The sequence below is a fragment of the Leptodactylus fuscus genome, chromosome 5 (assembly GCF_031893055.1).
Source record: "Leptodactylus fuscus isolate aLepFus1 chromosome 5, aLepFus1.hap2, whole genome shotgun sequence".
Taxonomy (NCBI): Eukaryota; Metazoa; Chordata; class Amphibia; order Anura; family Leptodactylidae; genus Leptodactylus; species Leptodactylus fuscus.
The window spans coordinates 17,572,494-17,716,672 of NC_134269.1; the positions used below are offsets into that span (position 1 = coordinate 17,572,494).

The 144,179-nt window shown below is 43.8% G+C and overlaps 4 protein-coding genes and 1 pseudogene across 7 annotated transcripts; 3 read left to right on the forward strand and 2 right to left on the reverse strand.

Moving 5' to 3' along the window:
• Positions 1 to 319: 319 nt before the first annotated feature.
• On the reverse strand, positions 320 to 24,543 carry RFX1 (regulatory factor X1). 4 transcript variants are annotated; one of them, XM_075272511.1, is made up of 21 exons: positions 24,237 to 24,543; positions 15,934 to 16,131; positions 15,705 to 15,811; positions 13,662 to 13,745; positions 13,317 to 13,403; positions 13,125 to 13,190; positions 12,492 to 12,587; positions 9,343 to 9,437; positions 8,954 to 9,266; positions 8,654 to 8,835; positions 6,866 to 6,985; positions 6,295 to 6,410; positions 5,931 to 6,049; positions 5,733 to 5,833; positions 5,126 to 5,277; positions 4,254 to 4,351; positions 3,927 to 4,076; positions 3,638 to 3,846; positions 3,003 to 3,156; positions 2,138 to 2,183; positions 320 to 1,432 (listed from the first exon to the last, which is right to left on the reverse strand). In XM_075272511.1, the coding sequence occupies exons 2-21, from the start codon at positions 16,103 to 16,105 to the stop codon at positions 1,266 to 1,268; spliced, it is 2,634 nt and encodes an 877-aa protein (XP_075128612.1). In that variant the 5' UTR covers positions 16,106 to 16,131; positions 24,237 to 24,543; the 3' UTR covers positions 320 to 1,265. The 4 variants fall into 4 exon arrangements, with proteins under 4 accessions (XP_075128612.1, XP_075128613.1, XP_075128614.1 ...); XM_075272512.1 differs by lacking the exon at positions 13,662 to 13,745; XM_075272513.1 differs by lacking the exons at positions 13,317 to 13,403; positions 13,662 to 13,745.
• A 4,940-nt stretch (positions 24,544 to 29,483) lies between these two features.
• On the forward strand, positions 29,484 to 33,609 carry LOC142202690 (rab5 GDP/GTP exchange factor-like; annotated as a pseudogene).
• Positions 33,610 to 38,810: 5,201 nt separating this feature from the next.
• RLN3 (relaxin 3) lies at positions 38,811 to 56,579 on the forward strand. Its single transcript, XM_075276044.1, has 2 exons — positions 38,811 to 39,018; positions 56,108 to 56,579. Exons 1-2 carry the CDS (start codon positions 38,838 to 38,840, stop codon positions 56,386 to 56,388), a joined length of 462 nt encoding a protein of 153 aa, XP_075132145.1. The 5' UTR covers positions 38,811 to 38,837; the 3' UTR covers positions 56,389 to 56,579.
• A 2,542-nt stretch (positions 56,580 to 59,121) lies between these two features.
• Positions 59,122 to 83,510, forward strand: IL27RA (interleukin 27 receptor subunit alpha). The gene is made up of 14 exons (XM_075272516.1): positions 59,122 to 59,292; positions 62,599 to 62,674; positions 72,664 to 72,766; positions 72,842 to 72,996; positions 73,910 to 74,058; positions 75,567 to 75,720; positions 76,093 to 76,160; positions 76,467 to 76,659; positions 77,993 to 78,178; positions 78,300 to 78,401; positions 79,308 to 79,460; positions 80,899 to 81,027; positions 81,126 to 81,310; positions 82,774 to 83,510. Exons 2-14 carry the CDS (start codon positions 62,605 to 62,607, stop codon positions 82,957 to 82,959), a joined length of 1,833 nt encoding a protein of 610 aa, XP_075128617.1. The 5' UTR covers positions 59,122 to 59,292; positions 62,599 to 62,604; the 3' UTR covers positions 82,960 to 83,510.
• A 6,756-nt stretch (positions 83,511 to 90,266) lies between these two features.
• LOC142202416 (uncharacterized) lies at positions 90,267 to 110,560 on the reverse strand. Its single transcript, XM_075272517.1, has 6 exons — positions 110,503 to 110,560; positions 93,928 to 93,979; positions 93,766 to 93,846; positions 92,278 to 92,399; positions 92,124 to 92,190; positions 90,267 to 91,998 (listed from the first exon to the last, which is right to left on the reverse strand). Exons 2-6 carry the CDS (start codon positions 93,970 to 93,972, stop codon positions 90,682 to 90,684), a joined length of 1,632 nt encoding a protein of 543 aa, XP_075128618.1. The 5' UTR covers positions 93,973 to 93,979; positions 110,503 to 110,560; the 3' UTR covers positions 90,267 to 90,681.
• Between the last annotated feature and the right edge of the window lie 33,619 nt (positions 110,561 to 144,179).

A 144,179-nucleotide genomic window follows, 5' to 3' on the forward strand; every position in this document is an offset into this window, starting at 1 on the left:
ATAAGATCCCTTTAAGCAGAAAAATCAGATTCCTAAAGGAAAAATTCTGCTGTGTGAAGAGTTTCTGCGCTTCTTCAGTATTCACCTCAATTAGTTTTTGCACTACTTTACGCCATTGACTGAAATGCCACAGAAGTGATTGGTCCACACAGTATGCAGTAATGTATGTTGTCCACCAGGTGGCACTATGGATGTAACACTATACAGTAGACGTGACCTTTGTATAACATTGCCAATGGTGGACCCCGGATAATAAGCTTAACCCAAGATGGATTCTCACCCCAATAACCTCTCTCATATGTAACTTACAGAACACAGCAAAAATTTATTGTGTATTTAAGAAATACTACAAAAAGTTAGAAAATTGTTTTGCTTGCAGTTTCCTCCTCCCCTCGGTTCCTCGCCCATCTCCCCCCTCCTGTAATATTGACACAAAACTAAGATTTGGAGATATATATATATATATATATCGCTTATACAAAATACAACGCTTCCTCTCCCAGATACAGACGGTCGGATTACACAGGTTTGACGAACGCGAGACGTGTAAGGCCATGGCGTGGGGCGTCCCACTGCGACAAGATCACAATATTCAATAGATTTAACGTTAGTCGTGTTATCCACAGGTATACAAGCCGGGGGAGGAGGGGAGCGGCGGACGGGGGCGGTTTAAGGCAGTAGAATCAGAACACGTTAAAGATTTACACCAGAGGTAGGCACCCTGCAGCTATCCAGGGGGTGGGGGAACTACAATGCCCAGCAGGAGGGCACGCTGAGGGTTGTACTTCTCCCAACCCCCTGAAAAGCTCCAAAGCCTGACTGAATTTGGCCAACAACATAGATGAATTTTGGCAGCACTGCTTAGTATGTATATAGGTCCTATATACGGTCATGGCACTGAGAATTGGCCGGCTGGCACTGTAGGGTCTCTCGTCTCCATTAATATAACTTTAGTAGGGCAGGCCTCTGTATAGATAGAATATGTATATACATATAGACACGCAGGCGGTACATCGGCCTCTGTGAGCGCTATTCACAAGAGTTACTGCGCATAGCAGTAGAGCATTGGATATAGGAGTATACATACACAATAGGATGTGTATGGATCTATATATACATACACATATAGTGTAACACAGACTCACACTGACAAGAGCCCTTTTCCTTGATCTCGTATCTAGTGCATTATTGGGGTGACCCCAGCTCTGTCCCATCCATGCCGCCATGCAAGGGAGTTGGAGCATTTTTGGCAGGTCTGTGGTAAATTAGGTGTTGGGAGCGACTTGTACGAAGATCCCCTGGTCATCGGTCCGGGCCAACTTGCTGGGTGGTTCGAGAGAATCGGATGTCAGCACGTTGGAGGAGTCATTGGAGTTGAGGGGCAGCTCATGAGTAATGTCTTCATCGCTCTCCTCCTCCTCTTCTTCATCATCTGGAAGTTGTATAAGAGCGTTAGTACAAGGTCTTGTGTGGAAATAGGAACATGTTGCCCATTTCTTCCTATCGACTGCACATGCAGTTTTATATACAAAAGCAGACAGGCTTTCCCGTTCTGTGCCCTGGAGCTGGAGATATCGCTGCCGTTACAATGGCACCAATCTCTACCCACTGCCAGAAGGGCGTTCCTGACAGTCTAGCACCAAACTGGGCTGTGAGGAATGACCCCTCCCCCATACTCGTCCATAGCCCTGTACTATCAGAGGGGGCGTTCCTTACTGCTGAGCTGTGCAGAACGCCCCACCAGTACAAGTCTATGGAGCACTGTTGGCTTTCTAGCGGTATAAAAGCCCAATGACCTACCCCAGGGGGGGGCAGCTCTGAAGTGTTTGGGTTTATCCCAATCCCTTCAGCCATTCCACAGAGAGAAGACCGGTTAGTGTTGATGCAACTTAGGTTCTACTAGCCAAGTGGGCGGTGACACTGTGGATCCTCTGGGGGGGGGGTGGAGTCTTTGTTACCGCCCATTTGGCTAGGATACAGTAATTTGCATCAATACTTACAGGGCTTGTATCTTTGGAACACCAAAATGCTTTGTCCTGGTGACATGTTCTCTGGTATAGGACTATGTGACAATACCAGATAAGAGTGGCGCTGTTTCTGTGGGGGGGTGGGTAAAACAGACGTGGACAACACCTACCCTTGTCTTGATCCAAAGGGTGTGATGAGCTCCCAGCATTGGCAAACTGTAAAACAAAAGATTATAATAAGATGTCTGCTTAAAGGGGTCTTCTGACCTTTATCAATCATTAAAATAACTCATCACCTGAAAACAAGTGAAAGCTGACACCTGGGACCCACACTGATCAGCTGTTTGAAGTGGCCACAGTGCTCACAGGCCGTGTGATGTCATGTTCATCAATCACATGATCTATTTGCAACACAGTCCGATTCCAGTGAATAGGCTGAGCTGTGATACCAAGCACAACCACTGTACAGTGTGTGGCGCTGTGCTCGGTTTAGTGTGAAGAGGACACAGAACGCTGCAGTCTTTCTTTAATGGATGACTTACCCTAAGGATAGGTCATCGATAGCTAAGCCTGGGAGACCCCATTAGTGTACAGATGATGATTCAGAGTGCTGGAGATTGGAGATCAGCATACGATCAGGCCTTAGATATAGGACATACATAGACAAGGGTTCTCACTAGAGATGAATGAGTAGTATTCGATCATTCACAGCGCTTAACCCCTTGGTGTCCAGCCGCTTACACGCATTCCTATTCGGTCTAATACTACTCGCTCATCTCTAGTTCTCACCCATCTCAGAGGTGCAGGTCCAGCACTATGATACTGAGTGCTGTAGCCTCTTCACTACTTACCAGCGCCATCATCTGCATAGTGGCTGTGCTTGGTATTGCAGCTTATTTCTTATTACTGAGATTGAGCTGCAGCACAGGCCATGTGACCAATGGACAGGATGTCACTGGTCTGAGAGAAGAAAGTGAAGCCCAATGTCATACTTCCAGACAACCCCTTTAAAACGACTCGTGGCCTATAACTCACCTCTCCCATGACAGCAATGGGAGTCTCTCCACGGGCCTGGGCCACACGGTGCTCTATTAAGTAGTACATGTACTCATCATATAAGAGACGAATCAGATGGAAGGACCCAAAGCTGGCGGCGCTGCGCAGGGTGAGGTCCCTAATCACCATGGAGCTAAGGGTTAAAGAAAAAGCCTGTGTCATACTCATCAGTGAGCCCTGGACCTGTACCCTGAGCTCCCATCATCCTGTACCCCGAGCTCCCGCCATCCTGTACCCCGAGCTCCCGCCATCCTGTACCCCGAGCTCCCGCCATCCTGTACCCCGAGCTCCCGCCATCCTGTACCCCGAGCTCCCGCCATCCTGTACCCCGAGCTCCCGCCATCCTGTACCCCGAGCTCCCGTCATCCTGTACCCCGAGCTCCCGCCATCCTGTACCCCGAGCTCCCGCCATCCTGTACCCCGAGCTCCCGCCATCCTGTACCCCGAGCTCCCGCCATCCTGTACCCCGAGCTCCCGTCATCCTGTACCCCGAGCTCCCGTCATCCTGTACCCCGAGCTCCCGTCATCCTGTACCCCGAGCTCCCGTCATCCTGTACCCCGAGCTCCCGCCATCCTGTACCCCGAGCTCCCATCATCCTGTACCCCATTCCTACCTGTAGAAGGACCACTTTAGTAGGAACAGTTTTGCAGCCTTAGAGAATCCGGGATTGCCCTGATAAGGCTTCAGCACCTGAGAGACGACCCCGTCCAGCCACACGGCCCACTGCTCCAAGGAGCTCTGCTGCTGAAGGGTCAGCTTGAAGTCCTGCTCCAGACGCTGGACCACGCGGTCAGCACAGCGGCACACCCACGAGGCCTGCTCCTGTGGGATGTACGTGTCAGCAAAGCCGATTGGCTGGTGAGATTAACCCTTCCAGTGATCTTGTTGGGCATCTCACTTACCTGTACATTGGTGAAATCCACCCGGTTGAGGTCGCTGAGCATCTGGTTGATCTGGGCGGTATTCTGCAGCACGGCCCGGGCTGCCTGAGCCAGGTGATTTAGTGATGTATACCGACGTAAAGTCTGGGCAAAGGCACTTGCAGCACCAACCTAGTGGGGCAAGGAGACAAAGCTGACAATCGATTGGACGCTCTATCAGACTAAATGCGTACAACGACCAATCAGAATCCAGAATTTAGAAAACGAAAGGGCTGTGCAACGTGGACCTCGCTCCTTCTGCCTGAGCCAGTCTAGGTATATATATATATATATATATTACCTTCTTACCTTAATTCTCACCATCTCCTCGGGGATATTCATCATTGCACTTGTTAACCAACTCTCAAGACTCTTGGCAAAGTTGCGGATGGCTTGTGTCAAAGCACCTGAGCACAAGACAGACATGGTTACTGTAGTGCACGTGACTATATGAAACTTGTCACCTTCCAGCAGCCTGTAGCGCCCCCCTTTACCGGACCACACTTCCTTACTTCTGCATAACAACATTGACAGCGGTCAGGAGTATGGCTGCTTTTCCGAGTGGGGGCACCAATAGGAAATGATGCCATGTGGAGACCACTAAGGGGCACTATACTGTGTGGAGGGAATATGGTAGCATTATACTCTGTGGGGTGACCAACAGGACAGTATAGAAAGTGTCCAGGCCACTAGGGGTGTATTGTACTATGTGAGGACACTAAGAGGACATTACTTTGTGTGGGGGCACAAAGGTTTTATTGCTGCATGTTACTCAGAAGTTGGCACTAATACTCTGAGGGCACAAAGAGACTGAGTATGGTGAAAGGGGGCACAGACTGGGCAAGGTTAGAGGCGTTTTAACATATGTGAATACTGGACGTGTTCAGATCGGACCTTCACCTGAGGGCAGCCCCAGGTCAGTGGATCTAGTAGGACACAGTGACTATAAGAGTGAGCGTAGGGTAGTCTCTCTGAGTGATGCCAATGTGGATATGGCTCCGTGCATCAAAACTGAGCTCTACTCAATTCTGCCATGACGTGTTATAGCATTAATGGAGACAGAGGAGGCCATGGCTACCTATCTGCTGTGCTCTGTCACTCTTCTCTAGACTGCAGTAGCGAACAGCGAAGGGCGAGATTCAGCTAACAATTTGGAATAGGAAATTCTTCTGACCACTCACTGGGTATGGGGCGCAGCACATCCGGGATTAGGGTCTCCACAAGGCCTTGGTACAGCTGGTGATCGCAGTCCCGGCACCATTTTAGCAGGGGCTCATATTTGGATAAGAGAACCAGGCTGTCCTTAGGCAAACGCTTCTCTGCTTCATCATCTCTACAGAGGAGACAAAGGAAAGGTGAGGGCAGGATACACAGTCAGGAGAGAAGGGTGAGAAGGAGATGAGGGGAGGACACAGAGACAGGAGATCAGACGAGGAGACAATGAATGGAGGACATAATAGAGTGACTGAGAAGAGAGTCATACAGGTGATATATGGGAGAGAAGAAGCTGAAGGCATTGCATGAAATACGACTGATATGAGCAAGAGGACATGGCAGAGAGATGAAAGACCAAGGCCAAGGGAGTGCAAAGTAAATGTGATGGAGACACAGATTGTAAGACAACTAGACAGCGGTGAGACTGACGGTGGAGGACAAGATGGAGAGAAGAGCATGAGAAGACTGTGAGTGCAAAGAAGAGACAAGATGAGAAGGATCTAAAGACATGGAGTAGAGATGGCAGAAGTGAGACAGCTAAGGGGATGGCTATGAACACTCTCGGCTACTCACACGGCAGTGTCGGTGTGCTGGGCCTGGTTGAACCTCCAGAAGGTTTTCCAGAGAGTCTCCACCAAAGTAAACTGAAGATTCACCACCACATCCACTATAGCCTGTGATACAGAATGACGGATAGAGGGGTCACATGATGGTGAAGGAGAAAGCCCATTAGGTGAGCTAGTATTTGGGATGAGGATCGGGGGTGGGTACCTCACAATGCTCACGGTACAGCAGCTGAAAGGCCTTGATATTGGCCAAGGTGATGCCATCTGGAAGTGGCTTTTCCTGCAGGTCGATGTCACCAAACTCTGGCAGTGTCCGAGAGGCATCTGGACAAGAAACAACAGTAAACTGAGCAAGGGTGTAAAGATAGACGGCCATCGCCCCTCTGTCACATCATTTACCAATGTCATGTCAGAGTTGCCTTAAAACTTTTTGAAGTATTGCTCCATTTTTTTATTTGAGGTGCACTAAAAACAATAGTGCAAAAGTATACACACCCTTCACACCATAGATGAGGCTGGACAGGTAAAGAGGTGCAGTACTTGCCTAGATTTTGGTGATTTGCACTTACCCAGGAACTGCTGGTATTGCTGAACCTGGGCGCTGATGTCAGAAAGGCCAGAAGATGTCTGCTGGGCTCCCCCCACTCCGTTACTCATCCCCTCCATCTTCTGAATGGGCTTCATTCTGGAAGAAAGACGTCAGTGTAGAGAGAACTGTGAGGAGCAGGCACACAGGGGCATAGTTATAAGGGGGCAGAGGTAGCAGTCTCTACCTGACCCTGAAGTCTGAGAGGGCCCCAAGAGTCTTTCAGCCACTGAAAATTTAAGACTAATCGAAATGGCACATGGTAGGAGAGGGCCCCATTATAGACTTTACATTGGGGCCCATGAGCCAAAAGTTACGCCTCTGGGGGAACACCTCATGAGTCAGTGCTATGCTGATCATGGCTGAAAATACAGCAGTCCCCAGCAAGGAGCCAGAGAGGCCTGACGATAGAGGCCGCCCCAAATGCCAGTAGGTTCAGCCACCTTTAGTCATGTCTAACAGATAGGTATGGCCCAGACGACACGAAAGCACCATTGGAGGATGCAGTCAGGTGACCGGATTAAAGGTAATGTGAAGGGTCAGGGTATAGGTACCTCTGCTTCTGGGAGAAGGGCTGCTGGCGCATGGCGAGGTGCTGCTGATCCTCCATGAGGCGCAGTAGGGGGGAGCTGGCTTTAATTCGGAGGCCATAATAGTGATACTTGGAGTTCCCCCTGGAAGGAAAAAACAGAATGAACAAAAGTTATTGTGATATAAAATAATAATAATGTGGGGGGCAGACTGATCCTCCAGTTATACCTGCTCCCCCTAGTATATAAGATCAGATATATATGTATATCATTCAGAGGTTCCTACATCCTTATATACGGGCCCCGACTCCTTAAATACATACAGTATATCCAGGATACCGCCCCTTTATCGTAACCCCATACAGGACCTGCCTGCTAGATTTACAGTATATAGAGTTTATCTAAAGCACTGGCACAAAGTATGGACTCTAAAGCAAAAAAAGTGCATTGATAATGTCTGTCCTACAAGATGTGGTGAAGGACCTGCTGTGATGTAATTGGTCACATGACCACGTGTACAGGTCCTGCAGTGGAGGGACAATGCATCTCAACTATGATGCTGCTAGCGATGAAGGAGCCGGAAGAGGGACAATGCTACTGCTAAAAAGGGATGGATAGGACGATGCTAAAAAGGGATGGATAGGAAGAGGGACAAAGCTGCTGCCTGATGGGGATTGCTGGGAAGAGGGACAATGCTGCTGACAGTGAGAATGAGTGGGAAGGGAGACAATGCTGCCACCATTACTGCAGGTGTGGGAATTTGGACAATGTCACTGCCAGAAAGGGATGGTTAGGACGAGGGCTAATGCTGCTGTCAGTGGGAATGGGTGGGAAGGTAGACAATGCTGCTGCCAGTGGCAGAGCTGTCAGAAGAAGCAACGTTATAGAGTTTGTTTTGCACTTATAGGGAGGATGCACTGATGCACTGTGGTATTTGCCACTGTAGGGTATGTGCACTGTGGTATTTGGCACTGCTAGGGTATGTGCACTGTGGTATTTGGCACTGCTAGGGTATGTGCACTGTGGGATTTGGCACTGTAGGGTATGTGCACTGTGGTATTTGGCACTGCTAGAGTATGTGCACTGTGGTATTTGGCACTGCTAGGGTATGTGCACTGTGGTATTTGCCACTGTAGGGTATGTGCACTGTGGTATTTGGCACTGTAGGGTATGTGCACTGTGGTATTTGGCACTGTAGGGTATGTGCACTGTGGTATTTGGCACTGTAGGGTATGTGCACTGTGGTATTTGGCACTGTAGGGTATGTGCACTGTGGTATTTGGCACTGTAGGGTATGTGCACTGTGGTATTTGGCACTGCTAGGGGATGTGCACTGTGGTATTTGGCACTGTAGGGTATGTGCACTGTGGTATTTGGCACTGTAGGGTATGTGCACTGTGGTATTTGGCACTGTAGGGTATGTGCACTGTGGTATTTGGCACTGTAGAGTATGTGCACTGTGGTATTTGGCACTGCTAGGGGATGTGCACTGTGGTATTTGGCACTGTAGGGTATGTGCACTGTGGTATTTGATTGGTGCTGATGGTACTGGCACTGTAAGGTGATGTTTAGGATGGTACCTTTGGTTCGCTGGTGAGGCGCTGGCATCATGGAGTTCCATCATTATGGATTAGCTATTGAGACCCAAGTAGCAAGGGTTTGCTATACAGGGCCCTTCCTCTTTATGTATAGGAGGTGATAATCTCCTGTACTGGGAGGTATATAGGGAGTCTAGTTGTTTTATTTTTAACCTTTGTCTTTCATTTTTTCCCTGGAAATACCATATAATCCAGAAAGGTGAGAAATTTCTACCTGGTCCCCAAGCGACGGGTGCGGAGCCCCATGAAGACAGAGCGGATGAGCTTCCCAAATGATGCTGCATTGACGGGTTCCAACTTCTGCTCCTGACAGTGCAGGAGGTAGTGGCAGTACAGGGTGCTACGTGGGAGACTCACCCCTTCTGCTGTCTCGTAATTGTCCAGCAGCCATTGCACCTAGTAAGAAAAGGAGAACAGTCACGAGAGGTGGAGAGGGACAGCGAGAAAGACTGATGACCCCATTATAGTCTGTCTGAGTATTATTACCACACTGTATACAGGAGGTGACTCTTACCGTAGCGGGGGAGGCACGTGTGGTGTGAGAGTAGGACTGAGCTGCATTTCCCATAATAAATCCACCCTGTATTACATAGGTTCCAGATCCTGACCCTCCGCTGGCTCCAGCTCCTCCAGAAGCCCCTGGTGGGGTAGTGTTGGCAAGGATCGGTCCTCCAGATACGTACATGGGGACAGAGGGGCTGCTGGCCACTGCAGGGGATGATGTCGGGGAACTGACCTGGCCAGTGCCACTCTGAGATTCATAGTAGGTGGATCCTGTGGCCTGGCTGTATAGAGGTGTCTCTGTATAGGGGAAGGATCCTGAGCGTCTACAAGGACATAGATATGAATAAGACATAGACAATGCCAATATCTAGCAGATAAGCTGTATGGCATGAGACTTACATGGTGCTTGCCGTATAGGTGGCATCTCCACCCTCCACGTACTGGACCTGCCCAGGATATACGTGCTGCACAGGAACCTGCGGCAGCTGCTGCACCTGAGATGGGTGACAATATGTTAGATACAGAATATACAGATATATGTACCAATCTCTGGCTCTCTAAACTTCTCCTCTCCACATTCTGGTCCTAAACAATGTCACCCTGGCACCTACTTTCAGTGAGGTGGGGGTTGAATCAAACAGCAAAACTTGTGGCAGCCTCTGAACTTTGACTCTCTCCTGTGGGTGTTCTGCCAGTGAGGTGGAGTAACGGAGATGAGGAGGCAAGAAATGGCACATATCCACCCACTCAGTATCGGGCCCTGGCACCATAGGAGGCATGAAGCGGAAGGTCTGTGCCTGGCTGATCTGGTAGCGTGCACTCTCTAACTCCTCCTGATCTGTCTGAAGCTTGGCTGAACTACACAGAAACTGCCTGACTGAGCTCTGGAGAATAAAGACAGGGTTATACATGATGGAGACACCACAGGCTAGAGACAGGCATCAGGCACATAGTCACTACTAGTATCGCTGTCATATCAAGGTCTGCGGGACCCTCAGTGGGTACCTGTCTAATCCCAGGTCATGGAGAGGACCCTTAGCCATGTGTGATCTCAGGTGACACAGAGGAAATCCTGAGGCGGTACAGGTCTGGTCTCAGGTTATAAGATGGAGACTCTCAGCCATGTCTGGTCTCAGGTCATACAGTGGAGACCCTCAGCCATGTCTGGTCTCAGGTCATACAATAGAGACCCTCAGCCATGTCTGGTCTCAGGTCATACAATAGAGACCCTCAGCCATGTCTGGTCTCAGGTCATACAGTGGAGACCCTCAGCCATGTCTGGTCTCAGGTCATACAATAGAGACCCTCAGCCATGTCTGGTCTCAGGTCATACAGTGGAGACCCTCAGCCATGTCTGGTCTCAGGTCATACAGTGGAGACCCTCAGCCATGTCTGGTCTCAGGTCATACAGTGGAGACCCTCAGCCATGTCTGGTCTCAGGTCATACAATAGAGACCCTCAGCCATGTCTGGTCTCAGGTTATAAGATGGAGACCCTCAGCCATGTCTGGTCTCAGGTCATACAATAGAGACCCTCAGCCATGTCTGGTCTCAGGTCATACAGTGGAGACCCTCAGCCATGTCTGGTCTCAGGTCATACAGTGGAGACCCTCAGCCATGTCTGGTCTCAGGTCATACAATAGAGACCCTCAGCCATGTCTGGTCTCAAGTCATACAGTGGAGACCCTCAGCCATGTCTGGTCTCAGGTCATACAATAGAGACCCTCAGCCATGTCTGGTCTCAGGTCATACAATAGAGACCCTCAGCCATGTCTGGTCTCAGGTCATACAATAGAGACCCTCAGCCATGTCTGGTCTTAGGTCATACAATAGAGACCCTCAGCCATATAATTCTGATATCAGGTTATAAGGTGGAGACCCTCAGCCATGTCTTATCTCAGGTCATACAATAGAGACCCTCAGCCATGTCTGGTCTCAGGTCATACAATAGAGACCCTCAGCCATGTCTGATCTCAGGTCATACAATAGAGACCCTCAGCCATGTCTGATCTCAGGTCATACAATAGAGAGCCTCAGCCATGTCTGGTCTCAGGTCATACAATAGAGACCCAACAGCCATGTCTGGTCTCAGGTCATACAATAGAGAGCCTCAGCCATGTCTGGTCTCAGGTCATACAATAGAGACCCTCAGCCATGTCTGGTCTCAGGTCATACAGTGGAGACCCTCAGCCATGTCTGATATCAGGTTATAAGGTGGAGACCCTCAGCCACGTCTGATCTCAGGTCATACAATAGAGACCTCCATTAATACATGTCTGATGTCAGGTCAAACAATAATGGAGACCCTCGGCCATGTCTGGTCTCAGGTCATACAATAGAGACCCTCAGCCATGTCTGGTCTCAGGTCATACAATAGAGACCCTCAGCCATGTCTGGTCTCAGGTCATACAATAGAGACCCTCAGCCATGTCTGGTCTCAGGTCATACAATAGAGACCCTCAGCCATGTCTGGTCTTAGGTCATACAATAGAGACCCTCAGCCATATAATTCTGATATCAGGTTATAAGGTGGAGACCCTCAGCCATGTCTTATCTCAGGTCATACAATAGAGACCCTCAGCCATGTTTGGTCTCAGGTTATAAGGTGGAGACCGTCAGCCATGTCTGGTCTCAGGTCATACAATAGAGACCCTCAGCCATGTCTGGTCTTAGGTCATACAATAGAGACCCTCAGCCATATAATTCTGATATCAGGTTATAAGGTGGAGACCCTCAGCCATGTCTTATCTCAGGTCATACAATAGAGACCCTCAGCCATGTCTGATATCAGGTTATAAGGTGGAGACCCTAAACCATGTCTGATATCAGGTCATACAGAGAAGACCCTCAGTCATGTCTAATCTCAGGTTATAAAATGGAGACCCTCAGCCATGTCTGATGTCAGGTTATAAGGTGGAGACCCTCAACCATGTCTGGTCTCAGGTTATAAAATGGAGACCCTCAGCCATGTCTGATGTCAGGTTATAAGGTGGAGACCCTCAGCCATGTCTGATCTCAGGTCATACAATAGAGAGCCTCAGCCATGTCTGGTCTCAGGTCATACAATAGAGACCCTCAGCCATGTCTGATCTCAGGTCATACAATAGAGACCCTCAGCCATGTCTGATCTCAGGTCATACAATAGAGAGCCTCAGCCATGTCTGGTCTCAGGTCATACAATAGAGACCCAACAGCCATGTCTGGTCTCAGGTCATACAATAGAGAGCCTCAACCATGTCTGGTCTCAGGTCATACAGTGGAGACCCTCAGCCATGTCTGATATCAGGTTATAAGGTGGAGACCCTCAGCCACGTCTGATCTCAGGTCATACAATAGAGACCTCCATTAATACATGTCTGATGTCAGGTCAAACAATAATGGAGACCCTCGGCCATACATATCTGATGACAGGTCATATACAATAGAGACCCTCAGGCAGTGATCTCAAGTCACACACATGAGACCTCAGTTAGTACATGTCTGACCTCAGATAACAAAGAGGAAACTCTCATATCCCTAGTACAGCACAAATCCCCATTCTATTTATACCTCTGAGGCCCCCTGGACGTGCTGCAGACCCTGAACATTCAGCTGATGGACAGGAGACGCCTTCTGGGATTGAGGTGTGGCCTGGACAACAGAGCGCTGGGGAAGACAAGGAGAGAAAGCTGTCAGGAGACCATGAAGACGGCATCATAGGTAGAGGCAAGTCGCTAGAATACGCGCACCAAAGGCAAATGGAAAACAAATGTGCGCTGTAGATTTACTGTCACATGCTGAATGACTGACTCTCAATATTCAGGATCAGACTGACTAGCCCCGGTCTGCTCCGTCTGATGCCGTGGAACTAAAATGTCAACACAAAATCTGCGGCTAGAAATGTCACTTCACCTATTCTCTGCCAATGACATAACTCCTACGTCCTGAGCGTGAGGGCGACATTTTCTGAGACCGTGTTTGCTATTGGACAAAGTATGTTCTAGGAGTTTGTGTATTACTATGGCCGAGGGCATCAGAGGTCTTGCAGCACATGATTCCCATATAGTAAGTATGTTATGGTTGCCTAGCATGGGCTATTGGGCACTCCGTGTATGGTGGCACTATATCATTTTTATATCTGGGATTTGAATAATAAGTTATTTTAGTTATTAGCCAATCAGGGTGCTCTATAACATGGCTCACCTCTTGAGGGGTGCCGTGCACCTGCAGGGGCTGGCTCTGTGCAGTCTTCAGGACGGCGCTGTCACTCTGTAATGGAAAGCAGTGTCAGAATGGAGCACAAAGCGAGATTCATCCCTCAGCACTGACAAGACAATGCTCAGCCTGGGGGCGCCACTTCTCTAGGGTCTGGCCATGCACTACAGGAGCGCTTACCTCTGGGGGCGAATGTGCCGCCTGCTGCACTGTGTGTACTGCCAGGGAGACCTGAGCCGCCTTTGGAGCGCTCTGCACCACCAGGCGCTATAGGAGAGGGAAGAGAGAAGGCCATGGGCTCTGATATTCACATTTCTCCATTGTACGGGCAGGTGTGAAGGACAGAACAGCACAATGTCATGTCTATGACCTGGACTGATGGCGCCAATGAGGGACACATGGATCAAACATCAGGCTAGGATATGTTATTACTGGGGATGAGGCCACCAAAGGACCACGGACAGTCTAATGTGGATGGTATGACGGACAGAGTCACTGATGGGACGTGGAGGCACAGTGACATACTTGTTGGGGTACAGATGCTCCAGCCAGCTGCAGGGGGGACACTGCAGTCACTTTGGGCTGGACCCTGGCTTGTACCAGCAGTCTCTGTGAGTGCAGATGTAGAGATAGCATTAGGGGGTGTATGAGCGGAGGAAAGTGACATCAACTGCAGGGTGGAGAGGGGAGGAGCTTAGAGAACAGGGGAGGAGCAAGGTGGGGTATATAATACATAGGAAGGAGGAGCAGAATATAATACAGAGAAGGAAGATGGAGTAAAGAGGAGGAGTTTTTAGCACAGAGGAGAAAGGAGGTGGGGCATATAGTACAGAGGGGAAGCTTGTAGGGAAGAGGTGGAGCTTACAATGGAGGGGAGGAGCTTATAGTACAGAGGGAAGAGGTAGGTCATAAAGTACAGAGACACAGCTGGTAGTATAGACGGGGTACATGAGGCGTGTGGTACAAAAGGGGGGTGTTATAGTACAGGGGTGTACACAGGGGTGAACCTAGGGTTTGTGCCGCCTGAGGCGGACGTCAGAAAGCCTCAGGTGGAGGCTAGGAGGGGGCTTGGCCAAGCGGAGGGCGGGGCCGAGCGGAGGGGTCGGGGCCGAGCAGAGCGGAGGGGGCGGTGTTAGCAGGCAGAGAGCAGGCAGGGAGAGGACCTGCTGTCTGCTAAGCGTGAGGGGCGACCGCTGGAGCAGCGCTGCGTCCACAGGGCTGCCCCAATCCACCGCTCGCTTCCTGTACCGGGCTGCCGAGACAATGCTAAGCCAGTCCAGGACAGTTTGTCCTGGACTGGCTTAGGTCAGCAAAAATGCCGCCCTCCCCCGGTGCCCCGGCATAGCGCCACCTGAAACGGTCGCTTCAGGTCGCCTCATGGGAGGTGCAGCGCTGGGTGTACAGCGCAGAGGGGGAACATACACCATGCCACAGAGTAGACCTTACAAAACGGGGTATCTAAAGTTCAGAGAGGGTAGTCTATAACACAGAGGGGTAACCTAGAGTGCAGAGTGAACTTCATAGTATAGGGGGGGACCTTAAAGTATAGGGAGGACCCATAGTGTAGGTGTAGTCCACAGAGCAGACAGGGAACCTACATTTCAGGGGGGACCGTATAGCACAGAGTAGGTACTTACAATACAGGGGGGACATACAGTGCTAAAGTGCAGAGGGGCATATAGAGGAGGAACCTATAGAGTAGAGGGGAAGCCTATAGTGTAGGGGGGGGACATATCACACAGAGAAGGAGCCTATAGAGCATAGGGGGAGCTTAAAGGCCATGAAGGGAGCCTATTGCGCAGAAAGGGAGCCTACAGGGTATAAGTACAGCCTATACCCCTGAGGATATATATACATTATAGAGGGGCAGCTTATACAGTACAGAATAAAGAAAGCAATGAATATAGATCAGGCGAGGGGAGCGAACACCCTGCGGGGAGATGGAGCAAGAAAACTGTAGGAGACAGAAAACCATCAGAATAAGGGAGAGCAGAAAGAAGAAATGTGAATGTGGAGCATCAAACATGGGGTACAGAGGAAGGGGCCGGGTAAGAAGAGCAGAGAACACATAAGGGGGAAGAAATGTGAGCAGTGAAGGGGGCGGAGGAGAGAATACACAGTGCGGGGCAGGAGGGATGGGAAGAACATGATATTAGGTATGCAATGAGAAGTGAAGAAAAAAAGTCCCTCAACTTCACAATGGTATACGGCACAGACACCGCCCTCTACAGGCAGGGAGCGGCTCGGGGTCTGACATACTCTGAGTATTGTCCGTCATCATGTTCAGATCTCTGCCTGCAGAAGAAATCTTTATCCTGATCAGGACAGCAGATCTACACTGAACCAGACTGCAGCTGTGTGAGCAGGACCAGGACACAAATACGTGTTTCCATGTGCCGGCAGTAAACAGATATTGAAAATGATGAGGAACTGAAACAGAGTAGATTGCACAACTTTCCATTGATGGAGCTTTGTTTACTTAAAACCAGAAACCCCTCCGCTGCCTGTTCCTTGGATGATATAGTCTTGCACCCCCCCCCCCTCCTCCTATTTGCTTCCATCTGGTACCTGCTGTGCTGCTTGTACTTGTTGCACGACCTGTGTGGGCACAGCAGTCTGAGAGGTTGAAGATCCTCCAGGGCTCAGCTCACCATCACTGGCTCTCATGGTGCCCTCTACAGGAGAGAAAGGAAAATGCTAAATTAGATGCATCCTGCACGGATCTGAGCAGAATTACTGAGAGCAGCCATTTTTGTATACAACATATCTGTGCCACTTTCTTTCCACACCCACTCACCGGACACCGTGACCACTATGTACTGCTGAGGGGCTGGGGTCTGAGGACCGGCCGACTGAGGAGTGGGCGCTGACGGAGTCACCTGCAGTTCTGCCACGTACTGCTGGGAGGTGCTCTGAGCCGAGGCAGGTGGAGTAGCCTGGAGTTCTGTCACATAGGCCTGGGTAGCCATTGTGGCTGGTGAGTGAGCCACGTTTCCTGTGGGAGACACAAGAACATCATGTAATGCCAGTGTAAAGTGCATCTTTGCTGCATATACCGCCCTCATCTGGAGACACTGCAGTATGACATTCTAAGTAATAGCCTATAAGGCTGCATTCACACAGAGTAACGCCAGGCGTCATTTGTGTGTAATTTGTGTGTCTTTTACGGCCATCATAAAACGTTTACATAGAGTTCTATAGGAAAAGACATTGTAATGACGGCCGTAAATGACGGCCGTAAATGACGGCCGTAAATGACGGCCGTCTTTTCCTATAGAACTCTATGTAAACGTTTTATGACGGCCGTAAAAGACACACAAATTACACACAAATGACGCCTGGCGTTACTCTGTGTGAATGCAGCCTAACAATGTATTTATAACACCTTATTATTAAACCCAGGAGCTGTGACTACCCTACACAACAGCAGAGAGGGATTGATGACCCCTATTAATAATTTACCTCTGCACTGTTATCTATTGCCTATTGGAGTGTGAAGGAGAGAAGCTGAGCTCTGTGATATATAGGGTTATATGATAGAGGAGAGAAGCTGAGCTCTGTGATATATAGGTTATATGATAGGAGAGAAGCTGAGCTCTGTGATATATAGGGTTATAGGATAGAGGAGAGAAGCTGAGCTGTGTGATATATAGGGTTATATGATAGCGGAGAGAAGATGAGCTCTGCGATATATAGGGTTATATGATAGAGGAGAGAAGCTGAACTCTGCGATATATAGGGTTATATGATAGAGGAGAGGAGCTGAGCTCTGTGATATATAGGGTTATGATAGAGGAGAGAGGCTGAGCTCTGTGATATATAGGTTATATGATAGAGGAGAGGACCTGAGCTCTGTGATATATAGGGTTATATGATAGAGGAGAGAAGCTGAGCTCTGTGATATATAGGGTTATAGGATAGAGGAGAGAAGCTGAGCTCTGTGATATATAATGGGTTATATGATATATAGGGTTATATGATAGCGGAGAGAAGCTGAGCTCTGTGATATATAGGTTATATGATAGAGGAGAGAAGCTGAGCTCTGGTATATATAGGGTTATATGATAGCGGAGAGAAGCTGAGCTCTGTGATATATAGGTTATATGATAGAGGAGAGAAGCAGAGCTTTGTGATATATAGGGTTATATGATTGAGGAGAGAAGCTGTGCTCTGTGATATATAGGGTTATATGATAGAGGAGAGAAGCTGAGCTGTGTGATATATAATGGGTTATATGATATATAGGGTTATATGATTGAGGAGAGAAGCTGAGCTGTGTGATATATAATGGGTTATATGATATATAGGGTTATATGATAGAGGAGAGAAGCTGAGCTCTGTGATATATAGGGTTATATGATAGAGGAGAGAAGCTGAGCTGTGTGATATATAATGGGTTATATGATATATAGGGTTATATGATAGAGGAGAGAAGCTGAGCTCTGTGATATATAGGGTTATATGATAGAGGAGAGAAGCTGAGCTGTGTGATATATAATGGGTTATATGATATATAGGGTTATATGATTGAGGAGAGAAGCTGCGCTCTGTGATATATAGGTTATATGATAGAGGAGAGAAGCTGAGCTCTGTGATATATAGGTTATATGATAGAGGAGAGAAGCAGAGCTTTGTGATATATAGGGTTATATGATTGAGGAGAGAAGCTGTGCTCTGTGATATATAGGGTTATATGATAGAGGAGAGAAGCTGAGCTCTGTGATATATAGGGTTATATGATAGAGGAGAGAAGCTGAGCTGTGTGATATATAATGGTTTATATGATATATAGGGTTATATGATTGAGGAGAGAAGCTGCGCTCTGTGATATATAGGTTATATGATAGAGGAGAGAAGCAGAGCTTTGTGATATATAGGGCTATATGATAGAGGAGAGAAGCTGAGCTCTGTGATATATAATGGGTTATACAGTGTTGGCCAAAAGTATTGGCCCCCTGTAATTCTGTCAGATAATACTCGTTGTCTTCCAGACAATGATTACAAGCACAAACTCTTTGGTAATATCTTCATTTATTTTGCTTGCAATGAAAAAACACAAAAGAGAATGAAAAAAAGTCACATCATTGATCATTTTACACAAAACTCCAAAACTGGTCCGGACAGAAGTATTGGCGCCCTCAGCCTAATACTTGGTAGCACAACCTTTAGACACAATAACTGCGCACCACCGCTTCCCGTAACCAGCAATGAGTTTCTTACAAGGCTCTGCTGGAATCTTAGACCATTCTTCTTTGGCAGACTGCTCGCGGTCCCCCCTGAGATGTGAAGGGGGCCTTCTCCAAACTGCCACCAAGAGATCTCTCCCCCTCCCCCACAGGTGTTCTATGGGATTCAGGGCTGAACTCATTGCTGCCACTTTACAAGTCTCCAGGGCTTTCTCTCACCACCATTTTCTAGTGCTGACCTGAAGTGTGTTTTGGGTCATTGTCCTGCTGGAAGACCCCTGACCTCTGAGGGAGACCCCGCTTTCTCACACTGGGCCCTACATTATGCTGCACAATGTGTTGGTCGTCTTCAGACTTCATAATGCCATGCACACAGTCAAGCAGTCCAGTGCCAGAGGCAGCAAAGCAACCCCAAACCATCAGGGAACCTCCGCCATGTCTGACTGTAGGGGGCGTCTTCTTCTCTTTGAAGGCCTCTTTTTTTCCCTGTAATCTCTATGTTGAGGCCTTTTCCTACTTTTGTCTCATCTGACCAGAGAACATTCTTCCAGAACGTTTTTGGCTTTCTCCGGTAAGTTTTGGCAAACTCCAGCCTGGCTTTTTTATGTCTCTGGGTAAGAAGTGGGGTCTTCCTGGGTCTCCTACCATACAGTCCCTTCTCATTCAGACGCTGACACTGGATAGTACGGGGTGACACTGTTGTACCCTGGGACTGCAGGGTAGCTTGAACTTGTTTGGATGTTAGTCGAGGTTCTTTATCCACCATCCGCACAATCTTGCGGTGAAATCTCTCATCAATGTTTCTTTTCCGTCCACATCTAGGGAGGTTAGCCACAGTGCCATGGGCTTTACACTTCTGGATGACACTGCACACGGTAGACACAGGAACATTCAGGTCTTTGGAGATGGACTTGTAGCCTTGAGATTGCTCATGCTTCCTCACAATTTTGCTTCTCAAGTCCTCAGACAGTTCTTTGGTCTTCTTTCTTTTCTCCATGCTCAATGTGGTCACACAAGGATACAGGACAGAGGTGGAGTCAACTTTAATCCATTTCAACTGGCTGCAAGTGTGATTTAGTTATTGCCACCACCTGTTAGGTGCCTCAGGTAAGTAACAGGTGCTGTTAATTACACAAATTAGAGAAGCATCACATGATTTTTCAAACAGTGCCAATACTTTTGTCCACCCCCTTTTTTATGTTTGGTGTGGAATTATATCCAATTTGGCTTTTTGACAATTCTTTTTGTGGTTTTCCATTGAAGACAAATTAAATGAAGATAATAATACCAAAGAATTTGTGATTGCAATCATTTTCTGGAAGAAACTGAGTATTATCTGACAGAATTGCAGGGGTGCCAATACTTTCGGCCAACACTGTATGATAGAGGAGAGAAGCTGAGCTCTGTGATAAACAGGGTTATATGATGGAGAGAAGCTGAGCTCTGTGATATATAGAGGTATATGATAGAGGCAGCAGATTGTGGACATACTGTGCTACCAACCGGTCTGACTTTGGGCCACCTCAGAGTACTGTAATCCTGGCACGTTGCGTTTCCCAGCAGAACTAGCCACCTCTGAGTCCACAATCTGCCGCCCATTACAAAAACCAGCTGAACTGCGTGATGTATTAAGTAAAGAAAAAAAAACAAAGCCCACCCTTTCTGTATTCTCTGGTTTTACATATTGTGACATAATAAAAAAACATCTGTTCCTTACAAGGTCTTAAAATGAAGCAAAAGCCAACCTCAGATGAACAACCCAGAACAGATTCCTCTGGGTAATTGTTTATTACTATGAAGCCAAAGTGGAAAGGCCATGTGTGAAAAACTAAGTGCCCCCCCCCCCTCCCCGAGTCAGTAGCTTGTAGAACCAGCTATACAGTGATAAAGGTTTTCTGGATGACTCTATCAATCTCCCGCATTATCCTGGAGAATTTTGGCCGACTCGTCTTTACAACATTGCTTCAGGTCATTGAGATTTATGACATTCGTTCCTGCAGTCTCTGAAGGTCCCGATGCAATATTTCTATTCAGTTGAGGTCTGCGACATGAAGATTTTTCTTCTTTTTCAGCCATTCTGATTTGCTCGGGATCATTGTCCTGTCACATGACCTGGTTTAGGCCAAGCTTTACCTGTTGTATTGATGACCTCAACATCTCCACTATGGTCTCATCTGTCCTAAGGACAGTGTTCTAGACGTCTTGTGGTATATTCAGATGTACTTTGCCAACTTAATGGGAATCTGTCCCCAGAACCCAGCAACACCTAAATCACACTGTTAGATTCAGGAGACCCTTAAAGGGGTTGTCCCATGTAAAGCATCCTATCTATACTGCTAGTTTATGTGGATTTAAGACTTTTCCTAAATACATTGCTTTATCAAAACTGCTTTGTTTGGCTGCTATCTTAATTTATTCACTTCATTGTTGACACTACGTTTCTATGGCCAATGGGCTTATCTGCTCATTTCCCAAGTGGCCTAGCTGAATGCTCTCAGGGGGGAGGGAGGGACTGACAAACAACGGAGCTCCTCAGATAGGGGAGGGGGAGGTGAGAGCTCCAGGATTACTGTGCTGTCTATCTTCAGCTTTTCCACTTATCAGCCAGTTTAATAGAATTTAGCTGATAATGGCTGAGATAAGGAGTCCGTTACCTCTGTATGTAATGCAAGCTGACTCAAATCCAGCTCTTCTACATCAGCTTTATACTGTGGTAATGCATTTACAACCAATCCCTCATTATTGACTGCAATCATAGCAGATAGCAGAGCAAGTGAAACCCCGCCCACCAATGTGCCGAGAAATCCAGGAAGTGAAGAGAGCACAGAGCCTGAAGGCTGCAGAACAAGAGTTATGGGAATACCCCTTTAACCTATATATGCGGGGCTGGGTTCTGCCATATTCTTTTTAGAAAGAAGCCTTCTCCTGACACCCTTCCATACAAGACTTGTTCAGGCTATTTTTAATTGTACAGTCAAGAACTTGTACATACAACATGCTGGGGCCTACAATTTCTCTGAGCACTGCACGGTGTGACCTTGGAGTAAATATTCTGGGACGTCCATTCCTGGGAAGATTGTCATCTGTCTTGACTGTTTTCCACTTCTGAAGAGTCTTTCTCACGGCAGAAGGAAGGACTTCAAATTGGTTGGAAATGGCCTTAAAACCCTTCCAAGATTGATGGACAGAAATATTTGGCTAAGATCATTGCTGATGTCTGTCCTCTTGCCACTGTCTTTGATGTGCAGCAACAATTGATTCTCTAAGATCTTTGCTGATGTCTGTCCTCTTGCCACTGTCTTTAATTGATGTGCAGCAACAATTGATTCTCTAAGATCGTTGCTGATGTATTGCCATTCTGTTAGCACGTGCCTGAAAACTTCAGACCAGCAAACTGCTAAAACTTCTACTTTCATAGTGGCGGTCATGCTTGCTGATTATCAATTAATAAAGGACATTTAATGACCAGCACCTGACTGCTACTTACCTTCTTAGGTCTACTTAGGGTGTAATTTTTTACTCTCCGATTCTATAATTTGGCCTAGTTTTTGTTAAATAAATAATGGCACTGTGGAATCTGCTGTGGGTTGTTGCTCATCTGAGGTTGTATTTACCTGATTTTAAGACCTTCTAAGGGCTCGTTCACATGGGGCAAGAGGGCTCGGATTTTGACGTGGAATCCGTCCCCTTACAATAGTAGACCGCTAGTGGAAAAAAGAAGCAAGCTGCCCTTTCTTCAGGCAGATTCCACGGCTGAGTCAGCCCCGGCGTCCGCCTCGTTTGGGCCTAATCCGGAGCGGGAAGCCGCGATGGAATGTGTTCACGCGGAACCCCATGTGAATTAGCCCTAAGGATTAGAGATGAGCGAACACTGTTCGGATCAGCCGATCCGAACAGCACGCACCCATAGAAATGAATGGAAGCACCTGTGACGCTGACTTTGCCGGCGTCCAGCGTCACAGGTGCTTCTCTTCATTTCTATGGGTGCGTGCTGTTCGGATCGGCTGATCCGAACAGTGTTCGCTCATCTCTACTAAGGATTAAATGTTTTTTTAATTTTCATTATATTCTGATATGTAAAACAGAGGGTAGACTATTTTTATCATTACCATAGAGGGAGAAAAGTTGATGGCTGTGTTAGGGCTAGTTCACACGGGGACATGGAGGAGGATTTTGACAGCGGAACCCATGTCATAATCCTCCTCCATACAATGTTAGTTTATGTAGACTGCTAGCAGAGAAAAAGAAGCGACATGACCTATCTTCAGGCGTTTTCCGCCTGAAGAAAGCAATAGAAGTGAATGGGAGGCGCAAACCGCGCGTTTTTTTGCAAAAATAAGTGACGCTTTTTTCTTTTTTTGCAAAAAAACACGCAGAAAAAAAAAGCGACGCGTTTTTTTCAGCCCATCCACTTCACAGGAGGGGAAAACAGCCTGGCTTATTTTTTTTTTTAAAGCTGTTTTTACAAAAAAAAAAGCTCCAAAAAAACCTTGGCAAGGTCCAAAAAAAGCTTCCTAATTAGGAAGCTTTTTTTTCCGGTGCCAAAATAAGCCACACGTTATTTACGTGTGAACTAACCCTTAGGGTCCATTCACATGAGGAAAATGGTGAGGAATTTGGTGGAAAAAAAGCCTCCCATTGATTTCAATGGATTCTGCTAGCTTTTTTTTCCCCACTAGTGGAATTTTCCTCTAGCAGAAGCCATTGAAATCAATGAGAGACTTTTTTTTCCCACCCAATTCCTCACCATTTTCCTCCGTGTTAATAGACACTCACAGATTGGACTCAGCGGTCACGTGTGGTGGGGACTTTCGTCATGAGACAACAATGGACAGGCAAGACCGGACCACACTGGGAGGCACCAGAGCATCGGGGAAAGGGGAGTAGGATTTTTTTTTTTTTTTTTATCCTTCTCAGCCTATTTAAAAATAATTTTTTTTTGTTGCTTGGACAACCCCTTTAAGCCATACTTGTCAATATTCAGGTGACAATGTACAGGAGAAAAGCACAAATGGCAATGCCCCTTCTGGACGTCATTCAGCCCCCTTTCTTGTGACGGCCACAAAAAAATGTGATGACCACCGTTTTTTTGGAGAAGACGGGCACATAAAGTGCCTCAGTTCCATATAAACTGACTCTAGACCTGCGGGTATAGGGGAGACTGCCCGGGAGATTCGGCTTCTCTTTCGGGAGTCTGGGAGGTCGCCACTATTTCACGAGACAAATTGGGATTAAAGCGAGTTATCTTTCTTACACGTGGAGCCGCTTATCCGCCATGACGCCGCTTGTTATATGATGTGAGGAGTTTGCTGACTCTCTGACACCATATTACTGACTTGTATAACTGTCTGACACCTGACTACTGGCGTCTGTGTGTTTTTGTGGTGACAGCGGTGCGATAGGGACGTATCAATGTTAGTCACATGGTTTTTTTACTATTTGTAGCAGAGACCTGGGATAACTTCACAGCACAGCGCGGCCTAACCTGCAGTAACCCCCAGTGCTGCTATACATAGTACGGTCACTTGTGATGAGTCTACCATATGGTCCCCACTTGCAGCCTCCCCTCCCCGGCCCCTTCTCTGCCCCCCTCACCCTATAAACCACCACACTCTGCTGCTGAGCCCAAACATCACACCTATGGCCATGAATTCTAGCCACAACATTGGTTTCTCCCACCCCCCTTCATTATACCACCGTTTGGTACAGCCCAGGCCCGGCCCCTTTTCAGCAAGCTGGCCAATCACTGGCCGTCAAATGCCTCCATGGCAACTGCTACGCCTGCTCGTCTCTCCCGCTCGCGCCAGGCGCCGCCATTTTAGAAAGGGGCGGGGCGGCCAAACCGTTTGACGTCGTCATAACGACCGAGTGTTGCTCGGTTTTCGGTGTTACCGGCGCGGACAGGCTCACCTACCTGGCGGCCGCTTCTCCGTCACAGCGCCGGCTCTGATCACTTATCGGGCGTTTCCTGCTTCTGTCCAGTGCGGGATCCCGGGGAGTGCCCGCTGGGAAAATAAGAACGACCCCACCCTGCTGGTACCGAATACACCGACAATGCGGCGCGGTCACCGGAGCCGGGGTGGTTGTTGTTGTTGATTCCCGTTGCCGGGGTTCTTGTCGCCACGACTACCGTGGCTATGGCCGCTCCGTCCCTCACCCGGGCAACTGTTGCTACCGTCCCTCCCCCTTTTTTTCCTGTCGTCAACGAAGGCGAAGCAAAGAGCGATGTGATTGGCTGGAGGAAGTGTCACTCAGAGTCTGACGCGCAGCCCGGTTACGAAAATACTTAGGAAAAGGAGGGCGGTTACTTTGAGGCCATGTCGAGCTCTGATTGGTGGCTTCCCTGCCAATCATCAGAGCGCGGCTTCTGATTGGCTGCAGACCCTGCGAACCCCTGGTACCATGGTAACTGTTACCGCCTTTTCAGACGTTCATAGGCCGCTACTGGATTCCTGTCATGTTGTGACTGGTTGAGAACAGCTGTCACTTATCAGTGCCTAGTGCGCATGCGTGGGGAAACAATGGCTTCTGGGAGTTGTAGTTTACAATGTCCACGTAGTCTAATATTGGAGTTTAGTTATGAAATCGGATGGTATAAGCTTGGCTGCACCTATATGGTGGCCTCACACCCCTAGGGCAGCTGATGACTGCAGGACATAACACTATTTGCTACAATGTAGAGAGGTGTAAATGTCTGCTTGTCCTTGAGCATCCACCGCTTCTCTTAAAGAACCCATACCTCCCAACCGTCCCGATTTCCGCCTGACAGTCACGATTTGGGTGACATGTCCCGCAGTCCCGGTTGGAGGGAGGTATGTCCCGATTTCAACTCAGATCTGCGTCCAGAGGACGCAGATCTGAGTTGAACACATATGCGGCTGAAGCAAGGAGCTGACACAGGTCAGCTCCTCGCTTCAGCCGCATGTGTCAGCGAGAGAGGCGGGCAGCGGCGAAGTGAGGAGCTGACCTGTGTCAGCTCCTTCCTTCAGCTGCATGTGTCAGCGAGAGAGGCGGGCAGAGAGCGGCGAGGGAGCGGAGGAGAAGGTAAGTTTAATGTGGAGGTGGAACGTGAATCTGGGGGCAGATGAAGGAGAGGACAGCATGACACTGGGGGCAGAGATGGAGGGGACATGAATCTGCGGGCAGAGATGGAGAGGACATGAATCTAGGGGCAGAGATGGAGGGACATGAATCTGGGGGCAGAGATGGGGGGACATGAATCTGGGGGCAGAGATGGAGGGGACATGAATCTGGGGGCAGAGATGGGGGGACATGAATCTGGGGGCAGAGATGGAGGGGACATGAATCTGGGGGCAGAGATGGAGGGACATGAATCTGGGGGCAGAGATGGGGGACATGAATCTGGGGGCAGAGATGGAGGGGACATGAATCTGGGGGCAGAGATGGAGTGGACATGAATCTGGGGGCAGAGATGGAGAGGACATGAATCTGGGGGCAGAGATGGAAGAGGGACATGAAACTGGGGGCAGATGAAGGGTGTATATGAAACTGGGGGAGAGATAGAGGGGGGACATATAATTTACGGGTGACTGTAGGAGGATTATACTGTGTGCGGGCACATGAAAATTAACGAGTGGGCGGAGTCAACACAAAAGTGGGTGGGGCTAAAATTGCTGCACATTTTGTCCCTCTTTCAGTTCTTCAAAAGTTGGGAGGTATGAAAGAACCCCTTTAAGTCCTTAGATGTCTTTGGCGCTATTCAGACTACCAGACGTCATGGCAAAGTGCTGCTGGTACCGAAGTCAATGAAAAAGATGGCCAATGGTCCTAGCCTGAGGTGCCGGTCACATCTCCTCTCCGTGGTGGAACTAGAACAGCAAAAATGATGAGGGGACTGCACTGGGACATGAAGGACGCGGACGGCGCATGGACCGCCATAGAGGTCACACTATGAAATACTCCTCTTATCATTGTTAAGGAGTATTTTTCACCGAGGAGGAGTGTGAAGTCTGCTGTAATGGAAATAGATGATCTGGAGGTGTAATAATGCAAAAGGAAAGCTATTTAACCCTTCCCTGACATCTGCACCATTACAGCGGATGTTGGGCATTTAAATATGGCGGCTGCTCGGGCTGCTGGATCTCGCCTCTAATATTCTTGATATCTGTGTCATTTTCCCAGGTGGCGATCCATTTCTGTGACAGCCTGGAGTGTACTGAAGGCTCCCAGGCCTGACATTAGTACATTTCTATTATAGGCTGCGACATAGAAGTTTAGGGGATTTACAATATATGGATTTTTCTCATAGGGTGAGCACCGTAGCGGGGAAAAATAATCAAAAGAGCCAAATAACCATTTTTTTGCTGTTTCGCCTTCCATAAAGATTTGAATAAAAAGCGATCAAAACTGATAAGGAGCGTGGAGGAGCTCCGCCATGAGGAGAGACTAAGGGACGTAAATCTGTTTAATCTGGAGTAGAGACGTTTAAGGAGAGATATGAAAAACCTCTATAAATAAATATATAAATGGCCCATACAAGAAATATGGAGAAAAGCTGTTCCATGTAAAATCCCTCAAAAAAACAAGGGGATGCTCTCTCCATTTGGAGGAAAAAGGTTTAATCTCCAGAGCCAAAAAGGTTTCTTCACTGTAAGGTCTGTGAATCTGTGGAATAACCTACCCAAGAGCTGGCTCTATGCTGTAAGGCCTGTGAAATCACCTACCCTGGAGCTGGTTCTATACTGTAAAGTCTATGAATCTGCAGAATAACCTACCCAGGAGCTGGCTCTATACTGTAAGGACTGTGAAATAGCCTACCCTGGAGCTGGTCCTATACTGTAAAGTCTGTGAATCTGTGGAATAACCTACCCAGGAGCTGGCTCTATACTGTGTGAAACTGTTTATATGTGAAATAGCCTAAACTTATTATTGGGTTAAAAACCTATAAATTTGGTATCTCCATAATCGTACCTGTAGAATACAGGCAACATGTCAATTTTGTAGCAGAGTGAACGTAGTAAAACCAAAGCCACCAATAAAGCCACACAAACGCAATTTTGGTACCATCACCAAGTACAACTTGTCCTGCAAACATTAATCCCTCGTAGAGCTCTGTGCACTTTGGAAGGAGGGAGTAAAAAAAAAAAAAAAAAATGACAAGTTCTTTGTATTCGTTGGTCAGCACGATCACAGCGATACTAAGCTTATATACTTTTTGTCCTGTACCTCAACAGGTATCCAAAACTTTGAAAAACAACCAAAATACGTGTATTTTTCTGACACCCGTAACATTTCTACATTTTTGCATAATTGACAGATTCACATTGACGAATCCTACAAAAAAGATGGATTATGTGAACCATTTTGGGAAATGTCAATTGCTATGATCACTTTTTATTCTAATTTTTATTTTTTTTTTCATTTTATACTGTATTTATTATCCTGAATCCCAGGGAATCTGATCACTAATGCAATGCCAAGCTAATGCATTATAAAATACCAGCTCTTCTATTATAGACTACATAGAGCAGCCTGTAATAGAAGGTAATGCCAGACAGGCCTGGAAGCCTTCAATAGGCTCCCAATGGTCATGGCAATGGATCACTGGCCCAGATCTTGTTCCGAATCCTGGCGATCCTCCCCACAATGGGAAAATGTTGCTTTGTCAGCTTTGACCAAAGCACCAGGGCGCCTTAATGCCGTCGATCAAGTGCTGTCTAATACACCAAAGACCTGGCAGCTATGGCAATTACTCAGCTCCTTTGCATCCACCATATTTAAATACCCGCCATCTTCCATAATAGTACAGTGGATGTCGGTAAGGAGTAACGTTTCTTGGATAATCCCTTGTAATTGTGATTTATACCACTCTGTAAAGTCCTAAAACATAATGGCCTTTTCTATCCCTCACCAACAAAAACTAATTTTGGGTTAATCCACACATGACAAAAATTTCTGTGATTGTCGCAATCTTCTTCAATCTGTGCAGTGACTGGCACAAGGTGTATGTGTACTGGTTGGACGGAAAGATGTTTAGTGAAAAGAAGACCGATGTCGAGACTTGCGAAAGTCAAGACAAGAATAAATCAGAGTGACAAGAAGAGAGGGCTAGGACCGAGCCCTGAGGAACCCCAACAGCAAGGGGAAGAGAAGAAGAAATGGCACCAGCGAATGATACAATAAATGAGTGGTCATGGGAAGAATATGCAAATCTGTCTTCCATGATGTAAATAGGAAGACAGTGCCTCAGTCATGCAGCCCACTAGAGGGCGCTCCCTTTAACATCATGCCCGGCCTTCTCAGAGGCCTTTGCTGCAATGATGTGGTGTTTTACCAAGTACAGTCTCCCAACCAAGGACAGCTGTTTCAATCTATTTGGATCTCTTCAGCCCAGGTAGAGAAGAGTAACTTGGCAGAGGTAAGAGGCTTCTAGACAGGGTTGAGGGGATATTGTCACTCCTTAGGGAGAGACCACCATGTAGGTGTGTGGGCTGCATGACCGAGGCTCTGTCTTCCTATTTACATTATAGAACACAGATTTGCATATTCTTCCCATGATCCCTCACACTGGAGCGCATATGGCTTAATAAGACTCCACACACCTACATGATGGTCTCTCCCTAAGGAATGACGATATCCCCTTAAATGAGTGGTCAGAGCGATAGGAAGAAAACCAAGAGAGAGCCGTGTCCCTGAGGCCAATTGCACAGGGCATACTGAGGAGAAGATTGTGGTCTACGGTGTCAAACACTGGGGAGAGATTGCGGAGAATGAGAAGGGAGAAGTCACCTTAGATTTATCTGTTGGGAGATCGCTGGGAACTTTTGTTTCAATAGAATGTAATGTGCGAACACCAGATTGTAAGGGTAAGTTCACACGGCGATTTTTGGTCTGGAACCTGAGGCGGAGGCAGCTGCAGGTTCCGGTCCAAAAGACGGTAGCCGTGACTGAAAGCCGATGCACTGCACCAGCATTCAGCTGCGCACTCCGCTCTGGATTAGGCCCAATTAATGGGCTTAGTCCGGAGGAGGGAGTGTCTTCAGTCCAAATCGCGAGGCGACTCCGCCTGAAGAATGAGGACCTCGTTTCTTTTTTCTGGCTCCCAGAAAAAACTCCTGAGCAGCTCCCATTGATTTCAATGGGAGACTTCTTTTTGGTCAGGATTTTGAGGCGGATACAGCTGTTGTTTAATACTGGGGTCATGACAGCATCTCTGAAAGAGGAGAGAAAGATTCCAGAAGAGAGAGGTAAAAAGTTCAGTAAGGTAAGTAGTGACAGCAACAGAGATTGGACAAAGTGTGAGGAGATAGGGCCACTTGTGCAAACAGTAGGGTGAGAAGAAAAATGGAGCTGGGAGACTTCTGGTATTGGGTCAAAGATGGGAGTTCCTGATGAAGTGGACTGATACTACTTAAAGTTCGTGGCCATGTCTTAAGCAATGAGGTCTGTGACTGGTACTTCAACTTTCCACGTAAGTAGGATGTGAAAGATGTCAAAGTGTTATAGGAGAGAAGAGATGAGAGCGGTGACGTAGACTTGTTTGGTGAGGTGAAGGGAAGGATTATAGGCTTTCAGCATAAAGTTGAAGTGAAGGAAATCTGCAGATATGTTCTATTTTCTCCACAGACATTCAGCCCACCTCGAACGCCGCCAAAGAAAACGGCATGTGTCAAGGTTGCCAGTGTCTGTTTCGGGAACTACAGCGGTCCAGGGTACCAAAGGCAGAGATGTCTGTAGGTTGTAGAGGCGCTGAATATTAATAGTGCATAGGTTCCAGTAAGTTTGATAGGTAGGTGTGTTAGAAAAGGACGCGAGCCTTTAATAGTAAAGGAAAGAAGGTTGTGGTCGGAAATTGGTAGGTGAGAATCAATAAAGTTATAGACAGAACAGAGCTGTAAGAAGACCAGATCAAGGGTATTGCCATCTCGTCTGTGGGAGAAGTAGTGAGTTGTGAAAGGTCAAGAGAGGCGGTTAGTGATAGAAGAGGAGCACAGTAAGGGGGCATTCACACGGTGTAACGCGGCGCTTATTCTGGCACGATAACTCTCGTAAGAATCAGGAACAGGAAGAGGAGTCTTAAATCGGAGAGACGAGCCATCCACGTGGACCAGTCTGAATTCCCTGTAAGAAAGGATTTGACTACTATGGAAACCCAGCGTGGCAAGAGTTCTGCTCAAAATGTTGGAGGGAGGAGTACCAGAAGGCACGACAAAAGCAAATCCAGGAGGATTGGGAGCTTGCAGAACACTTGCAGTGGGAGGCAGAGGAAGCATACGCCAGCAGCCAAGGAGCACAAGGAGGGCAACCATCTCTTGGCTTTACCAAGTTTGAAGAAAACAAATCCAATGAGAAGACGAGAAAAGTAACAACAGTAAAAAAAATACTGCTTCGTCCAAAAGTGTGCCGAAGAAAGATATGAAAGAAGCTAAAGCGCGCAGCCCCTCCCTCACGCCAGTACAGCATCAGACTGATCAGTATCTAAAGATTTTATTGAGTTCTTAAAGACGTACCATAAAGCAGGTCATGATGTCTACAAACAATGCATAGTCTTTTTGGAAGCCGTACACCACAAGAAGAAGTCTAACATTGATGAGTTGTCACTCAAGATTTTTACCAGAACACAGCGGACAAGCTGCAGATGTATTGGAAAGTGGAAGAAGTAATGGATCAACTTTATCTTATTTGTTTGAAGTAGTCTTATTTCTGGGGTAGCACATTCCAGAGAACTGCTGCAACTCAAGAGAAGTTTTAGAGGCGGAAGTGGGAGGTTCATTTTTTGAAGTTGTTAGTAGGGTAGGGTGTTAGAGATTTAGGCAGGGCCAGTATTGTAGAGAGGTTTGTGGATGAGGGTGATAAGTTTATAATATATTCTATGGTGGATGGGCAACCAGTGCATTGACTGGCACAGATCAGAGACATCAGTGTAATGTTTAGACTGAAAAAAAAAATAGATAATTTATAGTCATCTGAATCAATCAATATATCCCCATTATGAATAGGTGCCTGCGTTGCCAAGATATCGCTGTTTTTGTTAATATGAGAATTGGCTCTGTAGAGTAATGAGTTTATTGTCAATGCTCCAAAGAGGTAAGTAACAATACCCTGTTACTCCAGAACTTATTTACATGTTGACAAAAACAGTAAAAAAACACAGCAATATCTCACAGCCTTGCCAAAAAGGCAGCAATTCACAAAGGCAGGGCTGGGGTGATATGCTGGTTCTGGTGACACTAACCTATCTATCTGCAGGGCTGGGGTGATATGCTGCGTCTGGTGACAGTAACCTATCTATCTGCAGGGCTGGGGTGATATGCTGGTTCTGGTGACACTAACCTATCTATCTGCAGGGCTGGGGTGATATGCTGCGTCTGGTGACAGTAACCTATCTATCTGCAGGGCTGGGGTGATATGCTGCGTCTGGTGACAGTAACCTATCTATCTGCAGGGCTGGGGTGATATGCTGGGTCTGGTGACAGTAACCTATCTATCTGCAGGGCTGGGGTGATATGCTGGGTCTGGTGACAGTAACCTATCTATCTGCAGGGCTGGGGTGATATGCTGGGTCTGGTGACAGTAACCTATCTATCTGCAGGGCTGGGGTGATATGCTGGTTCTGGTGACACTAACTTATCTATCTGCAGGGCTGGGGTGATATGCTGGGTCTGGTGACAGTAACCTATCTATCTGCAGGGATGGGGTGATATGCTGGGCCTGGTGACACTAACCTATCTATCTGCAGGGCTGGGGTGATATGCTGGGTCTGGTGACAGTAACCTATCTATCTGCAGGGCTGTGGTGATATGCTGGTTCTGGTGACAGTAACCTATCTATCTGCAGGGATGGGGTGATATGCTGGGCCTGGTGACACTAACCTATCTATCTGCAGGGCTGGGGTGATATGCTGGGTCTGGTGACAGTAACCTATCTATCTGCAGGGCTGGGGTGATATGCTGGTTCTGGTGACAGTAACCTATCTATCTGCAGGGCTGGGGTGATATGCTGCTTCTGGTGACACTAACCTATCTATCTGCAGGGCTGGGGTGATATGCTGGTTCTGGTGACACTAACTTATCTATCTGCAGGGCTGGGGTGATATGCTGGGTCTGGTGACAGTAACCTATCTATCTGCAGGGCTGGGGTGATATGCTGGGTCTGGTGACAGTAACCTATCTATCTGCAGGGCTGGGGGGATATGCTGGGTCTGGTGACGGACTCCATTTAACCATTTCAGTACCAGGCTAATTTCTCTTTCAGGACCAGACACATTTTTTGGTGTTTTGTATGTGCGCTTTTGAGGCCTGTAACATTTTTATCATTTGGGCTTTTCAACTAATTTCTGGGTGTTTTTTTCGGTGACACATAGGGCTTCATTTTTATGTTGTTTTTATTTATGCATGTGTTTTAACTTTTGTTTATATCCTGGAAAATATAAACAAAAGAGGCAGGAAAACCTTTTCACTTTTCAATTTTTTTTTAAATTTAATTTAATAAAGTGCTTCTAATAAACTTTTTAAAATAGTTTTTCTTCTCCGTTACGGTAATTTTTATTTAGTATGGTGTCATTGGGGGTGGGGATGTAACCTTTAATAAGGTTATGTATTTTTTAAATTTTTTAATTTTACATTTTTTTTCTTACTTTTCTATTCATTTTTTAATTATTATTATTTTATTATTGTTATTATTATTATGATATATATATATATATATATATATATATATATTTATATATATAATTTTTTTTAACGTTGTGTTCCTATAAGGTTATAATAGACATTTGGGGACCTTTTTTTAATTTTTTTTAGGCCGATTTTACCTGTATCTGGGGCTGTAAATTTAGCCCCAGTTACAGTGTCGTGCCCTTTACTATAGAGCTGATCTGGGTCCCAGCAGCTTTAACAGACTCTGATCCCAGCGGATCACATGACCGCTGGGTCAGGAGGGAGCTGCAACATGGCGGTGCCCATAGTGCTGTACACAACATTCATCTAATAAACCCTCCCTGCCTTCTGTAGTTACAGCCGGCTCCCCGTTTCAGCAGCTGCACGATTTTGTTTTTATGGCCGAGTTTATGGAACATTTCTGACCTCTACCCCACCAGCCATAAATAAGGAGGGTGCGAAGTTCTGATTTAGTCCCGCATCCCTTCGCTGTAGTTACCCATGTATGTGATGGCTGTTAAAAAATTACCATCATACGACATAAGTGTGAATACAGACGAACTAAGGAGGCAAATACTGGAGCAGACAGTGCGAGGGACGAGACACATCAACAGCTCTTTGTCACCTCCGCCCAGATTTTCAGTCTTTCTCTCCAATGTGGGGGCTTGACTTTTGCATATGTACCCCCTCTACGTTGCCTTTGTGCTACATTGAGATACTTTGTTTCCAGTCTGTAACCTCTTTCCGGTCACATGTTCTCTGGTCTGTCGGGACGGTCACATCCTGGTGTTGTTTCTCGTAATGTGTTCACTCTCAGGAGTTTCGAGAACGATGTGTAACTTGTGGGTTAGTAGCAGTGGCAGTAAGTAGCAGTTGTGTGAGAATACAGCTCAGGTAGCGGAGGGGGAGCCTGCGGTTTTCTGGTCTGTGAGAAACCACAGTTTCAGTACCCTTTCCCCTCAGCCATCTTGGGGTTTGCAGTTCCTCAATGGGTGCAGAACCTCAACAGACTTATAGGGAAGTAATAGTTTTGCATTTTTCATGTTCGGCACAAGCAGATTTTCTTTACATTGACTTTTGTTGTAGAAGCCTCATTATAGACCCCATCACAGGAAAGACCATGAATTAAACCCTGTGCCCCTCAATGTATGTCTAAATCTGGCTATATACTGTCCTCTATTCCTCCCAATCTCCCATTTACATGCATGCTTGGCCTAACTGATTGGGAGCAAACCATGGCCAGGCTCCTCTGACAGCTTGTCTACCCTGAGAACGAAAGGATCAGGTACTCCATCCGATAAGATAGGTCATCAGTGTATAAGTCCTAAAAAACCTGTTTAACACACAAGTGTATTTGATTCTGCGGTGCTTGCTATGGCTTGTGCATTTGAATTAAAGGGGATTTTAAAGGGGTTGTTGAAGGGGTCCAACTGTCAGTGATGGGGTGGAGTGAGCTTGTGTGATTGGTGCACCAATCACTTCCATGGGCTGCAGGGATTGTATTCTCCGGCATTGTCCACAGCCCTATAGGAATTAATGGATGGTCATGTAAACGTACCGGCACTTCATTCACGAGGAGATTTTCGGGGTTCTTTCAGTACCCTGTTCTCCTGATCACTGGGGGACCCAGCAGTTGGAACCCCAACAATTGAACAATTATCTTCTATCCTGTTATTAGGGGATATGTGTCCTTAATGGCACAACCCCTTTAAGGGATTTCCACCAGTTGGTTCTGTACAATCTGTAGGTAATGGCATATCCTAGAAGTATACAAAGAAAAAAGTTATGATTGTCATTATATGGCAAAGAGGGGGTTAAATTCCTCGGGGTTCCCCTGTCAGTCCCTCAGCAGACATTGGATATTTTACAACAGCCTAGAGGTGAGGTGCGGGCCAAGAATCTGAACCTTCTTCTGTTGCGTCATTGTTATTATAGAGCGTCAAGGCAACGGTTGTGGTAACACGTGTATATTAAAGGGATTTTCCAACATGTTACTTACCAACATGGGGTATATTCTAGAATACATTTTACCAGACTAGACGGGCTTTCTTCCTTTCCTCTCTGCTGAGGACTCAGCACATCATTGAGTTCAGTAGGAACCGTGTAATGCACCGCGTCGTGTAGCAATAATGCTCTGGATTCTAAAATCCGCAAACTGTCTCTAGTTCCATTGCTTCACCTACATAACTGGCGGATTATATCAAAATTCACACCTACACCCTGACAGCGTAAACCCTAAAAGCACAGCCAACTACTTTATCGTTCCCTGGTCGGATGAAACCTCTATATATACTGTAACTCAAAGTCTGTCCTTTCTGAGCATCTCGAGGAAAGCGAAAACCTGTCCTGTAAAACTTGACAAGTATCGGTATAAATCTGACCTCATGTTCTCCTTATAAATAGGGGACTGGACCATTGTAGATAATCTTATCTCGGCATCCTATTGTTCTTTACATGCTTGTTGTGATTTGTACTCTCCAGATTAGACTTGGAAACCTGCGCATCTCATTTACTGATATTTATGTCCTCCTTCTACGTACAGGAGAAGACAATGGTCATTTCTGTGCTCTTTTTTTAACCATATATAAGGAATTGCAGATGGTTCTCTTCTGAATGACTTGTACAGGGTTGGTGTGTGAAGGTTGACGTCTTGGCCGGCAGTGCCATGAGTTAAAACGACAATTGATGGATCGATATCTGACGTGACTCGTGACGTGGTTTCGGCTTCCATTCAAGGAAAGTAGATCTGTCTTCAATACCCGAAGCCTCGATATGGTTACAGAACTGGATAATGGATTCTCAGTGCCAATACCAAGTCTAAGGCTGCCCTTTGGCTTAGATACCAACCCTCAGGTGATAGCAGGGTCGAACACAATAATGGTGTAGATGAAGACAACCAAATTTGAAGAGTAGTATGGCCTATTTCCCAGTAGATGTAGAAGAAGAGCCATTTTATCTGCTGGGCCCTGGAACCTCAGTCCAACAATGGATAGGCCCAAATACATTAGGTATCTATTGTAAATGGAGGGGTGCGGAGGTGTCTTCCAGACTCAGGTCCAAGTCAGATGTCAAACCAAAAATGGATAAATCAGGCTGGAACGTTCCAATCCTATGGATCATCTTGAGATCGGTGCCTCATATTCTTCTTTGATGGACTCACTGACCCCATAAAATCAATGGGACCATTTCTAATGGATGTAAAATGGATGGATTAGGTCAAAAAATAAGGACCAATGAAATTTTTTTTTTTTTTAACAATCTCTTTAATGAATACCAAACGAGAGTAAAAAGTGGAAAAGCAGAACAGAACCAATATACTGTTCAATCTGTCCAACACGTCATTGCTCGTATAAGGGCGCAGTTTGATTTTCGGGTTCTTGTAAATAAAATTAGGACCCAATAATGTCGAGAACGCCTTCGGTCTCCATTGGAAAGAAATGAACAGCGATTTTCTATCCTGAAGAAAACTTTCTAATATTTCGATTTCATATTCCATTATCTCTGTCTGGAACCTTCTTCGCACGGTCAGAGCTCCCCCCCCCCCCCCCGGGTGTCAAAGATCTGATTTCAGAGGTGACACGCTCACTTTTTGTTATTAAAATGTTAGGGCAGCCAGAAGCGAGACAAGGCAGCTATCTGCGTCTGTCCGATGTTATCAGTCGCTTGGTGACATTATACCAGACAAAGGAACCTGTGTCACCGGCTTCGGGGCTAATGAAATGGCGATTCATAAAGTTCACATGCATATAGATGAGCGTTCTGTAATATGGGCACAGGCAGAGGGGCATCACACCAGACGCCTCTCGTATTGTGTCTATCACACTGGATTTACTGAGATGGGGCAGAGGCCTCTGTGGCGGAATTTTCTGACCATCCTGGCGAATACGACACATTCTGCATTATAAATAGTTTGAATTTGGAATAGTAAAGCGAAAAGGTGTTTTGAAGATACAGTACAGAAGTTGTAGGCCTCCTGCTTATACAGTATAGTAAGGTTCTGTCCCCACCATTCACATAATCTGTAGATCATCGATGGACGATAACATTGTACGTTGATCCTGCACTCAAGATAATCCATGAGAAGGGATCATAACTTCAACGTGTTATGGTCAATGGATATCATATTTGGCAACCTTTATGAAGGGAGATGAGGGGGATTCTGAAGAAGATAACAAAAAGCAGTTCCCAGGCCAAACTGCCTTGTATACAGACCCTAGACCACAAATTGTGCATGGTGGCACATGAGAGAGAGAAGTGCAGAAAAGGGGGGAGTATGACTTAAAGAGGACCAACTCCAACTCTTTGCATCCTTCTATAGGCTCCTCTGGGGCAGTTGGAATTTTTTCTTCCAACGATTATTGAGCAAGTCCTATCCGCATCGTGGCATCAAAATGGAGCAACAGAACCCTTCATTGAAGTCAATGGGGGATGGATGACACTCGGATGCCATCTGAGTACAATCTACTGTAAAGATGAATCCTCTGCAGCCTGTGCACTTAGTGGTGAGCATGCAGCCTTACTTTCAGCAACCAATATGCTAATTAGGCTCCCTATTGTCAGAGGGGTGGTCCAGGAAAGCCCAATTAGCATATTGGATTCTCAAACTAACATTAAACTAACAATTACGATCGCTCAGAAACGGTAGTACTTAGAGAAAAAAGTTCCAACTGTTTCAGAATCAGTGGAGCGGTGACAATGGAAGGATGCAAAGAGTTGGAGTTGGGGGAAGTGGTAAAAGGTCCTCTTAAAGGTACCCAGGAGATTTGTCTTTGTTCCTGGAGTCTCCCAGTCATTCCATAGGTGAATTCAAGCATTTCTATGCATAGCGAGAAGGAAGGTTCTCCGAGTGGAGCTTCATGAGCTATTATGGCTGACTGGTGGATATCCGACTGCTTCTTTCTGCCCCAGAAGATGAAAATCAACAGAGATCTGGAGACAGTGTTGGACTAAGGTTCCTTGGGCCCACCAGATATAATGATTTTGGGAGCCATCATTCCTTGGAAATAGAGTGTCTTCTCCAGGACCATTATTGTGTTAGAGCTTGGAACAACCATAGGATCCTCAGATACTTTAGCGAGCCAGTCCATCACTTGGAGCACAAGCTGAACTTACAAGGAAAAAGAGTTGCGCACGATCACGTCATATAAAGAGTCAGGAGCGACATCACATTTTATTTTTGGCTTTAGTAAAGAAGATACAAGTGGTTGGATTGGTGGCCTTCCTGAAGTTGGATTCTCACAGATCTAACATGGACAACCTTTCCCGATGGCTCTCGTCTCCACTACCCTTCACCATAAGAACATGAAAGTCTTCCTTGAGACCATTTGCTGTCACAGACTGTTTCTTACCACCATTCATTGGGAAAACCTGACCGTGTTTTGAGTGTGGTCCCATGGAGTAGAGTAGATAGGCAGGGCTTTGGAACATTGTTGCCCATTGTGTGCGTGTCGATATTTTATCTCCATGCAGGCAGTACCTACATTTTTGGGATCGGGGAGTGGGCCTTTATGGGAAGATGCTCTGGTTGGACACTAGAGGCTGCAGATTTGCCTGTAGAACATTGTCCTCGATGATGGGACAATGTCACGTGATGACGTCACTAGAAGGTGCTCTTGTAATCTCCAGTACACGTGTAATGGCGTCCAGCCGACATGTCATGTAGTAAATGAGAGTGATTTTCTGCCTGTGACGAGATGTGAATAATTCCCACTTCATTACGCTTTGGAAAGGTTATCTCTGCCTTCAGAGCTGGTCTGGGGAGGGGGGTCGAAGAGCAAAGGTTCTTATCTCTTCCTCAGGTCCACACCGCTTCCTTATAAGAGGGTGCCCAGCAGTCCTGGACATGTTCTCATCCCTCCCTGTCACCTGTTGCTGCTGTCCAGGGACTGTCCAGCATAATGCAGCGACAGGCATCGGCTCTCTTGACACTTCTGTGGCTGTTGGCTTTGCATAGCAGTGCCCATGGCAGCGTGAGGGTGCCCACAATCGGGGTAAAGCTGTGTGGAAGAGAATTCATACGGGCTGTCATCTTCACATGTGGAGGGTCCCGCTGGAGGCGAAATGAGCTCATGCAAACAGGTGAGGAGGATATAGTTACTCTGTCTGGTTCTCTGAGACTGTATCACATGTGATAGGCTTAGATACACCAGATCACAAGACTGTGGACATGTTTAGACACTTCAGCTCAGCACATATTAATGAGTTTAGATACACCAGATCAGAAGGGGACAGGTATAGAAACTACAGCTCTGCAGACATTATCACATATGATAAGCTTAGATACACCAGGTAGGGAGGTAGTAGACCAGTTAGATATTCCAGTTCAGCAGATATTATCACATGTGATAACCTTAGATACCCCGAGTCAGAAGACAAGGGACAGGTATAAGAACTACAGCTCTGCAGACATTATCAAACATGATAGACTTAGATACACCGAATCAGAAGACAGTATCACAAATGATACGTTTAGATACACCAGGCCAGGGGCTGTGGACAGCTCAGCAGGTATTATCACACATGACAGGTTTAATAGGCTTAGATACAGCAGCACGCAGTCCCTGGATCTTATATAATAGTAGTAATGGTGTCTCGGTGGTTAGCCCTGTCAGCTCCCAGGTTCTTTCTTCTACATGGAGTAGGAGGGTTCTCTCAGACCGGGCTGGTGTGGGTTTCCTCTGGGATTTCCGGTTTCCTCTCATAGTTTGTCCATGTGTCTGAGATAGGGAAGTGTGAAACGGTATCACGTGTGATAAGTATAGATGCCGTGAATTAGTAGACGGTATCACATGTGATGAGTATAGATGCTATGTCTTAGTACACGGTATCACATGTGATGAGTATAGATGCCGTGACTTAGTAGACAGTATCACATGTGATGAGTATAGATGCCATGTCTTAGTAGATGGTATTACATGTGATAAGTATAGATGCCATGTCTTAGTAGACGGTACCACATGTGATAAGTATAGATGCCATGTCTTAGTAGATTGTATCACGTGTGATAAGTATGGATGCCATGTCTTAGTAGACGGTACCAAATGTGATAAGGATAGATGTCATGTCTTAGTAGACGGTACCACATGTAGTAAGTATAGATGCCATGTCTTAGTAGATTGTATCACGTGTGATAAGTATGGATGCCATGTCTTAGTAGACGGTACCACATGTGATAAGTATAGATGCCATGTCTTAGTAGACGGTACCACATGTAGTAAGTATAGATGCCATGTCTTAGTAGACGGTACCACATGTGATAAGTATGGATGCCATGTCTTAGTACACGGTATCACATGTGATAAGTATGGATGCCGTGACTTAGCAGACGGTACCACATCTGATGAGTATAGACGCCATGTCCTAGTAGACGGTACCACATGTGATGAGTATAGATGCCATGTCTTAGTTGACGGTACCACATGTGATAAGGATAGATGCCATGTCTTAGTACACAGTATCACATGTGATGAGTATAGATGCCATGTCTTAGTAGATGGTATTACATGTGATAAGGATAGATGTCATGTTTTAGTACCCGGTATCACATGTGATAAGGATAGATGCTATGTCTTAGTAGACAGTATCACAGAGGATAAGTATAGATGCCATGTCTTAGTAGACGGTACCACATGTGATAAGTATAGATGCCATGTCTTAGTAGACGGTACCACATGTAGTAAGTATAGATGCCATGTCTTAGTAGACGGTATCACATAAGATAATTATAGATGCCATGTCTTAGTAGACAGTATCACAGAGGATAAGTATAGATGCCATGTCTTAGTAGACGGTACCACATGTGATAAGGATAGATGCCATGTCTTAGTAGACGGTATCACATGTAGTAAGTATAGATGCCATGTCTTAGTAGACGGTATCACATGTGATAAGTATAGATGCCATGTCTTAGTAGACAGTATCACATGTGATAAGTATAGATGCCATGTCTTAGTAGACAGTATCACAGAGGATAAGTATAGATGCCATGTCTTAGTAGACGGTACCACATGTGATAAGGATAGATGCCATGGATTAGTAGACGGTACCACATGTGATAAGTATAGATGCCATGTCTTAGTAGACGGTATCACATGTAGTAAGTATAGATGCCATGTCTTAGTAGACGGTATCACATGTGATAAGTATAGATGCCATGTCTTAGTAGACAGTATCACATAAGATAATTATAGATGCCATGTCTTAGTAGACGGTACCACATGTAGTAAGTATAGATGCCATGTCTTAGTAGACGGTATCACATGTGATAAGTATAGATGCCATGTCTTAGTAGACGGTATCACATGTAGTAAGTATAGATGCCATGTCTTAGTAGACGGTATCACATGTGATAAGTATAGATGCCATGTCTTAGTAGACGGTACCACATGTAGTAAGTATAGATGCCATGTCTTAGTAGACGGTATCACATAAGATAATTATAGATGCCATGTCTTAGTAGACAGTATCACAGAGGATAAGTATAGATGCCATGTCTTAGTAGACGGTACCACATGTGATAAGGATAGATGCCATGTCTTAGTAGACGGTATCACATGTAGTAAGTATAGATGCCATGTCTTAGTAGACGGTATCACATGTGATAAGTATAGATGCCATGTCTTAGTAGACAGTATCACATGTGATAAGTATAGATGCCATGTCTTAGTAGACAGTATCACAGAGGATAAGTATAGATGCCATGTCTTAGTAGACGGTACCACATGTGATAAGGATAGATGCCATGGATTAGTAGACGGTACCACATGTGATAAGTATAGATGCCATGTCTTAGTAGACGGTATCACATGTAGTAAGTATAGATGCCATGTCTTAGTAGACGGTATCACATGTGATAAGTATAGATGCCATGTCTTAGTAGACAGTATCACATAAGATAATTATAGATGCCATGTCTTAGTAGACGGTACCACATGTAGTAAGTATAGATGCCATGTCTTAGTAGACGGTATCACATGTGATAAGTATAGATGCCATGTCTTAGTAGACGGTATCACATGTAGTAAGTATAGATGCCATGTCTTAGTAGACGGTATCACATGTAGTAAGTATAGATGCCATGTCTTAGTAGACAGTATCACATGTGATAAGTATAGATGCCATGTCTTAGTAGACAGTATCACATAAGATAATTATAGATGCCATGTCTTAGTAGACGGTACCACATGTAGTAAGTATAGATGCCATGTCTTAGTAGACGGTATCACAGGGGATAACCATAGAATAGGTCGTAAATATGAAAATTTAATTTGGGGCCGGACAACCCCTTTAAGAAGCAGAATACCAAGCTTCATAAATTCCCCCCATACAGTTTATTTTTCCGTCCCCTTCCCCCTGGATAGTGGAGGTCTTAAATCACAGACTACCTCCAAAAAAACCCCAAAGTTCTGTCATGTCTGCACAAGGGACTTGGCTCACCCAATATATCTACATACTGTACATAGGGTGAGCCATGCTCTCCAGGGTCTGCAGTCTGCAGGACACCATGCTGGGAGTTGTAGTTTTGCAGGCAGCTCCTAAGTGAAGCCGACCATGTATTATATCCTCTGCAGGGGACGTGTGCTCACTTAGTAGATAGCCGCAGCTCGATTCTGCAGGGGAGTTGTGTGTTAATGGTTAGAGGCGGCATATTTCACACATAACACTTCCTCTGTCACTTTTTTTTAATTTTTCTATCTATTTTGCACGTTTTGCTTGCACTCATGAGCATATAGCGGTGTGTTGGCAGCACAATGAGTACTTTGGTTTTCTTGTGGGTAAAACCTCCTGCCGGCCGCCTTGCTGTTGCCTGTGTAAGAGCTGAAACCACAAGAGACACAAATACAACTCAGCTTTTATTAAGTAGTGTCTCCGGCTGATCCGACCCCATCCACCAATATGGACCTAATACACAGGTCAACGATTGAGCTAGTTATTGGGAACAAGCATCGTCCCCAATAAGTGGCCTGTGCCTGGATCAACCTGTTTATTGTGACTGGCACACACATCCTAAACCTGTATAATCCCATATAATAGAATCTGTGCAATGGATTGTCACTCCCATCATACCTCATGTTCTCCATACTCTGTGCTTATCCTGTATATACACCGCTACTGCATAATGTACCAGCATGAGCTGCAAATAAGAGAAGGGGCAACTGATGTCAGTACATCAATCTGAAAGAGGATTCCCGAAATCTATGCTGTTTCGGTAGATAGTGAAATGCATATCCTGGTACATGTCTTTCATGGAAAACCCCTTTAATTTTATCAGCAACTATCCATGGAAAAGAATATAACTACTATAATACTGCTCCTATGTATAAGAATATAACTACTATAATACTGCACCTATGTACAAGAATATAACTACTATAATACTACTCCTATGTACAAGAATATAACTACTATAATACTGCTCCTATGTACAAGAATATAACTACTATAATACTACTCCTATGTACAAGAATATAACTACTATAATACTACTCCTATGTACAAGAATATAACTACTATAATACTGCTCCTATGTACAAGAATATAACTACTATAATACTACTCCTATGTACAAGAATATAACTACTATAATACTGCTCCTATGTACAAGAATATAACTACTATAATACTACTCCTATGTACAAGAATATAACTACTATAATACTGCTCCTATGTACAAGAATATAACTACTATAATACTGCTCCTATGTACAAGAATATAACTACTATAATACTGCTCCTATGTACAAGAATATAACTACTATAATACTGCTCCTATGTACTAGAATATAACTACTATAATACTACTCCTAGGTACAAGAATATAACTACTATAATACTGCTCCTAGGTACAAGAATATAACTACTATAATACTGCTCCTATGTACAAGAATATAACTACTATAATACTGCCCCCTATGTACAAGAATATAACTACTATAATACTGCTCCTATGTAAAAGAATATAACTACTATAATACTACTCCTATGTACAAGAATATAACTACTATAATACTGCCCCCTATGTACAAGAATATAACTACTATAATACTACTCCTATGTAAAAGAATATAACTACTATAATACTACCTCCTATGTACAAGAATATAACTACTATAATACTACCTCCTATGTACAAGAATATATCTACTATCATACTGCCTCCTATGTACAAGAATATAACTACTATAATACTGCCTCCTATGTACAAGAATATAACTACTATAATACTACTCCTATGTTCAAGAATATATTTACTATAATACTACTCCTATGTACAAGAATATAACTACTATAATACTACTCCTATGTTCAAGAATATATTTACTATAATAAGATAAGAGATAAGATAAGATAATCCTTTAATAGTCCCACATTGGGGAAATTTCAGCGTGTTACAGCAGCATAGTAATACAGATACAGGATATCTGTATTACTATGCTGCTGTAACACGCTGTAATCTGCTGTAATATGCTGTAATACTACTATGTACAAGATTATAACTACTATAATACTGCCTCCTATGTACAAGAATATAACTACTATAATACTGCTCCTATGTACAAGAATATAACTACTATAATACTGCTCCTATGTACAAGAATATAACTACTATAATACTGCCTCCTATGTACAAGAATATAACTACTATAATACTGCACCTATGTACAAGAATATAACTACTATAATACTGCTCCTATGTACAAGAATAACTACTATAATACTACCTCCTATATACAAGAATATAACTACTATAATACTACTCCTATGTACTAGAATATAGCTACTATAATACTACCTCCCATGTACAAGAATATAACTACTATAATACTACTCCTATGTACAAGAATATAACTACTATAATACTGCCCCCTATGTACAAGAATATAACTACTATAATACTGCTCCTATGTACAAGAATATAACTACTATAATACTGCTCCTATGTACAGGAATATAACTACTATAATACTGCTCCTATGTACAAGAATAACTACTATAATACTACCTCCTATATACAAGAATATAACTACTATAATACTACTCCTATGTACTAGAATATAGCTACTATAATACTACCTCCCATGTACAAGAATATAACTACTATAATACTACTCCTATGTACAAGAATATAACTACTATAATACTGCCCCCTATGTACAAGAATATAACTACTATAATACTGCTCCTATGTACAAGAATATAACTACTATAATACTGCTCCTATGTACAGGAATATAACTACTATAATACTACCTCCTATGTACAAGAATATAACTACTATAATTCTGCTCCTATGTACAAGAATATAACTACTATAATACTGCCTCCTATGTACAAGAATATAACTACTATAATACTGCTCCTATGTACAAGAATATAACTACTATAATACTGCTCCTATGTACAAGAATATAACTACTATAATACTGCCTCCTATGTACAAGAATATAACTACTATAATACTGCCTCCTATGTACAAGAATATAACTACTATAATACTGCTCCTATGTACAAGAATATAACTACTATAATACTACTCCTATGTACAAGAATATGACTACTATAATACTACCCCTATGTACAAGAATATAACTACTATAATACTACTCCTATGTACAAGAATATAACTACTATAATACTACTCCTATGTACAAGAATATAACTACTATAATACTGCTCCTATGTACAAGAATATAACTACTATAATACTACCTCCTATGTACAAGAATATAACTACTATAATACTACCTCCTATGTACAAGAATATATCTACTATCATACTGCCTCCTATGTACAAGAATATAACTACTATAATACTGCCTCCTATGTAAAAGAATATAACTACTATAATACTACTCCTATGTACAAGAATATAACTACTATAATACTACTCCTATGTACAAGAATATAACTACTATAATACTACTCCTATGTTCAAGAATATATTTACTATAATAAGATAAGAGATAAGATAAGATAATCCTTTAATAGTCCCACATTGGGGAAATTTCAGCGTGTTACAGCAGCATAGTAATACAGATACAGGATATCTGTATTACTATGCTGCTGTAACACGCTGTAATCTGCTGTAATATGCTGTAATACTACTATGTACAAGATTATAACTACTATAATACTGCCTCTTATGTACAAGAATATAACTACTATAATACTGCCTCCTATGTACAAGAATATAACTACTATAATACTGCTCCTATGTACAAGAATATAACTACTATAATACTGCACCTATGTACAAGAATATAACTACTATAATACTGCTCCTATGTACAAGAATAACTACTATAATACTACCTCCTATATACAAGAATATAACTACTATAATACTACTCCTATGTACTAGAATATAGCTACTATAATACTACCTCCCATGTACAAGAATATAACTACTATAATACTACTCCTATGTACAAGAATATAACTACTATAATACTGCCCCCTATGTACAAGAATATAACTACTATAATACTGCTCCTATGTACAGGAATATAACTACTATAATACTACCTTCTATGTACAAAAATATAACTACTATAATTCTGCTCCTATGTACAAGAATATAACTACTATAATACTGCCTCCTATGTACAAGAATATAACTACTATAATACTGCTCCTATGTACAAGAATATAACTACTATAATACTGCTCCTATGTACAAGAATATAACTACTATAATACTGCCTCCTATGTACAAGAATATAACTACTATAATACTGCCTCCTATGTACAAGAATATAACTACTATAATACTGCTCCTATGTACAAGAATATAACTACTATAATACTACTCCTATGTACAAGAATATGACTACTATAATACTACCCCTATGTACAAGAATATAACTACTATAATACTACTCCTATGTACAAGAATATAACTACTATAATACTACTCCTATGTACAAGAATATAACTACTATAATACTGCTCCTATGTACAAGAATATAACTACTATAATACTGCTCCTATGTACAAGAATATAACTACTATAATACTGCCTCCTATGTACAAGAATATAACTACTATAATACTGCCTCCTATGTACAAGAATATAACTACTATAATACTGCTCCTATGTACAAGAATATAACTACTATAATACTACTCCTATGTACAAGAATATAACTACTATAATACTGCTCCTATGTACAAGAATATAACTACTATAATACTGCCTCCTATGTACAAGAATATAACTACTATAATACTGCCTCCTATGTACAAGAATATAACTACTATAATACTACCTATGTACAAGAATATAACTACTATAATACTACTCCTATGTACAAGAATATAACTACTATAATACTGCTCCTATGTACAAGAATATAACTACTATAATACTACTCCTATGTACAAGAATATAACTACTATAATACTGCCTCCTATGTACAAGAATATAACTACTATAATACTACCCCTATGTACAAGAATATAGCTACTATAATACTGCCCCTATGTACAAGAATATAACTACTATAATACTGCTCCTATGTACAACAATATAACTAATATACTGCTACTTGTAGTGGTTTTAATCTTCCTTTTTGGGCTACTTTATTGTTCTTATATAGAAGAAATTCATTGAAGAGATAGCTCCATATTAGAATGATGGGAGCAAAAGAAGAAATTCCAATTGTATCAGAATCGAGGGTTATGAATGATAACCTGTTTCCCTTAGTCCAAACAGCAGCACAACAGATGGGGTATTCCTGCCCCTGTGTGCGGTTTAGGACAGGTGAAATTTTAATTAGTCAAATTAAATGCAGCCGTTACCCCCTCTATAAGAAGGCAAGAGAACCTCCTCCCCTTGTGTTAATTATAAAGTAAAAATAATATCCGCAATATATAGGGAGGGAAAAAGCTTGTGCTGCTGTTTGGACTAAGGGAAACAGGTTATCATTCATAACCCTCGATTCCGCCACGTCCAAACCGCAGCACAACAGATGGGGATGTAGCGAGATTACCCCTAGGGAGGGCCCCCTCGGCATACAGATGACAACACATTATGACCGAAGGTGGTAGCCTCTGACCTTTGCAGGTCCAGACGGTAATGCTTAACAAAAGTTGAATGAGACTGCCAGGTAGCAGCCATACATATATGCTCTAAGGAGACAGAGTGCCTCTCTGCCCAGGAAGTGGACATTGCCCTGGTGGAATGGGCCTTTACAAAATCTGGGGGAGTAAACCCCTGAGACACAAAAGACAATCTTATAGCCTCCTTAATCCATTTGGATAGTGTAGGTTTTGCAATTTTGGACCCTTTGGACTGCCCAGAAAAGGAAACAAATAAGTTTTCCTCTTTTCTAAATTCGCTGGTGCGTTCTAAATAGATGCGTAAGCACCTCACCAAATTCAGAGAGTGCCATCTTTCCTCCTGAGGAGAGGAGGGAGAAGGAAAAAACACAGGTAATGAAATGACCTGATTTAGGTTACTATAGGAGGGAACCTTAGGTCGAAAACCCGGCAAAAACCTTAACTGCACCCGATCAGGGAAAAAGATTGTATAAGGCTCATGTGCTGATAGAGCCTGCAATTCCCCCACGCGTTTGGCTGATGTAATCGCCAAGAGAAAATCCAGTTTAACAGACATTAGTTTAAGGCTTGCCTCCTGCATGGGTTCAAATGGAGGGCTGCAAAGCCCTATCAAAACCGTAGAGAGGTCCCACTGCGGAACCGGAGGCCTTGTAGCAGGCCTTAGCCTGGTTGCACCTTTAAGGAACCTAGATATAAATACGTCCTGTGACAAGCGCTTGTTCAAACAAGCAGACAAGGCGGACACCTGCACTTTAAGTGTAGCAGGAGTAAGGCCCTTGTCCACACCATCCTGCAAGAATTCCAGTAGGCTTTGTGTGGATGGATCAACATGTGATCTCTGCTTATCCATACACCAGGTTTTAAAGGTGTTGTAGACCCTGAGATAAGCCTGGTTGGTAGCTGGAGGCCTTGAATTTGCTATGGTGTTGCGGACGGCTAAGGATAATTCTTCTAGTCCTGGTAAGGACCGGTCAACTTCCAGGCTGTCAAGTTGAACCTCTTGAGATCTTGGCATACTCTGGCACCCTGAGTGACCAGGTTGTGCACTGGGGGGAGCCTCCAAAATATCCCTCGACTCATCTGAATGAGTTGGGTAAACCAAGCCCTCTTTGGCCAGAATGGTATGATTGCTATCACGGACGCCTGCTCCTGTCTGACTTTCATCAATACCCTCGGTATCATGGAAAGTGGAGGGAAAATGTAGGCCAGCCTGAACCTCCATGGAATCGACAGGGCGTCTACTGCCAAGGGCTCGTCCTCCAGGTAGAGAGAGCAAAATTTTCCCACCTTGGCATTGTACTTGGTGGCCATCAGGTCCACCTCTGGAACTCCCCACATCTCGGTAATCTGAAAAAAGATCTGCTTGTTCAGTGACCATTCGCCTGACACCGTCAGACCCCGGCTCAGTTGATCTGCCAATACATTCAGGGACCCCCTGATGTGGACCGCCATGATGTGGGTAAGGTTCCTCTCTGCCCAGGAAAAAATTAGATTTGTTTCCCTCAGGAGGGCAGGTGACCGGGTGCCTCCCTGTTTGTTCAGGTAGAGGACTGCGGTGAGGTTGTCCGAACGTACCTTGACTGCCTTCCTCTGAAGGAAGGGGGCAAAATATAGAAGTGCCAGATAGATGGCTCTGATCTCGCGCCATTTGGATGACTTGGCTTTCTCCAAGTAGCTCCATGTCCCTCTTACGTGCATCTCTTCTAGATGGGCTCCCCAACAGGTGAGAGATGCATCCGTAGTCAACAGGGTCCAGACTGGCTGGACCGTGGACTTCCCGTCCTTTAGATGGGACCACCACCTGAGTGACAGACGGGTATTGAGGGACAGGCGGATCGGTGCATCCAGACTTAGAGGGCTGCGGTTCCACCTCTGTAGGACCTCGCTCTGGAGCGGGCGCATGTGCCAAAGGGCCCAAGGGACTGCGTCCGCAGCCGCTGATATGAGACCAAGGACTTTTATGGCAGTTCGGACTGACACACGGCTGTTCTGGCGGAGATGGTTGACCGCTGCTTTGATTTTCTCCTTCCTCTGGGAAGGAAGAAACACCGTCATTTGGATGGAATCCAGGATGCAACCCAGGAAGGTTTTCCTTGTGGAGGGTACAATGTCTGACTTGTCCCAGTTGATAATCCATCCGAGGTTCTGGAGGAAGGAAGTGGTCAACCGTATCTGGCTTACCAGTAGCTCCTCTGAGCGCGCTTTCAGCAGCAAGTCATCTAGGTAGGGCACCACAAATATGCCTTGCAACCTGAGATAAGCAGCAATGGGAGCTATGACCTTCGTGAATACGTAAGGAGCTGAGGTGATGCCGAAAGGCAGAGCCGCAAACTGTAGATGGCATAACCGGCCGTCCAAAGGAACGGCTATCCTCAGGTATTTCCTGTGAGCTGGACAAATCGGGATGTGAAGATAAGCATCTCTGAGGTCCAGAGTGGCGAGAGCGTCACCAGGTTGCAGGAAGGCGACCACCGACTTTATGTTTTCCATCTGGAAATGAAGTTTGCGGATAAACTGGTTTAAGTAATGGAGATCGATTATCATCCTCCAGCCTCCTGATACTTTGGGCACCAGGAAGATTGGAGAATATACGCCCAAGCCCTCTTCGGCCGGTGGCACTGGCTCTAAGGCCGCTTTCCCCAGATATTCTCGGATCATTCCTTCCAGCCACACCTGTTTTTGATTGAAAGAGCGGGTTGCGATATATTTGTCGCGAGGCGGAGACACGAAATCTATGCGGTATCCGTGTTGAATTAGTTGGAGGACCCAAGGGTCCTGGATGTTTTGTTGCCAGGCTGGAAGGTATTTCGTTAAGCGACCTCCGACAGGTAGCGAGCTGTCCACCGATGGGCTGCAGTAATTGTCAAAAAGACTTCTTGGGCTCTTCTTTAGAAAAACGACAGCCAGATCCTCTGGCCTGACCCCCAAATCTTCTGGAATACTGCCCTCTGGATGAAGACTGGCGGTATGACCCTCTACCACGAGACAAAGTCCCAGGTCTATTTCTGTATGGCTGTGGAAGGGATTTCCCCTTACTGTCAGCAAGTCCCTCCATAATTTCATCCAGACGTTTGCCAAACAATCTGCCAGGCTCAAATGGGAGAGCACAGATATTATATTTGGAGGCGTTGTCTGCCTTCCACGGCTTAAGCCAGAGAGGTCTTCTGGCGGCAGCAGATAAGGCCATACCCTTGGCGGCCGCTTTTACTTGGTATGTAGAGGCTTCTGCCAGGAAGTCTGTTGCCAAGAGGAGAGATGAGAAGGATGCCAGAAGGTCATCGCGGGGAACCCCATCATCTATGTCACGCTGCAGTCTCGCTAGGTCTGACCGTAGCTTGTTGGAGACTTCGGAAGAGGCCATTCCGATGGAGGCTTGAGACGCAGCAGCCGAATGAATACGCCTGAGGACGCACTCCGTACGCCTATCCATAGGGTCAGATAAATTAGAACCATCCTCTGATGGCACGACCGTACGCCTTGAAAGTTTGGCTACAGCAAAATCCACTTTTGGAGGAGTCATCCAGCCAATTCGTTCACCCCCTTCCAAGGGGAACATCAGTTTAAATTTTTTGGATTGGAAAAATGCTTTATCAGGGCGTTTCCATTCGGCTTCCATAGCCTTGGCCAGGGCTGGATCCACTTGGAAGGCCCTAGACCTTCTATAGGTGGAATCCGAGGCTTCCCCCTCGTCAACATCACACCCGCCTGGATGGATGGACTTAATTAATTTCTGCATTCTTTCGACAGGGAATGCGGACTCCGGATCTTCATCAGAGGAGGAGACATCCACATTATAAGATCCTTCTTCCGAGGGATATACTAAAGGCCGCGAATGTGTACGAGGTCTTTTAGCGGTCTGTGAAAAAGACTCCTTCATCTCATGGACGGTATCCGAGACAAGCTCCTTGACCCAGGCGATCATGTCGCGCATAGCGGGTTCTTCCGGGGGAGGGGCCCAGCACTGACGGCACCTATTAAATTCATAGCCGTCGGGAAGAGGAATATCGCATCCTCTGCAAGCGAGATGTCTACGCTTGACCGTCCCTTTCCGTCTCAGCGGTTCAACGTCCTTAGGAGAGGAAGACATCTGTAGAAAACAGAGACAACAATTCAGTATTTAAAGACATGGAAACCATAGCCTAACTAGGTTAAACCCAGTACCGTGGATGACCACAATCACACGTCAAACAGCAAGGATTCAGCAAAGCACTCAGTGTGTGGAGCTTGATCCAGCTACAGAGCAAGCACTGAGGCTCTGCTCAGGAGAGCTTAAGAACACCAGGGGGAGGGAGGAGACCTTAGCTCCTCCCATACCACATGCACAGAAACTTTCAATAAAAAAATGTACTTAAGTGGTTAGGGGGAGCCTGGACCTACCCAGGAACCCCCCCCCCCCTTCCCCTGACTCCAAAAACGAGTGCTTTAGAAGCGCCCCTAAACAAAGTAAATAGGGGAGGGAAGTAGAGACGCATCACGCGTCCATCCTCTCCCATCTGCTGCGAGCCGGCACCCGACTCCGGCCGGGCGCACGCGCATGCGCAGAGCGGCCGATGCACAGGAGAGACGCGCGCCGGCCCGAACAGCAGCAGCCAGCTCCCGCTCCGTGACGAAAGACACAGGCAGCCGGCTAGCGTGGACCGGACGACAGCCAGGATCAGATAAGCACAGGGGAAGGGAAAACAAAGTATGTAAGGAGGTAAGAGAACCTCCTTCCACCTGTCCTGCACAGGACAGAAAAAAACACAAGGGGAGGAGGTTCTCTTGCCTTCTTATAGAGGGGGTAACGGCTGTATTTAATTTGACTAATTAAAATTCCACCTGTCCTAAACTGCACACAGGGGCAGGAATACCCCATCTGTTTTGCTGCGGCTTGGACGTGGGGGAATCAGTAGATGGTTGTGTATTAAGGGCTACATAATGCTTGAGTTGGTGCAGGTGGTGGAAAGTCCTCTTTAATCCTTACCCTAATATCAAACACTATTGACTTTCACTGTCCTTTAAGATATCCCTAATGGAAATCCTTATCTACAATGCTGACACTAACACAAAAACAATAGCATTAAGACCCAGAGGCAACAAAAAAAAAAAAAAAAAGTAACCCAAGAAGCCATGTAAAGCAGAAATAAATGGAGAAAACAAACGCCCGTGATCAGCTGCTCCACTAATGAATCTGATGCTAAAGAGTTATATAGCAACTTCCCCAAACAAACTAATGGGTTCATGGAGATCTGAAGAGCCCAGTATTCTGGCTGCATGAAAGGTTGCGTCCGGGATCGCCACACATTGGGAGTAAGTTCTCCCACATTGTTTATGGTGGGAAAGAACATTGGCAGCTTTTTCACAAAAACATTTGCAAACTCCAGTTACTCTGCAGGTCGATTTTGTACAGGCCTTTCCCTATCGGGTTATTCTTTAGTACCCCAATAAATAACTGGGTTATGGAAGACCAACCGAGGACAACCCAGTGTAACTGAAGAAGGAGAATGAACAAAAATAAAACTTCTGTCACCGTTGATACGTCTCAACAATAAGTTATCAAGGGTGTGAAATTTTGGAAATCCTCCAGATAAAGGAGTGCCATCTAGGCTTCACCAGAAGCACAAGATTAATACCCAGTCTTTGGGCCAACCCAAAACGTTCAAATTCTACAAAGGCTATGATATTCACAACAACTTTAATGTTTCCCGACTTATGGGTACATTTCTTGGCCAAGTGCCCCTTGTCACAACAATGCAAAGACCCAGGAGTTTCCTCCTCTACTTCTCTGCCCAGATTTAGGGACATCAGAATAGGGGAAGGCAACAGGATCTCATGAAGTGGACGCCTCCTCCAACCTTCTCTCTGATGCGTCTGCCAGTATTTATGGCTACGGAAATTAAACTGTTCAGAGAATCACACGAAGGAAATTGTCCCCAAACCCTGCGAGCCACGGAGGCACAGTCATTCCAGTCACTGACAGTAACCTGCCCGAATTTCTGCAGAATAATCTACTGAGCTACGGTACTGTACAAAAGTGTGGGCAGGTGTGAAAAAAATTCTGTAAAGTAAGAATGCTATCAGAAATAGAAGGGTTAATAGTTTATTTTTGTCAATTTCCAAAATGAAGAGAAATGTTGGTGTGACCTTTAGCCTTTCCCTTCCTTCAATTCTTAGTCAACTTGCAGACAGGTTGCATGACCTTGGTAAACTAAGCACATACACTATGTGATCAAAAGTATCCGGACACCCGGCTGAAGATGACTTACAAGTTGGTGGCGCCCTCCATTGGTAATGCTGGATACAATGTGGTGTTGTCCCACCCTTAGCCTTGATGACAGCTTCCACTCTCGCAGGCAGACGTTCAATCAGGTGCTGGAAGGTTTCTTGGGGAATGGCAGCCCATTCTTCACGGAGTGCTGCACTGAGGAGAGGTATCGATGTAGGTCGGTGAGGCCTGGCACGAAGTCGGTCTTCCAAAACATCCCAAAGGTGTTCTATAGGATTCAAGTCAGGACTCTGTGCAGGCCAGTCCATTACAGAGATGTTATTGTGGTGGAACCACTCCGCCATAGGCCGTGCAGTATGAACAGGTGCTCCATCGTGTTGAAAGATGCTATCGCCATCCCCGATTGCTCTTCAACAGTGGGAAGCAAGAAGGTGTTTAATACATCAATGTAGGCCTGTGCTGTGATAGTGCCACGAATAGCAACAAGGGGTGCAAGCCGCCTCCATGAAAAACACCACCACACCATAACACCACCGCCTCCGAATTTTACTGTTGGCACTACACACGCTGGCAGATGACGTTCACCGGGCATTCACCATACCCACACCCTGCCATCGGATCGCTACATTGTGTACCGTGATTCGTCACGCCACACAACATTTTTCCACTGTTCCAATGTTTACGCTCCTTACACCAAGCGAGGCGTCGTTTGGCATTGACCTGCGTGACGTGTGGCACCCAATCACCTGACCACGTTCGAAGTCCGTGAGTTCCACGGAGCGCCCCATTCTGCTCTCTCACAATGTCTAATGTTGCTGATATAGAGTACCTGGCAGTAGGGGGCAGCACAATGCACCTAATATGAAAAACGTATGTTTTTGGGGGTGTCTGGATACTTTCGATCACATAGTGTATCTTCTGTGGATATAGGCCTACTCTACTCCATACTAGACATATACAAGAATAAACAGGATAAAACACACAGAGCATACGCTACAAACAGCAACTGAAGAAGTCAGGAATAGTCAAGAATACTCTAACCAATCCCCAGTCCAAACTGACCTGAGCTGTAGCAGAGTGATCAGCTGCTCCACCGATGAATCAGCTGTGAGATGGTTACAAACTAGTAGGCAGGAGAATATCAAACGGCAGAGGTTTGTTTTTTAAACCATTTTTCTCTGCTCATCCTCAACATTCCAGATTTTTTTTTTTTTTTACTGTATTTGGAAAATATCGCAACTCTTTGTGAAAAAATGTACTGCTACGCTGGGTCAGCTAAGTAGGCTGAGCACTTTTAGCATTGTCTGGGCTCAGTTTTTGGCATTTGCACCACCATCTATTATTTTCCTTCTATTCTGTTTCTATCCTTATTGAGAAAGGAAACATGGAGGTCAGGACGAGATTTAGTTCATGGACTACCACAGACCATGCTATGGCTCAGTATGTAACCTAAGCATGTTTATGGCGTGTGGCAGACAGTCATAGTACCCAGAGGAAACCACACGAAGATGAGGGAGGTGGTTGTAAACTAGATCTGTATGCAAATGTTAACTTTCAGAAGATCAAGATGTTGAAGGCTATGTTCACACGGAGACATTCACAGTTGATTTTGAAGTGGATTCTGGCTCCAAATTTTGGCCAGAATCGGTCTCCCATTGTAGGAGCCAGTGGCAGAAGCTTCTGAAGTGTCTGAAGCTATACGTTGGCTTTCTGCAATGGGTTACAGGGCTAGAATCTTGAGAAGTAAATGTGGAAAACCTAGGACCTTCTCTAGTTGTGGTCATTCATCTACATCTAGAGCCACCATCATAAAAAGTAATGACTTTGTTCCTATTGTGCACCTTAGATATCTAGAAAAACTTCATATACTTCTATATTAACAAAGTATTTTGGTTTTTTCAGGTGACCCCACAGATCTTTTTGGGAACCTTGGACCTACAGACAGAGATTCAGATGAAGAAGAAGTATTTAGCGAGTGGACCGCCAACGTACGACCCCACAACAGCGAAATAATGGACTATGGATCTCCTCAAACCTGGAGAGACCCCACCGGGAGCAGGCATGGGGTACCAGAGGACTCCGTAAGGGCGGTGGAAAGGAGAGGAAGGGAGGCAGCACTGGGCTTGTCCAACACATGCTGTAAATGGGGATGTAGTAAAAGTCAGATTAGCTCGCTTTGCTGAGACTGAACATTGACCCTTATCCTGGAGTCACCCCTGGATTAGAGAGGGACGGTTAACATGTTACATAAGGCACACGTGTGTACAGAGTGTATACTGTTCTGAGCCCCTTGCGGGCCATGTTCAATCACATATGTGACTTTACCGTGTGGTGTGTTATTTATTGTATATTATTCCACTACATATGGAGCTGTGAAAACCTATATGGGTTATTTTACCATACAAATAAAAAATATTATAAAAGAAGTGTCCGAGAAGTCTCTAAATGTCTCACACATTAACTATTACGAGACTCCACCTACCATGGCTTTTGATCGACCCTACTGACATTGAGCACTCACCCCCCCCCCTCCAGAGAACCATACACACTGCTGGTAGCCATGTCTTTAGGTAAAGCCCCCCCACTCCATAGTGATAAAGTTCCTCACCCTATGGCCCGGCCTTAGTTTTCAGAGTAGATCTTGGAAAGGACAAGTTTTGACCTTCAAAGGCGAGTCCTAAAGATTACACCTCATAAGGTTCTAGGAAGCTGAGATATGAGAGCTGTAAGACATTAAGGGTTAAGTGTTTCCATTGTGTCATGATCCTTGTTCTGAGTCTTGGCCGCGCTCCTGACTCTTGCTCGGCCGTGCTTCCTGGTAATGACTCTTGCGGCCTCACCTTCTGTCCTGTCGTTCCCATAACTGTAATAATAAGCATATGTTTCTAGACACAAACGTTCATTTTGGATGTCCTAGTAAGGAGGGTTCGCTGCTGCCTTGATGGCTGAACTAGATCCCAACTGGTGTAACAAAAACTTCTACAGATGGGATGCTATGCACCTTCCAAAAGGTGGCGCTAGAGCAAATTTTCCTTTTTTGGCCAAGGAGGACTTATAGCTCTGGTGTAGCAGAGCTCAGCGCACGGCCAGCTCTGCTACATCTCTGGTGTAGCAGAGCTCAGCACACACTCAGCTCTGCTACATCTCTGGTGTAGCAAAGCTCAGCACACACTCAGCTCTGCTACATCTCTGGTGTAGCAGAGCTCAACGCACACTCAGCTCTGCTACATCTTGGGTGTAGCAGAGCTCAGCGCACACTCAGCTCTGTACATCTCTGGATGTAGTAGAGCTCAGCGCACACTCAGCTCTGTACATCTCTGGATGTAGTAGAGCTCAGCAAACACTCAGCTCTGCTACATCTCCGGTGTAGCAGAGCTGTGCGCTCAACACTGCTACATCTGAGATCGGACCAGAATGGAGACTGCTGTGGACCGATCTTTTGACTCCACCTCTTCCAGTAGAACCAGCGTTGATTGGCCGAATGCTGTACTCTGTATGGCATTCGGCCAATCAACGCTGGTCAATGCATTCCTATGGGAAAAAGTCAGCTCCCGCATATCGCAAGCTGACAGGGATCCCAACGAGATAGTGGCGTAATACAGGTACTTGGGCATGTTAGATGCCCCCAGACATGCTTCCCCTGCTGTCCCAGTTGCATTGCAGAGGTGTTGGCATCATTTCCTGGGGTGTGATAGAGGACTTGGTGACTCTCCGAGTTGAAGTGTGGATTCCCCTGAAACGAAGCATTTTTCCCCATAGACTATAATGGGGTTCGATATTTGTTCGAATAGTCAAATATTGAGGGACTATTCAAAACGAATCTCGAATATTTGACTGTTCGCTCATCTCTACTATCTATCTAGTGGCGTAACTACCGGGGTAGCAGAGGTAGCGGCTGCCACAGGGCCCAGGACATTAGGGGGCCCGGTGAAAGCCGCTACCGCTGCGTTTTTTTTTCTTAATAGGCCGTTACCGGCTGGAGTACTTCAGCCGGTAACGGGCCCTATTTACTTACCGATCCTGGCAGTGACCGGGATCAGGACCGGGACGCTGCGGGCCCCATAAACATCATTATTATACTCAGAGGTCTTTTCAGACCGCCGAGTATAATGATCGGAGGCCCCAGAAAGGTAAGAGCACATAAAAAATGTGTTACTTACCTTTCTGCGCTCTGGGCAGGTTCGGGCCCACTTCTGGACGCTCCCTGACGCAGGTCCTGGTTATGTCACTTCCTGTGTCATGTGACGTCATTGAAGATGGCTGACACCACTGAGCACTGCAGCGGAGCGGGAGATAGGTAAGTAACATTGCTTTTTATGTTTGTATCCCCCCTCGGCCTCCGATTATTATACTCTGGGGTCTGACCCCAGAGTATAATAATTGTTCATGGGTGTCCATAGTGGGCATAATACTGTGTGCAGGGGTCACTATGGGGAATAATAGCGCATCTATGCCAGTCACTATATATAAGGGGTGTATACACCGTTTACATTTGGGGATCCCCTGATATCCTTTGTTGGAGACTTTCTGATGTGTGAAGTTTGGCTCAGAGGTCTCTGCAGTTGTCTGTACGTCAGGTGCTCGGGGTTATATAAGAGGGATGGGGACTCTTCACCAAATGTTTAGTGCTGGGGCCACTGCCAGTTATAACGGGTCTACATGACGGTACATAGATGCCATTGCTGAGAGAGAAGTAATACTGCTGATAGGCAGGTGGGAAACAGTCAGCAAGGCCAGGGACAGGTGAGCTACAGACAGCAGAAAGGGTTAAGGAGACCATAACATTGATTATATGATATCATCCTTCAGAGGAGGAAGTCAGCGGGTGGGGAGTAACATGTGGGTGTCACAATATGTATGTACAGAGGAGGAGAGCGAGGAGGAGGGTAATACAACTGAAGTTACCCAAGTCAGGGAGACACGGTCATCGAGGGGAACAGCTGGAGGGTCAGCCACTGGTAATGAGGGGGACTCATATATACTGACCCCCAAAACTGTGCGAAGACGGAAGGAAAGAAGAAGAAGAGACAGAAGACAGAGAGAGACAACAGTATACAGTACTAGTCCTGCCAGGAGGAAGATGTACAGTAAGTGACTGCGGGTCTGAGTATGGGAGCAAAAATAGGAGGGGGTATAGGGGGAGGATATGGGAGTAATAGGGGGAGATATAGGGGAGGATATAGGGAGTAATAGGAGGAGATATAGGGGAGGATATATGGAGTAATAGGAGGAGATATAGGGGGGATATATGGAGTAATAGGGGGAGATATAGGGGAGGATATAGGGAGTAATAGGGGGAGATATAGGGGAGGATATATGGAGTAATAGGAGGAGATATAGGGGAGGATATATGGAGTAATAGGAGGAGATATAGGGAGGATATAGGGAGTAATAGGGGGAGATATAGGGGAGGATATATGTAGTAATAGGGGGAGATATAGGGGAGGATATAGGGAGTAATAGGGGGAGATATAGGGGAGGATATATGGAGTAATAGGAGGAGATATAGGGGAGGATATATGGAGTAATAGGAGGAGATATAGGGAGGATATAGGGAGTAATAGGGGGAGATATAGGGGAGGATATATGTAGTAATAGGGGGAGATATAGGGGAGGATATATGGAGTAATAGGAGGAGATATAGGCGAGGATATATGGAGTAATAGGAGGAGATATAGGAGAGGATATATGGAGTAATAGGAGGAGATATAGGAGAGGATATATGGAGTAATAGGAGGAGATATAGGGGAGGATATATGGAGTAATAGGAGGAGATATAGGCGAGGATATATGGAGTAATAGGAGGAGATATAGGAGAGGATATATGGAGTAATAGGAGGAGATATAGGGGAGGATATATGGAGTAATAGGAGGAGATATAGGGGAGGATATATGTAGTAATAGGGGGAGATATAGGGGAGGATATATGAGAAATAGGAGGAGATATAGGGGAGGATATATGGAGTAATAGGAGGAGATATAGGAGAGGATATATGGAGTAATAGGAGGAGATATAGGGGAGGATATATGGAGTAATAGGAGGAGATATAGGAGAGGATATATGGAGTAATAGGAGGAGATATAGGAGAGGATATATGGAGTAATAGGAGGAGATATAGGGGAGGATATATGGAGTAATAAGGGGAGATATAGGGGGAGGACATATGGAGTAATAGGAGGAGATATAGAGAGGATATAGTGAGTAATAGGAGGAGATATAGGGGAGGATATATGGAGTAATAGGGGGAGATATAGGGGGAGGATATATGGAGTAATAGGAAGAGATATAGGGGAGGATATATGGAGTAATAGGAAGAGATATAGGAGAGGATATATGGAGTAATAGGGGGAGATATAGGAGAGGATATATGGAGTAATGGGAGGATATATGGAGTAACAGGGGGAGATATAGGAGAGGTTTCATTTTTGGACCTGCGTTAGGTAATGTACGCTATATGGTGGCAGATATTGATCTCCAGCTATTAACCATTGAATTCAGGTCTTTCATTCAGCCCCACTGGACTTCAAGCCTCAGGGTCTGTTCAGACGGAGGAATTTGCCGCGGACATGTGGGGGTGAATTTCGCCCCCGAATCTGGGGCACATTCCTCTCAGAATTCGCCTCCCATTGTTTTCAATGGAAGGCAGAGATCGCAGCAGGACGTGGAAAAAAAAGTGTCCTGCTTGATCTTGCCACAGATTCCACCTGCAGTGTCCGCGGCTCCAGACTCCCTCCTGATATGGCCCATTCATCCGGCAGCGATGGAATACTGATGCGCTGTATTGGCATCCCGTCGCGGCTAGACTGCAATGAAAATACTGACAGTGGAGAATGAACAGACCCTTAAATGAGCATGAAGAATGCTAAGCAGTAGATGGAGTGACGTAAAGTCCCTGCTGATCTCAAGCATTCAGGAGTGTCAACACAATGTCAAGGAGGAAAGACATCAGCAATGATCTTAGGGAAGTAATTGCTGCCCATCCATATAGAAAGGGTTATAAGGGCAGTTCCAAACAATCTGAAGCTCATCATTCTACAGTGTGAAAGACTATGATTTGGGCTTGTTTGCAGCCGCCACATGACCTGGGAATCTGGAAGTCATTGAACCAGCCATGAACTCCTACCAAAGTACTCTAGAGTCAGATGTGAGGTCATCTATCCAACAGCTTGGCCAAAACTGAGTCATGTAAACAACTATGGGAAGAATATGCAAATCCGCCTTCCATGATGTAATTAGGAAGACAGTTGCTGCCTCATTGTTGCAAACCAATAGAGGGCGCTCACTGGAATGTGCAAGCCCGTCTTAAGACAGGATTCCAGTGAAATAACCCAATAATGGCTGCTCCCTTTAGCCTCATGCCCGACCTTCCAAGAGGCCTTTGTTTAGCAATGACGCTGGGATTAATACCAGGTATAGTCTCTCAATCGAGGACAGCTGTTTCGATCTGGTTGGATCTCATCAGCCCGATGTAGAGAGGACTATAACCTGGTAGAGGTGAGAGGCTTAAACAGGGTTCGGGGGATATTGTCACTCCTTAGGGAGAGACCACCATATAGGTGTGTAAACAAGGCAAGGATCCTGAGCACAGAAACAAATCTATAGGAGAAGAATTCCCATGTTGTAATGGCCCAGTGACAGCCCAGACCCTGACGGGTCCTTAAAGGGTTCCTATCATTAAAACACATTTTTGTGTGACTACCACGTAGGAATATCCTTAAGAATGGCTATTATTCTCCTACCTTTTGATGTCTTCTCTGCACCGCCGTTCGGTAGATATCCCGGTAAGTAAGTAAGCGTCCATTTTCTTGTGGCCTGTGGGCATGCACAGTCGGCTCTGCCCGAGGCCTAGAAGTTTGACCCCCAGCACTGGAAGAAGACGCGTCAAGAGGCCGTTCTTGAAGAAGATGGAAGCGGCGCTGGAGAGTTCTCTCACAGCATTGGGGACGCACCCAGTGCTGCGAGAGAACTCATTAAATTGCGTTTTAATGATAGGATCCCTTTAAGATACTTTGAAGAAATGAATGTCCAACCTCGATGACCTGAAGCAACGTTATAACGAAGAGTTGGCCAAAATCCTCCAGAATGATGTGATAGACTGATAAAGTCATCCAGAAAACCATTACTACAAGTTATTGCTGTAAAGTCAGTTCTACAAGCTATCAAGTCATGGGGGGCACTTAGTTTTTCACACCTGACTCTTCTATTTTGGTCTTGTTTTTGGTAAATAAGTAATGACCCGGAGGGATCTGTTCTGTGTTGTTTATCTGAGGTTGGATCTGCCTAATTTAGGACCTTCTAATGACCAGATGTTGGGCGGACTCTATTTCTGGTGACTGTATGAGTCTATTGTATATCTGTCGGCTAATACGTGACATCACGGTCTGTTTCCCAGGGTGGAATGTCTGACAGTTGTCGGGTCAAGGCTCTTCTCAGTGGACTGCTTGTTATCCATCTTGGCTACATACATGGTAAGTAGTTATTCTTACATCTCCTTTCTTCTGTTCCAGTACTAAGAAGGTGCCAACCAACCTCCACCCTTCAGCTGCTCCATAGTGTCTACGTGGCCCACATGGTCTTTCTACAGTTAAGGGTTAACCTAGACTGGGCCACAACCTCTCTAGGAGGTTCAGGGACCCTCACCATTACTATGGCTGCTGAAAGTCTGTAGGAGAAATGTGATGCTCATTAAATGGAATGGGTAACTATGTACAGCATGTAGCGCCATTATTTCTGGCAACACCATGTTCAATGCGGTAAAACACTATGGACCCAATGGGGTCCATCGTGATGAACGTGGCATTGTGTCGTGGCATTCATTCATGATGGATATATGAACAGAAACGCTGCATGTTACATTAAAGGGGCATTATGACTGACATGTTCTATGCCCTCTGCACATTTAGCAATAACTACTCTGTGTCCGTCATGTGACAAATCTGGCACTGTGTGTGTGTTTTTGTTTATGATGGAGACCACAAAGGAAATATGAACAGAGCCTTTGTCACATTACAGGGGCACCATGACTGCCATATTGTGTGCTCTCCGCTCAGTGTGTGTATTACCAACAACTACTCCGTGTGTGCTGCCATGTTGTATACTCTTCGCTCAGTGTGTGTATTACCAACAACTACTCTGTGTGTGTGCTGCCATATTGTAGGCTCTCCGCTCAGTGTGCGTATTACCAACAACTACTCTGTGTGTGCTGCCATGTTGTATACTCTTCGCTGAGTGTGTGTATTACCAACAACTACTCTGTGTGTGCTGCCATGTTGTATGCTCTCCACTCAGAGTATTCATTACCAACAACTACTCTGTGTGTGCTGCCATGTTGTGTGCTCTCCGCTCAGTGTGTATTACCAACAACTACTCTGTATGTGCTGCCATGTTGTATGCTCTCCGCTTAGTGTGCGTATTACCAACAACTACTCTGTGTGTGCTGCCATGCGTCATTATTCTTTATATACAGTATGATGTGGACCCAATATTATGGCAGTATGCTGATGTTATTACTGTGCTGGCAGTTTTATTTTCCTATATGACTTCATGCTGACATCAGCGGGAAAGGGATACAAGTGGGCCGCACCGTGCAGGTAGTAATTGAGGATTAGACCATTAGGAGTATCTCAGGATTGTCTTTAGGATGTTTGGGGCTCAGTGAAGGCTTATATATTTACAAGTATAAGATTTGCTGAAAATCCTGACACACAACTAGTCAGTGACTCCCAGTGGTCATTTAGTCGCCCGCCCCTATAAAGTACTAATACAGGGGGCTGCTCTATTATAGGAGCAGCAATCCATGGCCTGTATTATTGGAGGCCATGTAGATCCAGAGGGAGGAATACGAGTAGCGAAGAGATGATGAGGGTTACACAACTTCATTCAGTGAGTCACAGATTTCTCGGAGTCATTTCACAACTAATAAAGTATTTTTACACAATAGCCGCAGCAACATAAACATTTACTGGATAGATCACAAGTCCAGTGCGGGGGGAGGGGGAGTAGAGGGAACCGATCCAGAGATTTACTTACATAGCCTACCTGGATGTAGGAAATCTTAGAAGTGACTCATTGAATGACCTGTGCAAAGAGGGAAAGAGGTGGGCCGTGTCCATGAAATATTGACTTTTGTGGCAGAGTGTAGTGAGCATGCTCTGTATCACGTGCAGAGTTGTGCAAGGAGGAGGATGACTGATACATTGCTTATAGATTTATTTTGGAACATTCAGTGAGCTTATGAAAGGTGGAGGAATTACCAACACTTATTAACATTTATGATAGTGAGCATGCACATTGACTTGTGCAAGGAGATGTAGTGAGCTGTGTCCATCACCCATTGACCTGTATGGGAGAGTGCGGTCAGCATGTTCTGTTACATATACAATAGTGCAAGGAGAGGGAGGAGGTGACTTCTATAGGAAAGTGTAGTGAGCATGCTCTGTAACATTGGTGAAAATCACTATGCGAGTAGGGGGCAGAGGAGAGCTACGTCCATTACCAATGAACATATATAACAGAGCGTAGTGAGCATGCTCTGTTAAACCTACAGGGGGAGGTAGTGTGCCGTGTCCATCATCTATTGACTTTTATTGGACAAAGTAGTGAGCATGCTTTGTAACATGTGCAGACATCATTGTACAAGGAAGGGGAAGAAGCTATTTATTTCCATCACCTATTGACTTTTTTGGAAAAGTGTAGTGAGCATACTCTGTGACTGTGTGGGAACGGGAGGAGGCGAGATGTGTCCTTCAATAGGAAAACATAGTGGGCATGCCGTATGACCTGTGCAGTAGTCAGTGTGCTGTCTCTTGTCCCCCTGCTTGCCGGCCACTGCTCACTATAGGGACTCGATGCACTTGTTCTCTTAAAGGGACAGTCCATGCTAATTAGTTTCTACTCAACCAATGGCTGAATGTGTCTCTCTATTTTCTATGATGACCATATTGTCACCAGTCACCATCTCTATAGGAGACCACTGATGGGACACAACCTATAGGATTGCCTGCACATATTATAACCCCATGCAATGGTGGCTCACACTGCAGCCTTGCAGGGTTGGTATCATCTGCAATGAGTTTGCACGTTCTCCACCTTCCTGACTGTCGCTCCCATGGCGGGAGTTTATTACGTCATTGTGACATTTTCTCACAAGCACTGAGAGCCCAGAACATGCCAGTATTCTATGGCAGAAGAAGTACGGTGACTTTCCGTGAGGTGTCTGGCGCTGCCTGGAGACTTTCTTCACCTCGAACCCTCTTATGTGGTTTGGCTCAGGGACTATGTGCAGTCACATATAGAAGAGAGACATGAAAGTGCACCGCCCATACAGAGGGGAGGGGATTACCGAAAGTGACGGCGTGCAGGGCTCAAAGGTCGGAAATACTTACTGAGGTCAATATATAGGAATGAAGTCAATATGTTCTTTATTATGTGGCGGAACAATCTCCGGGAAACTGTGACACATCACATGTACAAACTATATATATGTATGTATGGTATGTATGTATACAGCGAGCGGGAAGAGTCATTCACAAAACAGAGCTAAAAACCCATAATCCTATAGAGATGAAAGGACCCTGCACATGTTTGCAAGTTCAGTGTGTTATCTGGCGGTATTTTATAGTGGTTATATTCTTGTACATAGGAGCAGTATTATAGTAGTTATATTCTTGTACATAGGAGCAGTATTATAGTAGTTATATTCTTGTACATAGGAGCAGTATTATAGTAGTTATATTCTTGTATATAGGAGTAGTATTATACTAGTTATATTCTTGTATATAGGAGTATTATTATAGTAGTTATATTCTTGTACATAGGAGGTAGTATTATAGTAGTTATATTCTTGTACATAGGAGCAGTATTATAGTAGTTATATTCTTGTACATAGGAGTAGTATTATAGTAGTTATATTCTTGTACATAGGAGTAGTATTATAGTAGTTATATTCTTGTACATAGGAGCAGTATTATAGTAGTTATATTATTGTACATAGGAGCAGTATTATAGTAGTTATATACTTGTACATAGGAGTAGTATTATAGTAGTTATATTCTTGTACATAGGAGTAGTATTATAGTAGTTATATTCTTGTACATAGGAGTAGTATTATAGTAGTTATATTCTTGTACATAGGAGTAGTATTATAGTAGTTATATTCTTGTACATAGGAGTAGTATTATAGTAGTTATATTCTTGTACATAGGAGTAGTATTATAGTAGTTATATTCTTGTACATAGGAGTAGTATTATAGTAGTTATATTCTTGTACATAGGAGCAGTATTATAGTAGTTATATTCTTGTACATAGGGCAGTATTATAGTAGTTGTATTCTTGTACATAGGAGCAGTATTATAGCAGTTATATTCTTGTACATAGGGGCAGTATTATAGTAGTTATATTCTTGTACATAGGAGCAGTATTATAGTAGTTATATTCTTGTACATAAGAGTAGTATTATAGTAGTTATATACTTGTACATATGAGCAGTATTATAGTAGTTATATTCTTGTATATAGGAGTAGTATTATAGTAGTTATATTCTTGTATATAGGAGTAGTATTATAGTAGTTATATTCTTGTATATAGGAATATTATTATAGTAGTTATATTCTTGTACATAGGAGCAGTATTATAGTAGTTATATTCTTGTACATGGGAGGCAGCATTATAGTAGTTATTAGAGATGAGCGAACAGTGTTCTATCGAACACATGTTCGATCGGATATCAGGGTGTTCGCAATGTTCGAATCGAATCGAACACCACGTGGTAAAGTGCGCCAAAATTCGATTCCCCTCCCACCTTCCCTGGCGCCTTTTTTGCACCAATAACAGCGCAGGGGAGGTGGGACAGGAACTACGACACTGGGGGCATTGAAAAAAATTGGAAAAAGTCATTGGCTGCCGAAATCAGGTGACCTCCATTTTAGACGAATAGTGGATTTCAAATCCGGGTCATATGAGAATGTGAACTTTGTGACTATGAGACAGGGATAGCTGTACAGGCAGGGATAGCTAGGGATAACCTTTATTTAGGGGGGAATGTTATTAAAAATAACTTTTTGGGGCTCTATCGGGTGTGTAATTGTGATTTTTGTGAGATAAACTTTTTCCCATAGGGATGCATTGGCCAGCGCTGATTGGCCGAATTCCGTACTCTGGCCAATCAGTGCTGGCCAATGCATTCTATTAGCTTGATGAAGCAGAGTGTGCACAAGGGTTCAAGCGCACCCTCGGCTCTGATGTAGCAGAGCCGAGGCTGCACAAGGGTTCAAGCGCACCCTCGGCTCTGATGTAGGAGAGCCGAGGGTGCACTTGAACCCTTGTGCACCCTCAGCTCTGCTACATCAGAGCCGAGGGTGCGCTTGAACCCTTGTGCACACTCTGCTTCATCAAGCTAATAGAATGCATTGGCCAGCGCTGATTGGCCAATGTATTCTATTAGCCTGATGAAGTAGAGCTGAATGTGTGTGCTAAGCACACACATTCAGCTCTACTTCATCGGGCTAATAGAATGCATTGGCCAGCGCTGATTGGCCAGAGTACGGAACTCGACCAATCAGCGCTGGCTCTGCTGGAGGAGGCGGAGTCTAAGATCGCTCCACACCAGTCTCCATTCAGGTCCGACCTTAGACTCCGCCTCCTCCGGCAGAGCCAGCGCTGATTGGCCGAAGGCTGGCCAATGCATTCCTATGCGAATGCAGAGACTTAGCAGTGCTGAGTCAGTTTTGCTCAACTACACATCTGATGCACACTCGGCACTGCTACATCAGATGTAGCAATCTGATGTAGCAGAGCCGAGGGTGCACTAGAACCCCTGTGCAAACTCAGTTCACGCTAATAGAATGCATTGGCCAGCGCTGATTGGCCAATGCATTCTATTAGCCCGATGAAGTAGAGCTGAATGTGTGTGCTAAGCACACACATTCAGCACTGCTTCATCAAGCCAATACAATGCATTAGCCAGTGCTGATTGGCCAGAGTACGGAATTCGGCCAATCAGCGCTGGCTCTGCTGGAGGAGGCGGAGTCTAAGATCGCTCCACACCAGTCTCCATTCAGGTCCGACCTTAGACTCCGCCTCCTCCAGCAGAGCCAGCGCTGATTGGCCGAATTCCGTACTCTGGCCAATCAGCACTGGCTAATGCATTGTATTGGCGTGATGAAGCAGTGCTGAATGTGTGTGCTTAGCACACACATTCAGCTCTACTTCATCGGGCTAATAGAATGCATTGGCCAATCAGCGCTGGCCAATGCATTCTATTAGCGTGAACTGAGTTTGCACAGGGGTTCTAGTGCACCCTCGGCTCTGCTACATCAGATTGCTACATCTGATGTAGCAGTGCCGAGTGTGCATCAGATGTGTAGTTGAGCAAAACTGACTCAGCACTGCTAAGTCTGCATTCGCATAGGAATGCATTGGCCAGCCTTCGGCCAATCAGCGCTGGCTCTGCCGAAGGAGGCGGAGTCTAAGGTCGGACCTGAATGGAGACTGGTGTGGAGCTATCTTAGACTCCGCCTCCTCCAGCAGAGCCAGCGCTGATTGGTCGAGTTCCGTACTCTGGCCAATCAGCACTGGCCAATGCATTTCTATGGGGAAAAGTTAGCTTGCGAAAATCGCAAACTGACAGGGATTTCCATGAAATAAAGTGACTTTTATGCCCCCAGACATGCTTCCCCTGCTGTCCCAGTGTCATTCCAGGGTGTTGGTATCATTTCCTGGGGTGTCATAGTGGACTTGGTGACCCTCCAGACACGAATTTGGGTTTCCCCCTTAACGAGTTTATGTTCCCCATAGACTATAATGGGGTTCGAAACCCATTCGAACACTCGAACAGTGAGCGGCTGTTCGAATCGAATTTCGAACCTCGAACATTTTAGTGTTCGCTCATCTCTAGTAGTTATATTCCTGTATATAGGAGGTAGTATTATAGTAGTTATATTCTTGTACATAGGAGCAGTATTATAGTAGTTATATTCTTGTACATAGGAGCGGTATTATAGTAATTATATTCTTGTACATAGGAGCAGTATTATAGTAGTTATATTCTTGTACATGGGAGGTAGTATTATAGTAGTTATATTCCTGTATATAGGAGGTAGTATTATAGTAGTTATATTCTTGTACATAGGAGCAGTATTATAGTAGTTATATTCTTGTACATAGGAGCAGTATTATAGTAGTTATATTCTTGTACATGGGAGGCAGCATTATAGTAGTTATATTCCTGTATATAGGAGCAGTATTATAGTAGTTATATTCTTGTACATAGGAGTAGTATTATAGTAGTTATATTCTTGTACATAGGAGCAGTATTATAGTAGTTATATTCTTGTACATAGGAGTAGTATTATAGTAGTTATATTCTTGTACATAGGAGCGGTATTATAGTAGTTATATTCTTGTACATAGGAGCAGTATTATAGTAGTTATATTCTTATATTCTTGTACATAGGAGCAGTATTATAGTAGTTATATTCTTGTACATAGGAGTAGTATTATAGTAGTTATATTCTTGTACATAGGAGCAGTATTATAGTAGTTATATTCTTGTACATAGGAGCAGTATTATAGTAGTTATATTCTTGTACATAGGAGCAGTATTATAGTAGTTATATTGTTGTACATAGGAGCAGTATTATAGTAGTTATATTCTTGTACATAGGAGCAGTATTATAGTAGTTATATTCTTGTACATAGGAGCAGTATTATAATAGTTATATTCTTGTACATAGGAGTAGTATTATAGTAGTTATATTCTTGTACATAGGAGTAGTATTATAGTAGTTATATTCTTGTACATAGGAGCAGTATTATAATAGTTATATTCTTGTACATAGGAGTAGTATTATAGTAGTTATATTCTTGTACATAGGGGTAGTATTATAGTAGTTATATTCTTGTACATAGGAGCAGTATTATAGTAGTTATATTCTTGTACATAGGAGTAGTATTATAGTAGTTATATTCTTGTACATAGGAGCGGTATTATAGTAGTTATATTCTTGTACATAGGAGCAGTATTATAGTAGTTATATTCTTATATTCTTGTACATAGGGGCAGTATCATAGTAGTTATATTCTTGTACATAGGAGCAGTATTATAGTAGTTATATTGTTGTACATAGGAGCAGTATTATAGTAGTTATATTGTTGTACATAGGAGCAGTATTATAGTAGTTATATTCTTGTACATAGGAGCAGTATTATAGTAGTTATATTCTTGTACATAGGAGCAGTATTATAATAGTTATATTCTTGTACATAGGAGTAGTATTATAGTAGTTATATTCTTGTACATAGGAGTAGTATTATAGTAGTTATATTCTTGTACATAGGAGCAGTATTATAATAGTTATATTCTTGTACATAGGAGTAGTATTATAGTAGTTATATTCTTGTACATAGGGGTAGTATTATAGTAGTTATATTCCTGAACTTAGGAGTAGTATTATAGTAGTTATATTCTTGTACATAGGAGGTAGTATTATAGTAGTTATATTCTTGTACATAGGAGGTAGTATTATAGTAGTTGTATTCTTGTACATAGGAGTAGTATTATAGTAGTTATATTCTTGTACATAGGAGCAGTATTATTGTAGTTATATTCTTGTACATAGGAGCAGTATTATAGTAGTTATATTCTTGTACATAGGAGTAGTATTATAGTAGTTATATTCTTGTACATAGGAGCAGTATTATAATAGTTATATTCTTGTACATAGGAGTAGTATTATAGTAGTTATATTCTTGTACATAGGGGTAGTATTATAGTAGTTATATTCCTGAACTTAGGAGTAGTATTATAGTAGTTATATTCTTGTACATAGGAGGTAGTATTATAGTAGTTATATTCTTGTACATAGGAGGTAGTATTATAGTAGTTGTATTCTTGTACATAGGAGTAGTATTATAGTAGTTATATTCTTGTACATAGGAGCAGTATTATTGTAGTTATATTCTTGTACATAGGAGCAGTATTATAGTAGTTATATTCTTGTACATAGGGGTAGTATTATAGTAGTTATATTCCTGAACTTAGGAGTAGTATTATAGTAGTTATATTCTTGTACATAGGAGGTAGTATTATAGTAATTATATTCTTGTACATAGGAGGTAGTATTATAGTAGTTATATTCTTGTACATAGGAGGTAGTATTATAGTAGTTGTATTCTTGTACATAGGAGTAGTATTATAGTAGTTATATTCTTGTACATAGGGGTAGTATTATAGTAGTTATATTCCTGAACTTAGGAGTAGTATTATAGTAGTTATATTCTTGTACATAGGAGGTAGTATTATAGTAATTATATTCTTGTACATAGGAGGTAGTATTATAGTAGTTATATTCTTGTACATAGGAGGTAGTATTATAGTAGTTGTATTCTTGTACATAGGAGTAGTATTATAGTAGTTATATTCTTGTACATAGGAGCAGTATTATTGTAGTTATATTCTTGTACATAGGAGCAGTATTATAGTAGTTATATTCTTGTACATAGGAGTAGTATTATAGTAGTTATATTCTTGTACATAGGAGCAGTATTATAGTAGTTATATTCTTGTACATAGGAGTAGTATTATAGTAGTTATATTCTTGTACATAGGAGCAGTATTATAATAGTTATATTCTTGTACATAGGAGTAGTATTATAGTAGTTATATTCTTGTACATAGGGGTAGTATTATAGTAGTTATATTCCTGAACTTAGGAGTAGTATTATAGTAGTTATATTCTTGTACATAGGAGGTAGTATTATAGTAGTTATATTCTTGTACATAGGAGGTAGTATTATAGTAGTTGTATTCTTGTACATAGGAGTAGTATTATAGTAGTTATATTCTTGTACATAGGAGCAGTATTATTGTAGTTATATTCTTGTACATAGGAGCAGTATTATAGTAGTTATATTCTTGTACATAGGAGCAGTATTATAGCAGTTATATTCTTATACATAGGAGGTAGTATTATAGTAGTTGTATTCTTGTACATAGGAGTAGTATTATAGTAGTTATATTCTTGTACATAGGAGCAGTATTATTGTAGTTATATTCTTGTACATAGGAGTAGTATTATAGTAGTTATATTCTTGTACATAGGAGCAGTATTATAGTAGTTATATTCTTGTACATAGGAGTAGTATTATAGTAGTTATATTCTTGTACATAGGAGCAGTATTGTAGTAGTTATATTCTTGTACATAGGAGCAGTATTATAGTAGTTATATTCTTGTACATAGGAGCAGTATTATAGTAGTTATATTCTTGTACATAGGAGCAATATTATAGTAGTTATATTCTTGTACATAGGAGGTAGTATTATAGTAGTTATATTCTTGTACATAGGGGGTAGTATTATAGTACTTATATTCTTGTACATAGGAGCAGTATTATAGTAGTTATATTCTTACTCTTTACTGTTGCCTATTTGTTAGTGACCCATTATGATCTATATACAGGACTCCACCATGACTGCTCTGTTTGCTGTGTAATTCAAGACAAGTTTGACCTGAACTGTTCATGGAGAAGTGATGCGTCGGATCATTCAGTATCCCTGAGACAGTAAGTATGACGGAAAAAAAAAAATGTGAAGGAGTTTTTAAGATTATACTCCATCTTTCTTTTTTCTTCCTCCAGTCCTGATTCACCTCCTCTTCTATTTGATGTACCTTTTGGTCAAAACTGGTTGTTGATCCCTCGGGACAAGCTTACAAGGTATAATGAGTATAATATTACAGTCACTGGAGGAGGCAAGAAGAAGTCGGAGCATTTCACCGAGGGTGGACTTAATCGTAAGTATGCACAACAGCCAAAAGGACAGTGAGATGATATGACGGTATGTTGGGTTGTCAGCAGACTCGTTCATGATATATATGACCTCATGTATGTATTATTACTCACTGATGTCACTTATTGGCTACCCATTGTGAAGATCTCGCTCTTTCTCTGCAGCACGACTTAGGGTCAGACTGTTAGACTTAGTTCCATTTCTAAGAAACTGCTGCCCAGATATATCTGCAGGTCTCTTGTGGACCCTATGGACCCTTAGGATAGTCTGACAACCACATTCACACACTGCAGAGATGATTCCTTGATCCCAGTAACCACAGAATCATCACAGAATCAACCACAGAGCCTGACGTACAGATATTGCCTCAGTCACATTTGCGTCTGCTGTCCGTCCGTCGTGAATCTGCCGAAATTGCAGAGAAATAGATCGGGAACGGTTCGTTTCAAAACCCATTCACTTCAATGGATCATGCAGGACTTTGCGTCCATCCAAAAAAGCGGATTCACAGCGGAGAGGCGGCAAACTGACACCTGCGGAAGCTTTACAAACCCAATGAAGTGAATGGGTTTTTAAATGGACTATTTGCAAACCGTTCTCAATGGGTTTTCTGCAATTTTGGCAGATTCACGATGGAGGGATACCAGATGCAAGTGTGAACGCCACCTAAGACTGTGACTCAAACTGACACTGAATACGCCAGGGGGTGAGAGGAGATTTCAGCTCTGCAACCTGCAGAATGGTGAATGCAGCTCTGAATTATAACAGCTCAGGAGCAGTACGGGGTCGGCATGTCTGAATTGTTACATGTCTTAATGTACAGAAATTCTGTGTATCAAGGGGAGATTCTGATCTAAGGGGAAGGTACACAGCAGATCTGCCAAGACGTCAGCTCAGGAGACTCTCCTTTCTTGCAGTCTTTATCAGACCTCCTCTGCTTAGCTCAGCCTTAGAAAGTGACAGCTTGGAAATTATGTGGAGCCCCCCAGAGGACGAGGAGCTGGAGCAGAGGGATCTCCAGGTGGAGCTGAGGTATCGGATACTGGGAGCTGACAACTGGACTAAGGTCAGTAATAGTATATGGCAGAATTACATATTATATTATACTGTGTTATATTGTATTATGTTATACTGTGTTTTATTATATTATACTGTTATATTATATTGTATTATATATTATACTGTATTATATTGCGTTATATTATACTGTATTATATATTTTACTGTATTGTGTTATATTATACTGTTTTATTATATTATACTGTTTTATACTGTATTCTATTGTATTATATATTATACTGTGCTATATTATAATGTGTTATATTATACTGTATTATACTGTGTTATATTATACTGTGTTTTATTACTTTGTTATTTTATACTCTATTATTTTATTTTGTTGTACTCTATAATATTAGATGTTATATTATTACTAAATGATACTGTATAGTGTATATTATATATATAGTGTACTGTATATTATACTCTATTAAATAATTTTAGACTTCATTATATTATATTATACTGCATAGTGTATTATATTATATATTATATTGGACCTTTGTATCACAGGAGAATATCTCCGATCACAAGATCTGTCATAATATTATTAATCCAGAATGTTGGACCTAAAAATGAAATGATGAAAAAAAAGGCAAAAAGTCATTTTAAAGTGGTCCTGGTGATATATACTAATATAATGGTACCAATAAGAACTACAGATCCCCCCACAACAAATAGCCCTTACACAGCTCAGAGGAAGATGCTGCCTGCATTACCCTCCTAGACCACCAGGGAAACAGAGATTAACTCCTCTACTTCCATAGACCAGCAGAGAATCTGACATTAGCCCTTCCATTACACAAGACCACCAGGGAAGCTAGCATTAACCCCTGCAGTACCCTAGACTATCGGGGAAGCTTTCATCAAAACTCTCCCTTACCCTGGACCACCAGTGGAGTAGACAGTAGCCCGTCCAGTACCTCAGACTATAGCGAAGGTTTTAATCAAACCCGCCCTTACCCTAGGCCAGGGGTAGGGAACGTGCGGCTCTCCAGCTGTTGCAAAACTACAACTCCCAGCATGCATACTTGCTCTGCTGTTCTTGGAACTCCCATGGAAGTGAATGGAGCATGCTGGGAGTTGTAGTTTCACAGCAGCGGGAGAGCCAAAGGTTCCCTACCCCTGCCCTAGGCCATCAGGGAAGCTAGCCTTAATATCTATTCTAGTCCACCAGGGAAGTTTCCATTAACCTCTTCACTACCCTAGACCACCAGGGAGACTGGCATTAACCTCTTCACTACCCCAGACCTTCAGAGAAATTCTCATTAACCCCTCCATTACTCTAGACCACCAATGTTGTCTGAAAGTAGTCAGATTTTTTTCTATTTGTTTTGCTTATAAACTTGAGCACATCGGGAAAAATATAGTAAATGAGAGAACCCTGATGCCTAGAATAAGTCTGAGAAGACGTCTTGTATACTCTACAGTTTGTGACATGTCCTGTCTATACTGCCCCTGGTGGTCGTGGAGGAATAAATGTTATATCTTATTTTTCTCACCTGAAAACAACAGGTAAATGAGAGTGACCTGGAGATCAGCACATATGTCATGGATAACCCTAAGCCGGACACCGACTATGAGTTCCAGATCCGATATCTAAAAGATGCGACTATGACGAAGGGAAGTCTATGGAGCGAGAGTCATATTGTGAGGAGTCCTGAAGTGGGTACGAGGAGTGACAGCGTTCCTTCCTTCCTTGTAGACCTCCTAAGCCATCACTTCACTCTCTTCATGTCTTCTCCTTATATCTTATGTACTTCTACTTCAGCTCTTCGGCCATTTTGACCCCAATTCACCCACTTTGGTTTTGGGATAAGCATGCAGCTAATATCTTAAGCGCCGCTTATCTCAGAGGAAGCCTTAGGATCCAAGTTGACTTCACCATCATCCCTTCTCCTTATGTCATCCCATTGCATCGTAGGCCATCGCCATATTTCGTATACCACCCATAGTCACGTTCTCACACCTCTACCGCCTCCTGTATTCACTCCTAATGTTGTCCCATCTCATGTCATCTCTCATGTCCCTCCCCCTTTAGTTCCTAATGGACGCTCCCATGTATGGAGAAGACTGCAGGATGGATCATCCCATCTAGTAATGTGGAAGGTAAAGCTGTGTACAAAATTTTGCTGGTTGTCCTTGGAATCCGACAACAGTTTATTTCCATCTCAATGTAACTTTTATATAGGAAATTTTGGATTTTTCTTAATTTTCTCAGTCTTTACATATATATTGGGTGCTTCATATCCTCCAGTCACATCCAGAGCTGCATTTATAATTGTTCTAGCTGCCATGTAGTATGTGTCCTGTAGTCAGACGCGCCTCGGGTGACATCGGAGAGGTTCTAGCGCGCACCGTATGTATTATTCTATAGAATGGTGACACCGGATCTCTGTACTCTTGTTGGCACAGCCGCTGGACCTGCACTCTGCGGGGAGCAGAAACCTGACATACCAGGTGACGTACACACACGGGGATAAAGAGAGGACCATTGACGCTTCATGTTGTAGGACAACACTTCCTGACCAGTCCACAGAAGTGTGTGTCAGAGCCAAGAATCCCAAAGGAACAGGACCCCCTGCCTGTGTCCCCCCACTTTGTACAGGTGACGCATTACTACCCTGTAACTCCTCCTGTCACTGGGCATTGTGCTATATAATACTTACTGTTACTGTACATCATCCTGTAATACCTCCTGTCACTGTATATCCTCATGTAATACCTCCTGTCACTGTATACCTTCATGTAATTGCTACTGTCACTGTATATCCTCATGTAATTCCTCCTGTCACTGTATATCCTCATGTAATACCTCCTGTCACTGTATATCCTCATGTAATTCCTCCTGTCACTGTATATCCTTATATAATTCCTCCTGTCACTGTATATCCTCATGTAATTCCTCCTGTCACTGTATATCCTCATGTAATTCCTCCTGTCACTGTATATCCTCATGTAATACCTCCTGTTGCAGTTTATTGTCCTGTAGTTCCTCCTGTTACTGTACAAGATTCCTTAATTTCTCATGTTACTCTGTAACTCCTCCTGTAACTGGGCACTCTCCTGTAATAATTACAGTCATGCTACATACTATAATTTCTCCTGTCACTTTGCACTGCCCTGTGAATCCTCCTGTTGTAGTGTATTGTTCTGTAATGTCTTCTGTCACTGCGCATCCTCCTGTGATGCCTCCTGTCACTGTTCATTGCCTGGTAATTCCTCGTCACTGTGCATCATCTTATAATTCCTCCTGTCACTGTGCATCATCTTATAATTCCTCCTGTCACTGTGCATCGTCCTGTGATTCCTTCTGTTACTTTGTGTTGTTCTATCGTCTGTTATGCTGCATCCTCCTATGACTCCACCTGTCACTGTGCATTGTCCTGTGATTCCTCCAGTTACTCTGTGTTGTTCTATCTTCTGTCACACTGCACCCTCCTATGACTCCTCCTATAACTGTGCACCCTCCTATGACTCCTCCTATAACTGTGCACCCTCCTATGACTCCTCCTATAACTGTGCACCCTCCTATGACTCCTCCTATAACTGTGCACCCTCCTATGACTCCTCCTGTCACTGCGCACCCTCCTATGACTCCTCCTGTCACTGCGCACCCTCCTATGACTCCTCCTGTCACACTGCACCCTCTTATGACTCCTCCTGTCACTGTGCACCCTCCTATGACTCCTCCTGTCACTGTGCACCCTCCTATGGCTCCTCCTGTCACTGCGCACCCTCTTATGACTCCTCCTGTCACTGTGCACCCTCTTATGACTCCTCCTGTCACTGTGCACCCTCCTATGACTCCTCCTGTCACTGCGCACCTTCCTATGACTCCTCCTGTCACTGTGCACCCTCCTATGACTCCTCCTGGCACTATCCTGTCATTTCTCTCCTCTTCTCCTTTAGTGATCATTCTATGATAACTGTTCTTACAGGAATGACAGACAAGACTGTTCTTGACTGCAGTGTCCAGGGAAACACAGGAGGGATCAGCGTCTCATGTAAGGAGCTACAGAAATCTGACCACGTCCTGAGCTACGTGACAGAGTGGACAGAAGACGAGACGATGGCCGTCCACTGGACTAGAAGCCAGGAGGGCCACGAGACCTTACTGCTCCCAGGTGAGGGGCTACTTGGGTCTCCCTCCTATACCATGGAGGAATGACATTAGGATATATACAGTCTGGATATTTAGTATACATTATTAACCCTTTATCTGGATTTCATTGTCTCTCCCTGCAGGTGACTTCACCCCTGGGGTCCCCTATGTCATCTCTGTGTACGTCCCCTACAACCACAGCTGCGCCAGGACCTTCTCTGCTGAGGTCTACAGCCAAGAGGAAGGTGAGCAAGTAGGGCGGCCATATATTCCACCAAAAAATATCAGGTAAAAAGGGGCATGGATTGGGGGTGCAGCTTCACATATGGGCTCCTGGCAATCATGTATTGGCCCCATAAAAGTCATGTACAGTATACACAGGGCCAGTCGTATACATCAGCAACCGGATGTGGATCCCACAGATAACCTGCAGTAAAACCTTGAGGATTTGAACTAAATGGGGGAAATTCACCCCAAATCTGTGCCCAGCCTACAACAGGAATAACAGTAACCAAGGCTGTGATTCACAAGGGGAAACATTGTTTAATTCAGGTGACCGTAACCTATCTATATGGCTTAATATGCTGGCTTATGGTGACACACTCCCTTTAAGACCTCCTTTAAGACATCCCGTTCAGATCTTGACGGAGACTCTAATTCAACATTGTCTCCAAAGAAGAGGTGTATACGTAGGCGAGAGAATGTTTAGAAAGTAAAATAAGGAAATGAACGTATGGAGTTCCCATAATAGTTACTAAATCCACGACAAGCGCTTACACAACCAAGCGTCAAAGTTTCGTTTTTTACTGAAAAGTACCGTACATCAAAAGAACAAAAAAACTGAAAAGCAAAAAAAAACAAACAACGAGCTAATACTATAAATAAACTACAGGTGGCGCTGCTTGAACTGCTATAAATATAGAGGCACTCTATGCAGAGACCAGCAGGTGGCAGTACAGTCTGCTAGTGTTAGTTCCCAGAGCGATCATAGGACATGGCTGAGAGGGGCACAGGCGGGGGGATCTGCTGAGAGGGGCACAGGCGGGGGGATCTGCTGAGAGGGGCACAGGCGGGGGGATCTGCTGAGAGGGGCACAGGCGGGGGGATCTGCTGAGAGTCACATATCACATGTCTCCATTCTTGTCTGCTAGCACCTACGGCAGCACCAAACTTTACCAGCCAAGTCCTTTCGGAAGAATCTGTTCTTGTGTCTTGGGAGGAGATACCAAAACAGCAGAGGAGAGGAATCATCTCACATTATACCATCTATGTAAAAACCACAGAACGCTTGGAGAATCACTCAGGTAATCATCATCATCATCATCGTGACTATTCCTTCTCGTATAGATAATAATAATAATACCGCACAAGTGTTCCCCATCATCTTTTATAAAGGGAACTGATATTGGCACCACATGGGACCCCATTACTGTACCTTCTCACTGTGTATAACAGTAGCTAAACGTGGCACCACATGGGACCCCATTACTTTACCTTCTCACTATGTATAACAGTAGCTAAACGTGGCACCACATGGGACCCCATTACTGTACCTTCTCACTATGTATAACAGTAGCCAAACGTGGCACCACATGGGACCCCATTACTGTACCTTCTCACTGTGTATAACAGTAGCCAAACGTGGCACCACATGGGACCCCATTACTGTACCTTCTCACTGTGTATAACAGTAGCCAAACGTGGCACCACATGGGACCCCATTACTGTACCTTCTCACTGTGTATAAAAGTAGTCAAACTTGGCACCATATGGACCCCCATTACTGTACCTTCCCAGTGTATATAAGTATCCAAACTTGTCACTACATTGGTGCTTACTACTGTACCACACACTCTATAAAAGTAACCAATATTAGCACCACGTGGGCACCCTTTACTCTACCTTTTTGCACAGTCTCTATTACTTCTATGTAGTACTCACTGCTTTAACATTACTGTTTCTTCTCACCCTGAATATTGCTATATAATATTGGCACCGTATGGGCACACAGTGTACCAGTCCACATCAGACCCACTTAACCATCTCTTACTTTCTTTTCTTAGACCCTACACCACACAGTATTGGAACTATACAGGCATCCTATAACAATGTATCAACATACAGATATCCATAGTCATATTCTCACATTGTATACAGGTAGCCAACACCACATGGAGATCTATGACTTTACCTAGAATTGGATATCAAAAGACATTAATAACATTATTGGCATTCTTTATGTACCCATTACTGACCCTTAGTATACTCTATAAGTAATATCAACACCTATAGCCATAATATCACATTATATACAGGTAACTAACATCTATGACTTCACTTATTATAACTGCTATATCAAAAGTTGATTGTTGGCCCCATGTTGGCACCCATCACTGCTCCCTATTATATTATACAAGTATTATCAGCACCTATAGTCATATTCTCACATTGTATACAGGTAAAGTGCTGCGGAATATCATGGTGCTATATAAAGAAGATAGATATAGAACATTTATGACTTGGCATCATGTTGGTACCCATTACGGTTCCCTTTCATATATAGTGGGCAGTAGTATTAACACCGCACAGGTTCCATTCTCCTAATTTATATTGTATACAGATAACCAGAGGTGGTTGCCATCACGGACCCTCACTACCTGCAATGTATATAGCACGCTCTTGTATCTCATACACGTACACGGATTTTGAGACTTTATATCTTTGGGTCATGATTTGTCTTAGTATCGAATGAAAGTGGGCACAAGATCCTTTCAGGACTGTCATCAGGGACTATACACACCATCTGGATGACGGCTTCCACTAGAGCAGGTGAGGGGCAACCAGGACCCCACAAGACCTTCCAAACTTCTGGTAGGTACAGCAAACTCTGTGTGCCAGTTCAATAGTATGTGTGTATTTTTCATTACTACCGTATGTCCTGACACTTGGCATGTTCTTCATGTCTCCAGCAACAGGAAGTCGCCACCGTGTGCTGCTCGTGGTGGCCGTGGCCGCCATCTTACTCTCTGTCTCTGGAGTCGGGTTGTGTTTCTGTGATTGTAAGATTTCATTGTGGCCCAAAATCCCCAAACCTGAAGATAAACTTAAGAAAATCTTTATGGCATCCACTGGGAACATGTGGCAACCTCAACAGGTAGAGTAGCGCCTATGAAGAAAAACTTTTTAACGTCTAATTCTAGAATTTTGTGCTCATTTTTGGCACTCGGAGTCCCGCCTTGCCAGGTGTAGTCATGGCGCAGCTTCTGGCAGGCTGGACCTATATATAGAGTATAACAGCCTTCAGTTTATTGGAATAGCTAGGTGGAGTATTGACTTACACTAAGTAGATGACAGGCAGCTCGCAGCCAAAGGTAATGTTTGATTTGCAGCGCTTTAAGCACACAGGACACCACGCGTTTCACATAATCAGCTGATACGGGCTCTGTGTGGGGTGCGCTGGCCACTCAGCTGGCCCTACCGGGAGACAGCAAATAAGCAGACGTCTGCCATCATCCACCCACTTCCCCTATATGTATTGCTGACTCACGCATCTCATTGTCCCGGCACGTTTCAGACAGGATTGACAAAATGCAGACTCTGATTTCTGTGTACTATGAGGATGCTGGGATGGAAGGGGGGGGGGATGACGTTCTCTGCTTGTTTAGGAAACAGACAAAACTATTTGTCCTTTACAATTCATTGGAATCAAGTTCCTGCAAAACAGGATTATAATGTAACATATATAAGGCTGAGGTGAGGGAGGGGCTGGAGTAGAACATATATACTGTATATATATATATATATATATATATATATATATATATATATAGCATGTGGCAGTGTGTGTCTTCTATTCTTCACCGGCCCCCCTGTCTCTACTCCTGCTATGGTGCTACTATGGAGTAGGAGACACAACCACGCACACCGTCAGTGCTGTGTAGGGAGAAGGTCCATATACAATGTAGTATGGTGAGGGGGGCCTGGGTGGTATGTGGGGTGAAGGGGGAGCCACAAGGGGGGCACTATTACTTTACTATGGCACAAATGGGGCACTGTTATATTGCAGGGGACACTATCACTGCTGAGGACACTGTTACTTTACAGACAGGTATGGCGGCCATACATAAAGTTGCAATAGGGGCTGAGTCCGAAGCTGCATTTTCTCACTAGGGCTCATGACCTTTAGCTATGTCCCTGACCACACCAAGAGGTAGAGACCTGGTAGTCTTCCTGCAGCAAAGCCCAGATCCCTGTATTGGGAAAACCACTTCAACAATGGTGTCCCTAAACCAAAGCAGTTTGATGACACAGGGGGTCCACAACCCGTTGTCCATTACACCAGGGAAGACTCTGGAGATCGGACTCTGTAACTGCAACAACAGATATCTCCAACCATTCCCTAGGGAGCGTGGTCTCTTTCTAGTGTGCACCTGCTCCGCCATCTTGGAAACACCTATTACATGGCAGTCAGTGACCTAAGGTGGAATTCCTTGCCGCTTTCGGTCAACTACCAAGTTATTTAAGGAGGTAATACAATGGGATGACCTAAACATTGTACGATTTTCTATAGGTTTACACCATTAACTATATCATATGTATATACTTCTATTGCTACAGATTTCCCACAGCCCCATCATCACAGTAGTGGAAGAGATGGAGCCTCCGCCATCACCACCACCACCACCGCCGTCACCTCCACCACCATCACAACCATTACCTCAACTGAATCCGGCCCCGGTCATTACTTCAGGGTATGAGAAACACTTCATGCCATCCCCAGAGGAGATCTTGGCTTTCCAATGACGGAAACAAAGCTACCCAAGATGGAAAGATGATTAGGTTACTTGCCCTTGCCGGAATGGGCAATATTGGCTTCTGGAACTTGGCACGTCAACTTAACCACTGGTACTGTCAGTTATCTACCATGGACCTGAAGACTGTGACGACTCTCTGGTTGGCCACTTTCACCGGTTGGGCTGATAATGGGCCAGTTTTACAGTATTTTGACCTAAAAGGCCGTTTTCACCCTGTTTGGACCTATAAAGGGCCAGTCTCATCTCTTTGGGGCCTATAATGGACAAGCCTCACTTTGTTTGGACCTACAATTGGCCAGATTAACCCTCTATGGGTGTCTAGTGGACCAGTTTGGTTTCAAATAATCCAGTCATACCCCATTTGGGTCTTTAGTATTCCAGGCTCGGGGGCCTGTGGTGCTCCAGATTGACCCTTTTAGGCTAGTATCACCCTGTTTAGGCCAGTAGATGCGCGCCTGAGGCATGTCTTACATATTTGTCTTAAAGATAACCGGACTGATCCCAATCTAGTGACTATAAGTTGCTGGACTCAGGTCATAGTTGGGGCCTGGTCCTTAGTGTTACATACAATGGTCGCTTACATTTGGGGTAAGCACTAGTAGCAGTAACATTATAGTCACCTCACTGTAGAGTCGGGGGACACTTTTATTTTTATATGGACTGCGTATTTCAGTAGGGCAGGTCTTTCCGCGTGTCCGGTATGAGGAGGCCATGGTGCTCAACCTGTCCTACATCCGTGTATGGGATTTTCACTCTTTCTATGCGTGTCCTCTCACCTTTTGCACTATAAGATCCAGACTTTGTATCTGGTTTACATATCACTGCCTGGCGTACATGACAATGGCCGCCCGTCCTTGTGAGGACGATATTCTGCACTGATTTGCTTTTCTATGTTTTTGGACATTGGAAGTTACATTAATAATTTTTGTAAGAATTTTAAGCGTCTTGCCTCTTACTTCAAGAATGTCAAGTGCGAATTCAGTTTTTATTAGATCTAGGTACAAAATGTCACAATTTTAAGGGGAAGGGCGTCAGGTTCTTAAAGGGACGATCTTTGTATAAATGGTTTTCAAGATCTCTGCTTGCTGTCATCCAATGGGAACCATTATTGTTTACTTACATTGGATAAAATTCTGTCATCTTGCCAATCCCCACCACTCCTGTTCAGATATCGCAAGGTTGTGACAGGAAATGACTGCTCAGCCAATCACTGGCCACAGTGATGACCCGCCTCAGCCGGTGATTGGCTGAGCAACCATTTCCTGTGTATCGAAGCAAACTGAAAGTAGAGGCCAACAGAGACTTGGGAGACAGCGGAACAGAACAGATGAGATAGGATCTATTGTGTTTAACACCATTCCTAACCTTTTCTAAATACATTTCATCAGCCAGACAACCCCTTTAAGATAAGGGGTGGGGCTACTTATTGTAAACAGTGTGTATATATATATATATATATATATATATATATATATGTATATATATATATACGCACACACACACAATGAGCAACCAGTCAGACATTGACTGTGACTGGTGACTGTAGGTCTACGACAACTTCTGTATAATTTACGACCCTAGGATCGCACCATCTGGAGTCAGGTGACTGCGGCGTCTCCTCCCTAGGTTTGCATCGCACTACATAATATTTCTGGCACTAGCCGTCTGTACTGCATTGCCAAAGGCCAAGGTGTGAAACTTCACCATGAGGTCAGGAGACAACCCAAATTCCCTCGAGCGGTTTACATCATGCGGCAGACACATTGTACAGACGGAGGACAGAAATAGTATCAACAGTGAGGAGAAGACCTTACCCTTACAGCAGAGTCATCCTGAAAGGGAACCATTACAGTCACATATGAAATGTATTCTTGTACATAGAAGCAGTATTATAGTAGTTATATTCTTGTACATAGGGGGCAGTATTATAGTAGTTATATTCTTGTACATAGGGGGCAGTATTATAGTAGTTATATTCTTGTACATAGGGGGCAGTATTATAGTAGTTATATTCTTGTACATAGGAGGTAGTATTATAGTAGTTATATTCTTGTACATAGGAGTAGTATTATAGTAGTTATATTCTTGTACATAGAAGCAGTATTATAGTAGTTATATTCTTGTACATAGGGGGCAGTATTATAGTAGTTATATTCTTGTACATAGGGGGCAGTATTATAGTAGTTATATTCTTGTACATAGGAGGTAGTATTATAGTAGTTATATTCTTGTACATAGGAGTAGTATTATAGTAGTTATATTCTTGTACATAGGGGGCAGTATGATAGTAGTTATATTCTTGTATATAGGAGCAGTATTATAGTAGTTATATTCTTGTACATAGGAGCAGTATTATAGTAGTTATATTCTTGTACATAGGGGCAGTATTATAGCAGTTATATTCTTGTACATAGGAGCAGTATTATAGTAGTTATATTCTTGTATATAGGAGGTAGTATTATAGTAGTTATATTCTTGTACATAGGAGCAGTATTATAGTAGTTATATTCTTGTATATAGGAGGTAGTATTATAGTAGTTATATTCTTGTACATAGGAGGTAGTATTATAGTAGTTATATTCTTGTACATAGGAGGTAGTATTATAGTAGTTATATTCTTGTACATAGGAGTAGTATTATAGTAGTTATATTCTTGTACATAGGAGGTAGTATTATAGTAGTTATATTCTTGTACATAGGAGTAGTATTATAGTAGTTATATTCTTGTACATAGGGGGCAGTATTATAGTAGTTATATTCTTGTATATAGGAGCAGTATTATAGTAGTTATATTCTTGTACATAGGAGCAGTATTATAGTAGTTATATTCTTGTACATAGGAGGTAGTATTATAGTAGTTATATTCTTGTACATAGGAGGTAGTATTATAGTAGTTATATTATTGTACATAGGAGCAGTATTATAGTAGTTATATTCTTGTACATAGGAGCAGTATTATAGTAGTTATATTCTTGTATATAGGAGGTAGTATTATAGTAGTTATATTCTTGTACATAGGAGCAGTATTATAGTAGTTATATTCTTGTATATAGGAGGTAGTATTATAGTAGTTATATTCTTGTACATAGGAGGTAGTATTATAGTAGTTATATTCTTGTACATAGGGGCAGTATTATAGTAGTTATATTCTTGTACATAGGAGCAGTATTATAGTAGTTATATTCTTGTATATAGGAGTAGTATTATAGTAGTTATATTCTTGTACATAGGAGCAGTATTATAGTAGTTATATTCTTGTACATAGGGGCAGTATTATAGCAGTTATATTCTTGTACATAGGAGCAGTATTATAGTAGTTATATTCTTGTATATAGGAGGTAGTATTATAGTAGTTATATTCTTGTACATAGGAGCAGTATTATAGTAGTTATATTCTTGTATATAGGAGGTAGTATTATAGTAGTTATATTCTTGTATATAGGAGGTAGTATTATAGTAGTTATATTCTTGTACATAGGAGCAGTATTATAGTAGTTATATTCTTGTATATAGGAGGTAGTATTATAGTAGTTATATTCTTGTACATAGGAGTAGTATTATAGTAGTTATATTCTTGTACATAGGAGCAGTATTATAGTAGTTATATTCTTGTATATAGGAGGTAGTATTATAGTAGTTATATTCTTGTACATAGGAGCAGTATTATAGTAGTTATATTCTTGTATATAGGAGGTAGTATTATAGTAGTTATATTCTTGTACATAGGAGTAGTATTATAGCAGTTAAATTCTTGTACATAGGCGGCAGTATTATAGTAGTTATATTCTTGTACATAAGAGTAGTATTATAGTAGTTATATTCTTGTACATAGGAGGTAGTATTATAGTAGTTATATTCTTGTACATAGGAGGTAGTATTATAGTAGTTACAGTCCTATGAAAAAGTTTGGGCACCCCTATTAATTTTAATCATTTTTAGTTCTAAATATTTTGGTGTTTGCAACAGCCATTTCAGTTTGATATATCTAATAACTGATGGACACAGTAATATTTCAGGCTTGAAATGAGGTTTATTGTACTAACAGAAAATGTGCAATATGCATTAAACCAAAATTTGACCGGTGCAAAAGTATGGGCACCTCAACAGAAAAGTGACATTAATATTTAGTAGATCCTCCTTTTGTAAAGATAACAGCCTCTAGTCGCTTCCTGTAGCTTTTAATCAGTTCCTGGATGAAGGGATTTTGGACCATTCCTCTTTACAAAACAATTCACGTTCAGTTCAGTTTGATGGTCGCCGAGCATGGACAGCCCGCTTCAAATCATCCCACAGATGTTCAATGATATTCAGGTCTGGCGACTGGGATGGCCATTCCAGAACATTGTAATTGTTCCTCTGCATTAATGCCTGAGTCGATTTGGAGCGGTGTTTTGGATCCTTGTCTTGCTGAAATATCCATCCCCGGCGTAACTTCAACTTCGTCACTGATTCTTGAACATTATTCTCAAGAATCTGCTGATACTGAGTGGAATCCATGCGACCCTCAACTTTAACAAGATTCCCGGTGCCGGCATTGGCCATAAAGCCCCAAAGCATGATGGAACCTCCACCAAATTTTACAGTGGGTAGCATGTGTTTTTCTTGGAATGCTGTTTTTTTTTGGACGCCATGCATAACGCCTTTTTGTACGACCAAACAACTCAATCTTTGTTTCATCAGTCCACAGGACCTTCTTGCAAAATGAAGCTGGCTTGTCCAAATGTGCTTTTTCATACCTCAGGCAACTCTATTTGTGGCGTGCTTGCAGAAACGGCTTCTTTCTCATCACTCTCCCATACAGCTTCTCCCTGTGCAAAGTGCGCTGTATTGTTGACCGATGCACAGTGACACCATCTGCAGCAAGATGATGCTGCAGCTCTTTGGAGGTGGTCTGTGGATTGTCCTGGACTGTTCTCACCATTCTTCTTCTCTGCCTTTCTGATATTTTTCTTGGCCTGCCACTTCTGGGCTTAATAAGAACTGTCCCTGTGGTCTTCCATTTCCTTACTATGTTCCTCACAGTGGAAACTGACAGGTTAAATCTCTGAGACAACTTTTTGTATCCTTCCCCTGAACAACTATGTTGAACAATCTTTGTTTTCAGATCATTTGAGAGCGGGCTGTCCATGCTCGGCGACCATCAAACTGAACTGAACTTGAATTGTTTTGTAAAGAGGAATGGTCCAAAATACCTTCATCCAGGATCCAGGAACTGATTAAAAGCTACAGGAAGCGACTAGAGGCTGTTATCTTTGCAAAAGGAGGATGTACTAAATATTAATGTCACTTTTCTGTTGAGGTGCCCATACTTTTGCAGCGGTCAAATTTTGGTTTAATGCATATTGCACATTTTCTGTTAGTACAATAAACCTCATTTCAATCCTGAAACATTACTGTGTCCATCAGTTATTAGATATATCAAACTGAAATGGCTGCTGCAAACACCAAAATATTTAGAACTAAAAATGATTAAGATTAATAGGGGTGCCCAAACTTTTTCATAGGACTGTATATTCTTGTACATAGGAGCAGTATTAGGGGTATCATCATGGCAATATCACAGTATTTACATATCTGTCACCTAACACAACTGCATTACTCAGAATTGGGAGACAATGAGAAGAGAACATTCTCAGAACTTCTACTTGATACTGAGACACGATGGGAGTGATAATCAGACAAATAAATGAAGCATTGTACCTTTTATAAGTCTTGACCTTCATCACTTCATCGTTCCTGGTTACCTGACTCACCAGAGCTGCTCTTTATCTTGGATCCTGTATCATTCCTCAGTCCTCAGCAACCACGGTCGTCCAGGCTGCACACAGCTCGGTGTTGTAAAGCTGCGTTTTCCATCCTTTTATAATCCATAAACCGGAGACTTCCTTTGACAAACTCAACTGACCCTTATCTTCAGAAGACACAACTGGTGCATTACTGTCACTGCGGGATCCTGGCTGCCAGCTGAGCGAATATAATCAGTGAACTGATAACTTTACCATTTTCTAAGCAATTTATTAGTTACAGTAACATTGCAGGTGAATCTCTAACCCTGGATACTAATAGGGCAGGCGTCCACCTACAAGCCCACGTGTTTTATTGGCATTGTAGATCCAAGATGAAACGTCTATATATAATCATGATCAGACATTAGCCACCATTAGCCTACAGATATATATATTCAGACCCATGTGTTTTGCTTCAAGTTGTCACAGCCCCTCCTCTCCAGAGTTCACATGAGATGAATATTACAAGTACTGTGTCAATAAAAATATTATCTTATGGGTTGAAGTCAACGAGGATAAGCTGTAATACCATACACAACCTGTGGACAGGTGGGGCGCTGTTTTTGGAAGAAGGTGGCTATGTTTTTCTAATCCCTTTTCAGATAAACAGATATTAGAGAATACAGAAACACAAATAAAATGCATTGTCTAGGATATATATTTTTATGGTCTATCCTAAGAACTAACAGATTTCAGCGCCCATACTATGCCCAGCACAGAACTGGAAGCGGACGTCTCTGTGATCCACATAATGCCTAGAAGGCAGTGCTACTGCCCATCTGCCATTGACTTCAATGGGAGCTGAGCTGCAGTACCAGTGCCAGGCCACTATATAGGAAACGGCGCCAACTGCTTCCAACTCAATGCTTTGTATAGTATGGGGGTTGGAATCGGAATCATACAGCTGATCCTGTGGACTCCCCACCGATCAGATATCCTGTACAAGCCCTTTAATAGTTCTTAGTATCAGGGGAAGCAGCTCCCTCTTCACCTGTAAGGGCCCATTCCGACAATGTAACGCGGTGCTCATTCTGACACATAAACACGTGTCAGAGTGAGCGCTTCAAAACAGAAGCCCATTGACGTCAATGGGTGCCGTCTTACGCGCGCTACATATTGAAATCAATGGGAAGCTTTTTAACCCATTGATCTCAAAGTGTTATGCACGTTCAAAGGAACCCTTTGAAGTCAATGGGATTCTGTTTTGAAGGCCTCACTCTGACACGTGTTTACGTGTCAGAATGAGTGCCGCGTTACATTATGAGAATGGGCCCTTATTCTTCTTTCTTGTCTGTAAATAATTTAAAATGTTAGAACCCCCCCAAAAATCTAAGGTGAACCAACATTTAGATGGGAGAGGAAGGAGGGACATGCAGCTGCAGTTTCTCTCACTTGGTGAGTCCTGCTTTGAGAGGGGAGAGGGAGCAGCAAGAGGGAGACATTTCACCGTCCTTCATAACGAAACAAAGTGTCACACAAGTTTGTGAATTAAAAATACAACTTTTGGTTTATTCATAATAAAATTCTTACAATTATTAACATTTTTCCTTTAGATTATCTAATTTTTGTATTAAAAAAAAAAAAAGATATTAAAATACTTAAAGTGCAAACGTTGCCTGGGCACGGTGAAGGTGGCAGCCATTTTGTGGGTTGTATCAATATTCACAAGTCCTCCCCCATCTCCCTATGCAGCAGTAAAGTCCAAGCCTACAAAATGGCTGCATCCACTGTGTGCAGGTGACGTATACACCGATATAGCCTTTTATTCCATGATTGGGTAGTCACAGCCCTGATGCTACTGCCAAGAATTTACTACACATTCTCTTCTTTGGTAGCCTATATTAACAAATTCTCATTTCAAACGACAGCGATGAATTTTGCACTTGAGAACTCTTGATTTTGTCGTGAGCGTGGTGTCCCATGTCTCACATGACCACACAGCACTGACAACTCTTCTTTTTCACGGGTGGGTTCTTATCCCGTCTCTCAGGTATGTTAGTCCCTGATTGTGCGTCAGTCTCTGGTTTGTGCAAAAGTGGCTGGTTTTCTGCAGGAGTGCTTGCTTCCGTTGTATCAGGTCGGTGGTGGCGGTCGGTTGATGGACCCTGTTGAGATCCTGAAGTGTGCTGGGCAGGTTCTCCAGTAGACGTGTGTCCCGGTGTTGATATGACTACCACTTGGGATATCTGAACTTGACTAACTAGAGTCTCACATGGCAGTGATACTTTGGGGTCTGGGTCATTACATGGCAGTGTTGTACTCTGTTCCTGGTCAGATGACAATTGCACTAAGCTTTGGTGTATAGGAAATGAAGTTGACTCTTCTTTGCCTTTATCGTGACCTATCAATACAGGCACAGGGTCTACAGGCTCCACTTGGCATCTTGGGAGTGCAGATTCTTCATTTTGGTCTTGGTTTTCAACTGGGACTGGAATCTCTTCATTCTGATCTGGATTAACCCACACCGATGCCAGCTTCTCTTCGACATCTTGGTTTTTGTTGGTGGAGTCGTCCCTCACTAATGGTTCATGTTGGTCCTCAAACTGTTTCTCCATAACTGGAGGTGGTTGCGTTTCACCCTCATGTTGATCATTTTTGTCAAGTAGCGTTATCTTGACCGTGTTACTCTGACTGCCTAAATCATTCCTTATATCTTCATTTGACACACTTGGTTGTGAGACATCCACCTTAAGACCTTCCACATTGAAAGTAAGATCCATATGTTCTAGTTCTTTGGTGAGATGTTCCACAATTTCCTCCTCATGTTCCAATCTTTTTTCGAGACTTTCAGGATTCTGTTCTGTAGGAACATTTTCTTGGAGATCTTTCAATTCCACACTTGGACCCAGATTCTCGGACCTGTCACCCTGAGCTTCTGGACTATGATTTAAATTCTGAATTTCCTTGTCATGTTCTTCTTCACTTCTCTGGTCTACACTTTCATGCTTTTGATCTGGAGATGTCCGGTCTTGATTGTTTTCTATCTGATTTTCTGAAACCTTTATGCCCCGAGGGGCTGGTACTGGATGTCCTATCACCACTTCCTTAATTGGTGTAGGATCTTTTTGTTTTAGGTCAACAACTTCTCCTTGTTTTTTGTCTTCTCCATTAGGCTGTATGTCTTCTTCTTGTATGACTTGGTGTTCTTTCTGAATTTCTTTCTTGCTAGGACTTAGGACTTTCTGGTCAGGGGTCTGTTGGCTTTGGTCTCCGTTTACAAGTGGCTTCTCCTGGTTAGACTCCTGATTTTTAAAAAATAATTTAGAGTAAATTATCCAACTTTATTCATAATGGATGTGATCGGATGTGAATTCTAGTTCGATAACACAAGTTAAGTTTAATTTTTCACCCCAAAAATTGAACCTACCTGGTGTTTCTTCAAGTTTTCAATTTTCAGTTCTGGGTTTTCCAAATAAGCCAGCTGTAGGTGGAGGCTGGAATAAGAGAAGGACATGGTCACTTCCCAGCAGTCAGCGACTTTACTCTATGGTCCGTTTCTACAGACGCTGTAGTTGACTTACCTCTCCAGCTCTTCTTCCAGCTTCTTTATTTTGTTTTCAGTCTCACTTAGAGGGTTTTCTATTTCTGCACCGGGAGCAGTGACCAGGCCGTCCATCAACCATCGATCTCGTAGAGACTTCCTCTGAGCAAGAACATGGGAAGGAAGAACCAGATTAGTTCCTGGATCATTGACACTTTGCTTGGTTGTCCAGTTCCACGTTCATCTAATGCCATCTTCAAGGGGCTCTCAGAGTACAAAAACAATGGGTGCTCGATTTAACTACACGGACATCTATGGTATCATATAGCCCATAGGAAAAACTAAGACTGAAAATATTTTTGTTTACATTGGTCCCACCTATGAGGTTCTTCAATGTTCTAGAAAGTATAGACATATATATCTTCAGATGTACGTCCAGCTTACTATGCCTGCTGGTAATTGAGAGATCAGCTAGAGCAGACCTGGGCAATGTACGGCCCATGGGCCACATCTCGTCCTTTGACTGGTTCTGTCCGACCCGCATAGCTTGTGGGATAAAAGTAGATGTCGAATGGTAAATCCACAAAAGGACCTGTCATGACGTCATCACAGGTCCTTTAGCTCAACTAGGATAGGCTAAGACTCGTTAGCGGGCGGAGCCACACGGGACAGTGTGGTTGCTGTTACACAGAAAGAGCAAGCTGCCAGGAATGAAGACTGAAGGAAGATAAGGAGAGAAGAGACAGTATGTGTGAGTAAAAGGAGGGAACTGGGGGCAGATGTAGGGGGCAGTTAAACTGAAGGCAGATGGAGGGGGGACATTCAACTAGGGGGCAGATGGAGGGGGACATTAAACTAGAGCAACTGGAGGAGCATATTAAACCATGGGGGGTAGCTGGAGGGAGACATGTCTGCCTCTATTTGCCCCCCAGTTTAATGTCCCCCTCCAAATACCCCCACGGTTTAATGTACCCCTCCATCTGCCCCAGTTTAATGTCCCCTCTAGTTTCTGCTAGTTTACACTGGGGCACCAGGAGAGGGACTTAATACTGTGGGACATTTGGAAGGAAACGTTATAATGGGGGGGGTATAATGTTAGGGTGACTGTAGGAGGATTATACTTTGTGGGGGCACATGGAAAAATGATTGAGAATGGGCGGAGCCAACATAGAAGTGGATGGAGCTAAATTTGCAGCAGCGCGCATAGCCCTCTAGAACAGTTTCCATTTCTAATGTGGCCCCATGGGAAAATTAATTGCCCACTCCTGAGCTAGAGGGTGAAGGCAGCTACCCAAGATGCTCATATTTGGAATAAAGGATCCTTTAAAGGAATCCGGATACAAGTCCCATAACCCTCTTGACACTTCAGACAGGCCCATTGGCCCTTATATTACATGGTAATACTTTACTCAGGCCTAGACTGGCAATGTTATCACAGGCGCCCCAGGTAACATACCATTATTAGTAGTAACAATAAGGCATTTAGTGACAGGAAGCACAACAGAGTCTCCTATAGTAGCCTTCTTACCTTCAGCTGCTGCAGCTTCACTTTTTGGAGTTCCAGCTCCCTCTGTACTCCATCCACCTCACCCAGGATCCTGCGCTTCTCCTGTCACATCAATAGAAAGTGTCAGATCAGCATCTCCTTTTTTTTTTTAGAGTGTCAGCTCTTCAGGACAAGGTGACTTACGGTAATTCCATGCAAGCGCTGGCTGTAGATCTGCGTCTCCCCCATCTTGATGCTGCAGAGGAAGCAGAATATTACCTTATTACCAGAAGACAGCTTCACCACTTCCTGGCAGACCTCTTAGCAATACCCATCTCCTTGCCACGCACACACACAAAGTAATACAGAGTACGACGCAATACTCCTCTCCTCTACACATCTGTACTGGTGCCCATGTCACTTCCTCCTGTCAGTAAGTGGAACGGTTACTATGTAATACAGTGCATAGCAATACAAGTCCACCATGACTGCAGTACAGGACTGGAGATACTATTTCTCATTGAAGAGATCCGAGCAATGCCTCCTGGGAAATACATGCAAATGAGCTCTTCTCCAGATGGAAGGAAGCTGCCTGCCTCAGGGCGGCGGAGTCATGGTCAGTCAGAAGCAATAAAGACCTTCTAATTCATTATAAAGCCATTAAATATGTAACAAACACGTCCCAAACATCCCAGATTCAGCGTCCCTTGTTAATTTTTGTCCAATTATTAACCCTTAACCAGTCAGTCCGGTAACAAACTAGTAACCCTAGTATTAAAGGATCCACTGGTTATATCAGTGCTACACTGACTCATCTATTACATGAAACCTATAGGATAGAAGATCAGGAACCGGGAGACAAAAGGAACATGTAATTACAAGAACATCACCAACCAGTACAGTCCTCCATCACACCCCGCCAAAAATAGTACCAGGAAATCATGAGGTTAAAAGGTAACCAGAACAGCACTGAACCCTATAGTTATCAGAATCCCTGCAAATGTATACATGTATATACTTGTCCATAGGGGGCAGTATTATAGTAGTTATATTCTTGTACATAGGAGTAGTATTATAGTAGTTCTATTCTTGTACATAGGAGCAGTATTATAGTAGTTATATTCTTGTACATAGGAGGCAGTATTATAGTAGTTATATTCTTGTACATAGGAGTAGTATTATAGTAGTTATATTCTTGTACATAGGAGCAGTATTATAGTAGTTATATTCTTGTACATAGGAGGCAGTATTATAGTAGTTATATTCTTGTACATAGGAGCAGTATTATAGTAGTTATATTCTTGTACATAGGAGTAGTATTATAGTAGTTCTATTCTTGTACATAGGAGCAGTATTATAGTAGTTATATTCTTGTACATAGGAGTAGTATTATAGTAGTTCTATTCTTGTACATAGGAGGCAGTATTATAGTAGTTATATTCTTGTACATAGGAGCAGTATTATAGTAGTTATATTCTTGTACATAGGAGTAGTATTATAGTAGTTATATTCTTGTACATAGGAGCAGTATTATAGTAGTTATATTCTTGTACATAGGAGCAGTATTATAGTAGTTATATTCTTGTACATAGGAGGCAGTATTATAGTAGTTATATTCTTGTACATAGAAGCAGTATTATAGTAGTTATATTCTTATACATAGGAGCAGTATTATAGTAGTTATAGTCTTGTACATTGGAGCAGTATTATAGTAGTTATATTCTTATATTCTTGTACATAGAAGCAGTACTATAGTAGTTATATTCTTGTACATAGGAGCAGTATTATAGTAGTTATATTCTTGTACATAGGAGCAGTATTATAGTAGTTATATTCTTGTACATAGTAGTATTATAATAGTTATATTCTTGTACATAGGAGCAGTATTATAGTAGTTATATTCTTGTACATAGGAGCAGTATTATAGTAGTTATATTCTTGTACATAGGAGTAGTATTATAGTAGTTATATTCTTGTACATAGGAGTAGTATTATAGTAGTTATATTCTTGTACATAGGAGTAGTATTATAGTAGTTATATTCTTGTACATAGGAGTAGTATTATAGTAGTTATATTCTTGTACATAGGAGTAGTATTATAGTAGTTATATTCTTGTATATAGGAGCAGTATTATAGTAGTTATATTCTTGTACATAGGGGGCCGTATTATAGTAGTTATATTCTTGTACATAGGGGGCAGTATTATAGTAGTTATATTCTTGTACATAGGAGGTAGTATTATAGTAGTTATATTCTTGTACATAGGAGTAGTATTATAGTAGTTATATTCTTGTACATAGGAGGCAGTATTATAGTAGTTATATTCTTGTACATAGGAGCAGTATTATAGTAGTTATATTCTTGTACATAGGAGGTAGTATTATAGTAGTTATATTCTTATATTCTTGTACATAGGAGCAGTATTATAGTAGTTATATTCTTGTACATAGGAGGTAGTATTATAGTAGTTATATTCTTGTACATAGGAGTAGTATTATAGTAGTTATATTCTTGTACATAGGAGTAGCATTATAGTAGTTATATACTTGTACATAGGAGCAGTATTATAGTAGTTATATTCTTGTACATAGGGGGCAGTATTATAGTAGTTATATTCTTGTACATAGGAGTAGTATTATAGTAGTTATATTCTTGTACATAGGAGCAGTATTATAGTAGTTATATTCTTGTACATAGGAGGTAGTATTATAGTAGTTATATTCTTGTACATAGGAGTAGTATTATAGTAGTTATATTCTTGTACATAGGAGTAGTATTATAGTAGTTATATTCTTGTACATAGGAGTAGCATTATAGTAGTTATATTCTTGTACATAGGAGCAGTATTATAGTAGTTATATTCTTGTACATAGGGGGAAGTATTATAGTAGTTATATTCTTGTACATAGGAGTAGTATTATAGTAGTTATATTCTTGTACATAGGAGTAGTATTATAGTAGTTATATTCTTATACATAGGAGTAGTATTATAGTAGTTATATTCTTGTACATAGGAGGCAGTATTATAGTAGATATATTCTTGTACATAGAAGCAGTATTATAGTAGTTATATTCTTGTACATAGGAGTAGTATTATAGTAGTTATATTCTTGTACATAGGGGGCCGTATTATAGTAGTTATATTCTTGTACATAGGGGGCAGTATTATAGTAGTTATATTCTTGTACATAGGAGCAGTATTATAGTAGTTATATTCTTGTACATAGGAGTAGTATTATAGTAGTTATATTCTTGTACATAGGAGTAGTATTATAGTAGTTATATTCTTGTATATAGGAGCAGTATTATAGTAGTTATATTCTTGTACATAGGAGTAGTATTATAGTAGTTATATTCTTGTACATAGGAGTAGTATTATAGTAGTTATATTCTTGTACATAGGAGCAGTATTATAGTAGTTATATTCTTGTACATAGGAGTAGTATTATAGTAGTTATATTCTTGTACATAGGAGTAGTATTATAGTAGTTATATTCTTGTACATAGGAGTAGTATTATAGTAGTTATATTCTTGTATATAGGAGCAGTATTATAGTAGTTATATTCTTGTACATAGGAGTAGTATTATAGTAGTTATATTCTTGTACATATTAGTAATATTATAGTAGTTATATTCTTGTACATATGAGCAGTATTATAGTAGTTATATTCTTGTACATAGGAGTAGTATTATAGTAGTTCTATTCTTGTACATAGGAGTAGTATTATAGTAGTTCTATTCTTGTACATAGGAGCAGTATTATAGTAGTTATATTCTTGTACATAGGAGGCAGTATTATAGTAGTTATATTCTTGTACATAGGAGGCAGTATTATAGTAGTTATATTCTTGTACATAGGAGTAGTATTATAGTAGTTATATTCTTGTACATAGGAGCAGTATTATAGTAGTTATATTCTTGTACATAGGAGCAGTATTATAGTAGTTATATTCTTGTACATAGGAGGCAGTATTATAGTAGTTATATTCTTGTACATAGGAGTAGTATTATAGTAGTTATATTCTTGTACATAGTAGTATTATAGTAGTTATATTCTTGTACATAGGAGCAGTATTATAGTAGTTATATTCTTGTACATAGAAGCAGTATTATAGTAGTTATATTCTTATACATAGGAGCAGTATTATAGTAGTTATAGTCTTGTACATTGGAGCAGTATTATAGTAGTTATATTCTTATATTCTTGTACATAGGAGCAGTATTATAGTAGTTATAGTCTTGTACATTGGAGCAGTATTATAGTAGTTATATTCTTATATTCTTGTACATAGAAGCAGTACTATAGTAGTTATATTCTTGTACATAGGAGCAGTATTATAGTAGTTATATTCTTGTACATAGGAGTAGTATTATAGTAGTTATATTCTTGTACATAGGAGCAGTATTATAGTAGTTATATTCTTGTACATAGTAGTATTATAATAGTTATATTCTTGTACATAGGAGCAGTATTATAGTAGTTATATTCTTGTACATAGGAGCAGTATTATAGTAGTTATATTCTTGTACATAGGGGCAGTATTATAGTAGTTATATTCTTGTACATAGGAGTAGTATTATAGTAGTTATATTCTTGTACATAGGAGTAGTATTATAGTAGTTATATTCTTGTACATAGGGGCAGTATTATAGTAGTTATATTCTTGTACATAGGAGTAGTATTATAGTAGTTATATTCTTGTACATAGGAGCAGTATTATAGTAGTTATATTCTTGTACATAGGAGCAGTATTATAGTAGTTATATTCTTGTACATAGGAGCAGTATTATAGTAGTTATATTCTTGTACATAGGGGCAGTATTATAGTAGTTATATTCTTGTACATAGGAGTAGTATTATAGTAGTTATATTCTTGTATATAGGAGCAGTATTATAGTAGTTATATTCTTGTACATAGGGGGCCGTATTATAGTAGTTATATTCTTGTACATAGGGGGCAGTATTATAGTAGTTATATTCTTGTACATAGGAGGTAGTATTATAGTAGTTATATTCTTGTACATAGGAGTAGTATTATAGTAGTTATATTCTTGTACATAGGAGGCAGTATTATAGTAGTTATATTCTTGTACATAGGAGCAGTATTATAGTAGTTATATTCTTGTACATAGGAGGTAGTATTATAGTAGTTATATTCTTATATTCTTGTACATAGGAGCAGTATTATAGTAGTTATATTCTTGTACATAGGAGGTAGTATTATAGTAGTTATATTCTTGTACATAGGAGTAGTATTATAGTAGTTATATTCTTGTACATAGGAGTAGCATTATAGTAGTTATATACTTGTACATAGGAGCAGTATTATAGTAGTTATATTCTTGTACATAGGGGGCAGTATTATAGTAGTTATATTCTTGTACATAGGAGCAGTATTATAGTAGTTATATTCTTGTACATAGGAGCAGTATTATAGTAGTTATATTCTTGTACATAGGAGGTAGTATTATAGTAGTTATATTCTTGTACATAGGAGTAGTATTATAGTAGTTATATTCTTGTACATAGGAGTAGTATTATAGTAGTTATATTCTTGTACATAGGAGCAGTATTATAGTAGTTATATTCTTGTACATAGGAGGCAGTATTATAGTAGTTATATTCTTGTACATAGGAGGTAGTATTATAGTAGTTATATTCTTATATTCTTGTACATAGGAGCAGTATTATAGTAGTTATATTCTTGTACATAGGAGGTAGTATTATAGTAGTTATATTCTTGTACATAGGAGTAGTATTATAGTAGTTATATTCTTGTACATAGGAGTAGCATTATAGTAGTTATATACTTGTACATAGGAGCAGTATTATAGTAGTTATATTCTTGTACATAGGGGGCAGTATTATAGTAGTTATATTCTTGTACATAGGAGCAGTATTATAGTAGTTATATTCTTGTACATAGGAGCAGTATTATAGTAGTTATATTCTTGTACATAGGAGGTAGTATTATAGTAGTTATATTCTTGTACATAGGAGTAGTATTATAGTAGTTATATTCTTGTACATAGGAGTAGTATTATAGTAGTTATATTCTTGTACATAGGAGCAGTATTATAGTAGTTATATTCTTGTACATAGGAGGTAGTATTATAGTAGTTATATTCTTGTACATAGGAGTAGTATTATAGTAGTTATATTCTTGTACATAGGAGTAGCATTATAGTAGTTATATTCTTGTACATAGGAGCAGTATTATAGTAGTTATATTCTTGTACATAGGGGGCAGTATTATAGTAGTTATATTCTTGTACATAGGAGTAGTATTATAGTAGTTATATTCTTGTACATAGGAGTAGTATTATAGTAGTTATATTCTTATACATAGGAGTAGTATTATAGTAGTTATATTCTTGTACATAGGAGGCAGTATTATAGTAGATATATTCTTGTACATAGAAGCAGTATTATAGTAGTTATATTCTTGTACATAGGAGTAGTATTATAGTAGTTATATTCTTGTACATAGGGGGCCGTATTATAGTAGTTATATTCTTGTACATAGGGGGCAGTATTATAGTAGTTATATTCTTGTACATAGGAGCAGTATTATAGTAGTTATATTCTTGTACATAGGAGTAGTATTATAGTAGTTATATTCTTGTACATAGGAGTAGTATTATAGTAGTTATATTCTTGTATATAGGAGCAGTATTATAGTAGTTATATTCTTGTACATAGGAGTAGTATTATAGTAGTTATATTCTTGTACATAGGAGTAGTATTATAGTAGTTATATTCTTGTACATAGGAGCAGTATTATAGTAGTTATATTCTTGTACATAGGAGTAGTATTATAGTAGTTATATTCTTGTACATAGGAGTAGTATTATAGTAGTTATATTCTTGTACATAGGAGTAGTATTATAGTAGTTATATTCTTGTATATAGGAGCAGTATTATAGTAGTTATATTCTTGTACATATTAGTAATATTATAGTAGTTATATTCTTGTACATATGAGCAGTATTATAGTAGTTATATTCTTGTACATATTAGTAATATTATAGTAGTTATATTCTTGTACATATGAGCAGTATTATAGTAGTTATATTCTTGTACATAGGAGTAGTATTATAGTAGTTATATTGTTGTACATAGGAGCAGTATTATAGTAGTTATATTCTTGTACATAGGAGGCAGTATTATAGTAGTTATATTCTTGTACATAGGAGTAGTATTATAGTAGTTATATTCTTGTACATAGAAGCAGTATTATAGTAGTTATAGTCTTGTACATAGGAGCAGTATTATAGTAGTTATATTCTTGTACATAGGAGGCAGTATTATAGTAGTTATATTCTTGTACATAGGAGTAGTATTATAGTAGTTATATTCTTGTACATAGAAGCAGTATTATAGTAGTTATAGTCTTGTACATAGGAGCAGTATTATAGTAGTTATATTCTTGTACATAGGAGCAGTATTATAGTAGTTATATCCTTGTACATAGCAGCAGTATTATAGTAGTTATATACTTGTACATAGGAGCAGTATTATATAGCTTTATTATATTTTTACCAAGTCTTTGCACTGATGTTAATATACATGTGACCAGAATTACTCTTTCATTATTCTCTTCTTTTTTTTTTTTTTTTTTTTTTTTAAATGTAGATTGTGAGCCCCACATAGAGCTCACAATGTACATTTTTTCCCTATCAGTATGTCTTTTTTTGTAATATGGGATGGAAATCCATGCAAACACGGGGAGAACATACAAACTCCTTGCAGATGGTTTTCTGCCCTTGGCGGGATTTGAACACCAGGACTCCAGCACTGCAAGGCTGCAGTGCTAACCACTGAGCCACCGTGTGGCCCCTCATTATTCTCTTCTGTCAGTTCCTGTGGTCAGGTCCTGAGCTCCAGATTATCAGCCACTATATTGCCATCGTTGCACCCAGAATACAGTTAACCCTTTACTGTTAGATATATAAATCAATGTGATCACGAATAACAAGACTCCAGCAGGACAGGGATTGGCTTGTCTCAGTCAAAATTCTCCTTTCCAGTCAAAATGAATAACCTCCTCCAATATATGTTAGAGTCTTCTGATGAGATTGTTTACCCCATGGTATACGTCTGACAAGCCTCCATGCCTTTGCCCATGATAACGCTTCTTACTCTGGCATCCATTATCATAGATCCTAATAGCAAGTGATCAGAACCCAACATTACTCTAGTCCAGTTTATGGTGATCTAGCAGGGGATCGGATGAGCTGTATTTTTGATCCTCCATGAGATAAGCGGCGTCATACGGAGATGACATACATTTTATATATCGCTGTGTATAGATCTGCGGTATTATATAATAGCAGGTCTGTCAGTGACAGGCGTCTTCATTGTGACCTTTGCCAATGACAGGGATGTGCCTATAATTGTGGAGGTCTATATATATCACACTCTTAGCAGTTCCTTGGAAGACATCAGCACTTCATCGGTTTCTTCTTCTTTTTCCCAATCAGTATAGGTTTCCAGCCAAATCTTAACCCTTTCCCTCCGGCAGAACTAGAAGCCCATCTGTATAAAACTGACCCCGGTTCTTGATTCTAGAAACGGTCACCATGTTCCAGATCGAGGATGTGCCATGTGTATCCTGATGAAGGACAACGGTGCATGGACTGTCCAGTAAAGAAGGCAGCTACAAGAAAATACTAACTAGAGGACTGTGGCACCGAAGGGGTTAATGCGGATCTGTGTGGCAGGCCATTTGTTCCTGCACGGTCCATATCCCCCAGGAATGTGTGACATGCAGGTCATGTGACTGCGCCCCCACACATTACACCACAACACATACTTGTGCCTCATAGGAAAGTAAGGCAAAGGGGCATCTGCTCAGCAGCTGGCACCGGGGTCTTCATGCCCTGCAAGACACTAATACGGCAAGGATTGCAGCCTGAGGCTTACAATGGGCAAAGGTATAGGAGATAAGGTCACTGCCAGCCCCCGGGGTGTTTAGTTGACAAATTTGCACCTAGTCCAGATTTGTATCTCACATTTGTATTATGTGACAGTTGTGCCCCCATAATAATGACATCTACAGTGTCCCCAAAACGGGCTACCAAATTATAGTACTTAATGCTTGGACAACCAGAAAGACTCCATAAGGGTCCATAGTGCCCTCATAGTAGTGACAATCAAGATAGAGGTGTGACAGCCAGAGTGCCCCCATAAGAGGGAGATCCACAATGCCACATCCATAACACTGGCATCTACACCCCTTCCATAAGACACAGCCACAATGCCCCAATAACAGCCACGGTACCCCATCAACCATACTATTATAGCCATCATATCTACAGTGCCCCCATAAGAGTGAGAGCCTACCATAATAGTGGCATCCATAACATCGGTACCTACATTGCCTCCATGAGTCACACATAATAGTGCCAGCCACGCTGCTCAAATAACAGCCACCGTACCCCATCAATCTTGCTCCTTTTACAGCCACTGTAACCCCATAACCATAACATCCAAGGTGCCCTCAAAACAGTGGCAGCCACCAATCCTAAAGTGATAGCATATCCTAGCAATAACCCATCACTTATATGGTAGAGGGCATATGTGATAATCTGACTGGCACTGTAGGAAGCCCTATTGTTTAATACCCAACGTTCCCTGATACAGATATCACTGAACAAAGTCATGGCTTATATTTCATGGGAATTACAGTCCTTAGGTACTTAAAGGACACCTCCACCACTATGGACAACGCAAAGACCAGGGGTCCGCAAACAGGGAATTTGCGCTCTCTGGTAATGGAGGTACAGCACGGTCCAGAAGGTTCTTATTAAAATCCTTTTTATTGAGAGAGTAACACAGAAGAATGGTACGACGCGTTTTAGGCTTCAACAATTAACTGGAAAGCGTATACATAAAAAAAGGTATATAAGGTTTTCATGTAAATGTATACACCTGTTTTTTAAGTATATGCTTTCCAGTTATTTGCACTTGAAGAAGGGCCTTGTTGAAGCCCGAAACGCGTCGTGACATTCTGCTGTGTTACTTTCTCAATAAAAAGGTTTTTAATAAGAACCTTCTGGACCGTGTTGTACCTCCATAACTAGAGAGCGCAAATTCCCTGTTTGCAGAGCCCTGGTCCTTATGTTGTCCGCTGTCCCGTCCCATTGGTGTCTACAGGTTGTGTCACTGCCACTCCCGCCTGGAATCATATCTATACACTTCGAACAGAGTTGTGACTGATTCACAACCCCTAGGGTAAGTTCAGACAGGGATTTTTGGTCCGGAACCTGAGGTGGAGGTCAATTTAGATTCCGGACCAAAATACGGGTAGCTGCGACTGGATGCCAATACACTGTACCGACATCCAGTCGCGCACTGTGCTCCGGATTAGGCCCATTTGGGCCTAGTCGGGAGTGTCTTCAGGCGGATGTTGCGAGGCGAATCCGCCTGAAAGAATGAGCATGTCGCTTTTTTCCGGGAGCCAGAACAAACGGCTCCCGGAAGAAAGAACTGACCGTCTGCCATTGATTTCAATGGGAGCCGTCTTTTTGGTCAGGATTTTGAGGCCGTATCCCCGTGTGAACTTACCCTAATAGTTGTTGAGGCCATCTGGTTACTTTGTGTCATCACTATTAGAGATGAGCGGGTACTGTTCGGATCAGCCGATCCGAGCAGCACGCTCCATAGAATTGAATGGATGCACCTGGTACTTCCGCTTTGACGGCGGCCGACTGCTTAACCCCCCTGCGTACCGGCTACGTCCATTCATTTCTATGCGAGCGTGCTGTTCGGATCGGCTGATCCGAACAGTACTCGCTCATCTCTAATCACTATTACTTTACCAGTGCTGGTACACTTGGCGCGCTCAGTATTTCTCTCTATTTTTTGCAATCCCGACCACTATAGTATTTCCATGTGGCCACAATCGTCTGACACCTATAGACGTAACGTGAAGGTCAATTCCAAAAATAAGTGGCCCACAGAAGCATTTTTCACGTCCATGATGCTTTGCTGCAGATGCCGGGGTCACTGATGATATCACAGTTTTCTCCTCAATAAACTTTATTGGCACAACCCTCCAGTACTGACCTAAAAAGTAGACTATTTCTGCAGAGCGTTCACCACCTGGTAGGGGAGATAAATGGCTATGTGGTGATGTATGGAGTGAACCTTCCCCCCGCCCCCGTCCCAGACGCCCAAACCAGAAATTGTAGATTAAAAAACTGACAGAGCAGCAAAACCAGCACAGATGTAATCCGGGGCCTAATCCCAACCCTCCAGCGTCACCCAAATATCTGTCACTTTGTCTGGCACCCTGACACCAGAGAGCAGATCCGGTATACAGGAGGAGGCACATTCCTGGCCGCTGCTGTAAACAAGCACACAACTCCCAGCATTCACCTGTGCGTCCATTGTGAGCAGAGTGTAACCTGAGCAGGTACAGGGAGGGAGGCCCGGGGAATGGAGATCACCTGCACAATCCTGGCGCAGGCCCGGGACACCTGCCGACCTCTGCTACATCGTGCCCAGTAACACTGCAGCATGTACTATGGGGTATACATAGAGGCACCCCTATTTTGCAACTCTTATGGGGGCAGTAGTCCTCCTAGCACCTTGGAGAGGAAATACAGGTCCCAACATGGCTCAGGGTAGAAGATAATGGGGTTGTCCAGAGTTTATGACTGGCATTGCAGTACCACACTCAGCCTCTGAACAGGTGTGGCGCTGTTTCTAAACATTAAGTCACACAGCTATTAACAGTTGAACTACAACTCCCATCAGGAAGAGCCAGCTGAGCAAGGTGAGACAAGCTAGTTCATAGATGACAACAGAGGATGTTCTCCCAGGTGTAGCGACAATGGGGACAGTGTCTGCGGGTAGTTACAGCATGGCGGACAGAGCCAGTTTTGTGTCGCTCCATCCAGACGCTCAGTGCATATAAACAAACATTCTTTGCTATTACACACATCCCTTTAAATCCATACTGAACCACTATTTAGGTCACCCCCAAAGGGGTGGGCTGGCATAATAGTCCTTAAAGGGCACCTATATAATACCCTAATGTTAAGGTGCCTGATCTTGTTGACAGGTTGCCTTTGAATTGGCCTATAGCACAGAGAAATGCAACATGGGCATTTTTGTAAGACGGCTGCAAAAACATCGGTAAATCCTCCCTAGTGTCAGTCTGGGGAATGTAAGGCCCACCAGTAATTCCAGTTATGTGCTAAGCATCCAGTATAGAGCTGGGAACTGCCACATTGTATAGAATATGTAGCATACCACAGCATAGCAGGCATAGCCTGCCCTACAGATTCACAATAACAGATATATCCTATGGCGTCCTAATATACAGTCATGTAACACATTCCATGGGGCCCGATGTAGTTACAGGGGCCCATTATTAATTCCAATAATCAATGACTCATGCATTGTCTATTCCAAATGATGTTCTAGATCAAACTGATCAAACTGGATACAGGATCATTTATCAAGGTCAACCTCGGAATTAGGTCAACTTGGCTAATATTAATCTGCACTCTCCTAGGGGACCGCTATGGGGCTGAAAGGCACCCTATTATCTACAAAGGGGCACAGTATGGGCACATAGCAGGCTGTGGGATCTCTACATAGGCCCTAATACTGTGTATGGTAACAAATATTACTTGGAACTACAAAAATCACTAAGAAGGATCCATCATGTCACTGCAGATACAAGCATGGTGTTGCATTTCAATGCAGAGGTGTGTTCAGACCCCATTGCGGTCCCCTTTTTATTGTAGGTTGTTCTAAAATGGAAAATCTGGGAAAGCCCTGAGTTGTTCTTCACTCGGAGCCATGTCCTTGGCGGTGAGGTGAATGTCTTCACATCTCTAACTAATAATTCAGGATAGGGAGAAAGCCGTACTCTTATCACCAACCATAATCAGTGTCGTACTGGTCCACCATAGTACAGAGGATCCCCCGGGGCTCAGGCTCCAAAACACTAATGGTCCAGCAGAAGACACCCAGATTAGAAGGGTACTATGGTCTATTTACTAGGACGGTGGAACCAAGAATCATTTTTCTGGTGGGCCTCAAGGAGCCTCAGTCCGTCACTGACCCTAAGTATCAGACGGACTTCGGACCACAGGTGACCCCCTATAATGAATACTTTGACGACTTTCTAATCTACCTTGTGTTCTTTATTTCCCAATTTTCAAGATTTCTGCTTGTTGTCAGTGAATAAGAAACACGCTCTACATCTACAGTCTACATCTCGAGGCCTATGACCCCATGCACATGACCGAGGTGAGGCCGATTTTGCAGTGGAATACACTCTGAGCGCATTCTGTGATATACTTACCTCTAGGGGGCATCCAACCTATTCCGTCCTGATGACACGGAGCAGGACGGAACGGACCATTGGATGCCCCTGGGGTGGCACACTCGGACATGTGTATGGAGCCTAGGGCTGCAGTCATATCTCTGATGGTTACTACTACTGCTCCAGACCTCACTGACTACACTGGAGTCCGCTGACTTTCCATTAGGGAATTGGGCACTTTACTGGGCAAGATGGCCCAGCATGCAACTCTCTTTTTTTGCTAACAGAAAAAGGAACCCGTTGAAGTCAATGGGAGGTTTTTTTCCTCACCCTTTTCCTCGTGTGAATAGACCCTAATGGGATTTTTGGAAGGAATCCGCCTGCAGATCGAGCAGGACGCTTATTTTGTCTGCTAGTGGAAAGTGAAGCCTCTGCCGCCCATTGAAATGAATGGGAGACGGAATTTTGTAGAGGATTACGCTGCAAAAATCTCATTGTGTGAAATAACTAGTAAACTAATACATTGTAACAAACCCCGAAACAGTATGAGCAAGACTAGGCCCGGGCAGGAGATCATTCACTGACAGCAAGCAGAGGTCCTGGAAATAAGAAGCAATTCACACACAAAGTATATCAGAAAGATGCCGAATATTTTATTAGAGGGAGCTAAAGCTTTCTGTACATACTAGGAGCTCCTCATACAATAGTATCTGATAGGAGCCTAAGCGGCTGATAACAGGGGACAATACAGGATTAACCCTCTGAGGCCTGATCAAAGGAAGACAGAAAAGAGGTGATAAGGAGTACAAGACAGCAAGGACATCAAAGTGGGGGAGAGGGATTGTATAGGGTGAGGGGCAGAGGGAGGAAGTATTGGGGAGATGGTAACAGGGGGAGGCAATTACAAGGGAATGACTGGAATGTTATCATTGACCTCACTAAGAAAAACATGTCTGCCAGATGCTGCACATACCTACAATAGCTCCAGCATCCCGCCACATGTGTGCCATGTAGGGTGATCTCGGCCGCTGTAGTACTACAAGTGCCAGCAAGCCCTGCCAACTGGAGGACCCTGCACTGGTTACAAGGCTCTGTTCTAGCACTTTTTGTCCCTAAAATTTGCAAAAACGTATTATAATGACACATCCTATGAGCCGATACTACTCCACCCTGTTACTAGGTGTTATTCTGCTGACAGCTGCTCCACTATATAGATGTAGCAGAGCTGAATTTGTCACATTGCTGCAGCCCAGCTATAGGAGCATCAGACAGGGTGACCTGGCTTCACACTAGCGTCGGCCTTTCTGGACCACTGGAGGACTCAAACAACAAATAGGCGGCCCAATACCCAATACAACAGAGGTCACATATGGAGTCCAATGGACGGCATTAAATAGAACAGGATCCGTTGGACGTCCCTGCGTTAATACTGAAACTGTCGGACGGAAAAGTCAGACTTGCAAGACACACCCAGCGAAGGAGTCCCCAATGCAGATGTGAACACTGCCTTATCTGTTCTATTACCTCCAATAAACACAGTTCTGCTACATCAGACAAGCTTTGACAACCTTACATTTCAATATCTAATAAGATCTGTTTGCTACATGTTACATTTCTAGATTTCTAATGATGCACAAGATCAGCTCTGCAACATCTGAAAAGCAGATGTTTGCTCAGACTCAGTGCTGTTGTCTCTAACAAATTCTGGTGTGTTACATCTCAGCTCTGCTACATCCCAGCTCTGCTACATCTCAGCTCTGCTACATCCCAGCTCTGCTACATCCCAGCTCTGCTACATCTCAGCTCTGCTACATCTCAGCTCTGCTACATCTCAGCTCTGCTACATCCCAGCTCTGCTACATCTCAGCTCTGCTACATCTCAGCTCTGCTACATCTCAGCTCTGCTACATCCCAGCTCTGCTACATCCCAGCTCTGCTACATCTCAGCTCTGCTACATCCCAGCTCTGCTACATCCCAGCTCTGCTACATCCCAGCTCTGCTACATCTCAGCTCTGCTACATATCAGCTCTGCTACATCCCAGCTCTGCTACATCCCAGCTCTGCTACATCTCAGCTCTGCTACATCTCAGCTCTGCTACATCCCAGCTCTGCTACATCTCAGCTCTGCTACATCCCAGCTCTGCTACATCCCAGCTCTGCTACATATCAGCTCTGCTACATCCCAGCTCTGCTACATCTCAGCTCTGCTACATCTCAGCTCTGCTACATCCCAGCTCTGCTACATCCCAGCTCTGCTACATATCAGCTCTGCTACATCCCAGCTCTGCTACATCCCAGCTCTGCTACATCCCAGCTCTGCTACATCCCAGCTCTGCTACATATCAGCTCTGCTACATCTCAGCTCTGCTACATCTCAGCTCTGCTACATCCCAGCTCTGCTACATCCCAGCTCTGCTACATCCCAGCTCTGCTACATCCCAGCTCTGCTACATCTCAGCTCTGCTACATCAAATACGTTCAGCTCTACTGCATCTGAGACTCATTCCTCATGCCCAGCTCTGTCAACATTGACAAGCACAGCACAAAACAACCCCAGCTATGCTGTATCTGATAAGAGCTCTGCTACATCTGTAGTGCCTGGTATACACAGTACCCAGCAATGCTCTGACACTATACTATCAGTCCCCATCACTCTCATGAATGATGTATGGGCTTGGGAAGATGTAATTATGAGCGCAGGTGTCTACACGTATCCAGGGCGTGCGGCGTATCTACATATATATGGAATGTGTCATATAGATATATATATACACAAACACATTACTAACCCTCATAGCTCATGACCCCAGACAGCCACACATGTATCCCATGACCTTCTTACACCCTACACTGCTACATAATAACAAAGTCCTATATGGCAGGAGTTCCCCTTTAAGAGACTGATTCTCCTTCCTCCATCTTTTTACACCCCCAATCACTATCCCATATCTTACTTTCCCCCTTAGCCCCTACCCCATATAACCCCCCCCTTACCATCTACGGCATAATATCTCCCTTCTTACCAACTGCGCAGTGTAATACCTGACCCCGTACCCACTATACCATATAACACTTGCTCCCATATTCACTACCTCATATAATATCTGCCCACTTCCCCATATTATATATTCTCCCCACTCCCCCATATAATACCAGCCCCTACCCACTATACCATATACATGTCCCATTACCCCATGTAAGACCTGCCCCTCACCCAATATCCTATTATTCACTACCCAATATCTCTGTATAATAATACCCCACATTATATATTAGATATCTCCCCCATATAATACACAGCCCTCCCCTCTCCCCCATATACATAGCCCATCTTCTCCCAGTATACAATCCCTGCCCCGGCCAGCACATCCCTGCTCCTGCCATGTACAGCAGCGCCCCAACTTCCCGCACCCTCTGAACTCCTCCCGCACCCCCTCACCCCCATGTCCCCGCACCCAGGCGGCAGCAGCAGCCCCCTCCTCCCCCTCACCTCTGCTCCGGCCGCTGACAGCTGCTGCTCCCCGGTCACATTGGAGAGTGAGGACCGGACAGGGAGAGGAGGCGGCGGCGGGGGAGGAGGAGGAGGAGGGGACGGGGAGGCGACACCTGAGCTGGTCACACCGGTTCTACAGTCAGGAGGAGGGTGCGGGGATCTGACAGGGGGGACACCGACATACTGACCCCCCACCCGTGTGTATGTATACATAAATATCACCTGCTCATATACACCATATACATGTATCAGTACTCATATACGCCATATACATGTATCAGCCCCTCATATACACCATATACATGTATCAGTACTGATATACGCCATATACATGTATCAGCCTCTCATATACAACATATACATGTATCAGCCCCTCATATACACCATATACATGTATCAGTACTCATATACAGCATATACATGTATCAGCCCCTCATATACAGCATATACATGTATCAGCCCCTCATATACACCATATACATGTATCAGTACTCATATACACCATATACATGTATCAGCCCCTCATATACACCATATACATGTATCAGCCCCTCATATACACCATATACATGTATCAGCCCCTCATATACACCATATACATGTATCAGCCCCTCATATACACCATATACATGTATCAGTACTCATATACACCATATACATGTATCAGCCCCTCATATACAGCATATACATGTATCAGCCCCTCATATACACCATATACATGTATCAGTACTCATATACACCATATACATGTATCAGCCCCTCATATACACCATATACATGTATCAGCCCCTCATATACACCATATACATGTATCAGCCCCTCATATACACCATATACATGTATCAGCCCCTCATATACACCATATACATGTATCAGTACTCATATACACCATATACATGTATCAGCCCCTCATATACAGCATATACATGTATCAGCCCCTCATATACACCATATACATGTATCAGCCCCTCATATACACCATATACATGTATCAGTACTCATATACACCATATACATGTATCAGCCCCTCATATACTCCATATACATGTATCAGCCCCTCATATACACCATATACATGTATCAGCCCCTCATATACACCATATACATGTATCAGTACTCATATACACCATATACATGTATCAGCCCCTCATATACACCATATACATGTATCAGCCCCTCATATACACCATATACATGTATCAGCCCCTCATATACACCATATACTTGTATCAGCCCCTCATATACACCATATACATGTATCAGTACTCATATACACCATATACATGTATCAGCCCCTCATATACACCATATACATGTATCAGTACTCATATACACCATATACATGTATCAGCCCCTCATATACACCATGTACATGTATCAGCCCCTCATATACACCATATACATGTATCAGTACTCATATACACCATATACATGTATCAGCCCCTCATATACACCATATACATGTATCAGTACTCATATACACCATATACATGTATCAGCTCCTCATATACACCATATACATGTATCAGCCCCTCATATACACCATATACATGTATCAGCCCCTCATATACAGCATATACATGTATCAGCCCCTCATATACAGCATATACATGTATCAGCCCCTCATATACAGCATATACATGTATCAGCTCCTCATATACACCATATACATGTATCAGCCCCTCATATACAACATATACATGTATCAGCCCCTCATATACACCATATACATGTATCAGCCCCTCATATACACCATATACATGTATCAGTACTCATATACACCATATACATGTATCAGCCCCTCATATACACCATATACATGTATCAGTACTCATATACACCATATACATGTATCAGCCCCTCATATACACCATGTACATGTATCAGCCCCTCATATACACCATATACATGTATCAGCCCCTCATATACGCCATATACATGTATCAGCCCCTCATATACGCCATATACATGTATCAGCCCCTCATATACAGCATATACATGTATCAGCTCCTCATATACACCATATACATGTATCAGCCCCTCATATACGCCATATACATGTATCAGCCCCTCATATACACCATATACATGTATCAGCCCCTCATATACGCCATATACATGTATCAGCCCCTCATATACAGCATATACATGTATCAGCTCCTCATATACACCATATACATGTATCAGCCCCTCATATACAACATATACATGTATCAGCCCCTCATATACACCATATACATGTATCAGCCCCTCATATACATGTATCAGCCCCTCATATACAACATATACATGTATCAGCCCCTCATATACAACATATACATGTATCAGCCCCTCATATACAACATATACATGTATCAGCCCCTCATATACAACATATACATGTATCAGCCCCTCATATACACCATATACATGTATCAGCCCCTCATATACCCCATATACATGTATCAGCCCCTCATATACACCATATACATGTATCAGCCCCTCATATACCCCATATACATGTAACACTAACTTATATACAGCACACACATATCACTACCTATTATACATATATGTTATTCCCTCATACCTATCATATACATATATCACCCCCTTATATACTGCATACACATATAACACATACTGTATATCACTCCCTCAATGAGCCCTTATTTATATTTGATATACCTATATCATCTCCACATACCTATCATATACATACATATCACCCCCTTATTTATGTGATAAATAACGTATATCACCCCCTCATATACATCCATAGTATAACGCTGCGTAGAGCTCACATGGACAAGGACTCGTGAAGGATTTTGGCGGACATAAAGGGAACCTGTAGTAGTCAGTGCCAGGAAGCTGCTGCCAAGGCAAACAATATCATAAGGTGCATCAATAGGAGCAGGACACAGACACAGAGCTGCACCATATCCATCACTTGTCAGCCCACACACGGACGGGTATAACAGAGCTGGGGAGGGCAAACAAAGTATTACATAGAATGGGGGCGCTACAAGGCCCAGGAGAGTATCAGAACTAGACACCTAATAACTATGTAAGAATATATCCCCATACTCAGGACTGTGACAAGGGGCGTCCTCTATATTCAGGGGGTGATGGTTTTTCCGCACATACAGGAGGGAGTTCTTTACTGTAAGAGCAGGGAGAAAGTAAAGGTAGTGAGGGAGGAAGGGAGGGACGGAGGGAGGGTGGCTCCTGAGCTGTAATATACAGGCCATGGTTATTATTAGATGGGACCTTCATCATTGTCAGACTGGAGCTGATATCCCATTGACTATAATGGGGCCTATTGGGGGTCCGTTGTGTGTGCAAGACTTTATAATCCGGAAATTTAGGCAAACACTGCAACAGAGACTGATGTAAATGTGAACATAGCCTAACTAGGTTACATATACATATATTTATGTATCACCGCATCATATACATACTATACATTACCATCATATATATCTATATACATATATACACACACACATATATATCACCACCTCATGTATACATACCTCCCAACCGTTTCCGCGGGACATTCACGAATTCGGTGTCCTGTCCCGCGGTCCTGGTCAGCGAGAGGTATGTCCCAACGTCCGGAGGACGCCGATGAGTTGAACACATAAGGGAGTAAAGCAGGAACTATCACAGCTCAGCTCCTGCCTTACCGCTGCGCTCCGGCTTCTGCATGTGTAGGCGCGATGTGATGGCGTCACATCGGGCCTACAACTATGTGAGTGGAGTAAGAGAGCGGAGAGAGTGGCAAGGGAGCGTTGGAAGGTGAGTATAAGTGTTTCTTTGTGTTAAACATTGAAGGGAACATGATGAAGGGGGCCTTTGAAACTGGGGGCAGATGAAGGGGGGGAACGGAATGACACTGGAGCAGATGAAGAGGGGGGGACAGCATGACATTGGGGCAGATGAAGGGAGGGGAACGGCATGACATTGGGGCAGATGAAGGGGGGGAATGGCATGGCACTGGGGCAGATGAAGGGGGGGAACGGCATGACACTGGGGCAGATGAAGGGGGGGACGGCATGACACTGGGGCAGATGAAGGGGGGAATGGCATGACACTGGGGCAGATGAAGGGGGGGAACGGCATGACACTGGGGCAGATGAAGGGGGGGAATGGCATGACACTGAGGCAGATGAAGGGGGGGGAACGGCATGGCATGACACTGAGGCAGATGAAGGGGGGGAACGGCATGGCATGACACTGGGGCAGATGAAGGGGGGGGACGGTATGGCATGGCACTAGGGCAGATGAATGGGGGAAGAACGGCATGACACTGGGGCAGATGAAGGGGGACATGAAACTGGGGCAGAGATGGAGGGGGGACATGAAACTGGGGGCAGATAAAGGGGTTACATGAAACTGTGGGAGAGATGGAAGGGGGAATATAATTTACAGGTGACTGTAGGAGGATTATAATGTGTGGGAGCACATGAAAAATGAATGAGAATGGGTGGAGTTAACATAAAAGTTGCCGGAGCTAATTTTGCTTAGCGCACAAGCGTGCCGCATATTTTGTCCCTGTTTCGGCTCTTTGAAAGTTGTGAGGTATGTGTACATACTGTATATCATCATATACAGATATTATCCCCTTCATATACATTATATCACCCCATCACACACTGATATCACCCCCTCATGCCCATCATATACATATATCACCCTCCATAGCTATCATTAGCTTATATAGCCCTCCATACCCATCATATACATATATCACACCCTCTTATAAATCACATACTGTACATAAATCACAATCTCTTATACATCATATACATATATCACACCCTCATATACATATATTCAGTGCTTAAATTGGGCCTGAATGCCTCAGCACTCAGTTCCAGTATACAGAGCCCCACAAACACCACTATCATTATACTCGAGGGTCTCTCTTGGCTCCGGAAGGCTTCGGGCCTACTTGGTGATGTCACAGACGTCACGTGGGCTGGGCTTGCGTTCTTATGCATCGTAACGCAAGCCTGACTCAAGTGACGTCTCTTCCATCATTGAAGATGGCCGACATCAGCTGGGAGTGCGCTGGAGCCAGGGAGAGGTAAGTAACAGTGTTTTTTATGTTTGTATCCTTCCCTGGGTTTCCGATGATTATACTCTGGGGTCGGTCAGTAGGGAGGAAGGGGGGGGGGGGTAATAATTCCAGAGTTCCTCCTAAAAAAATTTCACAATTTAAGCACTGCATACATCACACCTTCATATATCACACCCTTATTTACATCATATACATATATTACACCTTCACATGCCACCCCACTGTGTCCATTATACTATACATATCACCCTCCATGCCCATCACATACGTATGGATATATACTCATCATAAGCCTCCCCCCCCATCATATATATCTGTCACTGACTGCTAGCAGAGATCTTGTATATATGTGGAGGTACTGATACACATCATATATAACAAGGTTGCAGCACTGCCCATTATAGGATGATGACATTATATATCCATAGGCCCTATACACAGATATATTATTATACGTTATGTTATGAGTGGCTGTATACTAGAGCAAGCAGGACCAGGAGCGAGCGGGCGGGGAGGAGCAGCAGAGGCACAGACAGCCCTGGATTAAGTTCCCCTCCATTATTCATCTCTTGCTGGGTATTGATCCCACTACCTCTTCCTGACTCTGCAGCCTCAGATCCCCAGGGACAGGGGAGGGAAAAGAGGCGAGGACTGCTGACCCCCTGCGGGCGAAGGCTGCTCCTCCAGTTATGTAACCCTGGCAGAGGGAAGGAGCCCCGCCTGCAGTACTGGTGCCCCCCACCCACAATAATCTGCCCCCTGCTTTATATTACAGGGGCAGTGACTCCACTGATTTGGGGCCTGAGTGCCCGGACTATATTAGGAGATATAATGATGGTGATCTCAGCACTGTACGGTAGTATTATTGGGTCATAGTGTGGCGCTAATATTTGGACACCATATAACACTGTTTGGCACGGTTCCATGTTCCATGACACTGTCACTATTGTGGCACTGTTATTAGTAATAATAATACATTTTATTTATATGGCACCAACATATTCCACAGCGCTGTACAAACTGTAAGGATCAAGAACAGACAAAAAAGATAGCTTATAAGGGAATAGTCACTTCACACAATGGGACTGAGGGTCCTACTTGCAAGACCTTACAATCTACAAGGAATTTGAACACTATAGGGCAGATATATTAAGACTGGCGCAGGGCATGGCACTCCCCTGCACCACAATGGAGATCCACACCAGTTAGGAACTGGTGTATACCGTATATACTTGAGTATAAGCCGACTTTTTTAGCACAGTTTTTAAGCTGAAAAAGCCCCCCTCAGCATATACTCAAGTCAGAGTCCAACTCAGTGGCGTAACTACCGAGGTAGCAGCTGCCGCAGGGCCCGGGACATTAGGGGCCCAGTGACTACCGCTACGTTTTTAAAAAAATTTTTAATAGGCCGTTACCGTCTGGAGTTACTCCAGCCGGTAACGGGCCCTACTTACTTACTGATCCTGGCAGGGGTTGGGATTGGTAAGTAACGCCACGGGCCCCACAAGCACTATTATACTCGGGGTCTTTTCGGACCCCCGAGTGTAATGATCGGAGGCCTAGGAGAGGTAAGAGAACATAAAAAACAGTGTTACTTACCACTCCGGGCAGGCTTCAGGCCTACTTGTGTGACGTCCCTGACATCTCATGACCGGGACCGGCATCCAAATGCGTTGCGACGCTGGCCCCCCAGTCACATGATGTCCCGGACATCATTGAAGACGGCCGACAGCGGCGGAGAGTGCAGTGGAGTCGGGGATAGCTAAGTAACAGTGGTTTTTTATGTTTTTATCCCCCCTGGGTCTCCAATTATTATATTCTGGGGTCTGAAAAGACCCCAGAGTATAATAATTGTTCATGGGTGTCCACAATGGAGTATAATACTGTGTGCAGGGGCCACTATGGGGCATAATACTGTGTGCAGAGGCCACTATGGGGCATAATAGTGTGTGCAGGGGCCACTATGGGGTATAATACTGTATTTAGGGGCCACTATGGGGTATAATACTGTGTGCAGGGGCCACTATGGGGCATAATACTGTGTGCAGGAGCCACTATGGGGTATAATACTGTGTGCAGGGGCCACTATGGACATAATACTGTGTGCAGGGGTCACTATGGGGCATAATACTGTGTGCAGGAGCCACTACGGGGCATAATACTGTGTGCAGGGGTCACTATGGGGAATAATACTGTGTGCAGGGGCCACTATGGACATAATACTGTGTGCAGGGGCCACTATGGGACATAATACTGTGTGCAGGGGCCACTATGGGGGATAATACTGTGTGCAGGGGCCACTATGGGGAATAATACTGTGTGCAGGGGCCACTATGGACATAATACTGTGTGCAGGGGCCACTATGGGACATAATACTGTGTGCAGGGGCCACTATGGGGCATAATACTGTGTGCAGGGGCCACTATGGGGTATAATACTGTGTGCAGGGGCCACTATGGGGCATAATACTGTGTGCAGGGGCCACTATGGGACATAATACTGTGTGCAGGGGCCACTATGGAGGATAATACTGTGTGCAGGGGCAACTATGGGACATAATACTGTGTGCAGGGGCCACTATGGAGGATAATACTGTGTTCAGGGGCCACTATGGGACATAATACTGTGTGCAGGGGCCACTATGGAGGATAATACTGTGTGCAGGGGCCACTATGGGACATAATACTGTGTGCAGGGTCCACTATGGGGCATAATACTGTGTGCAGGGGCCACTATGGGGGATAATACTGTGTGCAGGGGCCACTATGGGGGATAATACTGTGTGCAGGGGCCACTATGGGGGATAACACTGTGTGCAGGGGCCACTATGGGGGGTAATACTGTGTGCAGGGGCCACTATGGGGGGTAATACTGTGTGCAGGGGCCACTATGGGGCATAATACTGTGTGCAGGGGCCACTATGGGACATAATACTGTGTGCAGGGGCCACTATGGGACATAATACTGTGTGCAGGGGACACTATGGGGGATAATACTGTGTGCAGGGGCCACTATGGGGCATAATACTGTGTGCAGGGGCCACTATGGGGTATAATACTGTATGTAGGGGCCACTATGGGACATAATACTGTGTGCAGGGGCCACTATGGGGGATAATACTGTGTGCAGGGGCCACTATGGGACATAATACTGTGTGCAGGGGCCACTATGGGGCATAATACTGTGTGCAGGGACCATTTTTTATTTTATCCTGATAGAAATGGATCCCAATATTTCCCCCCTAGGCTTATACTCGAGTCAATACGTTTTCCTAGTATTTTGTGGTAAAATTAAGGGCCTCAGCTTATATTTGGACCAGCTTATATTCGAGTATATACAGTATTTCCATTATAACTCATGCTAGAAAACTGAATATTGGGTCAAGGTACCCTCACCCTGCTCCACCCACAGTCACACAATGTGGCAAGAGAGTTACCCAATGGGGGCTGTGGTGCGCAATTGGTGCAATAAAGGTCCTTAGATAAATTCTACCCCCCCCCCTCCCCATATGGTAATGTTATAAGGACACTATATGGCATTATTATTTGGAGACTGTATGGCACTATTATTGGGGCCCTATATGGTAATGTTATAAGGACACTATATTATATAGAACTATTACTTAGTACTATATTGTACCGTATTGCAGCATTACTTGAGTATTACATACAGTGTTATTAAGGTATGGAACTGTCATGTGGACACTATGTGGTGGTATTATTTGGCAACGCTGTTTCTCGCCTATGAGGATGAGGTCTGTAGAAACCTATACTCATACGTCACAAGTTGTCACTTTTACATACTGTATCTGTCGCTGTGATTTTGACCTCATATTATGGGTTAAGTGATCATTAAAGATCTATCCTAGGGAACAAAGAAGTAGATTCCTTAAAGCCATGAGACGGAGATGGGGACACTCTCGGATTCCTCCACAAGTTCTGTCTAGCCCCTGAGGACACATCATGTCACATTCCTCATCCTCGGGGCACAGGTTGGAGCAGGTTCTTCCCGGCCTAGGGGTCCTGACAGACACATTCTTATCTACAGATCATTTCTGCATCCCGGGAACTTCAATCCTCTTATTATAGAGGAAGATTGTGATTTCTAAGTAAACTGGAGAAAGTTCAAAGTTCTCAAATTCCTCAGATTTGTGCTTGGGCTGTGTCCCAGTGCTGGACATCTTGTGACCATGTCACTTCTCTGTCCTGAAGAAGATACCGCTGACATGTAAAAACACTGGGGGAAACGATCATATTATTTCACTTGGTCCATGTAGTTTCCTCTAGTCTCCTATATGGCCCATAGGCTTGTGTCAGGAGGGATGAATGTCTCCTGTCTCCCAGAGGCGTAACTTTAAAGGGATCCTGTCATTAAAATGCAATTTTTTCTGACTAACACGTAGGAATAGCCTTAAGAAAAGCTATTCTTCTCCTACCTTTAGATGTCTTCTCCGCGCCGCTTACACCAGGCGGGCATGTGCAGTCAGATCTGCCCGAGCTAGAGCCGACTTGCGTATGCATAGAAGTTTGACCCCAGCACCAGAAGAAGACGAGGGGAGAGGCCGTTCCAGAAGAAGATGGAGGCGGCGCTGGAGAGTTCTCTCGCAGCATTGGGAACGCCCCAGTGCTGTTTGAGTGCTGGGCTCCGCCCCCAGTGCTGTGAGAGAACTAATTTGCATACCGAAAAAAACGGGATTTCTACCGAACGGCGGTGTGGAGAAGACAACGAAAGGTAGGAGAAGAATAGCCTTTCTTAAGGCTATTTCTACGTGTTAGTCAGAAAAAAATTGCATTTTAATGATAGGATCCCTTTAATCTTCTGGGCACCAATGCAAAATCTGTAACAGGGCCCCACCTGCAATGTGAAAATTTTGGGATTCCCTTTTTCAGATCACACCCCTTTTTTGGGACCCAACACCAGGGCCGCTTTAAGTCCTACGGTAGCAGGGCCCCCTTTTGTACAGCAGAACAGTCCTGCATTTACTGTGGGGGCAACCCAGGGATGAAGGGACATGAATCTGGCGCGGGGGACATGAAAATGTGGGGGTAACCTGGAAGGGGGACATTATGAGAGGCATTATATTGTCCTTGGCAGGATTTGAACCCAGGACTCTAGCGTTGTAATGCTAACCAATGAACCGCCATGTTGCCCCAGGTCAAATATTTCTAAGTGGTGGTGATAGGACCCACTTATGAAAATTTTGCACAGGGCCCAACACCCTCCTTTTTTGTGACATGGGTGTGTCAATGTGATGGGGATGCGACAACATGTGCCAGCAGACACAAAAGCATTCCAGCAGAGATTTGCCAGCTCTTTGTGGAGTCCAGGAGGCCACTCCTGATTTTGAGAGCATCCCGAATGTTGCCGGAGAACTGTATGATGTAGTAAATGAGGACCCACTGGGCTGCTATCAATGGGACATACACTTATCCAAGGATGTGTGGTCTTTATCCATGTCACTATCCCCACAGTAGTCTCTGTTACTACCATCTGAATGGTCTGGAAACATTAAGCAGTAGTCAGAGCAGATTGTACTGTCACTATGGTATATAACAAGAGGTCAGGGTAGGTGGAGTTCTATTACAACAGTATACAGCCAGGAGGTCAGGCCAAGTGGATTTCTATAATCATGGTATATAGACAGGAGGCCAGGGCAGGTGGTGTTCTATCAAAGACATATGTGGCCAGGAGGTCAGGGCAGGTGGAGTTCTATCACAGGAGAATAGAGACAGGAGGTCATGGCAGGTGGCGTCCTATCACAGCAGAATAGAGACAGGAGGTCAGGGCAGGCAGCGTTCTATCACAGCAGAATAGAGACAGGAGGTCAGGGCAGGTGGAGTTCTATCACAGCAGAATAGAGACAGGAGGTCATGGCAGGTGGCGTCCTATCACAGCAGAATAGAGACAGGAGGTCAGGGCAGGCAGCGTTCTATCACAGCAGAATAGAGACAGGAGGTCATGGCAGGTGGCGTCCTATCACAGCAGAATAGAGACAGGAGGTCAGGGCAGGTGGAGTTCTATCACAGCAGAATAGAGACAGGAGGTCAGGGCAGGTGGAGTTCTATCACAACAGTATATAGGCAGGAGACAGAAAGATATGGTGAAAAACATGGAAGATCTAAAACAAGGATTGCAGAACTATGTTACACTTTAGCACAAAGAAGAAACCTAAAGAACCTTATTGCTGGGCACTGGAGATATATGGGAAGAGTCCATTAGAAGATCGTGGATACTGTATATTGGGACAAGTACTGTGAAATGTGATGAACCTTTAGCTAAGCAGTATGGCGGACATAGAGACCCCTAGCAGGGAGGCTGCAAGGGGGATCAACATGTTTTCCTGTAAGTTTCATAAACATCAATGTGGTTATGCCTATGGTCAGAATACCTCTTTAATTTCACTTTGCCTATGGTCAACCCAACTATGCAGCTCAAGTAAATGCCCACATCTGGCAGCTCTGGTACCTTTATTGGTGACTACACTAGACACATAAAGCACACTGTCATCCTCCAACAGAATAAATAATAACCCCAGGATGTGCTGCCACCTGCAGGCGGGGTACTGTTACTATCCATTCTAGGCACCTGTCTAGATATTTCTGTAAAGCGTTAATTCTCAACCTTGTCGAAGTCTCCCCTACAGTTTTATATCAGCGGAATGTTAACTATTCAGTTATTAACAGGTTAATTATTATTACATCACATGACAAGTTAAAGCGACAGTGACCCTGGTTATGGACGGAGGTCATGGACCTTTCACTGTGCAGGTATATAACATACAGCCGTTGTACACTGGACCCCGCTGGCTTATACCAGACGTCATACCGCTATATCACAGCTACACATCTGACCTTGGCTAGTAGGTCCCGTGAAAAGGCATTTTCCATTGAAGGGATATTTTAAGAGTTAATACACACAGGATCACATTCAGTCCCACAGGGCAGCGTTTTTTTTTGGGGGGAGGTATCTAAAAACTACCATCTATGCCCAAAATAAACGCCTGACCATTACGCTGTAAACCCAACCAATTTTCTCCTTCAGTGCAGTGATTTTATTTTTTTTTCATTTCTATATCTCCAGTTTTCTAAAGCCTCATATAGGCTTGTTTTTTACGGTATCAGTTGTGCTTTTAGATGACACCATATAGGAGTATGTAGAAAGTTTTGTTTAGCTTTTATTAAAGGGATTCTACTACTAAACCAACATTTTTTCTAAATACTACGTTGGAATAGCCTTTAGAAAGGCGATTCATCTCTTACTTTTAGATGTGGTCTCCGCGGCGCCGTTCCTTAGAAATACCGATTTTAACTGGTATGCAAATGAGTTCTCTCGCAGCACTGGAGGCGGGCCCCAGTGCTCAAACGGCAATGGGGGCGTCCCCACTGCTGCCAGAGACCTCTCTCCAGCGACGCTTCCATCTTCAACAGCAACCGCGTCTTCTTCCGGCTGGGGGTCACACTCCGCTCTTGCGCACATGCGCAGTACGCTAGAACTACAGTAGTGTACTGAGCGGAGTGTGACCCCTGCTGGAAGAAGACGCGGTTGCTGTTGAAGATGGAGGCGTCGCTGGAGAGAGGTCTCTGGCAGCAGTGGGGATGCCCCCATCACCGTTTGCAGCACTGGGCCCGCCCCCAGTGCTGCGAGAGAACTCATTTGCATTACGGTTAGAACTGGTATAGATTTAGAAAACACAACCCTTTTTTGTAAGAGAATATTTTGGCCTGCATAACTTTTTTTTTGTACTGATTTAACTGTGTAGGGACTTGTTTTTTGCAGGGTGAGCTGTAGTTTTTATTGGTACTATTTTATTGTACATGCAGATTTTTGATTATTTTTCATAAATTTTTTAGGGGAGGAAAAGTGACCAAATACCAATGTTCGACCTGTTAACTATACAGCATAAATAACTATATATTTTGACAGTGTGGAATTTTCTGGATGCAGCAAAACCAATTATATTTAAATAAATAAAATGCTAAAAAAAAATTATATAAAAAACTGGAAAATTTAAATATTTAATAAAAACAATTTTCTTAATTTATAAAAAAAAATAAAAATTAATGCTGATGCATTAATTGATGCTGCATTTACTTGTACAATATAGTGCAGTATTTACGTATTGCACTATATTGTGCTTTAAGCAAATGCCTTTTGTTTCTTGGAGTTACCAGAGGTCACAGCTGATCACTGGTGGTCCTTGCAACAAGACAGTCGGTGACCAACTTACTAGCAAGGAGATTGTCCACAATGAGCACCTCTTAAAGCTTTGGTCATGGTTGAGATCTGGATCCCCAATAAGAATTTTTTCTTCCATACGGCTAAATAAAAGGGATGGACTGGCTGCATATTTATGACTATTTTAGGTATTCCATCTCTATCGCGTGTTACACTGCCCTCTACTGGACAATCTAGTAACAACTTTGTGCATGGAAGCGATAGTAAGTTCATTTATTCAGATCATAATATTCAGTTTCATGTAATATATAAAGGAAGTTATCCATCTAAGGCTAAGGCTCCACAGACTGTCCTGCAGCAAAAAAGCTCTATGGGAAAAACTGCGGCGACAACACATCACGGTTCATCCCACAACGCTTTAGACAGAAAGTTCACAGAAATTTCCTCTGCGGACTCTCTGTTACAATTATACCTATGGGGAAGCTGCCGGCGTTTCTGTAGATATAATTGACATGCTACAATTTCCAAAACCGCACAGGTTTTTACCGCAAAGTGGGCAAAGGATTCGCTAGAATCTCATCTAATTTGCCCTGACTGTAAAACAATGTGATTTTTTTCCTGTGGCATTTACTTCCCGTGGGGCCCCGGCCTTAAATGGGATTCATATGTCAGATCTTACTGATTGATACCTCTGGTACCCTCACTCATCTCCAGACCAGAATATAACCACTATACCAGTGGTCCCCAACCTTTTTTCCACCAGGGACCAGTTTCAGCAAGACAATTTTTCTATGGCCCGGTGGGGGCGGGAAGGGGTGTGGCTTGGGGCGGGGTTAAGCATGGGGGTGATCGCTGCGCGGACCAGAAGACGCTCCCCGGTGAACACTTTGCAAACTCCTTCAAATGAATGGGTTTAAAAAGTGACTGCCGGTTTCCGTGTCCTGTCCAGTTTCTCGGGCAGAGGACGGAAACCTGAAAGCAGAGACCGGGTGCAGGCGTGAACCAGCCCTTATGCCACTGGGTCCATACTTTTATCCTCAGTTGTGAATAAAAAGTCTGGTTATGTACATTACAGCTTAGTAACTCCATGTGCCTCATAGTAATAGCAGTTAACCCCATCATGTCCCTCACATTAACCCCCTGTGTGCTTTACATAAGGGTTACTGATATGTGGGACATATGGAGGTAATAATTATCTTCATCATTGAGGTCCTTTATTAGGTCCTGCCTATGTCTCACATATTAGTAACCATTATGTGAGGTACACAGGGGTTAATGTGAGGGACATGATGGGGTTAATTGCAATAAATGTGAAGCACATGGAGTTAGTAAAACTAGTTTAATAACCCCAAATTCTTGACATTATTAGAAGTAGCCCCCCTCCCCCCACCCCAGTAGGTACCTGGTGGTTTTTCTTTTTCACTTTGCTCTACAGAGCTCTTCTCCTCCTCCCGGGGGAGACTTTGCAGGATGCAGACGGCAGGAGCTGAGCAGTAGCAGCAGCAAGACTTCACACGGTCCGCACCCATTGCTGAGCTGGAGATTGGAGGAGACGGGGCTATAATCTCTCATACAGCAGCTCACAGAGCCTTCCCCGAAGTCTTCTTGCACGGCCACTGCGCAGCTAGAAGTAACTACAAAGCCCAGGGGCTGCTGCACAGTGAGTGCCCCCCACCTAATGCCGGCCTTGCGGACCGGTGCAATGTGGCCGGGTACTGGTCCGCGGACCGGCGGTTGGGGACCCCTGCACTATATTACAGCATACATATACAAAATATCAAAATTGTGTTTTCATTTTCTCGTCAGTTACATAGAGAGTACAGGTCTGACTCTTCTGAGGGTGCACAGATGAAGATTCAACCTACACCCAGTATGGGTGAAAAAAAGTCCAGCTACAACTCTGCTTATCCCTGTGTATCCAGGAGCAGGTTGCGTAAATTTTCCCAGGAAGCCTGCCCTATGTGGTCGCTCCTGGGCTATAGTATAGTCTGGGCTTTGTGAGGGTTTGCACTTAAAGGGATCCTATCAATAAAAATCAATTTTGTCTGCTTACCGCGTAGGAATAGCCTTAAGAAAGTCTATTGGCGGGCCCCAGCGCTCAAACAGCACTGGGGCGGCCCCAATATTGCGAGAGGACTCTCCAGCGCCGCCTCCATCTTCTTCATCACATCTTCTAGGCCTCAGGCAAAGCCAACTGCGCATGTCCGCCGGCCACAAGAAAATGCCCGCTGACAAGACTGTGTAAGCGGCCATTTTCTTGTGGCCGGCAGGCATGCGCAGTCAGCTTTGCCCCAGGCGTAGTAGTTTGGAGCCACCACCACAAGAAGACGCGATGAAGACCCTCCTCCAGTGCTGTTTGAGTGCAGAGGACCGCCCCCAGTGCTGTGAGAGAACTCATTTGCATACCGACGAAAACTGTATTTTATACAGAACAGCGGCCTGGAGAAGACATCTAAAGGTAGGAGAAGAATAGCCTTTCTTAAGGCTATTCCTACGTGGTAGGCAGAAAAAGTTGAGTTTTAATGATAGGATCCCTTTAAATCAAGCGAAGGATTGTGCTGGCAAAAGTTCCCAAGGAAGACTATGGAAATGGCTTCTTGGTGCAGAGGATCGCATATCATGGCAGCATTTACACAGTCTGCGCACACACAGCTCCATCTTACTAAGGGCCACTGTCCGCCCCAGGGTTTCCGTACTAATCCCTGGGGAAACTGGGCAGGCGTTGGCTTGCCGGCGGTCAGCTTTAAAACACATTAATTTGAATGGGTATTAAAGCTGACAATACATAGAAGTCACTCTCGAGCTCCGAGCATTGCAGGCAGACAGGATTTCTTAACAATCCTGCCAGCTCCGTCCTCCGGCAGTCGGTGCAGGAACTTGTGGAGCTGCATTACAGCCAGTCCCTCTGAAAGAAAGTGTATTCCAGAGGTTTCCTTGGTCAAAAACTGACTACAAATGGTGTGATAGATCTGATATATCTCAGTAGTAGGAGCTCAGAGTGAGGACCACATAGTCAGGGGTGACAATTGTCCCCAACCAATGTCTCAGATGTAGACCTGCGTGTTCTCATTTGGAAAGCTCATTGCAGATTTCTGAGAATTTAGTACACAGAGGAGAACAAGAATGTTACATTTCCAGTTCGGACGTCTTCAATTTGGGATCACCTCTGTCCTTCCAGTGTTTATGAAGGTCGTCATAGTCCTAACAGCAGCCCTACATCTATAGGGAATCGCAGTTATACCATACCTTTGCAATGGGCTCCCTATAACTCCGTCAAGGGAACGTATCTTATTCATCTTCGGTTGGAGGAGCAGGGGCTTCTGGGCTATTCCCTCCACATAAAGGTGAAACCCTGTAGGGAGAGAGATCAGAAATATATTGAGGAAATTACACAAGATTTCTAGAAGAACCAACATGAGAGTGTTAGGTCTATTGATCTCATCGAAAGATACAGCCGTATAAGATGTCTGCAAACAAACTATAAGAATATGGAAAAGAAAGCCGGCCACCGAGACAACAGCTTCTCTCCATCTCCTCGGTGCAACTTCCATTGGAAATGATTCACAGCGATGGTCATCTAGGGAAGACTCCTCCAACACAAGAACCAAGCTGGCATTACATCGCTTCCAAACATTCCTAGCAAGACGCAAGGTCCAGGTACAAGCAGGCAACATAAACCTACAAGGAGGTTCCAGGAGTCAACGACTGTCAAAAGTCTTAAACCCAGGAGAAGGAGGTTTGGACACATGGAAGTATAAAAAAAAGTTATGGGTGTCAGAATATGGCAACTTTTAGAAAAAAAGAATTTTTTGCACAGTTTTATATTTTTGTTAAGGGGGTTATAGCTAGAGATGAGCGAACACTATTCGAAACAGCCATTTCAAATAGCACGCTCCCATAGAAATGAATGGACGTATCCGGCACACGGGGGGTTAAGCGGCCGGCCGCCGGCAAAGTCAGCGTGCCGGCCGCTTCCATTCATTTCTATGGGAGCGTGCTATTCGAAACGGCTGTTTCAAATAGTGTTCACTCATTTCTAGTTAAAACGTAAAACTTACCCTTAGGGGGCGCTCACACTACCGTTGGTGTCAGTCAGCAGTGTACGTAGCTATTGTCCGTTACAAGATTTTAGCAACAGACACTTGCAGAACAGTCAGTAATCCGTTAAAATGTTCATTCATTTCAATGGGATTTTATCTTGTGTCCGTTTACACCCAATCTGTCTGAAGTCCATTTTTTTCCAGCGGACAAAAAAAATACAACATGCAGGACTTTTATGTCCATTTGAAAAAACGGATTCTTGACAGACGGCAAGTGTCCATTATTATTTTTTAATATTGAAGTCTATGGGCAATAGACTTATAATGGACAGTGTCCATTATTTTGTGTCCGTTGATTTCTGTGCATGCTCAGAAAGCAGAAAAAAAAAAAAAAAAACGGACACTAACTAATGCTTGTGTTTCTGTTTTTTTAACTGATCCGTTAAATAGATCAGTTAAAAAAAACAGACATTTTAACATCAGTTAGTATCCGTTAATGTCTGTTAAGAGGCAACACGGTGGCTCAGTAGTTAGCACTGGAGTCCTGGGTTCAAATCCTGCCAGGAACAACATCTGCGAGGAGTTTGTATGTTCTCCCTGTGTTTGCGTGGCTTTCCTCCCGTTCTACAAAGACATACTGATAGGAAAAAATGTACATTGTGATCCCTATATGGGACTCACAATCTACATAAAAAAATAAATAGGTGTCTTTTTTTTAAACAGGCACCTTCATAATGGAATCCAACGGTTGTATGTAGGGGAAAATATCCCATATGTGTACTGCCTCCAGGAAATACAAATATCATAAGGTAAATTTCAGCTACAATACTGCTCTACAGTATATGTACAAGAGTATAACTACTACAATACTGCCCCCTATGTACAAGAATATAACTACTATAATACTACCTCCTCTGTACAAGAATATAACTACTATAATACTACCTCCTATATACAAGAATATAACTACTATAATACTGCCCCCTATGTACAAGAATATAACTACTATAATACTATTCCTATGTACAAGAATATAACTACTATAATACTACTCCTATGTACAAGAATATAACTACTATAATACTACTCCTATGTACAAGAATATAACTACTATAATACTACTCCTCTGTACAAGAATATAACTACTATAATACTACCTCCTATGTACAAGAATATAACTGCTATAATACTACTCCTATGTACAAGAATATAACTGCTATAATACTACTCCTATGTACAAGAATATAACTGCTATAATACTACCTCCTATATACAAGAATATAACTACTATAATACTGCCCCCTATGTACAAGAATATAACTACTATAATACTACCTCCTATATACAAGAATATAACTACTATAATACTGCCCCCTATGTACAAGAATATAACTACTATAATACTATTCCTCTGTACAAGAATATAACTACTATAATACTACCTCCTCTGTACAAGAATATAACTACTATAATACTGCTCCTATGTACAAGAATATAACTACTATAATACTACCTCCTATGTACAAGAATATAACTGCTATAATACTACTCCTATGTACAAGAATATAACTACTATAATACTACTCCTATGTACAAGAATATAACTACTATAATACTGTTCCTATGTACAAGAATATAACTACTATAATACTGCTCCTATGTACAAGAATATAACTACTATAATACTGCTCCTATGTACAAGAATATAACTACTGTAATACTGCCCCCTATGTACAAGAATATAACTACTATAATACTACCTCCTCTGTACAAGAATATAACTACGATAATACTGCCCCCTATGTACAATAATATAACTACTATAATACTACCTATGTACAAGAATATACCTGTAAGGATTGGAGTCAGGGTCAGGCAGTGCAAAGTGACACAGCTGGAAAGCAACACTGTGCAGCTAATGACAAAAGGGGTCGCAGGCCCTGCAGCTATAACTATGCTGTAATATCTGAGATGAGGCAGACCAATGCACTTCCTAATTGAAGTGCGCCTACCACGGCTCCTACACTTCTATCCGGCGGCTAGGATAAGGGGAGAGGAGGCCCTGAAAGTGCTAGGGACTGGAGTCACGGGGTCACACCTAAACAGAAAGCACAGTGTCAATGCAATGCAAAACAAAAGACTAAACAGCATGGAACCAGGGAGGACCACAAGTCCCAGCAAGACACAGAAGAGAAGGCGAGCAAGAGGTCGAGCCAGGAGATATAATAAAGGTACCATATCAAAAGACAAGGGATAGTCAAAAATACAAGCCGGGTCTAAAAACCAAGAAACATATGGAATACAAACAGACAGGGAATCAGACTGAGCAGGGGGACCAGGAACCACAAAGTGAATGGCTGGCAAGGATCCATGCCTGGGTGGGGATTAAATAGCAGCAGAGAACACACCTGATGGCTAATGACATGGAGACTGAAAGCAAGGAAAAGATTAACCCTTAATGACCTAAGCACACCCAATAGAACTCCTAACACGTCTCCCAGGGAGACGCCGCGCAGCAAGGAGACCGCGGCGACTCCGTATCCTGACAATAACTACTATAATACTACTCCTATGTACAACAATATAACTACTATAATACTATTCCTATGTACAAGAATATAACTACTATAATACTGCTCCTATGTACAAGAATATAACTACTATAATACTGCTCCTATGTACAAGAATATAACTACTATAATACTACCTCCTATGTACAAGAATATAACTACTATAATACTACTCCTATGTACAAGAATATAACTACTATAATACTGCTCCTATGTACAAGAATATAACTACTATAATACTGCTCCTATGTACAAGAATATAACTACTATAATACTGCTCTATGTACAAGAATATAACTACTATAATACTGCCTCCTATGTACAAGAATATAACTACTATAATACTGCTCCTATGTACAAGAATATAACTACTATAATACTACTCCTATGTACAAGAATATAACTACTATAATACTGCTCCTATGTACAAGAACATAACTACTATAATACTACTCCTATGTACAAGAATATAACTACTATAATACTACTCCTATGTACAAGAATATAACTACTATAATACTGCCTCCTATGTACAAGAATATAACTACTATAATACTACTCCTATGTACAAGAATATAACTACTATAATACTACCTCCTATATACAAGAATATAACTACTATAATACTGCCTCCTATGTACAAGAATATAACTACTATAATACTACTATGTACAAGAACATAACTACTATAATACTACTCCTATGTACAAGAATATAACTACTATAATACTACTCCTATGTACAAGAATATAACTACTATAATACTACTCCTATGTACAAGAATATAACTACTATAATACTACTCCTATGTACAAGAATATAACTACTATAATACTACCTCCTATATACAAGAATATAACTACTATAATACTGCCTCCTATGTACAAGAATATAACTACTATAATACTACATCTTACAGTATGCACAAGCTATAACTACTAAACTATATATAAAACTTTAATATGAAGCATAAAGAGCAACACTGAGTGTTATGTCACTGTGTAGAGGAGCTGGATTGGCACTAAGTATCAGTATATATTACACAGTAATAGAGGGTGGCAGTATTGCACAACCTGCCTCTTGATATTTACCTAAATTCTCTAGTATGAAACTCGAATCCCCCAGATTACAATCTAATACTTGAGTGTTAAAGATTTACAAATGTAGAGAAATTCACATTACATTTGCAGGTCTCCCCGGTGTTTGGCTGACAGCTGCGGTAAACATGTCTGAGCACCAGTATCACCAGTATCTCTGTTACTGATCTGAGTTTCACATACAAGGTCAAACGACAAGTATTAGAAAAGTTCACACTGGATACAGATTTATTCAATATGAAATATATTTCAAATATTCGCAGTAGCACTCTAGGCGTCAGAGCACCCCATCTCCAGTTCTCCCATGTACTAGACCACTCCATCTCCAGTTCTCCCATGTGCTAGACCACTCCATCACCAGTTCTCCCATGTATTAGACCACCCCATCTCCAGTTCTCCCATGTGCTAGACCACTCCCATCACCAGTTCTCCCATGTATTAGACCATCCCATCTCCAGTTCTCCCATGTACTAGACCACTCCATCTCCAGTTCTCCCATGTGCTAGACCACTCCATCACCAGTTCTCCCATGTATTAGACCACCCCATCTCCAGTTCTCCCATGTACTAGACCACTCCATCTCCAGTTCTCCCATGTGCTAGACCACCCCATCTCCAGTTCTCCCATGTGCTAGACCACTCCATCTCCAGTTCTCCCATGTGCTAGACCACCCCATCTCCAGTTCTCCCATGTGCTAGACCACTCCATCTCCAGTTCTCCCATGTGCTAGACCACCCCATCTCCAGTTCTCCCATGTATTAGACCACCCATCTCCAGTTCTCCCATGTGCTAGACCACCCCATCTCCAGTTCTCCATGTATTAGACCACCCCATCTCCAGTTCTCCCATGTGCTAGACCACCCCATCTCCAGTTCTCCCATGTGCTAGACCACCCCATCTCCAGTTCTCGCATGTGCTAGACCACCCCATCTCCAGTTCTCGCATGTGCTAGACCATCCCATCTCCAGTTCTCCATGTATTAGACCACCCCATCTGCAGTTCTCGCATGTGCTAGACCACCCCATCTCCAGTTCTCCCATGTGCTAGTAGACCACCCCATGCCCTGTTCTCCCATGTGCTAGTAGACCACCCCATGACCAGTTCCCTCATGTGTTAGACCACTCCATCTCCAGTTCTCCTATGCGCTAGACCACCCCATCTACAGTTCTCCCATGTACTAAACCACCCCATCTCCAGTTCTCGCATGTGCTAGACCACCCAATCTCTAGTTCTCCCATGTGCTAGACCACCCCATCTCCAGTTCATCCATGTGCTAGACCACCCCATCTCCAGTTCTCCCATGTGCTCGATCACCCCATGTCCAGTTCTCTCATGTGCTAAACATCCCCATCTCCAGTTCTCCATGTATTAGACCACCCCATCTCCAGTTGTCTCATGTGTTAGACCACTCCATCTCCAGTACTCCCATGTAACAGACCTCCCCTTCTCCAGTTCTTCCATGTATTAGACCATCCCATCTCCAGTTCTCCCATGTACTAGACCACTCCATCACCAGTTCTCCCATGTATTAGACCACCCCATCTCCAGTTCTCCCATGTACTAGACCACTCCATCACCAGTTCTCCCATGTGCTAGACCACCCCATCTCCAGTTCTCCCATGTGCTAGACCACCCCATCTCCAGTTCTCCCAAGTGCTAGACCACTCCATCTCCAGTTCTCCCATGTGCTAGACCACCCCATCTCCAGTTCTCCCATGTATTAGACCACCCATCTCCAGTTCTCCCATGTGCTAGACCACCCCATCTCCAGTTCTCCATGTATTAGACCACCCCATCTCCAGTTCTCCCATGTGCTAGACCACCCCATCTCCAGTTCTCCCATGTGCTAGACCACTCCATCTCCAGTTCTCCCATGTGCTAGACCACCCCATCTCCAGGTCTCCCATGTATTAGACCACCCATCTCCAGTTCTCCCATGTGCTAGACCACCCCATCTCCAGTTCTCCATGTATTAGACCACCCCATCTCCAGTTCTCCCATGTGCTAGACCACCCCATCTCCAGTTCTCCCATGTGCTAGACCACTCCATCTCCAGTTCTCCCATGTGCTAGACTACCCCATCTCCAGTTCTCCCATGTATTAGACCACCCATCTCCAGTTTTCCCATGTGCTAGACCACCCTATCTCCAGTTCTCCTTGTATTAGACCACCCCATCTCCAGTTCTCCCATGTATTAGACCACTCATCTCCAGTTCTCCCATGTGCTAGTCCACCCCATTTCCAGTTCTTCCATGTGCTAAACCACCCCATCTCCAGTTCTCCCATGTGCTAGACCACCCCATCTCCAGTTCTCCCATGTGCGAAACCACCCCATCTCCAGTTCTCCATTTATTAGACCACCCCATCTCCAGTTCTCCCATGTGCTAGACCACCCCATCTCCAGTTTTCGCATGTGCTAGACCATCCCATCTCCAGTTCTCCCATGTGCTAGACCACCCCATCTCCAGTTCTCCCATGTGCTAGATCACCCCATCTCCAGTTCTCTCATGTGCTAGTAGACCACCCCATGCCCTGCTCTCCCATGTGCTAGACCACCCCATCTCCAGTTCTCCCATGTGCTAGTAGACCACCCCATGCCCTGTTCTCCCATGTGCTAGACCACACCATCTCCAGTTCTCCATGTATTAGACCACCCCATCTCCAGTTCTCCCATGTGCTAGACCACCCCATCTCCAGTTCTGCCATGTGCTAGACAACCCCATCTCCAGTTCTCCCATGTATTAGTCCACCCATCTCCAGTTCTCCCATGTGCTAGACCACCCCATCTCCAGTTCTCCCATGTGCTAGTAGACCACCCCATGCCCTGTTCTCCCATGTGCTAGTAGACCACCCCATGCCCTGTTCTCCCATGTGCTAGACCACCCCATCTCCAGTTCTCCCATGTGCTAGACCATCCCATCTCCAGTTCTCCCATGTATTAGACCACTCCATCTCCAGTTCTCCCATGTGCTAGACCACCCCATCTCCAGTTCTCGCATGTGCTAGACCACCCCATCTCCAGTTCTCGCATGTGCTAGACCATCCCATCTCCAGTTCTCCATGTATTAGACCACCCCATCTCCAGTTCTCCCATGTGCTAGACCACCCTATCTCCAGTTCTCCCATGTGCTAGTAGACCACCCCATGCCCTGTTCTCCCATGTGCTAGTAGACCACCACATGACCAGTTCCCTCATGTGTTACACCACTCCATCTCCAGTTCTCCTATGTGCTAGACCACCCCATCTACAGTTCTCCCATGTACTAAACCACCCCATCTCCAGTTCTCGCATGTGCTAGGCCACCCAATCTCTAGTTCTCTCATGTGCTAGACCACCCCATCTCCAGTTCTCCCATGTGCTCGATCACCCCATGTCCAGTTCTCTCATGTGCTAAACCACCCCATCTCCAGTTCTCCATGTATTAGACCACCCCATCTCCAGTTCTCTCATGTGTTAGACCACCCCATCTCCAGTACTCCCATGTAACAGACCTCCCCTTCTCCAGTTCTTCCATGTGGTAGACCACTCCATCCCTAGTTCTCCTATGCAATAGACCACTCCATATCCAATTCTCCCATGAGCCAAAGCAATACTTTTCAAGTTTCCAGACCACATCTCCGGTTTTCCCATGTGCCAGACCACCCCATCTCCAGATCTCCAATGTGCCAAAAAGACCCTTCTCCAGTTCTCCCATGTCAAAGCCAATCCTTCTCCAGTTCACCCATGTGCCAGACTACACCTTCTTTAGTTCTCCTATTTGACAGACCATTCCTTCTCCAGTTCTTCTATGTGCCAGACTACATATTCTGCAGTTCTCCCATAGGCTAGACCACTCCTTCCTCAGTTCTTCTATGTACCAGACCACTCCTTCTTCAGTTCTTCTATGTACCAGACCACTCCTTCTTCAGTTCTTCTATGTACCAGACCACTCCTTCTTCAGTTCTTCTATGTACCAGACCACTCCGTCTTCAGTTCTTCTATGTACCAGACCACTCTTTCTTCAGTTCTTCTATATACCAGACCACTCCTTCTTCAGTTCTCCTTTTTGCTAGACCACTCCTCCAATTCTCCTGTGTTCTAGACCGCTCTTTCTCCAGTTCGTTCCATACCTAGCTACTCCTTCCCTGGTTCTCCTTTGTGATATATTACTCTTTCATCAGTTCCTCAGTTTTCCACACCTCTCCTTCATCTGTTCTATGTGCCACAACTCCTTCCTAAATTCTCCTATTTGCAGGACCAGGGGTGGATGCTGAGACCACAGGGCCCTTGTGCTACTCGCACAATTCATGTCACTCACACAGTGTACAAACACTATAAACAGGTCACTAACACACTTCAATCACACTGTAAAAAATACATCCCAGTGTAGAGAATGGAAAATCCCACAGATATGAAGTCCTGCCCATATGTGCCTCACCCACAGATGCCTCTGAGCAATGGGCTCATTGTTTTAAGACAATGAGCCCATTGGACACATCAGCATGTATGATACAGGACGTTACAGCTACTTTGGATAGAATCTCTAGAGATTGCAAAACAACAATCCCATATGTATCTTCTTGTATGTCTATAGTACATAAGTAATTTACTCATTTATTGTGTGTGAACCTACATAGTCTCGCATCCTGAAATCCACAGAAAAACAAGTATGTGCCAAACCACTAATTCTCCCATTCTCTCATAGTCCAGATCACTCATTCTCTTGTTCTCCTATAGATCAGACCATCTCTTCTCCAGTTCTCTTTATTCCAGGTGATGTCTCCTCCATTAATCTCATAGCCCAGTCCTCTCCTTCTCCCATTCTCTCATAGTCCAGACAACTCCTTCTCTTCTCCTCTAGTCCAGTCCAAATTCTCTCCCGTATTCCGGATGACTGCTTTTCCCATTCTCTCATAGTCCAGACTACCCCTTCTCCTGATCTCCCATAATCCAGACCACTCATAGTCCCACAGTTCTGACCATAGCTTCTTCAGTTCTTCTATATATCAGCCCATTCCTCCTCCAGTTCTCCCATATTCCAGATGACTCCTTATCCCATTCTCTCATAGTCCAGACCACTCGTCCTCCAGTTCTCCCATAGTTCAGAAGACTCCTTTTCCTATTCTCTTATATTCCAGACAGCTCCTCCTCCAGTTCTCCCATATTCCAGATGACTCCTTATCCCATTCTCTCATAGTCCAGACCACTTGTCTTCTAGTTCTCTCATAGTTCAGAAGACTCCTTTTCCTATTCTCTTATATTCCAGACAGCTCCTCCTCCAGTTCTCCCATATTCCAGATGACTCCTTATCCCATTCTCTTATAGTCCAGACCACTCGTCCTCCAGTTCTCCCATAGTTCAGATGACTCCTTAGCCCATTCTCTTATATTCCAGACACCTCCTTCTCCAGTTCTCCCATAGTTCAGAAGACTCCTTTTCCTATTCTCTTATATTCTCTTATATTTCAGACAGCTCCTTCTCCAGTTCTCCCACAATCCAGGCCACATCTTCTCCAGTTCTTCTATATATGACACTACTCGCAGTTCACCAGTAGTCCTATGGGGTAGACTACTCTTTCCTATTTTCTAATGTGCCGACCACTCCTTTTCTGGTTCTCCCAATCCTTTTCTCATTCTCCCATAAGCCTTAGAGACCCGCTGTCTTCTCTTTCTCCTATAGATAGTCCAGACTATATCATCTCCCGCTCCTATATATAGCAAACTATTCCTTCTCCTGTTCTCCCATTGTGCAGACCATGTCCTCTCCAGTCGTCCTATGGGGTAAAACACTCTTTCCCATTTTCTGATGTCCCAGACTGCTCCATTTCTCCAGTTCTCCCCTACTCCAGACCATGTAGCCATGGCCTGCAGGTAGATTTATGACTTTAGGTAAATGGGGATTTGGAGGAAGAGACCACTACTGATCCTAGAGACAACTCTCACTGGGTATTCCCCTAGCACTAAACAAGCAGGATATGCAGGTGGGTTTTGTAGACAGGTATGTATAGTACAGGTAAATGATTTCGGAGATCTCACGCCTCATGTGTGTCCTTCTGCGTCCTCAGTACTAGGCAGTCACAACCAGTCACCAAATGACACAATCAGCTCATTGTGCCACACAGAAACACAGGACACACTCAAGGTGAAAGAGGGAGAGAGGACGGGTGCTGCAGAGAGAGAGAGAGACAGCCAGGTGAGCGCTCACATAGTGATTTCCACTATGACAAGATGCTAGGTCTATGAGGGGCACAGTGACAGGGTGCTAGGTCTGAGAGGTGCAGTGACAGGGTGCTAGGTCTGTGAGGGGTGCAGTGACAGAGTGCTAGGTATGTGAGAGGTGCAGAGACAGGGTGCTAGGTCTATGAGGGGCGCAGTGACAGGGTGCTAGGTATGTAAGAGGTGCAGTGACAGGGTGCTAGGTCTATGAGGGGCACAGTGACAGGGTGCTAGGTCTGAGAGGTGCAGTGACAGGGTGCTAGGTCTGTGAGGGGTGCAGTGACAGAGTGCTAGGTATGTGAGAGGTGCAGTGACAGGGTGCTAGGTCTATGAGGGGCGCAGTGACAGGGTGCTAGGTATGTAAGAGGTGCAGTGACAGGGTGCTAGGTATGTAAGAGGTGCAGTGACAGGGTGCTAGGTCTATGAGGGGCGCAGTGACAGGGTGCTAGGTATGTAAGAGGTGCAGTGACAGGGTGCTGGGTATGTGAGGGGCGTAGTGACAGGGTGCTAGGTATGTGAGAGGGGTACAGTGACAGGGTGCTAGGTATGTGAGAGGTGCAGTGACAGGGTGCTGGGTATGTGAGGGGCGTAGTGACAGGGTGCTAGGTATGTGAGAGGAGTACAGTGACAGGGTGCTAGGTATGTGAGGGGCGCAGTGACAGGATGCTAGGTATGTGAGGGGCGCAGTGACAGGGTGCTGGATGTGTGAGGGGCGCAGTGACAGGGTGCTGGGTATGTGAGGGGCGTAGTGACAGGGTGCTAGGTATGTGAGAGGGGTACAGTGACAGGGTGCTAGGTATGTGAGAGGTGCAGTGACAGGGTGCTGGGTATGTGAGGGGCGTAGTGACAGGGTGCTAGGAATGTAAGGGGCGCAGTGACAGGATGCTAGGTATGTGAGGGGCGCAGTGACAGGGTGCTGGGTGTGTGAGGGGCGCAATGACAGGGTGCTAGGTGTGTGAAAGGTGCAGTGACAGGGTGCTAGGTGTTTGAAGGGCACAGTGACAGGGTGCTAGGTGTGCAGTAGAATAGTACTAAGTATATGAGGGCACTATGACAGGGTGCTAAGTGTGTGTAGGGTGAAGTGAGGAGTGATAGAGTGACAGGGTTCTAGGTGTATGAGTATTGGGGTGAAAGGATGTTAGGTGTGTGAGGGGTGCAATTAGTGATGACAGGGTGCTAGGTATGTGAGGGGTGCAGTGACAGGGTGCTAGGTGTGTGTGGGGTGCAGTGAAAGAGTGATAGGTAAAAGAGTGCTGTGTGAGGGGTGCTGTGTATAAGGGTTGCAGTGGCAAGGTGCTAGGTGTGTGAGTACTGCAGTAGAATAGTACTAAGTATGTAAGGCTATACTAAGTGTGTGTAAGGTGCAGTGAGGGGTGATAGGGTGCTAGGTATGTGAAGGGTGCACTGACATGGTGCTCGGTGTATGAGTATTGCAGTGAAAGGATGCTAGGTGTGTGAGGGGTGCAGTAAGGGATGACAGGGTGCTAGATAAGTGAAGGGTGTAGTGTCAGGGTACTAGGAGTATGAGTGGCACAGTGACAGGATGCTATGTGTATGAGGGGTGCACTGGCAAGGTGCAGTGAGAGAGCGATGAATGTAGTGGTACACAATGGGTATATGGAGTTTAGTAGTATAATAGTGGAGTATAGTAGTAAGTGGGTGCTGGTGTATGTGTTATAGTAACAAGGTGCTGGGTTTTTGGGAAACAGTAATAGGGTGCTGGATGTGTGGAAGGCAGTCATATTGTGCTGGGTGTGGGGTATAATAACAGGGTGCTAGGTGTGTGGAGTATAGTAATGGGGTGCTAGTATAAGGGGTAAAGTAACAGGTGATGGGTGTGTGGAGTATAGTAACAGGGTGCTGGTGTGTGGAGTATAGTAACTGGGTGAGGAGTATGTGAAGTATAGTAATGGGGTGCTCGTATAAGGGGTAAAGTAACAGGTGTGGAGGGTATAGTAACAAGGTGCTGGTGTGTGAGGTACAGTAGCAGGGTAATGGGTGACTGAGGTGCAGTAATGGGATAATGGGTATGTGGGGTATAGTAATGGAGTCATGGAATAACAGGATAACAGGGGGGGATAATGACAATGTTTCCAAGAACGCATGCGGTGTGTGTGTGTTGGGGGGGGGGGGGTAGATGCAGTAGGTTTATAGGGCCGGGTTTATAGGATGACCTGAATGGGCACTTGGAGGGTTATGGACAATGACGCTGATCTAGATGTGTGAGGTGTAGTAACAGGACGATGGGCATGGTGGAGTAATAGGGTGCTGCCTGTGTGGGGTGAGACTAGTGAGCAGTGTTTGGGGCGGGGGCCTCATATGTTATGTCATTACCTAGGACGGGATGTTTAGTTATGTAAGGCCGCTCCATATATATGGAAAAGGGCAGTGAAGGATGGAGGAGGAGGAAGTGGAGGGCATGTGGTGTATTTGGTGTAAACATGTTGTGTTTCTGGTTGTGATAATTATAGTCTGAGGTAATTGCTTTTCTATCTCTGTATAACATGTGTCCCCCAATATCCATCATACCCCCGGCGTCCCTGAGGTTACAGAGTCATAAGTTACCTTCAGATGCTTCTGCCACAGATGCCCCTATGGTGCCAGTCATAGATGTCCCTATAGTGCCAGTCATAGATGTCCCCTATAGTGCCAGTCATAGATGTCCCCTGTAGTGCCAGTCATAGATGTCCCCTATAGTGCCAGTCATAGATGTCCCCTATAGTGCCAGTCATAGATGTCCCCTATAGTGCCAGTCATAGATGTCCCCTGTAGTGCCAGTCATAGATGTCCCCTGTAGTGCCAGTCATAGATGTCCCCTATAGTGCCAGTCATAGATGTCCCCTATAGTGCCAGTCATAGATGTCCCCTGTAGTGCCAGTCATAGATGTCCCCTGTAGTGCCAGTCATAGATGTCCCCTGTAGTGCCAGTCATAGATGTCCCCTGTAGTGCCAGTCATAGATGTCCCCTATAGTGCCAGTCATAGATGTCCCCTGTAGTGCCAGTCATAGATGTCCCCCGTAGTGCCAGTCTTAGATGTCCCCTGTAGTGCAAGTCATAGATGTCCCCTGTAGTGCCAGTCATAGATGTCCCCCGTAGTGCCAGTCTTAGATGTCCCCTGTAGTGCAAGTCATAGATGTCCCCCGTAGTGCCAGTCTTAGATGTCCCCTGTAGTGCAAGTCATAGATGTCCCCCGTAGTGCCAGTCTTAGATGTCCCCTGTAGTGCAAGTCATAGATGTCCCCTGTAGTGCCAGTCATAGATGTCCCCCGTAGTGCCAGTCTTAGATGTCCCCTGTAGTGCCAGTCTTAGATGTCCCCTGTAGTGCAATTCATAGATGTACCCTGTAGTGCCAGTCATAGATGTCCCCTGTAGTGCCAGTCATAGATGTCCCCTATAGTGCCAGTCATAGATGTCCCCTGTAGTGCCAGTCATAGATGTCCCCTATAGTGCCAGTCATAGATGTCCCCCGTAGTGCCAGTCTTAGATGTCCCCTGTAGTGCAAGTCATAGATGTCCCCTATAGTGCCAGTCTTAGATGTCCCCCGTAGTGCAAGTCATAGATGTCCCCCGTAGTGCCAGTCTTAGATGTCCCCTGTAGTGCAAGTCATAGATGTACCCTGTAGTGCCAGTCATAGATGTCCCCTGTAGTGCCAGTCATAGATGTCCCCTGTAGTGCAAGTCATAGATGTCCCCTATAGTGCCAGTCATAGATGTCCCCTATAGTGCCAGTCATAGATGTCCCCTATAGTGCCAGTCATAGATGTCCCCCGTAGTGCCAGTCTTAGATGTCCCCTGTAGTGCCAGTCATAGATGTCCCCTGTAGTGCCAGTCATAGATGTTCCCTGTAGTGCCAGTCATAGATGTCCCCCGTAGTGCCAGTCTTAGATGTCCCCTGTAGTGCAAGTCATAGATGTCCCCTATAGTGCCAGTCATAGATGTCCCCTATAGTGCCAGTCATAGATGTCCCCTATAGTGCCAGTCATAGATGTCCCCTATAGTGCCAGTCATAGATGTCCCCTATAGTGCCAGTCATAGATGTCCCCCGTAGTGCCAGTCTTAGATGTCCCCTGTAGTGCAAGTCATAGATGTCCCCTGTAGTGCCAGTCATAGATGTCTCCCATAGTGCCAGTCATAGATGTCCCCCGTAGTGCCAGTCTTAGATGTCCCCTGTAGTGCAAGTCATAGATGTCCCCTATAGTGCCAGTCATAGATGTCCCCTGTAGTGCCAGTCATAGATGTCCCCTATAGTGCCAGTCATAGATGTCCCCTATAGTGCCAGTCATAGATGTCCCCTATAGTGCCAGTCATAGATGTCCCCTGTAGTGCCAGTCTTAGATGTCCCCTGTAGTGCCAGTCATAGATGTCCCCTGTAGTGCCAGTCATAGATGTCCCCTGTAGTGCCAGTCATAGATGTCCCCTGTAGTGCCAGTCATAGATGTCTCCCATAGTGCCAGTCATAGATGTCCCCTGTAGTGCCAGTCATAGATGTCCCCTATAGTGCCAGTCATAGATGTCCCCTGTAGTGCCAGTCATAGATGTCCCCTATAGTGCCAGTCATAGATGTCCCCTATAGTGCCAGTCATAGATGTCCCCTATAGTGCCAGTCATAGATGTCCCCTATAGTGCCAGTCATAGATGTCCCCTGTAGTGCCAGTCATAGATGTCCCCTGTAGTGCCAGTCATAGATGTCTCCCATAGTGCCAGTCATAGATGTCCCCTGTAGTGCCAGTCATAGATGTCCCCTATAGTGCCAGTCATAGATGTCTCCCATAGTGCCAGTCATAGATGTCCCCTGTAGTGCCAGTCATAGATGTCCCCTATAGTGCCAGTCATAGATGTCCCCTATAGTGCCAGTCATAGATGTCCCCTGTAGTGCCAGTCATAGATGTCCCCTATAGTGCCAGTCATAGATGTCCCCTATAGTGCCAGTCATAGATGTCCCCTATAGTGCCAGTCATAGATGTCCCCTATAGTGCCAGTCATAGATGTCTCCTATAGTGCCAGTCATAGATGTCCCCTGTAGTGCCAGTCTTAGATGTCCCCTGTAGTGCAAGTCATAGATGTCCCCTATAGTGCCAGTCTTAGATGTCCCCTGTAGTGCAAGTCATAGATGTCCCCCGTAGTGCCAGTCTTAGATGTCCCCTGTATTGCAAGTCATAGATGTACCCTGTAGTGCCAGTCATAGATGTCCCCTGTAGTGCCAGTCATAGATGTCCCCTGTAGTGCAAGTCATAGATGTCCCCTATAGTGCCAGTCATAGATGTCCCCTATAGTGCCAGTCATAGATGTCCCCTATAGTGCCAGTCATAGATGTCCCCCGTAGTGCCAGTCTTAGATGTCCCCTGTAGTGCCAGTCATAGATGTCCCCTGTAGTGCCAGTCATAGATGTTCCCTGTAGTGCCAGTCATAGATGTCCCCCGTAGTGCCAGTCTTAGATGTCCCCTGTAGTGCAAGTCATAGATGTCCCCTATAGTGCCAGTCATAGATGTCCCCTATAGTGCCAGTCATAGATGTCCCCTATAGTGCCAGTCATAGATGTCCCCTATAGTGCCAGTCATAGATGTCCCCTATAGTGCCAGTCATAGATGTCCCCCGTAGTGCCAGTCTTAGATGTCCCCTGTAGTGCAAGTCATAGATGTCCCCTGTAGTGCCAGTCATAGATGTCTCCCATAGTGCCAGTCATAGATGTCCCCTGTAGTGCCAGTCATAGATGTCTCCCATAGTGCCAGTCATAGATGTCCCCCGTAGTGCCAGTCTTAGATGTCCCCTGTAGTGCAAGTCATAGATGTCCCCTATAGTGCCAGTCATAGATGTCCCCTGTAGTGCCAGTCATAGATGTCCCCTATAGTGCCAGTCATAGATGTCCCCTATAGTGCCAGTCATAGATGTCCCCTATAGTGCCAGTCATAGATGTCCCTGTAGTGCCAGTCTTAGATGTCCCCTGTAGTGCCAGTCATAGATGTCCCCTGTAGTGCCAGTCATAGATGTCCCCTGTAGTGCCAGTCATAGATGTCCCCTGTAGTGCCAGTCATAGATGTCTCCCATAGTGCCAGTCATAGATGTCCCCTGTAGTGCCAGTCATAGATGTCCCCTATAGTGCCAGTCATAGATGTCCCCTGTAGTGCCAGTCATAGATGTCCCCTATAGTGCCAGTCATAGATGTCCCCTATAGTGCCAGTCATAGATGTCCCCTATAGTGCCAGTCATAGATGTCCCCTATAGTGCCAGTCATAGATGTCCCCTGTAGTGCCAGTCATAGATGTCCCCTGTAGTGCCAGTCATAGATGTCTCCCATAGTGCCAGTCATAGATGTCCCCTGTAGTGCCAGTCATAGATGTCCCCTATAGTGCCAGTCATAGATGTCCCCTGTAGTGCCAGTCATAGATGTCCCCTATAGTGCCAGTCATAGATGTCCCCTATAGTGCCAGTCATAGATGTCCCCTATAGTGCCAGTCATAGATGTCCCCTATAGTGCCAGTCATAGATGTCCCCTGTAGTGCCAGTCATAGATGTCCCCTGTAGTGCCAGTCAT

Excerpts from the sequence above, each read along its gene's own strand:
- RFX1 (XM_075272511.1), bottom strand. The coding sequence starts at position 16,105 with ATGGCTACCCAGGCCTATGTGACAGAACTCCAGGCTACTCCACCTGCC. Across the intron at positions 13,746-15,704 it reads AAGTACAAGCAGCACAGCAG|AGACTGCTGGTACAAGCCAG; the intron begins GTACCAGATGGA and ends CTGCACTCACAG. Across the intron at positions 13,404-13,661 it reads GAGCATCTGTACCCCAACAA|CGCCTGGTGGTGCAGAGCGC; the intron begins GTATGTCACTGT and ends CCTCTCCTATAG.
- RLN3 (XM_075276044.1), top strand. The coding sequence starts at position 38,838 with ATGCAGCGACAGGCATCGGCTCTCTTGACACTTCTGTGGCTGTTGGCT. Across the intron at positions 39,019-56,107 it reads AAATGAGCTCATGCAAACAG|GTGACCCCACAGATCTTTTT; the intron begins GTGAGGAGGATA and ends TGGTTTTTTCAG.
- IL27RA (XM_075272516.1), top strand. The coding sequence starts at position 62,605 with ATGTCTGACAGTTGTCGGGTCAAGGCTCTTCTCAGTGGACTGCTTGTT. Across the intron at positions 74,059-75,566 it reads GAGCTGACAACTGGACTAAG|GTAAATGAGAGTGACCTGGA; the intron begins GTCAGTAATAGT and ends TGAAAACAACAG. Across the intron at positions 79,461-80,898 it reads ACGCTTGGAGAATCACTCAG|TATCGAATGAAAGTGGGCAC; the intron begins GTAATCATCATC and ends GATTTGTCTTAG.
- LOC142202416 (XM_075272517.1), bottom strand. The coding sequence starts at position 93,972 with ATGGGGGAGACGCAGATCTACAGCCAGCGCTTGCATGGAATTACC. Across the intron at positions 92,400-93,765 it reads TGAAGCTGCAGCAGCTGAAG|AGGAAGTCTCTACGAGATCG; the intron begins GTAAGAAGGCTA and ends GTTCTTGCTCAG. Across the intron at positions 91,999-92,123 it reads AAAACTTGAAGAAACACCAG|GAGTCTAACCAGGAGAAGCC; the intron begins GTAGGTTCAATT and ends TTTAAAAATCAG.